The 140,958-nt window shown below is 42.9% G+C and overlaps 9 protein-coding genes and 1 long non-coding RNA gene across 12 annotated transcripts in view; all 10 read left to right on the plus strand.

Moving 5' to 3' along the window:
* Nucleotides 1–248: 248 nt before the first annotated feature.
* Nucleotides 249–9,282, plus strand: scel (sciellin). 2 transcript variants are annotated; one of them, XM_075479280.1, is made up of 27 exons: nt 249–411; nt 1,796–1,833; nt 2,307–2,406; nt 2,612–2,674; nt 2,831–2,902; nt 3,028–3,060; nt 3,188–3,229; nt 3,313–3,345; nt 3,441–3,476; nt 3,560–3,631; nt 3,729–3,797; nt 4,449–4,505; nt 4,596–4,664; nt 4,768–4,824; nt 5,661–5,723; nt 6,018–6,071; nt 6,162–6,203; nt 6,307–6,375; nt 6,464–6,511; nt 6,625–6,672; nt 6,957–7,007; nt 7,094–7,147; nt 7,246–7,308; nt 7,399–7,467; nt 8,278–8,386; nt 8,691–8,793; nt 8,908–9,282. In XM_075479280.1, exons 2-27 carry the CDS (start codon nt 1,809–1,811, stop codon nt 8,922–8,924), a joined length of 1,518 nt encoding a protein of 505 aa, XP_075335395.1. In that variant the 5' UTR covers nt 249–411; nt 1,796–1,808; the 3' UTR covers nt 8,925–9,282. The 2 variants fall into 2 exon arrangements, with proteins under 2 accessions (XP_075335395.1, XP_075335394.1); XM_075479279.1 differs by having other exon boundaries at nt 250–411; nt 2,828–2,902.
* Nucleotides 9,283–12,162: 2,880 nt separating this feature from the next.
* Nucleotides 12,163–24,041, plus strand: slain1a (SLAIN motif family, member 1a). The gene is made up of 9 exons (XM_075479281.1): nt 12,163–12,784; nt 14,321–14,457; nt 17,285–17,401; nt 18,347–18,457; nt 18,624–18,773; nt 20,290–20,619; nt 21,041–21,229; nt 21,388–21,721; nt 23,174–24,041. The coding sequence occupies exons 1-9, from the start codon at nt 12,333–12,335 to the stop codon at nt 23,247–23,249; spliced, it is 1,896 nt and encodes a 631-aa protein (XP_075335396.1). The 5' UTR covers nt 12,163–12,332; the 3' UTR covers nt 23,250–24,041.
* Nucleotides 24,042–25,049: 1,008 nt separating this feature from the next.
* LOC142395954 (uncharacterized) lies at nt 25,050–25,792 on the plus strand. The gene is made up of 3 exons (XM_075478501.1): nt 25,050–25,070; nt 25,151–25,314; nt 25,558–25,792. Exons 1-3 carry the CDS (start codon nt 25,050–25,052, stop codon nt 25,790–25,792), a joined length of 420 nt encoding a protein of 139 aa, XP_075334616.1.
* Nucleotides 25,793–27,228: 1,436 nt separating this feature from the next.
* kbtbd7 (kelch repeat and BTB (POZ) domain containing 7) lies at nt 27,229–32,668 on the plus strand. Its single transcript, XM_075479282.1, has one exon. It carries the CDS (start codon nt 27,593–27,595, stop codon nt 29,462–29,464), a length of 1,872 nt encoding a protein of 623 aa, XP_075335397.1. The 5' UTR covers nt 27,229–27,592; the 3' UTR covers nt 29,465–32,668.
* A 328-nt stretch (nt 32,669–32,996) lies between these two features.
* On the plus strand, nt 32,997–35,009 carry LOC142396483 (ras-related protein Rab-33B). The gene is made up of 2 exons (XM_075479283.1): nt 32,997–33,290; nt 34,365–35,009. The coding sequence occupies exons 1-2, from the start codon at nt 33,033–33,035 to the stop codon at nt 34,809–34,811; spliced, it is 705 nt and encodes a 234-aa protein (XP_075335398.1). The 5' UTR covers nt 32,997–33,032; the 3' UTR covers nt 34,812–35,009.
* Nucleotides 35,010–40,412: 5,403 nt separating this feature from the next.
* Nucleotides 40,413–45,928, plus strand: LOC142396117 (uncharacterized). The gene is made up of 5 exons (XR_012772511.1): nt 40,413–40,505; nt 42,057–42,267; nt 42,370–45,066; nt 45,155–45,266; nt 45,368–45,928. It is a non-coding gene; the product is annotated as an uncharacterized LOC142396117 (long non-coding RNA).
* A 1,474-nt stretch (nt 45,929–47,402) lies between these two features.
* katnal1 (katanin p60 subunit A-like 1) lies at nt 47,403–56,531 on the plus strand. Its single transcript, XM_075479284.1, has 11 exons — nt 47,403–47,813; nt 48,360–48,522; nt 49,754–49,914; nt 51,046–51,208; nt 51,331–51,452; nt 51,561–51,666; nt 53,351–53,509; nt 53,643–53,769; nt 53,938–54,072; nt 54,268–54,394; nt 55,177–56,531. Exons 2-11 carry the CDS (start codon nt 48,361–48,363, stop codon nt 55,373–55,375), a joined length of 1,461 nt encoding a protein of 486 aa, XP_075335399.1. The 5' UTR covers nt 47,403–47,813; nt 48,360; the 3' UTR covers nt 55,376–56,531.
* A 4,028-nt stretch (nt 56,532–60,559) lies between these two features.
* Nucleotides 60,560–74,433, plus strand: tspan7 (tetraspanin 7). The gene is made up of 8 exons (XM_075479285.1): nt 60,560–60,714; nt 67,561–67,749; nt 68,038–68,112; nt 68,205–68,300; nt 70,251–70,406; nt 70,625–70,708; nt 70,821–70,906; nt 71,012–74,433. Exons 1-7 carry the CDS (start codon nt 60,649–60,651, stop codon nt 70,887–70,889), a joined length of 735 nt encoding a protein of 244 aa, XP_075335400.1. The 5' UTR covers nt 60,560–60,648; the 3' UTR covers nt 70,890–70,906; nt 71,012–74,433.
* Nucleotides 74,434–83,740: 9,307 nt separating this feature from the next.
* On the plus strand, nt 83,741–85,493 carry mid1ip1a (MID1 interacting protein 1a). Its single transcript, XM_075478651.1, has one exon. It carries the CDS (start codon nt 84,187–84,189, stop codon nt 84,691–84,693), a length of 507 nt encoding a protein of 168 aa, XP_075334766.1. The 5' UTR covers nt 83,741–84,186; the 3' UTR covers nt 84,694–85,493.
* A 4,053-nt stretch (nt 85,494–89,546) lies between these two features.
* Nucleotides 89,547–140,958, plus strand: part of LOC142396486 (cyclic AMP receptor-like protein A) — a 57,730-nt gene continuing 6,318 nt past the window's right edge. The window contains exons 1-12 of one of the 2 annotated variants that reach the window (XM_075479287.1): nt 89,547–89,720; nt 91,927–91,979; nt 93,643–93,697; nt 94,838–94,894; nt 95,003–95,063; nt 98,353–98,440; nt 101,642–101,731; nt 102,187–102,225; nt 107,870–107,948; nt 111,043–111,090; nt 116,788–116,870; nt 130,006–130,153. In XM_075479287.1, coding sequence (XP_075335402.1) covers nt 89,640–89,720; nt 91,927–91,979; nt 93,643–93,697; nt 94,838–94,894; nt 95,003–95,063; nt 98,353–98,440; nt 101,642–101,731; nt 102,187–102,225; nt 107,870–107,948; nt 111,043–111,090; nt 116,788–116,870; nt 130,006–130,153 — 882 coding nt within the window. In that variant the 5' untranslated portion in view covers nt 89,547–89,639. Of the gene's footprint in view, nt 89,721–90,950; nt 90,979–91,926; nt 91,980–93,642; nt 93,698–94,837; nt 94,895–95,002; nt 95,064–98,352; nt 98,441–101,641; nt 101,732–102,186; nt 102,226–107,869; nt 107,949–111,042; nt 111,091–116,787; nt 116,871–130,005; nt 130,154–140,958 lie in introns of those variants that run through there. The other variant, XM_075479288.1, reaches the window with a different exon arrangement.

The following is a 140,958-nucleotide window of genomic DNA, read 5'->3' on the forward strand; positions in this document are numbered from 1 at the left end:
TCTGTAAAAACATCGACAGGATACTGACACATACATCATGTTACAGAATGACACTTTTGAGGGGGATCACTTATAAAAGTTAGACATGTTTTCACACCCATGTTGCAGGTCTACTTCCTCATCAACCAAGCTGAATTGCAGGTCCACCCAGTTCCATTTATTTCTTTAGGCCGCAAGCAGAAACTATTCATTATTGTTGGATCGGTGGTGATGGAGACAGAACATTCTGAGTGACGAGGACAGAGCTTTATTTCCCTGTGAAGCCACTCCCTTGGGTGGTTTCCCTTGAGGTTAAAAGGCAGGAGTGACACGGGTGTGACTCTACAGCACGGCGTGATAGACAGGTATTCTGACCTGAAGTACAGCAGGACTTAACTTTCTCACAGCAAGCTATAAGAGCCTTCAGCGGAGGTATGTACACCATCTCTTTCTCGATTCTTCTGTCAGTTGTTGTATTGTAAGTCTCATAATAGCTCAGAGTGAGAGAGAAAAAAAATGTGCATATGAAATTAAATAATTACCTTCTATATAATTAGAAAAACATAAACCCTTAAAGATTAACAAAAAAAAAATCAGAGTATTATACATAATCTGATTAAGTGGAACCAAGACTTTCTGTCTGATGCTGATGCTGATCGTTACCGTGCATTACTGCGATTTAACTGACATTTAAAAACTAGATATACTTTCCTCACTGAATTCCAGCTACAGACACAATGGTTGGCACCAAATTGATGGCCAATGCACACAAAAACAAACCGTATCTGAGAGTAATGCAACAATATCACTGCTGTATGTTCATTTTCAGAACGCTCTCACATTACATTCTGGGAAAGTGATTTCATTCTGATGAATGAATGCATGTCTTACAGCTAACAAATTCATGAGTGATAGTGCTTAAACACTTGCAAGGCTTTCTGACCGGGTTTTTATGTAGCTTAAATGGAAGCTTGAGTCCTGGATTGGGCAAAGAGTGTGGCGCTAACAGTAAAAATGAACAAAAAAGTATGTTCTGACCCGTACGGTGAAGCGGCACATTCTGCCTCTGGAGAGTATCAAGCTGCTGTTCAGATCACTGAACAGGCCATGGATCTGATCTGTTAAAAGGTTATCGAATGAAAAATTTTTCCAATATTTGAGTTGTGTGCAAGAACTGAGTTGTTGTTATTGGACCCAATCCTAATTTGTGTCAGCTCAAGGACACCTTTCATTTTAGCAACCTCAGTACCTTACAGTCAGTTTATACTTTGTGACTGATAATAAGAGAAATATTTAATTCACAGTTTCCCTTCACAGATCTGAATTCAGGTTTTTGATAGGAGTTTTTTTGGGGGGGCTGTAACGTTCACGGTGTCGAAAGGGCATAATCTTTAAGATCAATAGCTAATGGCATGTTACTGTATGCCCTTCTGTTTTGCTGACAATGGCGTGTTTGGAAAAGGTGTGCTGTGGATGGTGGGTGTGTCTGCATGTGGGTACAGATCAAGACAAACCAGTTTATGGCTTAATTGTTGAGTCAGGGGCGGACCAGAATTTCAACCGCTGTACTGACGCCGCAGTGACAAATCCGACATGTTCACAAAGAAACCCGCTAATCAAATGCATAAGAATTAAAAAATAAAGACGCCTATCAGGTACTCGGAGGCTTGAAAAGCTTTTTTCAGCTGAGTTTGCTTGTTTACTGGTTTCAGGTTGAATTTCAGCTGAGAGCAGATACTTTGTAAATGGTCTCAGCTTGCAGTGACACCTAGTGTCTAATGTATGTGACACATTCCCTTCTCCTGTTCACTTTCAGGTGACGTTCCAAAATGAGCAGGTATACAGTAAGACCTTGTAAGTATTAACAAATATCAACTAACAAAATGAAAATTGAAAAATTCAGAGTAGTGTTGGAAAAATATACAAAGCCAAACACATAGTTTGTGTGGCTAGATGTAGTATCTGTAGCATCTATCATATTTATATCATTTAGAATCACATAAAGAGCTTAAATAGATAATAAGAGATTGACATTGACATTTTAACTGTTTTTGTAAAATTAACTGTTTTTGTAAAAAATTTTGAACAATTCAATTAATTGATTTACAGTTATGTTATGTTATGACCATCCAAATGAGTCTTTCTCTTTTCCCATAAACATTTTCTTGTTGAAGCGGAGCTATTTTATTGTCAGATTGTATTTAGTGGGCCTAATATACCAAAATAGGCTAATATAAAGCTCTATACGTGCAAAATATATATGAATGGATGGCAATGTGAGAATGACAATGAGTGACAATAAATATCTCCTTGCCTCGGGTTTCTAGATAAGAGCTCCAGCCTGGCAGTTGATGACAACAAGAAAGCATCCCTGCTGAAAGACAACAGCTGGATCAGAAAAGACAGTGATGAGGACGAACCTGTCGAGTATGAAACACAAACACAATGGCTTGAACTTAGTCGCTGAAGGGCATGCACACATAATCACACACTGTGGCTGAGCAACTGGGTGTGACTGCTTGCTTTCCTTTGACAAAAGACTTCTTTACATTCCTTTTTGCAAGTCACAGTGTTGAGTCACTCATACTTGATGGAATGCACAAATTCATAATCAATGTTTTTTCCTTTACAGCCATGACCCAAACTTTGGCAGAACTGTGCTAAGCCGGTACAGGTCCAATGAAACTCTTGCAAGGTAAAACAAGTGCTCGATTTACCATCAACTTGAGGACAGAAAACAAAGAGAATTCAAAGAATTCAAAGAGATCACAAAAGAAATAGGAGTAATTTATACTATTGTGCAATATGCTGTAATATGCTGTAAATGATTATACACTTTCTCGTGCAGCAGCTCAGAGCCTGCGGAGGTGAAAACCACCAAACCTGTAAGCTCGTCATCATCTGTGCAAGCTCTCTCCAAGAGGTAAAATTCTTATGAACACACTATGGTTTTTTTAAGGATGAGAGGAAACAAAAGACCATGAAATGAGATACATAAATAGACACATAAATGATAACTTGCGTTTTTTGTTTTTTTTGTCACTGCAGGTTCAGTGGAAGTCAGGATGAGCTAAGGAGCAGGTTGGTACACTATTCCAGTTTTTTCAACAGACAAGTGCACTGCGCCGTAGTGGCTGCATTTATTATGCAAGTGGAGTGTTTCAAGTTTAGCCGAACATGTGTCTCAATTTGACCTTTCTTCCACTAGCACCCTCCCTTCCAGCAAGACCACATCCTCTTACACCAAACGGTACATTTTTAAAACTAGTTTCATATCATCAGGTGATGTTTCTAGGACAAACAGCTGAACAATCTGTCTATTTGTTTCAACAGATATTCAAGTGGGAAGACTATTGAGCCCATCAAGTAAGCTCTGCTCCCGTCTGTTTCACATAATGCAGAACTCAACAGGAAAACAGTGAATATGATGTGTAATTTTGCATTTTCTCACGTCACTACAGGACTACAACCCCTGTCAAGGAGGAACCGAAAACAAGGTATGCCGCTTGCAACATACCAACATGGAAAACGTTACAGTGAGGTCTTTTTGTAAATTAATGTTGAATGTCTTTTCCTTTAGCACAAAAACCACAACAGTGACCAAAAATGGCAGTACCACCGAGACCACCATCACCACCACCCAGAGCCTGAAGTATAGAATGCCTACTGCATTAACACAGAATGTATCACTGTCTCACACACTGAATATCAGTGGAATGACAATTCTATTTTTAAATTTTTTTTATCAGATCTCCTGTCCTTAAATCACCCACCAAGACTGAGACCTTCACCGAGCGTGTTAAGTCTTCAAGCAAAGGGTAAAACTACTAAATCAACCAGTGATGGAAGTAGTAATAAAGCTATTTATTCAGTAGCAGCACAAAATAACAGTATCAGATAAACTGTACATTAGGATGCTAGGTTGTTGCTTCCGATGTATCAGTCAGCGCCTGCAGTTAAAGGATACTGTTAGGGGTGCTGAACAACTACATATTTATTCCTCAGTGCTTTAACTTTAATACATTTTATTACTATTTGATGCATTATGCAGAATCTTTGGTTTAACTACTCTATGTAAGACTGTTTAAATGACACACACCTCAACCAAGTACAACGTTAAACTTGTGCTTCCACACGCAAGTGCACAAGTGATTCGGCTGAGGCTAAGAGGCTGATCATGAGAAAACAACACGATAATATGAAAGAAACAGAAGGCATTCTGCACAGCATGTACTTAGACTTTTTCTCCACGTTGCTGTAGTTGCTTTAGTGAACAAGGTAACAGTTTGAGTCGACATAAGTTTTTGCTTCTTCTATTGCCACTTTCGCGCTTTTGTTATTGTCTTGTGCTTTTGTATATATCCACCCAAAAAAAATTCCCCATATCTTGCTGGCAAAAGCTGCAAAATGCCCAAGCTTTGAACTTTGTTCAAACAGTAAGATATTTTTGTCCATCTTTTCACACACAGGTCACAGTACTCAACCTACACTCCCACCAGAACAACAAAAGTGACCAGCACTAAAGAGTAAGATGTCATCAGATCATCGAATTACAGTGGAGTCCAAATCTATGCATTATTTCTAATTAATGGCACCTTCGTCATATTTCTTTGCAGTGCAGAAGACAAGCTCTACGACGATCTCATCCCCTCATCTATCAAGGATGACTCCTCAACCAAAAACAGGTGACATTTTCATCCATGACATCAATAATCATATTATACCGAATATACCACCTCACAAAGATTCATCATTTATACTAATTAACATGTTTTTTCCTTTTTACAGCAAAACAACTGTCACCACAACTGAGACTGTGGCAGTGAAAATCAGCCCTGACAAAAAGTAAGTTTTATTAATACAGAGTAAAATGCAGGGGAGGTTCTTTACTAGTGAGATTACGTTACATTAATTTAGTCAGGTGAAGGTAATTTTTTTTATAGATGATTAATAAGAATAAGCTTAACCAACACGTAAATTAACCCCAGAACACCTGCAATTGTTCAGTAATATAGAGCTCTGTTGTTGTCCCAAACTTTGAGCTGCTGCAGTGAGTGACAATAGATCTTGTAAAACCTTAAATACCCAGCAGAGCACCAAATGTGGGAAAAATAGTCCCCAACAAGTACTGTTCGTGAAGCTCAATATCAGACGCATCAAAAAAGGGCCAATGCCTTTAAAACATGACATCAACGAGCAGCAATATCACCATTAATACAGCTTCTCCAGCCCCCTTACATATCAGATTTTCACCTCCTGCTGGGAAAAAATATATAGGCTAATTCAATGCCCAGATGGTCTGTAGGTGTGTGAAAGGATTTGTGAGTGTACAGTGCGCCTTGTTCGGCTTGTTTCTAGGCTGCAGAGACATAGAGCCAAGATACCAACTAATGAACAAAACAGGGACTTTTTAATTGCAGGTGCACAGGTTACTTTTTTTTTTTTCTTTTTCATTAAAATTCGACTTTGTTTCTTTTCAAGTTCTAAAATGATGTTAATAATCAAACGAAAGAAAAGGTAATACATACATATAGTGTGCTGATATTATCGCTTATTTTCTACTCCCAGTGAAAGTGGTATCGTCTCACCTTCTGTTGTGTAGAATGAAAACACGAAAAAAAAGTCTAAATCACTTCTGATTAACATGTCATTTACACTTTGTTGAAATGATTTCCTTGCAGTGCCAAGGACATACTCTACAACTCACTCATTCCCAGCTCTATCAAAGACAATGTCCCCGACAGGTAAGAGCCATTTATAAGACCTACTCTAGGTCCTACAAGCTCTATATTTACATTTTGTGGATGGTTTGAACTAACAACAATGTGCAGCTTTCCTACAAGGTAGTGCATGACACTATAATTAGATATCCTCTTTTTTTTTTTTAAAGGGCATGATTGTTGACTAATTGGTGATGTTAGTTCAGAACCATATCTTAGATATTCGTTGTTTTTTTTGTTTTTTTTTTCAATTTTAGTAAGAGCTGAGTTATCATTTATTACAACAATAATCTGTAAGTAATATTTTCTTTCTAACAGCAAAACAACTGTGACCAGTACTGAGACTGTGACGGTGAAGAGCAGCCCTAATGAGTGAGTCCCTGCAGTGCCAGTATACGCAACAGCTGTGACTTAAGTACCCAAAAGTCAGATAAAACATTATGTCTTAATTTGATGTTTCAGGGATGGTTTTAAAACTACAAAAACAACAAGGACTTCTTCTACGTAAGACAAACATCCATCATTCACCGTTAATATAAAAATACTATCAACACAACAAGGTCGAACCTATAATGAACACACATTCATAATATTGCTCTTTTAATAGGGCTGAGGATGAACTGTACGGCTCCCTTCTGCCTAAATCTATCACATCTGATCTCTCTTCGCCTGTTAGGTGAGAATGCCTTAGTGAATGATTACTACGGAGAAAACAAACAAGTTATTCGAGTCAGTAAGGGACTCTATTGTTTCTCTGCCAACAGGACAAGCATCACAAAGAGAGAGAGTGTCACAGTGGACAGCAGCAGAGGGTGAGGGTTGCAAATTGATGATTGTCCTGTCTGTCTTTTATTTTTCTTGATCTGCGTGTGTATTTGTACCATGCATGTACAATATGTACTCAGACATTTTTCTTTTATGTCAGAGGAGAAAGCCCAACTCTGAACTCACCAACCTCCACACGTACCACCAGGTAAAGACCTAATGCGTAACTAAAATCCTCAGAACAGGTCCGAATTTAAGTGGGGAATATCCCACCTTACTAACATAAAACGGGATCACCGATTGGTATTTTTAGTAGTTTGATTTTACCCAACTTAGAATTTCTGATTCTGTCAGCTTTGTCTGAGTTCGCCTAACACTTTGCATCGAGGCCTTTCATTACATAACAAGTCAAATTTTAGGCATCATAAAATCCAACTAGAATGCACTCACTGTACCATACCAAGCTGACTCATTTGCCTCTTTGATACACAGGTACAGCTCGTACACTGATGATACTCCCTCTACACGCAGCAGCTCCTACAGGTAAGCATTTCTGTGTTATCAACTGAAATAAAATGCAGCTGTTGTCTTTGTATTAACCATAATGTGTTCTTCGTTTGCACACTCAGTGACAGCTACAGCAGTGACCCTAAAACCTACTCTTACTCCAAACCAGACTCCAGGTGGGAAGCAGAGCAAATTAGGACCTCATACACCATAGACAGCGATTAAAAAAAGTCAACTGAAATGTGACTTGTCTCTGACTTTTGTCTTTTTGTAGTTATGAGTACACCAGTGTGACCGGTCCCACTGCCTACACCAAAACATCATACAGGAGTAGCAGGTAGTGAATTATCTTAACTTAATGAGTGTCAACATTGGTGTGCAAATGTTACATGAGAATAAAACCTAACTCCATCACTAACTCTCACAGCAGGTCAAATGATTCCGATCCGATCTACTCTAAATCATCCACGAAGAACGTGTATTCATCTTCTGAAAGGTAGGAAAAGAACAGCAGCACTTATTTACCCCAAAGTGTGTAAAGACAGGGCGGTCGGTGGCGTAGTGGGTTAAGCAGCCACCCCATGTACAGAGGCTACAGTCCTCGTTGCAGCTGGCCCCAGTTCGAGTCCCGCACCGAGCAGCACCTTGCTGCATGTCTCCCCCCTCTCTCTGCCCCCTGCTTCCTGTCTCTCTCCAATTGTCCTAACATGAAAGGCATAAAAAAAAAGTGTGTAAAGACCAAGAGCACAAAGACTTAAAACTCTACCCACAGCTCAGTCCAGCTGGGCACAGCCTTGCTTTGAGCTAAATGTGAGCGTCAGCAAGCTAACCTTGGAGTTAAAAGTGCTTGGTAGAATCAAGAGGTCACGGTTAGATCTACATGTTAGAAAGTGCACAATTAAACAGTTACAAAAGTCTAAATAAATATGGCTTACACCTTTTGATATTCGTGTGTTGTGATTCATCATGACAATTTAATGCTACCCAACTTAGAAAAACAGCTCAGGTATAGGTTACCATCTCACATTTTACAACCATGGATTGTGAAACTGCTTTGTTTTGGAAAAGTGGATGAATTTATTGTATGTATTCCACATTTTCTCGTGAGACTGGGATGCTATCGATTGGTACTGAAGTACTTTTCACTTCAGAAGTGTTAACCTGATGCTGGTCACCAAACAGGTTCATTCTCTCTTGGTTGGACTGTCTTTTATATTCTTGTAAATCCTGTAAGTGCCTGTTAAGACACAACCCACTGTGTGGTGCATGGATTAAGGTGTTAAACACAAATTTTTTTCTGATACAGGCCGGTGCTTGAGAAAGACCTGTGCACCATCTGCCATAAATCCTTTATTGGTGATGCCAAAATGGTCCTGGATGACATGAAGATCAACTGCCATGCAACCTGCTTTAAAGTGAGCACTTTTAGTTTGAAGATGTGATTTTCTCTCTATATAGTTCAGCAACAATCAGAGACTGGAGAAGTGGTCAGGCTTATTACAAACAAAAAGCTAACTACCCTAAAAACAAGACTTACCGTTCTTGGGTTTATAGTTTTACTGAAATACAACTAATCCTCTTAAGAGCTTAAACAAAAGCCAACTGGACAACTTTTTCTTGATTTTGGAGAATGTTTTTACCTCTCATCCAAAAGTTTTCGGTTCTAAGAACTGCTTTTTGCTATCCTTCCTCATTTGGAGCATCTCTTTGTGTCTGCAGTGTGATGTGTGTAACAGCAATCTGGGTAATCTGAGAGCTGGGGACAGCATGTGGATCTACAAACGCATGGTGCACTGTGAAAACTGCTTTGACATCACCAGAGGTAAATCAAACGGTTATTTCATTATTTAAATTCAACAAAATGAATACATCTGAATTTGCTTAGTGTATGTTTGGCAAAAAATTAATTCAACTGGTGCTCTTCTCTCCCCCACAGAAAAATGGCGACGCTGAACCCTCAGAAAGATAATCACGATGCGGGTGACACAGGCTCTTACAGACTTTCCTTATTAACAGGCTGACACATATTCATGTGGGTGTTTTGATAAATGGCAATTACATTATGGATATGACTTTTGAATACAATGTGTGCACTATATAGAACATACAATTCCCACTCTGTCTATTACTCCAAATGTGTTATGATGATGCTGTAGCTGTATCTACCTCTATATAGTAATAGAGGTCTTTTATTCCCTAGTCTGCATCTTTTTGGGAGATGGTGGGAGATATCAAAGTTATTATTTGTGAGGGGCCGGGGTTCTTTTTCTTTGTGCAATAAAGGCAATAAAGATTTCTCACGCGAAAAAAAGTCCCTGTCATTGAAGCACGTTTACTTTGAACTTGTTTTGTATGAAGAATGATAATCAAAGAGAGAGAATTTAGCATTTGTTAGAACATAATAAATCAGAATCTCAAAATGTGATGAATTCAATAGGATTGATTGAACTTGAATATCATGATAAAACATTCTGAACATTTTTTCTGGAAATCTACAAACAAAGCAGTATTGTCTAATCGGATAAAAGAATTTCTCGGTCATCTCTTAAATGCTTAAGGGTCACAGATCAAGTCACGCCCTATTAATCGAGTTTGAAAATGTAGAAAGCTTATCTGTTCTGCATCATTTTAATATGTTTTGTATAATAGCGCTACTCTTCTCGTCTGTCATTTAAATCAAGCTTTACCTATGAAACTCGAACATCTTTTAAACATTTTTGAGGTGCATTGAACCAAATTACCTTCAAAACGGTGTTTTTGACATTTGATTTTCAAATGCAATTCAACGTTAAGAGTTTTAATTGCTAAAGAGAATTATGTCAATGTTATATCCGCCATCTCCTGAAACAGTTTTAGCTCTTTGAACAACACGTTTAATTACTGAAGTTTGATTACTTTGGCAACACTTCTTTCAGTTAATTACGTGTAGGAAACCACTAAATATGTCCCCACTGAGCAATAATTCATCTCTATATAAGAGGTTGTGTATGTTCTATTTTAGTTTTCTCATGCACCATAAATCCTCGAGCCAAAGACTGATATTTGTCAGTCTTATGTCGCCAGGGGTGCTCTTTAGGACAGCAACAGCATTTAAAGGGATAGTTCGCCTCTTTTGACAAGAAGCTGTATGACATCCCATATTAGCAATATCATTTATAAACATTGACTTACCCCCTGCTGCGTCCTGTGAGCTGAGTTCCAGCCTTGAACGTTGACAAAGGTAGTCCGGCTAGTTGGCTAGGGTCCCGAAAATAAAGCGTTTTGCTTCTCAAAACAATATGCGTTCAAAAGAGTAATACGTTTGCATCACAAAATCGTTAGCCAGAAAAAGTCAGACCTCACAATCGCTTGGCGCTATTTCTCTCTCCCGTTGAATCACTACGGGCTGTGTAAACTGTGCAGACCGAAGTGCAGACCGAGCAGTCCCCTGCTTTCGAGCAGTAAACACTGTAACAGGTGCGGCTATCGCTAGGTAGCTGTACGCATTGATATGAAGGGAGGCAAAAATAGCGCCAAGCGATTGTGAGGTCTGACTTTTTCTGGCTAACAATTTTGTGATGCAAATGTATTACTCTTTTTAAAGCATATTGTTTTGAGAAGCAAGATGCTTTATCTTTTAAGCCCCAGCCAACTAGCCGGACTACCTTCGTCAACGCCAAAACGAGGCTGGAACTCGGCTCACAGGACGCAGCAGGGGGTAAGTCAATGTTCATAAATTATATTGCTAATATGGGATGTCATACAGCTTCATGTCAAAAGAGGCGAACCATCCCTTTAAGATTTTACTTCCTAACCTAAACTGTCACAACACAGTTTCATAGTTGGAGACTTTTTTTTTTCAAGCAGGATTTACAACTTTTTATTTACATTTAAGATATTTCCAGACGCAGCTGTTGTCTGAACAACGTGTGAATCCTTGTGCAGCTTACTAACCCCGGCTAGAGAGCAGCACCTCGAATGCTGTGAAATAAAACGTATTAAACCTAACCAAGCAGATTTCATTCCTAAACATAAACAAGTACAATTGGAGCCTAGGCCTTATCAAAGAGTGAGTGTAAATAAAAGTTGAAATCAAGAGGTCAAAGGTTGAACTCGGTCTCCTGACTGACCAGTAATCCTTGCAGCTATCTCGTCGCCACAGCTCTGGCAGGCAGCATTCTCATTAAATGAAAAGCAAATTCATATCGGATCATGTCAACCGGCGAGAGAAGGAGACGAGTGCACAGACAGACAAGAGTGCCATAGCGTAGCAGAAAAATTCAATGATGTCATTATATCTAGGGCAGCTCCAGTTGGGAAGTGTTTTAAAATTCTCTAGCATCCATGAAATACAACATAGGTCATCCTCTTGTAAATATTTGTTGATCTTATTTCATCAACTAGGGTAATTAAACTGCACCACACATATTCATGGCCAGTTAGTTACCCCAGCACATCAACCTAAACATTCTGCTGATAAGTATGCAAATGTTAGCCAAGTAGATTAGTATGAATTTAATAGAGACAACCAAAGTTTTACATATGAATCTTTAGTCAGACAGGGATAAGTCTTTGAGAGAGCCATTTTGAAAGCATAGCCAGCATTTATGTGCCATTCAATGTCAGTTACGCTAATGTTCTTTCACTCTATTAGCTACAAAGAAGTTAGAGAACTGTGTACCAACTGTATAACGAAATGTGTGTGTGACTTATTTCAGTTTAGTAATCTTATTATCCCATTTCTGACAATTTGGTACATTTTTTTTGCCATTGTGCCTGGACAAGGCTAATTAAACTTGTCTAAAGCTAATGTAGCTTCTCCTTCATTTGAATATCACACATTTTACAATACATTCTTCTAACCAAATAGTAGAGATTATGTGAACGAGTAATTAACATGTTTTTAATTTTTGTAAAAGACCCACTTATGGACAAACTGTTAGCCTATTTCTTAAATGACTTTTCGAGCTGCCCTATGATTCAGGTGTGAATGTTCTTTATAGCATATTTTATGGCTGGATGCAAATTAGTCGACATCATCCACTGTCAATCCGAACCAAAAAAAAAAAAAAAAAACATCATTAAACAACAACAACAAAAAAACCGCCCAAGTTAACAAAGACGCACACTGGTGCTGTGTGGATGTATGAAGCGATCGTAATAAACAATTCCTCAGCTGTGGTGTGATGGGAGCTCAACTCCAGGCTGCTGACCAATGAGGTGGCGGCTGTGCAGTCATCCCAGCAGCAGCATCAGTGTGAGCCTGGGAGTGCGTGTGAGTGGTGGCTTTAAACTGGGGAATCTGGACACCCTCTCTGATTTGAATAGGACCCTCTGCAGGCAGGCCGTGCTTTTTGCCACTCTCAATGTGCTTTTTACCAAATGGAAGCAGAGGTGTTGAGCCCCCAGATGATGGCAGACGTCAACGGCAACAATAAAATCACCAACGCGGAGCTGGAGGTGTTAAAGCTTCAGGAATTGGTCCGAAAATTGGAGAGGCAAAACGAACAATTGCGGACGAGAGCGAACGCTGTAAACAATTGCTCCGTCGGCCCTCATCTCCAGACCTCGTTGTCGTGTCTGCATGGTGTTACGACGTGCTCCACTGACAATTTCCCCAGTAAATATGACATATCGAGTCCGACGCGGTCGCGTTCTTGTGTCTCCGCGCGTCGGGGTGCAGCGGAGGAGCCGTTCGCCTATTTTCAGCCGAGCTCGGTGTCTCCTGATGCCGCTGTGGAGGACAGCGGCGCCGCTGGTGCCACAACTGTTTTGGATGAGGTTGATATTTTGGACCTCAACGCCGTGCTCCCCGTTGGAGAGCCGGATAGCTGGTAATCACTCTGCTTGTGTCAGCCACTTTTGTTTACAGCCTTGCATTGTATGCCTTTGTGGATGTAAAATGAAGAATTCCGCGTCCCTTGTGTTTGAGGGACAATAATAGATGCTTTACGGGCCAGAGGACGGGCAACAAGCCACAGTTTTAAGATAGTATGTGAATCTGTCGTGTATCTTTTAATCGATTGCCTTATTGATTCTTCTCCTGGTGGAGTGGAGGTGTATGCAAGTATAATCTGCAGTGGTTTTTATAGGTGGAAAAACAACAAAACTGACCTGACACTAGCTGCACCCTGTAATGCAAGGTGCATGCAGGATAGGTAGCTGTTCAGAGTAAGGTTGCTCTGAGATGAAATTAGAAACAATGACCCCCTTCAGCTTGTGATCAAACAGCTTGGCTTTGTGCGTGGTGTTCAGCCCCAGGCTGAACTACTCTGAAGAACAGTCGCTGCTGACTTTGGTTGCTTGCACACTGACACCCTGACTACTAAACCGTCTCCAGCTTTCTGCATCCGATGTGATGATGTGGAAAATGTAGCTCACAGTTCAGTGCAGCACCGATAGGATTCAGCCTACATTCACTGCACTGGTACATCCTTGCTCCATTTAACATGACAAGCTGACCCTAAAGTCAGCGAAAGTCCATGGCCTAGTTGAATGAAAGTGTGTTCTTGCACTTGGAAACAGAGGTGACACGTCATTTTTTTTTAAATTCTGGGAATCAATCATTTCAGGATCTATCTTAGGAAACTACCACTCCGTGTAGCACAGACAAACAGGAGATCTTGGTTCATTGATTCATTTTATAAGCTTGTCATTAGAGTAAAAAGTGACATTTAGAATCATCTTGTTCTATCGTCTTTACTGAGTGGTAAGATGTGTTTCCCTAATAGCGAGTCTAATAACTTTTTTTCCAGTTGCCAGAGGTTTTGTTTCTCTCCTGCCAGAAGCTTCTGAGGTTAAAACAAATGATTCATTTTTTCATGACTTCTTCTTGATAAACTCTTTCATTGTTTCATTGTTGGTGTTTAAGATGTACAAAATGTCATTTTTCATTGAACTGACATTCTAAATCCACAAAATGTTTCATTCGCTTTTAGATATTACAAATGAAATGAGCAGCACTCAGACATTAGAAGCTGAAACCTTGGAAATCTGTTCAATTTTTGTTTGGAAAAACGACTGACACTGTTGGCAGTTATCCAGAATTTGCTTAATCTTCTTTGATCTTAGTAATCTACAGGTATCACCCTTTGTTTTAAGCCACAATAAACCTTCCTGTGTCTTGCTGTAGCAGTGATATTCTACAGTCTACATCGTTACAATGGATAGGCTTTACAATTTTCACTGGCTCCATAAATCGTGGCGCCACTGTTACAATTGCTTTTTCACTTTGTAAAACACTGTAAAACTCATCCATTAGCTACCTTCCTTGAGGCAGATGAGACAGATAAATCAGCCCTGTGCTCGTTCAACTCACTGGGGCTGTAAAGGTTACAGGACCTTACTGGTGTTTGTGCGTTGTTTGGCAGGTTGTACGTGAGCCCCAAAGCGAAGCTGCACAGTGAGAGTGCCCTCAGCCCTATGCAGTGGTGCAGGCAGGTCCTGGACCACCCTGGGCCTGAGGTGGAGCTGGCTAAGATGACCTTCTGTCACAGACTGGACCAAGGTACAGTGCACTTACCTCCCAGATCACCCCAGGACCATCGGGCTGTCTGGCCTTTGACACGAACAGCACTTCTGCTGCAATGCGTGAACTGTATGCAGCCCTGTCTTTTGAAAGTTTAAGCATTCGAAAGTTAGAGCATTTAACAAAGTCTAAGGGAGTCTGAACATTCTGATTTCGGAGAATTGATCAGCTATTCCATGTGAAAATATAGTGTAAAAAGGATTCTAGTGTTTAAGCTAAATCACTATTTTTTGTGTCAAAAAATTCAAATGAAAATATTTTCCTTTTCATATTGCATCTGTATGTTTTTAAGAATTAGTTTTGACTTTTTGGGAGAGGCATTGTTTGCTCTATTGCACAGAGCTAGATGAGAACGTCGATACACTTTGAAGAACAGAAAACAAGAGAGAAATGCTTGCCTAGCTACATCCTAAGGTATAAAAATTGGTCTACAAAGACCTCTAAATGTCACTGATCTTTATGTTTATCTAAGCCATGTAAAAAAAAATCCAAGTGTAGTTTATTTATTTATTTATTTATTTATTTGTGTCAGATTTTTGTAACCTCCTTTGTGGGCTTTATGCTAAATTAAGCTCACCATGTTTAGGCTGCAGCTTCGTATTGCACAGAGAAAAACGAGGGTAGTATCTATCTTCTTGTCTAATTCTCAGTTGGAACGCAGAGTGAGGCCTATTTCCCAAAATGCTGTCTGTTTTAAGTTAAGACATGGCTTCAAGCATGTTTACATATTTATCTAGTGCAATGTTTGGAAGATGTTGAAGTACTTTACATGCTGACAGTGACTGTTTACCTGCCCGTGTACATGCATGATTATTAGGATCCAGATTAGTCAAGACCTGACGTTTCATTCGCTGTGGCAGAAGCGTTTTGGCCCCCGTCCCGTTCAAACTGATTTCCAGCTAGTGTTTCCCACAACATCCAATCAAAATTGTATTTCTAATATAAGATTAGAAGGTTTTATTTGACAGGAGAGGAACGCCAGCGAGGTCATACATCCCACAGTTTGTTGCTATGATTGGTTTGAGGCTCATCAGCTTGCATTTAGGGTCATTTTTGTTTGCACCGGTTCATAACGCCCATTGGACATTGACAAATCAGACGAGAGATTACGGACTGATTTGCATTTGCATATTTGTCCGGCAATGCCGGCCTAAATGATTAGAACATTATCAACTTTGTCCACTATCCGTTACTCATTGACAGCCAATAAATCTGTGATTTCTGTGCTGACTGAGCCACCTCAGCAGTTTAGAATGAGCCTAATGTTGTGTGTCTGTCTGCCTGGAAACTGCTGCATAACCTTTACTCATAGCAGGCGACAGTATCCATTTTTAGGCATGTTCTCCTTATCTGGGACAAGGGATTAGTGAGATTATTCAAGGATAAAATGAAATTAGTTCATATATACATATATATATATATATATATATATATATATATATATACACACACATATATATATATATATATATGTATATATGAACACCATAATGATATACTTGCTGCTCGACCCACTTTTAGATCTGATGCTTTACAGTCTCCACACTCATGCATGGAATATGGTTTCCACGGAAACCATGCTTACATTAAATGGAGTTTTGAAGTAGGTTTGCACAACACTCGCTGCTCCAACAGCCTTTATAAGAGACTCTTGTGCCGTGATGGCACACACTTTTGCGTGCGTGGGTACACGCTGTGCTGTACATATGCTGTGCATATGTGTGCTTTGATTTTGAAACTCCTAAGAAGCTTCTGTGATCAAATATTCTCATACTGAGGGTCCATACGTAACGCGTGTCCATGCTGCGACCAAGTAATTGCACATTCGTAAGTGCTGGTGTGGATGTTCCTCGGTGTGTGTGGACGGGTCAGATTCCTCTTCTTTTTCTAAAGTTGTATTCAGCGAAGGTTGGCTCTCCTCCTGTGGGTCCTGAATACATCCTTGTGTCTGAGATTCAGTGTCAGTTGTTTGTGTAACCTGCTGTGAATGCTAGTTTTATCCAGTAGTGGTTAAGCCTAATTGTGTCAGGAATGCCAAGCGCTCCACTTTGTCAAGTGGGCGCTCCTCTGACTACCAATCAGTGAGGGCAAACCCACTGTTTACACACTGAACACACATTATGCAACTGAGGCAAATTTGCTTTCTACTAGTCAGCATTCGAGGGCGAAATATAATAGTTTTACCTTCTATAAGCGTTTATAAAGTGTGTCTATTTGATTTAATTGGTGTGGATTTATCACATTTTTTTTATGAGCATTAATAACAAGTATTTGAATCGGAAGAAAGGCCTTGGCAAGGCAGTAACAATGGTTAGTCAAGCTTTTCATATCTGAGACTAGCTTGCAAACTCCAATCAGTGCTGTTTCAACCATTACATAATCCATTAGTTACTATTATAATCATTTGATAAAGCATGAGTTATGACAGTATTGTACAATGAAATTGATACACTGGAAATTTGAAACAGTGTACATGTAACCTCCATATCCCAAATCAGTCCACAGTGGTCTAATTCCAATTTTGGGAAAAGGATGTAGCCTACAAGCACAATCCCTGCTTAACCTAAGATCCATCCAAAACACAAATCTGTGATTTAGCCCAAAAAAAGCTGCAGTGGCAAGCTAAACCCTGTCTTACTGTATCTGCCTCCTGGACCCAATCATTTACAGCATCAATACTGATCTGCATGAGGCAGATTAACATTGGTTGGAGTGTGTTAGAGTATATAAATCAATGCGCTGTATGTGGTGCTACATGGTGAAGCAATCAGACTAACGTGTCCCTGTGCTGGAATCTTGTTTCTAGCGAAGCGATGGCGAGGAGTCTCCTCCGTTCGTCCATACAGCTGCATAGAGGGGTTCTCCACCCTCAGCTGCCCCGTCCTGCCTTACACTAAACCTGCTGCACTAACTGACACCCCAGGTAACACAAAGACTTGCATCTAGTTCTCACTAACCATGAAATAGTCACTCTAATTTGCCTCTGAGGATCATTTGAAGACATCGACATTTCAGTCTTTTTTCAATCTTGTAGAAATATCTCAAAAACTGTTTGTTTACAGACAGAATTCATCCAAATTCATTCAATTTCATTCTGTTCATTATTCATTTGAAAGTTAAATGCAATGATGACTATTTAAAAATACCAACGACATTTGATTCTCTTCTTTTCTACAGATCGTATTTATATATTTTTAACTACGTCAGAACTTTTTTAAATCAGTGTCCTCAAACAATTATTTCTTATTCCTTTTTTCTTTCTTAATCAGCAAAACTGTATTTGATGCCAATTAGCAAATGCTGCAACTTTTCATTATGTTAATCTTGATTTAACAAGGGGAAGATTTAACTAAATCTTCTAAAGTCTGCTTTTCTAACCTTCCTGACACTGTCGCCATCATTTACAAATTGAATGATAAAACAAAACAGTAACTAAACGCTTCACATTGTTTACAAAATGTGCAAATGAAGGATTTCAGCTTACATTTTGGCACTGGCAACACTAACAGCAATTGAAATCAATCGATCAAATGTAAACTCGTTTTCAAGTTTAAGCTCGAACTTGATGTCTCTGGTTCGTGTCCAAATTAATCAGGACATGGAGCCAAAACTATCTGTGGCTTTTGGATGTAACTGCATGTAATATAACCCGGATTTTTCAGTGACCTGGGACTTGCGGTTTAGAATCAGATTACAGCAAATTACAGGGGGAGAGATTATAAAGTCAAACCCTAGAGATGAGACTAGCAATCTCCAACTCTGCCAGAGTAAAAGCTCATTGTGCCTGTTCATCCATATTTCATGTTGACACAGATATCAGTATGGGTTGAATATTCTCTCTACTTTGCTGTGTTTCTCTACTTCGAAGCGCCATTGTCCTCATCTGGACAGTCTTTTCTCCAGCCGACTCTCCCTCTCAGGGCCGGCTGCAGCCTCAGCGACAGAGCGCCCACCTTCCTATCAAACTCTACTCTCCACCGTAAGACTTCACTGACAACACGTCTTCACACTGCTCTGTCATTCATTCCACCAGCCATCTGCGTTGACTGCATATACGCATAAACGTCTCAACTTTCAGGGAAATGTCTTTGGCCCTGAAAAGTGAAATATTGTGAGAAAGACGTGCCTCTCCTTTGTCATTTTAGATATCGGTCGCCGTCATGCAGCCATCACACCCCAGTCTTCCCTGGACAGTGAAGCGGGTGTGTCAGAGCTGGAGGATGACTCCATCACCATGAGCTACAAACTGCAGGACATGACAGATGTGGAGGTCATGGCAAGGCTTCAGGAGGAGAGTGAGTCCGCTACAAAATCACGTTTTATACTAGATGCAATGACATTGCTTCAGTACATTAAGGCTTGCAGCGTTTTCTTATGCACAGTTAAGGTCCTACCATTTAAGCATTTCAGACATCGTGTGTGTAGATTTGCTGCTGTGTTTGGCATCATTGTCCTGATGCATGACCCAGTTTCAGCCAAGATTCTGCTGTCAGAAAGACAGCAAAAGCCGTCCCATTTGACTCAGCAATACTTTGGTATGCAGAGGAGTTCATGGTCGACTCAATGACTGCAAGGGGCCCCCGTCCTGTGGCTTCAAATCAAGCCCAAACCTTCAGCCCTTCACCACTGCCTGTGCCTCACAGATGGTATCTGTTTGTGCTGATATGCTGTGTTTGGTTTTCTCCAAACGTGTAGCTGTGTATTATGACCAAACCTCTCCACCTTGATCTCAGTGTCTAGAGGACATTGTTCCAGAAGTGCAACTTTGCAAACCGAAGCCATGCTGCCGTGTTCTCTTTAGAGAAAAGAGGCTTTTCCGTGACAATCCAATCAAACAAACCCTACTTGTTCTGTTTTTTTATTCTTTATTATACTGCCATAACCTTTAACATTTAACATGCTAACTAAAGTCTGTAGAGTCTGACATGTGGCTCTTGGGTTTTCTGCAGTTTCTCTGAACATTGAACACTGTCCTTGAGGTGAACTCTCTGGGATGTCTTTTCCTCCTTGGCATTGTGACACCGGAATACTCCTAACTGCATTAACTACTGTATTTACAGAGGTGGTTACACTTGCTAATGATCAATTAATCAAATGCTTATGATTAGCAGCAACTGGCTGCTATGTACTCAATCTTTTAATTCCTACGGAAGCAGCGACGGTGTTGTTAGTTTTTCACGCACAACTCGTGCATTTTTGCTTAGTTTTGACAAATAGTGAACACTGTGTAATATGTGATGTGGTTCATCTGAGGTTGTATTGGCCAGTTTTTTTAGATCTGATGATTTTTTATATTATATTTTATAGTCTTAATTCATAAAAAAAACTCAGAAATGACTGTGGTTGCCCTATATATTCCACATTACTGTATGTAGAAAAGCTTGGGAAAATTGAAGGTTATTGAGTCACAGCTGCAAACAGAACCACATTTATGGGTCACAATAGCTGTTCTCAGACGGAGGTGTTTTTTTCCGCTGTATTTTATTGCTGAACTAATCATTGGGTTGCAGTTTTGAAGAAGTGCCGATCTGCAGTATAGCTTTGTGAGACTGAAATGGATCACTCTGTTACATTTCTGATGAATGGCTAAATTTCAGAATCATGTCTGACCTTTAAACGGTTTAACTTGAGTAGAAAGCTGTTAAATTATGCAGGACATTTCAGATAAACTTCCTGTATCAGTCTGGTTTACAGATTCTATAGCTGAATAATGGATGAGAGGCGCCTCCAGAAAAAAATGACGACATACTATATGAGGCCCGGGTTCATGTTTTCCTCCATAGATAAAAGCATTGATCCATCACCCTGTAGGTCTCCGACAGGACTACGCCTCTACCTCAGCCACAGCCACCCACCGCAGCTCCAGCTTCTCCTTGCACTCCCTGAGGCGCAGCGAGATGGATCTGGAGGAGGAGGATGAGGAGGACGAGGGGTACGACCAGCTCCCTCCTCCCCAGCCTCGGCTTTTCCGCACAGGGTCTATGCAGCGGGGCAGCCTGCCCCATTCTCACACCTTCTCCAGTTTCAGAGACTGCAGACGCAGCTCAGCCACCCCTCAGTTTTCCCTCAGTGGACTCTCTCAATTCTCTGGACCTTCCAGCCTGATAACAGAAGCACACACAGCATACAGAGGCAGCACAGGTGAGTGCTTATTGGATTCTTTGACGTAGGAGATCCCTAAATCTCCTCCAAAATAACCCAAGCTGCGGCTTGACCTTTTTTTTTTTTTTTACCCTTTTAGAAAATTTCTGCATGTTCTGCATTTAAAAAAAAATGTTTCCTTGTACAAAAGTGCTACTTTATGTGCAATAAACCTTGCTACATTCTTGGTAAGAGAAATATAAGAAGATCCATGCATTATTATCCATGCATTACAGTCTTATCTGTATAATAGATATAAAGCGCCATCTAGTGGCTGGTTAGTTCACTTTAGATTCAAGACAAGAAACAAAAGTGTCAAGCTCTTCCTTTTACATTGGAACTGTAAGTGAAACACCTCAAGAGCACTAAATGGACTCCACACACATAAGACCTGATCACAATTTTTGATATTCTTGCATAGACAAGCTACGAAGAAGCATGCCCAACCTGATCCGAGCTCCCAGCATGCCTAGTGTTCCCAGTATTCCTTGCCTGGCTTCCCCCGCCAACCCACCCTCCAATGGCCCTTCCTCCCTGCCAGCGATGCCCTCCCTCCGGAGCAGCCAGAGCTTTGATTCATCCAATGGACTCGCACGACTCCAGTCCTCCAGTAAGACACTTGTGTTTGTGTCTGTCTGTAAATCAGCTGTGCTGCACTCATTTTTATGTATGATTACATGCATAGTTCTCTTTTCTGAAGGCATGACATCAACAAATGTAGTAATGTAACCTTCCATATTGTCTAACTGATCTCTTGTTGTTCTTCAGTTCCTTCCCCAGGCCAGCTCGGCCAACGAGTCCAGAGCGTTGGAAACTTCCCCACCACTCTGCGACACCCTCTAAAAGCAACAGCCTATGTAAGCCCTACAGTGCAGCAGGGTCCCACATCCACCTCTCTGTCCACCTCCACCAGTTTAAACTCCATCCCAAGCAGTGTTGCACTGCCTCAGCCCCTCAAACCCAGCAGCAGTTTGCTGCCACAGGCCCTGAAAGCCAGCACCAACCAGTCTGCTGCCCCACGCAGTTCCCTTCCTCGACCGGCCTCCTTCATCGGAGCAAGTGGACTTCCACGTGCAAGTAAAATCACACAACCGACACGCAGGTAAAGACAAATGCATTGACTCCAACAATTGCGCACATCACAGGTCTATTTCTGTTGTAAACGAAAAGCTGTGGAAATCCTTTTAAACATCAACAAACAATCCAGTGGGGTTAGAGAGAATTGATCGAACCACACGTGACTACCGTTTTTTTTCTTTTCTAATTGTCTTTTGTAAGTCCAACAATGCTGCAGTTGATTGCCTAAACAGCGGCATGCTTTTTTTTTCTGTGTCTGTGCCGTAAAAACGTGAAAGAGCGACGTGATTTGAGTTTTCAGCTCTGCTTCTGAAAGCAGTGATGGCCTACAGTGCATATTGTATCAGGGTCAACTACATTAGGTGTTACCTAACCCGCACGCACACTGTTCGTCCCCGTCCCCTCAGGCCGGAGCCTCGTGCGGAGCAGCAGGAGGAGAATCACCAGACTGAGAAACAGCTTCTTCCCTGAAGCTGTAAGAATCTTGAACTCTGGTGGAGCCTCGTCAGTTTTGCTGCTCCTTACAAACGGCAGTCCACCATGTGAAACCAGCCTTTTGCACTATTCTCTGCACACGATTTGCACACGGCACACTGATTCTTTGCAATTATGTCTCCTTTTTGTATATTTTTGCTCTTTATTTTGCCCCTTGTTTTGAACAGATTGTTCCTTTTTTATCATTGAGCCTTTAACTGGGAACTGTGTTCCACATCATGACAAAATATGGGTTAGTCTTTGAATCCTTGAACATCTACTGCAAGAAAAGTGCAAGGACACATCTGCGGTACATTCTGTATTACTCAATAAACTCAAAAGTACTGAGAAATTATTTTGACAATAATTGGTAATCACTGAAAAGAACTTTCAAGCCACAAAGGGCAAGAATTTGATTATTATAATTTTCATTATTTTGTTGGTCAAACAAGTAACAAACTAAATATTGGAAGATTTTTAGCTTTCTTGGCAAATGTCCTGTATGACATGTGGCAATTATGTCACCAAAGCTTTTTGCACACATGCACTGCAGTCCCTAAACTTTCCAGAGATGTTCCAGAGGGATGGCATGTGAAAACAAAAAAGACCACTTAGGCAGATATTGTGTGAATGTAGCACTTACTGTAATTTTCCAGTGCACTTATGCTAGAAAGTTGCCCATTTTAGTTTCATCAATGGAGTGCTCATCTCTTAACCACAAGATTAGTGGTCCACTCCTGCATTCCATGTGTTTCCACATTAAAAAAAAAAACGTGTGCTTTTCACTTTAAGTTTAACGTATTTTAAGCCTTTAGCTGCAGGCCCTCCGGTATACCGAGCATGACTAGTGTGAAATTGGGCACACTGCAGGTGTTCAAACATGTGCTTAGACTGACCTGTGAGAGGTGCTACGGGTCCAGTTGAAATCACACTTGATCGTGCATTTTTAAAAATTGGATTTAAGATTTAGATGCTCAGTGGATTTCTTTCTTTCCGTCTGCAGTTTGCTGACTCCTCCAAAGAGCCTGGCTGCTTTGAGCGCCCTGAGGGACGGCAGCTGGAAAGACGGCTGCTACTGAACCCAAATGAACTGAGGCGTGAAAGGTGCACAGGGTAACGCTGCCTGGGACCCAACTGATATGAACCGATGCTGCCAGGAGGTCCCAGAGAAAGTGACTGTTAACGATGAATTTAAAGCACGACTCCTGACTGAAGGATTAAAGTAGAGATCTTGAACAGTACGGGTCCAGCAGGCTGGACCTTTAATATCTGCTTGAACGCATACACATACACACACACGCACACACAATGTCAACAACATGCAATACACTGATAATCAGTTGCTAAATATCAAATGGATGCTCTTGACTTTTTATCTCTTTTTTTCCCTTGTTGTAGATAGGTATTGCTTTCGTTCAGTCGAGCTGAAACCCTGCAAAAAAAATAACCCAATAATAATTTAATACGATTAATTTAGCAAGTTTTTTTTGTTTGTTTTTTTTGGGAGTCAGAAATAAAGATGAAGTTGGAATTAAGTCACTTCCTGTGCCTGTTTAAAGGAGGCGTTAATTCCTGTGAGTTATATTTATTGGCTGGACCTCACAGCACTTTGGATCAGAATCATGATTAACATGTTCACATAAATGATCTACTTTGTTTCTTATGTCAAGTATGAAATTGATTTATATCGGTATGCAAATCATATTATGGCTTGTTTCTCTTTATTTGCTGTTTCCATTGAAAATTTTGTCTTCGATCAACATAATGGATGCGGTGATATTGCACATAGAGCCCCAATGCTTTTTATGGATGACAAGACGTTAAAGAGGAGGTTAATTTTTTTCAAGTGAATAAAAATGTTTTGAAAATGATTCCGTGCTGTTTCAGGAGCTTCTTTCATTTTTTTCAAAGCGCTGAGAACGTTTGAAAGGTCCACTGCGTACCGGACATCATTGTTACACCCTGACCATAGAGTGTCGCTGGAAATGTGACATCTATTCAGCTTTATTACTGAAGTGAAAAGCAGAGCAGAACAAAATGAGAAAAATACAGCAACAACAATACACAACATCAGCAAAACAAAGATCAACATTTCACGATACAAGTTCGCTGCATTTTAGGAGACGGGCCAACAATAAGGCCAACACACGAAAGGGAAAATGGAAAGGGTGAAAAAAGAAAAATGGGGGAAAAAAGCACCCACTATGTTTTCCTGGGTTGTTTGCAAAGGTGCTGAAACTTGCTGAAGTTGCTCGTTTCATTCTTGTTTTCAAATGTACCATTGGCCATAAACGTTGAGACCCCGAAAGAACTTCATGAAGGAAGACACTTTTCTCTGCAATAGACTGATCAAGGCGTGTGAGACGAATAAAACTAAGGTGGCTTGAGAGTGACGCAAATTTGAAATGGTGAAAAGAAATTAGGCAAAAAGGCAACACATAATGGTTGGTATATCTCAACAGACATACGGCAACCCGTTCTGAAATTTGAATATCACCGACATTAACAGGACCGACGACTCACAAAGATAGGTCTTCGGTTTGAAAATAATACAGAATTCCCTCCACTTGTTTACGTGGTTGTGAAGCAGACTTTGACTCGACAGTTAGCTGCACAAGGAGCTCCGAAGAAGCTAGACTGACTAATCTTTAACAAGCTTGTGTGTTGATAGTGAGTCTCCCCAGTAACCCCTCAAACCTTGTACATTTTTTCTACACACATCTCATGGTGGGCTACTAGAATCCCTACCTGCAACTTGGAAAATTTGGATAACAAATATATGTTTGTTTGGTTTTCTTTTCCACCAAATCCTCACATTGGACTTGAACGCAGGAAGTTTAGTGTGTGACCGCGCTGCTGACCTCTTGGAATTTCTGATAATGCCCAACAAAGCTCAAGAGGTTAGTGCAAGCTGTTTACATTTTCACTGTCACGCTTCGTGTTGGGACATTTTGAGTGCCGTGTTTTTTTTTTTCATCAGGATGCCGTGATCAACCTGAAGACCCTGCAGGAGATTTCCAGGCAGCTCGGCTTTGAGTGGACAGTTTTGGCGTATGAGCTTGGCTTCGACAGAGCTGAGATAGGACGGTTTCACACCAGATCCACGGAGAAGAGCGTGCAGGCCAGGACCATGTTGGAAAACTGGTACAGTGTGTGTGCATGTGTGTGAAACTTCATACTCTGATATTAACACGTCATTTAAATCACGTTTGCTCCAAATTTACCTTTAAATTCAATACAAACTGCTCATCTGAAACCATTGCACTAGAGGTGCTCAATATACTCAACATACTCTATGTTTTGTACACTGATTGTGTTTTATTATCGTCTTATTATTGTATTAACCTGTGGATTCCATCACTCAAATAAACTCCCATCCATTCACAGGTACGAGAGGTCATGGGATAAGCCCAATAAGACCAAGCTGCTGCAGGATGGACTGGAGCGAGCAGGCAGACGCGATCTGGCTGAGAAACTGCGCTGCCTCCACTGGGGTCACCAGAAGCTGAGCAAAAGAGTTGAGCTTCCCTCTGCTTTCCCCTTCATCATCACAGTCCATAAGACCATTCGCAACCAAGACGCACTGCGCAGAATCAACGACCTCAGCCGTAGGTTCACTTAACGATAGATTGAAAGATTGAATCAACGCAGCTTTGGTCATGTCCATTCCTCCTACCTTGCATGTATACGGGTGTAGGCTATCCTGCACTGAAATAAATGGACTCATTATCACAACACAAACAGGAGTAGTGGCACTTTTATCTTGTCAAAAGTGAAAGATTTGGCAATAAAGTTACAAAGCAGATTCATGGGCTTGATCTGAGTATGATTTATCTCAAAATTCTCTGTTTGTTCTAGGTATTTTTTGGCTTATTTTCATACAATGATATGGGGTTGATTGTGTCGGGTTGTTTTGGTATACGGCGTACAGCAACCCAGATGGTTTCATGAAACTACACATAGGAAATGGGAAATTTAACTCAGTATCAGGACCAAAAGTAACAAAATCCATTTTTTTTTTCCAGCAAAAAACGTGTTTAATTTTGAGCTTTGAAATGATAATGATATGTATAATAATAACAAAGAGGCATTAGGGCGCAAGGGCAGGGCATAAATGTGTAAAAGGGACTCCAACTGAGCTATGAAGGTACAAGCTGCGGACAAAGACACTCAGACTGAAAGAGATGAGTGGCTGTTTTGTATTTTGATCCAACAACTGCTCCTTTATAGTAATTTTGCCTCTTATTTTGGTATCATAGTGTCTCATTTGCTCAATTTTGTCTGTTTTCACAGTTGTTTCCCTCCTCTTCATAATAGTCTCTTATATCTTGTAAATGTTTGGGTAATTCTATCTCAATTGAACAATTTGGCTTCTCTTTGTTAACATTTGATACATCTTCTTAGTAATCTAGCATGTCTTTCTCTGTATTATACTTAGGTCTCAATGTCGCAGTTTAGTCTTTCTATGGTAATTTTGGAAGGCTTGATTCACATCTGATTTTGTGTGCCTCAGTACTAATATTGTTAAGAAAAGCCACAACAACAAAAATAATCATATTAATGATAATAACACTTATTACAATCTACATTTAATTACATATGTCATTATTACCGCATATAATAATATAGATTATCAGATGGCTTCAAAATGCTAAATTATCATGTAAAATGTCTGTCTGCTAAAATTCTTTCCAAATTTCATGCATAGTGATTTTCAACTGATCTCGATCATCCTTACCCGGGTTGACCCAGTTTCAAACCAATCAAAAAGGCGAACCCTTTCCTAGCAAGGTTGTAAGTGTTACGGTGAGCAAAAAACGGAAATTAGTTAAGATTGCCTTTAAAATAAGAGTATATTCTTTCTAAGTTGGGATTCTAAATACTTATTTGGATGAAGATAAGTGTTGATAGTTATAAACATAAATCCATATTATTAAAAATGCATTGGGATGAAAATTTGAGGGGGTGAACGTAATTTTCTCAACATTTATAAACAAACCCATACTTTTGTTTTGCATTTCCTCCCGGAAGATGTTTCAGTAACCGTTGATACGGACCTTTACAGCTCTGCTACTCCCAAAACAAGAAAAGAGCAGAGACAGAGAAAATAATGAAAACTGTTGCAGTTTTGGAAGCGACTCTACAGATAAAATGAATTAATTAGCTGTGGTTTAAAGGCAACATTATGATGGTTTCCAGACCTGGAGCTGTAGTCTTTCGGACCCAGAGGCGACCGTCAGTTTTTAAGTCGCTGGTAATGTATTTATCCACGGCATATTTTTGGTTTCCATCGGCAAGCGGATGTGTCAGTATCACTGTAGAGGCACTTTCGCCTTATTGAGAATGTTAGCTGGCTGACAGCGTGTATTTTTGAGCCCATAGCCGACGTGAAACGGTACATTTGCTTACTGAAGTTGCAGAAATGGCTACGGCGTTGAGTTGCTTCACTGGTCCCGAGGTGCTGGAGGACGTGAAGCATGCCCGGGGTTTGATGAATGAGCTGAAGTCATTGTACGACTGCCGGCTGCTCGGAGACGTTACTATCAGAGTGGAGTGTGAGGAGGAGTCGCTGGAGCAAAGCGGAGACTCGAGCGGAGGGGACGTTGGCCAACTTTTCTTGTGTAGCCGCAACGTCCTAGCCGCTGCCAGCCCCTACTTCAAAAGCATGTTCACCGGGGGATTAAACGAGAGCATGCAGGAAAGGGTTGTCATCCGCGGGGTGGACTCTGAATCCATGTCTGTCATCATCGATTACTGTTACACAGGCAGGGTGACCATCACGGAGAGCAACGTCCAGAGGCTGTACGCAGCTGCCAACATGCTCCAGCTCGAGTACATCAGGAAGGCTTGCTCCAGTTTCATGACAAGGAGGCTGGATCTCTCCAACTGCGTGGGCATACTGAAGTTTGCGGACACTTATGACAATCCTGAGTTGAAGGAGAACGCCCAAGCTTTCATAGCCAGGAACTTCAGCCAGGTGTGCAATGGAGGGGAGCTTTGCGAGCTGGACTTGGTTCAGTTGAAGAACCTGTTGTCTCTGGATACCTTGGACGTGGACTGTGAGAAGAAGGTATGCTCGGCTGCTCTACAGTGGATAGAGGTGAACGCGCCGCCAAATGAAGAGGATGCACTGCGAGCGCTGAAGTGTGTGCGCTGGAACTTGTTCAGCGAGAAGGACAAGTGTTTCCTGGAGAGTCTCATGGCGAGGCCTTTAATCGAGAAGTACCTGTCGTCTTTTTTTAACAGGTCTGCAGAGGACAGCTGTGGGAAGTCTGCCGCTCTGGATGTACCGAAACACAGAATAGGAGTGAGCGCAAAAGAGATGATTCTCTTCTTTGGCCTACCCAACGACAACATCATGTGCTGTGACCCTTACTCAGAGGACCTGTACTTCATGGCTCCTCCTTTAGAAGATCTCAGCAGTCAGGATTACAAACGCTCCACCATGGAGTCCTTAATCGCCTGTGCCACACCTGACAACAACTTGTACCTAGCCTCCCATCTTTCCAAGCATTTCTGGCTGTACAATCCAGTCCTGAACAGCTGGCAGGAGTTGGCGGAGAGGCCACTGGGCAGAATACACTCGGGGATGGGCTACCTCAACGGGCACGTGTACCTTCTCGGAGGAAGAAATCCAGTGACTGATGCCAGATTAAAGGAGGTCGAGTGTTACAGCATCCAGAGGAATCAGTGGACCTTTGTGGCTCCTCTGCCTCACTCTTTGGGTAAAATGCAGGTGGTGGCACTAAATGACCACCTCTATGTCGTGAACAAAAGGAGAATGCTGTGCTACGATCCCAAAAGAAACCGCTGGCGCCACTGTGGATCACTCCGAAGAGACAAGCTTCACAAAGCCTGCGTTTTCCAGGACCAGATCATCTGCGTGTGCGACATCCCCGTGGTCAAAGCCTACAGCCCCACGAGAGGGGAATGGAGGAGGTTGGGGGACATTCCTATCGACAGCCGCGCTCTAAATTATCAGGTGATCCAGCACAACAACAAGCTGCTCCTCCTCACTCAGACTTTACTGCAGCACAACAAGAACAGGGTCCTCATTCATGAGTACGACCCTGGCAGGGACACGTGGAAGAACATAATGGCGGTGTACGTGTCCACCCTGGGACCCGTGTGTGTTTCGACACGTGTGTACCCAGTGTGCCTAGGCTCCGCTCACAGCTTCTCCACAGAGGAGGACGACGACAGTGGCTCGAGTGCCGACTGGGACTTGGATGGGCTGACCGACGCGGACTCCGATTCTGGCAGCTCGAGCTCTTTCTCAGATGAGAACTGGTAGTGAAGTGTGCCACTGTGTCAAAGAAAAGCTTAACTTATTTAAAATTCATTGGGTTTTTACAGGGTGCTTTTGTCTGCCTGGAGGTCGCAGTGTTAATTCAGTATTTAAGCAGTTCTTTACCTCGAAAGCACAGATGGACACCCGGTAGAAATCTTTATTTCATTCTACTCCAGTCAGCTACAACATTAAACCCACTGACAAGTAAAACAAATAACTCTGATGATCTCATCGCAATGCGATGTTCTGCTGAGAAACATCGGCGCCTGCCATTTATGTGGATGTTACTGTAAAATGTATCGCCCACCGCAACCCCTTTAGTTCAATTTTGGCACTCCCCGATGTCTGCAGCATTCTCCGGCCTGACGGATGTGCAAAGACACCCATAAAGGGCATCTTTTCATCTAATTTCCCAGTTTGTACATCCTCGGTTACCGTCTTTAGCTGTTAGTCCCTCCCATTTGCAATTTGAGCAGAGGAGGGTGAGCGAGAGGCACGTGGAAAGGGGAGTTGAAGTAGCTTGCATCATCAAAAGGAGACATGCTTGCCTCAGCTCTCTCATTTTAAACCGACGTCAATTGAGTACGATGATGCAGCTGCATCATTTTCTCTGTGTTTTGTCACGGCCCCTTGCTATATTTCATCATTCGTGTCAGGTTGGCTCTAAAGATTTTCTTGACAATGCGTGAATGCATTGGTCTTAATACATCTTATAATGGGCCACGCCCCCTCTTTCCTCCGGATGCATTTTAGGAAGGATGCCTGATACCAACCTGACCGAGGAACCGCAGGATGAGTTAATCCAATGCACCGAGGCCCCCTCCCACATTTGCTGCAAACTTGTCGATGCCAAACACCACAAGACCTGTGCCTGTGTCACACGTCAAAGCGACGTCATAGGCACGAGAGGCAGGTTGTTTGAATGTTGTGGCTGATTGGTGTATGTCTCTCACAGATGTGGATGATAATTATCTACATGTTGAAGAGAAGAAACAAGCTTAAGTTGGTTTCAGTTGTTTTTTTTTTTTCTTGTCGTACAGTGAGGACCGATTCCAAAAGCACGAAGGACCCTTATTTACAAAGAAACAGCAATAGGTTCCCTTCGCAGCGAGGAATCTGTCCTCATTATTCACCTTTTTTCTTTTTAAGGCAGGTGAATCATAAAAAAAAAACAAAACAAAGGATTAATACATCATGGTGAATGGTCAAAATCAGATCATCAGAAGCCAGTGAACTGTATGTAGACATTTTGTATCTTAGTCCATGTTTTAAGAACCTCTGGATCCTCATAATGCAGTGATTTCTTACAAAGGATACTTTGTAGGGTAGATATCCAAGACTTTGCGGCAAAAAAAAAAAAAAAAAAAAGTGAAAAACTCATTTTCGTAGCAGGGAGATGCTGTTAAAACGGATGTTTCTAATAAGACAGGTCATTGCTGCGCTACTTTGCAATAACTGCTGTAACTGAGCTCACTTAACGAGTCAAACCTGCGGGATCTGGTTTAGGGTTTGTTAAAACCCAGGTTTTTAACAAACCCTGGGTTTAACCCCAAACTCTCAACTAACTGTTCATCTCAGACTGAAGTAAAGTAACAGGTAGGTAACCTGGTTACCAAGGTAACAGGCAAATAAAGACGGTGGCTCCATTTTAAGAGGTACAAATATGACTGTGTCACTCTGGACCATGACAGTAGTAGAGAAAGGGTCAATAAGTTCAAACTATTAGGCTACACAGCTGTTAAGCCTATTCACCGGCATGATTTTTTCCCCCAAAAATTTCTATTAAATTAATTCAATTTAACTTAATCAGTGATTGAGTTGGAATCCCATCGTATATCGAATTGGATTCTTTTGTTGTTAACCCGACAGGACAGAATTCATATGCCAGCAACTGAGAATGAGCATGTGGATAAGACAGATAACGCATAAGGGTGGTACAGCAGATAAGGGTTTTTAAAACACAGCCATGATGCTTTTGTCTGATACTTTGCGTTTTAAGAGCAGTACCGATTCATTTTATCGACCTAGTTTGAGAAGCTGGCTCTACTACACCTGTGAGATACACAACATGTAAAGGAAATCTGCACATGCCAAGTATTGCTTTCCATTACTAACAAAAACAAACAACAAATCAGTGGAGGGGTCTTTTTTAATGCTTTGTGGCAGAATTATTGTATTTGGAGGGAATAAATGTGCAAACGCCTGCTCCAGACTGGTGTAAAATCATGACCTCTGTGTTTGGGATGATGGGCCTCTTGTTTTTTTTTGTTTGTTTTTTTTTCTTTTTACTTCAAACAAAACAGGGCAAATGAACGATCCTTTTAATGTCAATGTGATGAAGCACACAGCCGGAGCTGTGAAAAACCACTGGGTGCTCTCTCAGGTTAAGGCTTCAGCAAAAGATTGTTTGCCATGATTGACTTTGTTTGTGGTAAGAATCGGTTGCTTTGCCGACAAACTCTACATTTAATGAGACTGATATGAAACTGTTGGGTTTACATGTATGTTGTTGGGTTTGTTTTTTTAAATCTATATTTTATTTAACGTCTGCTCTAATAAGAAATAAAAATTCAGGGGGGGTTGAGTATCATTTGGATCCTGATAATTGGGAGGATGTTTCATTTAAACATCATGGAACTGCTGAGAAGCCGCTGTCCTCACCCAGCAACTCCTACACTCACTTATCAGATTATCATTCGAGTTTCATCATTGTTTCTAATCTGCCAGCTCTACTACACGTAACTGTTGTAGATGAAACACTGAAAAAAACAAAAAAAAAAAACAATGAGATACAGCACATTTCAATGTAACAACCACATGATCTCGAATGACCATGAAGTCAGATCAGCTTCTCGGAGAAGATGGAACAGTACAGCATTCTTGACTGTAGAAAAATTTTGCGTGAATTTTGCTTGATGTGCATTATCAACTGGTAAATGAGTGCTGGCTTTGCTGGTTGTGGTGTATGTGTGAGAGGGAAAAGGAAGGAGTTACTTGTTATGGATTATGGGTCAAATTTAAACATCCCTGTTTGATAGAGTTCTTTAGTTGTGTGCATTTTGGATGTTTAAGTCTGTTGGATTGCCACCCAATGTTGACAGTGAAGGTCAAAAGAGGACAAATGTTGTAAGCTTAATATGGTGTCAAACAAAATAAATTCGATTGGTTTTATCGTGCTTTGTCGCGTGACTGGCAACAGAAAGGTCCAATATTCCAGAGGATGGAGTTTTTAACTTAAATGGCATCACTTTGAAGAAAAATAACTTGCACTTACGATAGGAGAAATAGATCATTCATTACCCTGTCATTAATTATGTTAACCAAAAGTAGTGTGTGCATAAAACTGCAAAGCATTTTGCATAATTATTTAACTTCGTTGTTTGAGATCTCCATATTACCCTTCACAGGCTGTGAAAATGTGCTATTTGCTACTGACGTGTTCAAAGATCTCCAGCCAATCTGATGTCGACGCATACTGGTGAAAGTCCACGGGCGGCATCCAGTGGTGGCTCTTCATATTCTCGCGATACTTCAGCGCCGTAACACCATCCAGACCGCGAGAAGATGAGCAATGGCAATAGAAAACAAACCTGGAGAGGAATTTGACACAGTTTTTAGTCTAAATGACTCCCTAGAGCTCTCCTCTCATCATGACCACGACGGTACCCAAGCTCGAATCTTCAAAATAATCGTCATAGGCGATTCAAATGTGGGGAAGACGTGTCTGACTTACCGATTCTGCGGGGGCACTTTCCTGAAAAACCCAGAGGCAACTATCGGGGTCGATTTCAGGGAGAGGACGGTGGAGCTGGATGGAGAGCGTGTCAAGGTGGGAGAGCATACGAGAAACTCACACACCTGCCATCCATCCGTTTTCTGTAAATTGTACTCTGCCGTTTTTGTTTTAATTGACGTTTTATGGCTGTCGGCTCCACAGCAAAACGCCGGCCTGAATCTATGAAATGACCAAAGGTAGCCTATTAGCGTCACCTGACCTCCCTTCTTACCCTGGAATAGACAATTAATAGTACATTTTGTTGCTCAAAAAAGAAAGCTACGACCTATTTCCCTAATTGTCTGAAGATGGGATTAAGGATGGGAGTTTTGTGAGGAGAATAGTGAAGCTTTGAGGCATGACTTGGGTGGTGTTCATTTACAGTAGCTATATCATAATCTTTTCAACCCTTCCATCGGTCACTTGTCTATTTATATCCCGAGTGTTTTTGTTTGTCCTGCTGATAGGTTCCCTCTTCGGTAGTATGCAATCAGAGCTGAGGGCTCAGAGAATATTAATTTAAACTTGTCATCACAGAAAACGAACAGGTGCCTGTGCAGATGATAATGCCATCAGTTACTTTTAGGTCAGAGGTTTTGTTCAAGCCAAAACTTCTGGTTTCCACAGAGTATACTTCACGCCAGTGCTGTTTCAATTAAAGAACAAATGTTAGACCAGCCATTTTGACTTGACATCCTATTTGAATGCCAACCCACGACACCCTGACAGAGCCAGCAAGGACAATACCAGACCATTAAAGCTAATGTATTTCAATGGAGTTTAGCCATTTTATTTAGATCTTTTTTTCACTTTAGTCAGAGTGAGTGCTGTGAAAGCACATAGTACGTTTATTTAGTTACCTCTCGCATCCCAAAGCATAGCCTGTTTCAATCTTTCTCCATTATGAAACTGTTACCCATCTTTACACATTAATGTCCTTATTCAGAAGGAAAAAAAGTAGGTATCGGGGGTACGGAATTAGATATTCATACATTTTAAAAAGTTGATTAAAGCACTGTTAGTTTGGTTATTTTCTGCCATGAGATTGGTTGCTAATATCAAAAATCTGGAATAACTCGAGTCTGATCTTTTTGAATAACATTCATTCGGATTCTGCTTCTGTTCCAGTTGCAAATTTGGGACACAGCAGGTCAGGAGCGCTTTAGGAAGAGCATGGTGGAGCATTACTACCGTAGTGTTCACGCTGTCATCTTCGTGTATGACGTGACCAGTCTCTGCTCCTTCGAGAGTATCCCCGAGTGGATTGAGGAGTGCAGCCGACACGCCGTGGGGCCCCAGGTGCCTCGCATCATGGTAGGAAACAAGTGCGACCTGAGGGAGCGCCGGGAGGTGCCCACATCAACTGCCCAGTGTCTTGCCGATGGCTACAACTTCCCCCTGTTTGAGACTTCAGCCAAGGACCCCTCTGAGAAAGAACATGTTGACGCCATCTTTCTGACTTTAGCATATAGGCTGAAGAGCCACAAGCCTTTGAGACTGAAGCAGCTGAATGAGAGCGACGTCAGGCAGCTGGGGAGCCAGAGAGAGCAGGAAGCCCCATCTTGTCAGTGCTGAGGCTGCCTGTATCTTGTAAGAGCGGACTCAGAAGAACGAGTGTGTTCGAAGGTCACTGCAACCGACAGGAATAATAACGGTGCTGGGAATCGTAGTGCTGAACCAACACTGAGACTAACTTCAGTCTATAGTCTCTATACGTTTGCACACTGTTAAACCAACATTTCAGTGAAATGCACAAGTGGACGTGGAGATGTGCCAAGTACTTTAAAAGATGAATGATTAGAAATGATACGCATTGCCCGTCGTGCAGGATTCCGCTCTGTCTATATAACACAAAACAGCAAATGAAGGGAAACGGTTTTCCGTGTGTGTAAAGGGACCAAAAAACAAAAGAAGAAGAAGAAGAAACTGTGAATAAAGCTGCAACCATTTTCTTAAATATGTGTTTTAAAGTGATCTTTTAGTTCTTAAAAAAAAAAGTATAAGTGCAACATGAGTTTTGCTGCTGCTTCTGATTTTCTCTGGTCTGCGCAGAGGGAGCTCAATCAGAACCAAGTATGTGAGTGATAAAAATGTAGCTGTTCATTGGGAAGTAATGCAAGTTCACTTGAAAAGCATGACTGAATACAAACTCGGTGGTCCTTGATATCAAAAGAAAACCATTCGCAGTTGACTGATAAGTAACGCTGCATGTGTACAATGGTGCAATAACCCTACATCAGTTTGGAGATTTGTGACCATGTAAAGCTGAAAATCAATAAAATGGTTTTGTATCATGTGTGTGGCTTTTTTAAAATAAAAATGATTAGGTTTATGGTGATTATTATGACAAAGAGTAATGTTAGATGGGAATATCGCAGGCAGTTACTCTGGTCTGCCAAACATGAGTTAAGCATTCTAATTTGGGCTTGCAGCAGTTCTTACAGAGATCAGCTGTTCTGTTCTTAGACCATGTAACAGCTATTATTGCTAGGATTAGAGGTATTCAAAGTTGTTGCTTTGTGATGTGACCCTTTATGCAACTTATTGATTGTAATTTGATATTATGGTGGCCTTAAATACACAATGTAAGGGTAAATAACATAACTGCATTGTACTGTTACTGTTTTTATAACAAGTTAGAGTGCTGACTTCTTCTGTGCAGCTATATTGAACATGCAAAGTTGAACGTAAAGCTTTATTACCTCTGTTAATTTCCATCTGCTGATGAGATTAGGGTTTTTTTTTTTTTTTAAAAGGCAAAACAAAGGCTATTTCCAATATTTGACATCTTTTGGCGACAACCAGTGGCCAGTTCTTGTATAGTATAGATATAGCTGTGTTGATACGTTTTGGAAACCACATAAACCAGACTTAGGTGAAGTTAGTTTTAAGTTGGATATTCGACAGACATTCGCAAAACAATCCAACATTTCAAGTGCACCCGTATTGCAGACTTTACAGTAAACACACGGAGAGGACGACTGCAGCGTGTTCCAACTTCCTGTTTTCAAAATAAAAATAAAAATGAAAAAAAATGTGATATTTAAAGCAAAGATGAGCTACTGTGTAAGTTGTTGAAAATTATGAACAGAACTGAAGTGTGAAAATAAAAGGTGTATCTCATGCAACCAGTGTAGTTACATGATCACTCACTGATTTGGAGTCAATTGATCACATGACCTGTAAGCTATTGCGCAAAAAGAGTAATATTTACATGTAAAAATTCATAAAAATTATGAACAGATCTAAAATGGAAAAATAAAAGGTGTATCTCATTAAGCAAGTGTAGTTACATGATCCCAAACTGATTTGGAGTCAATTGATCACATGACCTGGAAGCTATTGAGCAAAAAATGCTAATATTTACATATAAATATAATACAAATTATGAACAGATCTAAAATGTAAAAACAAGAGGTGTATCTCATGCAGCCAGTGTAGTTACATGATCCCACAGATCTGTTCATATTTTTTATGAATTTTTATATGTAAATATTAGCATTTTTGCTCAATAGCTTCCAGGTCATGTGATCAATTGACCCCAAATCAGTGTAGGATCATGCAACTACACTGGCTGCATGAAATACACCTTTTATTTTTACATTTTAGATCTGTTCATAATTTTCAATAACTTTATACACAGTAACTCTGCTTTAAATATCACATTTTTTTCATTTTTATTTTATTTTGAAAACAGGAAGTTGGAACACGCTGCAGTCGTCCTCTCCGTGTGTTTACTGTAAAGTCTGCAATACGGCTGCACTTGAAATGTTGGAGTGGCTTGTTGCGAATGTCTGTCGAATATCCAACTTAAAACTAACTTCATACAAGTTACAACAGAGTAGTTTAGCCTCTTAACGGGCTGTAATTACTATCAAACCTGAAAGAAGCTGGTGGAGTAAATTCACATGATCCAGTCAGTAAGACTTTTTATCATTTCTAACCTAATATTTGTGTTACAATTAGGTCATTTGATTATACATTTACTCTATAACCCATTTTACATCATTTTTAATGGAATCCATTTTCCACTATAACTTTGTAATATAATGTGATGTTTCAATGGGATCAAATATAACAGAGTAATAAATTTTGTGTTATGGGGCGGTCGGTGGCGTAGTGGGTTAAGCGGCCGCCCCATGTACTGAGGCCACAGTCCTCGCTGTAGCTGGCCCCAGTTCGACTCCCGCACCGAGCGGCCCTGTGCTGCGTGTCTCCCCCCCCCCCTCCGCCCCTGCCTCCTGTCTCTCTCAAACTGCCTTAACCATAAAGGCATAAAAAGCCCCCAAAAATACTTAAAAAAAATAAATAAATATTGTATTATCTCTGCAGGTTTGAACATTTTCTCATTGCATTCAGCTTTTACAACCTATTAAAGTCATTTTTCTTTTTTATCATTTTTTTGCTCAGGTGATTACTGCCACCTCCGTTTCCGCTGGGCCGCTGACTCCAAGGAGACAGCTTGGCAGTGACTGGGTGAAGAAATCTGTTATTTCTTAAAATATCATAACTTGTTACTGTCACGTTCATGGGGTTTTCCCCATGTTTTTGGTTTTGCGTTTTTATCATGCGTAGTCATGTCTTAGTTTTTAAGTCCATGTTTAGTTTTTGCCATTGCTTTTCACTCACATCACCTGTATTCATTGTCCCCAGCTGCACTCATTCACCCACTTCAGTATTTAGTGACATGACATGACATGGCATGACACAGCTAATTTGCAAAGCTTCTTTCGCTTTTAACACTTTAAACACCTACTGTTACTGTCTAAAGATGTAAAAGTAAACTAACAACTATAAAAAAGCAAATAAATGACTTATTCTCATAAAGTATCAATGCACTGTATAACTATTAAATCAAATGGAACACAAACTTGAAGTGTAGCTTCTCTTTTTAAAGGGATTTTTTTTCAGTTGGTTGTGTGAAGTACTTCTAAGTAGTCAGTGTTCCTACCTACAGTAGAAAGCAGTCGGATCACTCTCAGTTTGGAGAATATCGGAGGAATTCTGATCGGGAGCTAAGCTGCTCAGAACAGGACCCCGAGAGAACAAATTTTAGCCATAAAAACACTCCCCAAAAAACTCAAACTTTAACATTTTTAACAGAAGTTCAAGTAAACACTTTATAAAGTGATTTGTTCACACAGCACCTTTGCATTGATGTACTTTGTCTCCATTTTCTCAACCAAAGAACATGCATGTTGTTCTGTGTCGTTGCGTGTACGGTTGCTCTGCTGTTTCCTAAGTACTCCCGACTGGACAGTTAAGAATAAATCAAGAGCCTGGAAAAGCAATAACACATACTATTGTCAGCCAATAGGTCTGACATAACACCTGACAGACTCAGCTTTTCTGTGATAAGATATACTGTACAGCCACCATGCACACAATGCAACACGAAAGCTTTTCAGTCTGACATAACAGTCTATTTGCATTTAATAACAACAATACGGCAGGAAAAATAACATAAGAGTCGCTTCATTTATTTATTTCTATTGCAGAATTTAATTTGAACTGCTGAATAAATGAATAATGCTTCACATACATTCTTACAGTAAACATTTCAAGCATAGATACAAACACAAAATGTCTAAATAACAACATTTTTGTAAAAATAATGTCCAGTCATTGAGCTTTTTAATTTATAAATCAAATTTTATTTAATTTTTATATCTTTTCCATCTAAATTTTGCCTGAAGTGGAGGAAAGATTAATCATGTTTGAAATGCCAGTTAAAATGAAAGTTGAATTATTTTGAAATATGGCAGCCAGCTAAAAAAACTGTTTTGCTATCAAATATGAAATGCTGGTGACAACGGCATATCCAGCTACATTAAACATGGATTTGGTACTGAACAACTCAGTACCAACTCAGTACCACTTGGTGCCTCCAACGTCTGGTCTGGGGATTACCTGTTGAGGCATCAGTAGAAGTCTGGGGCATCTGGTCTTGGTCTGCTTGTCTTGAATTGTTCAACTCCTGAGGAAGTATTTCCCTGCTCTGTTTGGTTATCAGCTTGTCACCCTGAATTTCTTTTTGGGCTTCCTCCAATTGGTCCTGAAGATTTTTCTTATCACTCATCAAATGTTTATTTTTTTCTTTTGTCTGGGCCAGCTCTTCAGTGAGAATCTGGATTTTCTTTGCCTCTTCTTTTTTCAGCTTCTGTTCAAGAAGACTCAGTCCAGCGCTGTCCTTCAGGTTCTGCTCTGTGAAAGAACGCTCTCTCTCCTGCATATCAAATTTAATTTTGGCCATCTTGTCTATCACTGTTGTCAGCTTCTGTTCAAGAACAACCAGTCCATCTAGGTCCTTCAGGTGCTGCTCTCTGACAGAATTATCTGTCTCCTGCATATCCTTTCTCATTTTGGCTATCTTGTTTGAGAGGTCTTGTCGATAACTTTTCTTCCAAATCTCAGGATTGCTCTCTGTTTCCAACTTCTGTTCAAGATCATTTAGTTCAGCTGTGTCCTTCAGGTTCTGCTCTGTGAAATAATGCGCTCTCTCCTGCATATCCATTTTAATTTTGGCCATCTTGTTTGAGAGGTTTTGTCGATAACTTTTCTTCCAAATCTCAGGATTGCTCTCTGTTTCCAACTTCTGTTCAAGAACATTCAGTTTAGCTGTGTCCTTCAGCTTCTGCTCTGTGTAAGATTGCGCTCTCTCCTGCATATCCATATTAATTTTGACTATTTGGGCTATCACTATTTTCGGCTCCCGTTTAAGATCATTCAGTCCAGCTCCGTCCTTCAGCTTCTGCTCTGTGAAAGAACACGCTCTCACCTGCATATCCATTCTAATTTTGGCCATCTTGTCTAAGAGGTCTTGTTGATAACTTTTCTTCAAAATCTCAGGATTGCTCTCTGTTTCCATTAGCTGCTCCATCTCCTCTTCTCTGGTGTGCTCTGACTGGACAGAAGCCTTCTCAGTAAACTGATTGCTGTATCCTGACATGTCTTCTTCCAAGCTTTCAGGTCCTAAAAGAAATTGTTAAGTCAATGAATAAGCCTGTATTTATAAACTTCAACGACTGTGACGTCACGCCTTTGTTTTCAGGGAATCTTTGTGACGTCACTGTTTTCGCACGTCACAGAATGTTCTGGACTTTTTTTTTTTTTTTTTTTAATGTTCTTTGATCAGGGTCAACGAACGTTAAGTGACGTATTTGCGTTACAGAAAGGAAATGGCTTTACGCAACCAATCCCGATATGAAAAGATCATTCGAAGTTGGACAGCGAAACGTCTCCTTCGGCAGAACGTTAACTTCCTACACTGTAAGTAAACTCTTAAAACTGTTAATATGTGCTTGTTTATGTAGATGGAAAGCGGGTGAATCTGTCTCTATGATCTAACTTTTAACTTTGTAATATATCACAGCGATATAGCATATAGCTCATAGCATAGCGAGCCTGGTTAGCTAGCTCACATAGCATGTTACCGGTAGGTAATGTAGATTTGAGTTAACCCTGGTAGTTTTGGTCACTATATCATGATACAATATTTTTTTTATAATATTTCTTCTCCAGTTTGTGTACTTATATTTTATTCAAGTCTGACTCTGACAAGTTCAGGGTTGCCAACTTTTCCAAAAACCTTGGAGTGAGATTTCAGCGGGTCTCAGAAGTTGTTCCACAGTAGGCTACTGATATATATATATATATCTGTGTAGATATGATGTAGATACATGTATACATTTTATGAATATGCAATAGTGCAGAGTGTGGGGCCTTCCTCTAGAAAATTTTGCATTTCTTAAATGCAATTTCTTCCATTCTAGTCGATTTTAGGGGGACTAGTTAGACATAGGAAATCCTAAATCCACATCTCATTCATAGCCTACATCCTCAGCTGCCCTTCAAAAGACAATGTTGTTTAACAGAGAGAAACTAGTCTAGGCTGGTTCAACAAATTTCAAGGCAAAGGTGAGATGGTATATGTAGATTTTTAAACATCATAAAGTAACCATTCATCAGGGTTGCTGATCCATTTTTTTGTTTGCCTTTTCTTGGTCTCTTTTTTTTGCCTTTAATGTCCATATCCAAAGTGTCTCTCTTCAATTTCCAACTCATACAGTACAGTCCCCTCCAAAAGGCTACCAGGCACACACACACACACACACACACACACACACGGCACAGACGGACGGACGGACAGAAAAAAAACCCAGAAGATATCAGTGTTTGCATATCTAATCATCACATCGTAAAGAACTAGGTCGTTCAGTTTTATGCACATAATGGAAGAGAGGGTACCATCAAGTGAAAGCCTATTTCTTGTGTTATCTTACTGATTTCGCTACTCAGTGAAGTAGCAAATTCTGTCCTTCCCCTCACACTGAACTGGCCGCGCTCACTTGAATCGAATAACACTACGTTGCTGTAGTGAGACAGCGCTGCGTTACCAATCAGATTTCACCTTGGCAGACTGATGTAATGACAAGCCGTTTCCAGCGAATCAACGATCAGAGAGGGATTAGACATTCTGCTGTGGTCCAATCATGAGTTTAAGCATTCGGAAATTATAGAACGAGAGTGAAAAAAATCAACACAGAAAGAAAAAATGATATAGCATGAGATTTCTTTGTTAAGTGTGAGAGCGTGATCTAAGTCTGAAAGAGTGAGTGTCACGTCAGATGCGTGAGAGTTGGCAACCCTGCAAGTTGGATGATTCTGATTCCAATTCTTCATTAAATTTGCCTTTTGTTACAGTTGTTAAAGTATTTTTTAATTTGAACTGTATTTCTATCATTGGAAACAAAAGAGTGTTCTCTTTTCCACACCTCACTGGATACACTTTATTTCTTGTTTCTGACCAATTTCTTTTAGATGAATAGAAAAACTGTGCCAGTCTCCAGCTCCACCATAAGACGGAGAACCCTTGCAGATGTAGAGAAGCCACTTCAACAGATTAGGGATGACTCCACAAAATTGACTGACTTTCAGATAACACATGAGCGAGTCAACAGGCCAGTCAAAAACGCAGAGGAGCCTGGATCTGACTGGGGAACATATGATGTGCGCATACTGAAATCATGTGGTAAGCTATTTATCATTATTTAAGAAGGCATTTACTTAAGTAGCAAACTATATTTTTCATGTTATGACTTCATTGTCTGAAATGTTTTTCCCCTGGTTTTAGATCAGTACCTCGAGGTAGTGATGTGGCGTTTGAAGCGAGGCCTTGGAGCGTGTGTCGAGCATGGTTTGAGGCTTGTATCGTTTCCGTAAAAATCACGTGACTGATGACAAATGAGGCCTCGGATTCAGTGTACGCGTCACTGATTCATTTTGAGCGTCACTACCGCATAAAAAGGGTTTGAATCTCGCGGCACTTCAAGGGTTTTGAGTTGCTGTTTGGTATTGGAGAGAGGTAGAGTGTGCGTTGGTTGTATCAGAGTTAGTGGTTAAAGGGATAGTTCGCCTCTTTTGACATGAAGCTGTATGACATCCCATGTTAGCAATATCATTTATGAACATTGACTTACCCCCCGCTGCGTTCTGTGAGCAGAGTTCCAGCCTCGTTTTGGCGTCCACGAAGGTAGTCCGGCTAGTTGGCTGGGGCTAGAAAAATAAAGCGTTTTGCTTCTCAAAACAATATGCATTCAAAAGAGTAATAAATTTGCATCACAAAATCGTTGTGCATGAAAAAGTCAGACCTCACATCGCTTCATGTACTCTAGAGGCGTGCCTTCGGGGGGAAAGTGAAGAAAAGGGTTGGGACTTTTTACCTGTGTATTTTCAAAATGCAGCTTCGCTGGACTCAAAATCCAGGATCTCCTACCCTACCTTTAAAGCAGAGATGAGCTACTGTGTATAAAGTTATTGAAAATTATGAACAGAACTGAATTGTAAAAATAAAAGGTGTATCTCATATAGCAAATGTAGTTACATGATCCCACACTGATTTGGAGTCAATTAATCAATTCAATTCAAAAATACTTTATTTATCCCAGAGGGAAATTAAATGTTGATGTAGCTCAATTAAATCAAGGAGTTATTATAGATGCTGATGGCTGTGGGCAGGAAAGATTTCCTGAAGCGGTCCATTTTGCATCCAAACTGAAGAAGCCTTTGACTGAAGAGACTCTGTTTTCCGAAAACAGTCTGATGGAGAGGATGTTCAGGGTTGTCCATAATTCTCTTGATTTTATGCAAAATCCTTCTTTGCATTATTGTCTCCAGAGGTTCCACAGCCGTCCCCAGAACAGAACCAGCCTTCTTTATCAGGTTGTTGAGTCTTTTTAGGTCCCTGGTTCTGATGCTGCTGCCCCAACATATGACGCAAGAGGAAATGATGCTCTCCACAACAGACTTGTAGAAGATCTGCAACATCTTGTTGCAAACCTTGAAGGACCTTAGCTTCCTCAAGAAGTACAGTCTGCTCTGTCCTTTCTTGTAGATGGCTTCACTGTTGTGTCTCCAGTCCAGTCTGTTGTCCAGATGAACACCAAGGTATTTATATTCCTCAACCACCTCCACTTCTTCTCCCATGATGGAAACAGGGTTTGATCTGACCCTGTTTCTCCTGAAATCTACAATCATCTCCTTTGTTTTGTTAACATTCAAGATGAGATGATTGTTCCCACACCATGCCACAAAGCGGTCCACCTGTCCATCACATGACATGAAAGCTATTGAGCAAAAATGCTAATATTTACATATAAATATTAATAAAAAAATATGAACAGATCTAAAATGTAAAAATAAAAGGTGTATCTCATGCAGCCAGTGTAGTTGCATGATCCCAAACTGATTTTGAGTCAATTGATCACATGACCTGGGGCCCGTTGCACAAAAGTAGGATTTAGACATCCAGGATGAATTACTTAACCAGGTTCAAGGAATCCAAAACATGTGCGCCCAGGCTTAGTTGGTTGAACAAAGGCCAATCCAGGATGAGCAGACACGGATTCATTAAGCCAGGTGAAACCGATCCTGGTTAAGTGCTGCACACGGCTTGCTTAAATAGACCCCACGATCGATCATAGATTCACTGATTCACCATGGCAACAAGGGCAGCGTATTTCTCCCCAGCGGAGCAAGAACTATTAATGGAAGCATATGAAGAGGTGAAGGAGAAAAAAAAAACAAAAAGGAAATACTGCCACAGTTAAAAAACTAAGAGAGCAAGCGTGGCAAACCATTGCTGACCGCCTGAATGCGTAAGTAGTGCACAAATACACACTCACCACTCCACTGAAATGATCACAATTAGGCAGTGTTCGAACTACGGGGGACTCGGGGGATCCGAGACCCCCTGAAACTGACACGAGACCCCCCCGAAAACATGATTTGGGAAATGTCGAGGGGTCTCTAAAATATTGGCAAAATGTGATTTCCCCTGATGAGTTATGATTGCAGACGCGATGCGCGTGGAGGTGTGGAGCCTGTGTGCGTAATTGGCATAAAGCTGTGCTGTCCGCCGCGTATGATTCTGTATAGCTTCTCATGTGTTTTCGAGATCCGCGCTCTGAGTCAAGCGCAAGCAAGCAACCAAAATGGACATGGCAGCAACTTTTTATCAAGAATGTGCCTGCCCACACATTGCCTGTACTGTTTTAGCAGTGAAAAAAACAACGCAATTAAAGGACTTGCAAGCATCTTCATCTCTTTCCCTGGGCATAGAAGACTCTGTGACATCAAGGAGGAGTTCTATAGGATTTAAGGTAAGAATTTTTTTTTTAAATTACAGTTACAATTACAATGTTAACATTCAGAGTAAGATACTCATTGCATCGTATTACAGGTTTCCCCAATGTCATTGGTGCAGTGGACTGCACACACACATGAGGGGGATTTTGTGAACAGGAAAAACTTCCACAGCATCAATGTACAGGTGAACATGACTTTTGATAAAGTTAATTAATGAACACTGTACATTGCCTGTGATGTGCATTAATTGGTTTAACATCTTATCATTTCAGATGGTCTGCAATGCTGACTGTTTGATCAGTAATGTTGTGGCAAAGTGGCCCGGCTCGATCCACGACTCCCGAGTGTTTCAGAACTCAGAGATCTATCGGCGCCTATCACAAGGTGAGCCACAGAACCTCTATTGATAACCACTTTTAACATCATGGCTGTGTTAAGACAGTCACTACTTATGAGGTTATGATGGTAACATTTTGTATTCACAGGTGAATTCCTGGGTGTATTGCTGGGTGACAGAGGGTATGCCTGCCAGCCTTTTCTGCTCACTCCATTTGCAGACCCTCTGGAGGCACAACTGGCATACAACCATGCCCATGCCAGAACAAGGGCCCGGATCGAAATGACATTTGGCCTACTGAAGGCACGTTTTCAGTGTCTGAACCAACTGAGAGTCAGCCCAGACAGGGCATGTGACATCATTGTGGCCTGTGCTGTCCTCCACAATGTGGCCTGCCTGAGAAAGGAGAGGGCCCCCAGAGTGCCAGCTCTCATTGACTGGGACAATCCTGCCATCCTCCCGGATGACGACTGTGGTCGGCTGGTCAGAGACCAATATGTGTTAAATTATTTTAATTAATATGCATGTTGATTTAAGTTGGGCCTGCAATGGCAGAGGAATTTTTGTTAGGTTTTTGTGCTGTATAGGCAAGGCAATTTTATTTGTATAGCCCATTTTTACAAACAGTTTGTCTCAAACTGCATGCTTTGATTCTATGCTTTTTGTCTTGTAGAGCACTGTGTGACTTCAGTTTTGAAAGGAGCTGATGGTTTGCTTGCTTTAATTCATCCTTGTTCAATAAAGGAACATCATGGTACTCTCTAATGTGTATTTATATTTATATGGTGATGTACTTTATGTGTAGTCTGTGGGAAACTAAATTATCTAGTGGTTCATCTAAAATCATCAGTTATCTAAAATGATTGTAATTAATGATCACAAATGTTTCAATAATGATAGTGGGTAAAGTTAAATGTTTTAACAATATGTCCTAGGCAGTGTAATAAATATTGGCTTCCAATTGTGGCGACCGCTGACTGAGATAAGGAATGAGATTAAATAGATCCTGGAACTTAGCCTGGTCTGGAGCAGGCTAGCTTCACAGAATAAATCTTCATGGTAACTTACGTCTGAACATATCCCACTTCCCTTATCCTACTTTTGTGCAACCGGATCACGGATAAGTTGATCCAGGATAGCCAACATATCCCCGCTTAATCCCTTATCCTACTTTAGTGCAACGGGCCCCAGGAAGCTATTGAGCAAAAATGCTAATATTTACATATAAAAATTAATAAAACATATGATCAGATCTGTGGGATCATGTAACTACACTGGCTGCATGAGATGCACCTCTTGTTTTTACATTTTAGATCTGTTCATATTTTTTATGAATTTTTATATGTAAATATTAGCATTTTTGCTCAATAGCTTCCAGGTCATGTGATCAATTGACTCCAAATCAGTTTGGAATCATGTATCTACACTTGCCACATGAGATACACCTTTTATTTTTACATTTTAGATCTGTTCATAATTTTCAATAATTTTAAACACAGTAGCTCATCTCTGCTTTAAAGGGATAATCCAGAGTAAAATGCACTTTAGATCAATTTACGGGATGTTGGGAGTACATACATTGAGTTGACATCAAATGTTGCTGCTGCAGCTGCCGCAAAAGACCGTGGTGAAATTGGTTTGATATTGGATATTCGACAGATATTCACAATAAGGAAATAAGGTGTCTTTTTTTCAAACCAATATCAAACCAACTTCACCGCGGTCTGTAGCGGCAGCTGCAGCAGACACATTTCCGGAAAGGTACTGGCTTGATTAAATTCATTCTGGAGACTATCCGACCACATGAAGACCTTGGGACACTTCGGTTTGGCTTTAGGGACCCTCTACTCACTACCACGTGAGTGTTATGTTGTTTGGAGCTGTAGAAGAGGTATACAAATAGCGTTTTGTAGCGGTGACATCATATGCCCCCATCACCTCCAGGCTAACGACTTTTGGCTAAAAACGGTGAAATCGAAATTCACAAAACACATCCGAATGACATGATTTTGATGTCAACTCAACGTATGTACTCCCAACATCCCGTAAATTGATTTAAAGTGCATTTTACTCCGGATTATACCTTTAAATATCAATTTTTTTAATTTTTATTTTATTTTGAAAACAGGAAGTTGGAACACGCTGCAGTCGTCCTCTCCGTGTGTTTACTGTAAAGTCTGCAATACGGCTGCACTTGAAATGTTGGAGTGGCTTGCGAATGTCTGTCGACAAACTAACTTCACCTAAATGTAAACCAGTCAATCTTTATACATTGGTGCTACTTTAGCCTAAACGTGAAAAATAGATATTAACGTAGTTTTTTAATTGGATTCAATGTTTATTAGAAACAATCTAATATCAACACTTCTCCAGAAATGTAGCAGTTCTCCAGCACCTCTGTTTATTGATGATGTTTATCAACTAGATATTTTATTCCCATAATTACGAGCTCTCCACGGGTACGTGAAAGCATCTGATGACCGAGCTTGTCTGTATTCTTCACACGGCGTCTCTCTGCGGCCATGGTAACACTTCTCAATATTGGACGTCGGATTTAAAAAAATACACCTCTCTTACAAACGCTTTTAATGCAGGTATGATGGAACTTTTCAATTCGGGTGTGTTATTAGACATGTAATTCAAACTGCCAGTGGGTTTTTTTTGTTTTCGTCTAAATGCGTTTTTAATGCACGCTGGGAGGAATAAGGAGCGTTAACTTACTGACATACGATTCGTATTGTTTTCTGCCTGTGGCCTAGCAGCAAGCTAGCAAACAAAAAGCTAACGTTCGCGAGAACACTGGGTGTGAACACGTAGAAAAGCGGAATTGAATGGTGGCGTGATTTAGCAGTCAGATAAAACGTGTTTTCATTAACAAAATCACGGCCCCTGACACCGGCTAGCTTAAACAACGTGTAGCAGGTGTTGTTGCCGCACTCCAATTTATCTGATAGGCACCTGACTGTGTTGAATATAGCGCCGCCACTCAGTAATAGCAAGCATTTACAATAAGGAAAGATAATGAGGTGTTGAAAACGTTAACAAAAATGGAACGAAAGTAGCCTACACTCGCCAACTCAGTGTTACCCTCTTCGGTTAATGCAGTTTCTTGTTTTTTTTTCTCTGTTGTTGCTGTTCAGCATGAATTTGGCAGAGATTTGTGACAACGCCAAGAAGGGCCGTGAATACGCCTTGCTGGGGAACTATGACTCCTCCGTTGTTTACTACCAGGGTGTCATTCAGCAGATCCACAAGCACTGTCAGTCCCTCAGAGACCCTGCACTCAAAGTCAAATGGCAACAAGTGAGTACCTCAAAAGCTGACGATGTGGTGTTGTTCCACCGGTTATTAAACCGCAGGTCTGCGCCCTTACTATTTGGGAGCCATCCTTGGTAATGAACACACCTGTTTTATTTTTGGGGGACTAAAAAAGAAAATAGATGTGGTATTTATTAAAATGTTTGTACAGAAGTGGTCCTAGTAATTTTCGTTATCTGTTTTTCATGTTTTTTTTTCTGTAAAAGTTAAAGGTTTTACTTACTGGACGCCCAGTCCATTATTCCTTTATTAGCTATGGTTTGTATTAATTTTCTCTTGACTGGCTCATCATTAGCTGCACGTCAAAATCAGGTTTTTCATTATTATTATTTCAAAATGAAAATAAATGTCCAAATTGAGGACAACAAATGGTAAAAAAAAAACAAAATCATAACATTTACACTGAACCTAATAATTGGCACCTGTTATCTGAGTTTAATTTTCAGTGTTCACGTGACCCAAATTAACCATTATGGTTTTACTATATGAAATGAGGCTGATTTATTCTACCTTCTTTTTCCACAAGTGAAGACAAGAGAGTTGTCTTAAGAGCATCAGAAGTATTATCAAAGAACAACAAAACAGCCTCTGAAAGGCTACGAGGCCGATGCCAAACAGCCTTGTTTTCAACAGTTGTCTCGATGTTTCTCAGTTACGAGACTTGTAAAATGCCTTTCGGGATGTGGCCCCACAAAGAAAAAATCGGTGTGAGAAGGCTGTGAAGTTTGGTGTGGACTGAAAAGAATTTGCCACAACACATAAAGAGCAACTTGGAGCAATTGTCTCGGTCCATACTGTTCACTGCACAGTGAGGCAATCAGGCCTCCCCACTGTTGGTGAAGGCCAGGCAGGACACCACTATTAGAAGGAAGTCAGAAAAATGTTAGACCTGTGGTAATGCAGCTCCTGTGTGTTCATAGGTGACTAAATGAGACCCATGAGGAAAAAAGACCTTACTATAGTCAAATACGGTGGAGGTTCTATAGTGCTGTGGGGCTGCCTGTGAAACTGGAGGCGGTGAATGCACCAAAGGAGTGAAGAAATTAGGAGATTAAATTGGTATTTTAGAGTGAAATGTTTTATCCTCGTTTACCCAAGACACTGTTTGGTTTTGGTTGGAACATCTGTGCACATTTAACAGCTGCGTTTTCAGTCGAATGCTTTGTGATTATTCAGTACTGTTAACAGTAATTTCCCCTTTCCTGTTTCTGACTAGGTCAGGCAGCAACTGTCTGAGGAATATGAGCAGGTGAAGGGAATCATGGGAACACTCGAAAGCTTCAAGTCCGAGAAGCCGGCTGACGTCCTTGTTCCTCAGCTGGAGGAGCGACAGGAGGATCCAGTCGTTTGGCCCCCTCCCATCCCTGCAGAACACAGGTGTGTGCTGTGTTTCTAGGAGTTGCATCTACTGCACACACTGTACACACCCCGGCGCTGCCTCTCAGCCGGCACGCCGATTTTTCCCAGTGGCCACTTGTGGTATTGCAACAAAAAAAAATCCCCTGTGGCCCAAAAATCAATAGTAAAAGAGATGCCTGTAAAACTGTTCACAGGACGCCTCCAGCCGTAACACTGTTATTTACTAATATTTGTATTCTATATTTTTAAGTCATGGACTTTTTATCCGTCAAAAAGTTTTCTAATGGCCAGAAAAGTCTCTTTTCCGAGCGTGATGTCACAGCTGTGTACGTGCATTGTGATGTGTACGTATGTGCACATCCTCATCGCCCCGGGGCATGATGGGAGGCCCCAAAGCATCATGGGGGGTGACTTTACTTCGCATGCTCTATGGGCCGCATAACGCGGAAGTAAACCCGGAAGTCTGAAACTTTTTCGGCATATACGCCAGGCAAGCAACTCCATTGAAATCATCGGCGGCCATTTTGCAGGGCCTTATCCAGTTAATATGATACATCCATGCTACAGAATCATAAGAGCATTTTCTTCAGCCATTTTAGATATATCACTAAAGTTTATTGAAGCGTGTGCCATAAAAGACTAAATACGATCCAGGAATTCCACATAATGATGCTGCATGCTGAAAAATACCTGTACATAGCCACCTTGTTGTTATTTCCTATCTCATTTGTTAAAGTCCCGGGAATATGCCTGCGTTGTGTGGATATTCTGTCATCTTCCACTATAGATTTGTTACGCTCTTGTGACCACCCGTGGTTAAGATAATTTTCTTTGTCTAACTTCCTGTTTGGCAGTTTTGCAAGAGCAAACTGTTAATGATGCTGCCCAGAAACTCTGTGGGGCAAAACGGCTCTAGAGGGAAGCACTTTGATATGCAAAGCGATGTCATTTGCATAAACGGTGTCATCACTTACAAGCACAATGTCACAGGCTTTACCTCCACAGAGAACTAGAAGAGCTGGTTTAAAAAAAGTGGGGAATATTTGCCGTTCTGTGATACTACAAATTTCCCTATCAGCAAGCCTTCAGTGCATGTGTGCGACTGTTACTCATTTGTATAGCTGTACTCCTGCGTTTGTGGCTTTGTAGGAATCCTGTTGCAGTGAAGCGGCCCAACAGTGGAGTGAAGCAGCAGAAAAAGGACTCTCCGGGTCTGCAGCATCGAGGACCCGGAGGCCGCGCTCAGGCCAACCCTAAAGCAGACCGGCCCGGGATCAGAGACGGCCGAGGCACAAAGGCCAAAGACGACAAGGTCAGGCTGCAGCAGCTGATTGGCAGTAGACTGGACAGATGAATAAGTGGGTGAGGAAATGAGTTGGTGCACCCCTTTTCTGAAGGAGCTTTTTTTTCTTTTCTTTTTTTTGTCATCACCAGGGAAAGAAAGGAGACACCCAGGGGGATGTAGAACAGAAGAAGTTTGATGGCACGGGTTATGACAGCGACTTGGTGGACTCACTGGAGAGAGACATCGTGTCCCGTAACCCTAACGTACACTGGTACGAAGGCGCAGTCTGATACTTCCACCATTCCTTTTACCTTATGTTTTGTTCTTTTAACTTTTTTCCTTTTGTTGCTTTTGACTGATTCCTCGTGGCGAACTGCAGGGAGGACATTGCTGATTTGGAAGATGCTAAAAAGCTGCTGAGGGAAGCAGTGGTGTTGCCCATGTGGATGCCTGACTTCTTTAAGGGGATCCGTCGGCCTTGGAAGGTACACAGATATTCAGGATTCTCTCCCCGTTTCCCTTCCTTAAGACTGGCTTCCTGACAGCCACCCTTCCATGGAGACCATTTCTTATAAGGCTTCGGCCAACAGCAGGTAGATCATCTCTCAGGTCCAGATGCATCTCTCAGATCCTGTGTCAGGTCTTTTCTGGATTTTTTTCCTGTTATTTAAGGACTTCGCTTTCAGATACTGTGTATCTGCTGTAGAAGTTTTTAGGCCTTCCGCTTGTCCTTTTTTAATCACTTTTTTTTTTTTTTTAAGGACATACTGCTGAGATTTGCCAAGATTTCAAAATAGTATTTTGTGACTTACAAACTGCGTTTGCTTTCATATATATATATATATATATATATATATATATTTTTTTTTTGTAGATTCAACAAAATAAATTGGAATCTTCGCAACAAGCTGCTAGTAACAAAGTGTCAAAATGTACCATTTACAAGTGGTTCTATCTTAAGTCACGTGTACACATGACACTTTTTCATCGCTTAAGTTAGGTCAGTGTAGATCAGGGATTCATAGATCATAGAACAGTGAAAATGAGTGAAAAAAGTGTCCAGTGTCCAAAGGACCCTCATAAGGTCTGGAGAACTGTTGCTCTTTAGTAGAAAAATATAAAGAAATGAGGGATGGATCAAGATTTATGCACCGCTGTTACGTACTCACAACTCTGCTGAATGACTGGAGTTTTCCTCCATATCAGCCCCTGTTGAGCTTCATCATGTGAGGCCTTTATCCCCTCAGGCCTATCATATGAGTGTCAATACTGTAGGTTTTTTTTTTTTTTATAGCAGCACAGTGCTTATCATTTGTCTGATGTGAGTATGCTGAATTGAGATTTACACACCACATTTGTATTGGATGTTCCACCAATTGTTTTCCTAGAAAAGTGGAAGTGGAGTGAAATGAGGGATTAATCTCTTTGTTTAGAAAAAAATAATTTGGCAAGCACCCAGGCTGGAGGTATGCATTTCGGTAGTGTTATTTTTTTTTTTTTTTAGTATTTCTGACTCTTTAAGTTCCCTCTGCTGAAATGCATGAGTCTTATGTATCCTGCAGGAAATATAAGACGCGTTACTAAATGGATTCTGAGGCATCACGGGCTGCAGTTTCTTAGAAATATAATAGATCACCCTAAGTGCCTTTTGCGGTCACTTCAATCTCCATGGCAACAGTCTCAAACCAGAGACATTAGACTCCAGAGTGGCAGCTATAATGCAGAAATCTAATTCAGGCTGTGGCAATTTTTACTCTATATCAAAGACTTTAAATTAAAATGCATATAACTGGGCTCACCTTGCCCTGGACGTTGATCTATCTATATGCCAACAAATATTATTCTCACCATTTCCCACCAGAAGGGACCTTTTCTGGTATTGTAGATGTATTTTTTTATTTTCTTTTATTAGATGATCCAAGTCAAGTTTGGCCCCCCATGTCTTTTTGTCTTCGTACCGAACAGGCTTCACATTTAATGTGGTATTGATCTTTGCATCGAGCTGTAAGAGCAGGTTACTGAAGTAACAGAATCAGTGTTGATTGTCAGTAGAGGTCGTGAGGTGAATTCTGAGAGAGTTTGACACATCACACAGTAATGTTTAGAGATTCTTACCGGATCCTTCTTATTTGCGTTCGTTTGGCGATGTGTTCTAACGTTTTCTCTCAGGGTGTGTTAATGGTCGGCCCTCCAGGAACCGGGAAGACCATGTTGGCGAAAGCCGTTGCCACAGAATGCGGGACTACTTTCTTCAACGTGTCCTCCTCCACCCTGACCTCCAAATACAGGGGCGAGTCTGAAAAACTTGTCCGCCTGCTGTTTGAAATGGTGAGTGTATGTACAAATGGGTACATGGCTCAGCTGCGGTTCTTGGTGCCGGCAAGCAGCTGAACCTTTGTGAAAAACCGAGGCGTTGATTTGAGCGCAACCAAAATTCACAACGCAAGTTATATTTTCACAGGCCAGATTTTACGCTCCGACGACCATCTTCATAGATGAGATCGACTCCATCTGTGGCAGAAGAGGAACATCCGACGAACACGAAGCCAGCCGCCGGGTCAAATCCGAACTCCTGATCCAGATGGACGGTTAGTGGGGCCGAGAAATAAGACGGCGCAGGGGTTGCTGAGAGAGTGGTTTGTGGCGTTCCTCCAAAGCTGTGGACAAACCCTGTTTAACTGGAACGCGACATGTTACATGAACAGTACAGCTGTATGCATTTCTTGTTTAGGATTGTAGTTTTGTGCGGTTTGCAGGTGTGGGAGGAGCCCTCGAGAACGATGACCCTTCTAAGATGGTGATGGTCCTCGCTGCTACAAACTTCCCCTGGGACATCGACGAGGCGTTGCGGCGGCGGCTGGAGAAGCGGATCTACATCGCCCTTCCCACAGGTGACTTCACAGCACACAAACTGACAACTCTGTCGACTGTCTGAGAGGCTGCACACTGGAAAAGACGATTTAGTCTTTATTCATTGTGTTTTATTTGCTCATCTAATGTATTTCTAGAACATCCAACTTGAAATGGTGCTCAGACGTGTCACCCTGATATCTAATCAGTGTTGTCTTGTGTGTTTGTTTGTGTAGCTGAGGGGCGTGTGGAGCTTTTAAAGATCAACCTGAGAGAGGTGGAGTTGGCTCCTGACGTAGACCTGGACCTCATAGCCGAGAAGATTGAGGGCTACTCGGGAGCAGACATCACCAATGTCTGCAGGTGTGTGCACAAGATTGCCAAATGTTGAAACCAACTCTGTCCTTTATCGGTGCAGCTTTCGTTCTCTTAATACAGAATGCAGTAACATAAATGTCAGCATGTATTTATTCCTTCAATATGTTTTCCCTTGAATCACAACCCATCAAACTGTGAAACAGAGAAGAGATTTAAGAGTGTCTTAAATTATGACACTCCAAAGCTTTTTTTTTTTCGTAAAACCATCTCAGGAAAATATTTCTGAATCGGCTTGTAGGCAAGGGGGCTCTTCTTCACAGTCGAGCTTGAAACGAGGCTCAGCTGTCACGATTCCTTTGATAAGTGTGTGTCAACATCTGGAAAACTGGTTTAGATTTCCTCCCCGAGCACGTTCACATGCTGAGCAAAACCAGCAGTTCCGCTTGACTGTTTCATCGGCAGCGGAAATTCTCGCTGTTTGACATTTTTCCCATCCCTGTGCTCCAGTTTGCACATCAAAGTATGGAGAGCACATTTTGCACTGCCCGGTATTTAGTTTTAAAGGTGGACTAATCGGCAGAATATATTTTGGTACTTTTGCTATCATCTTTATGCTTTATGCTATCAGCTTTATCTTTATCATTCTTCTCTTGGTGCTGGGATTCATTTCCCTGCATGCATGCTGGGAATGGCAGGAATTTTATGTTGCCAAACATTCTCTGTGTGTGTCTCGTGCGTCACATCGTGTCATTAATGTAGGGTGCGTTTCATCCACTCACAATGAGTAACAGTCTTCTCTTCCGTGTCCCTCTCTGCCTCCGCATCAGGGATGCCTCCATGATGGCGATGCGACGTCGAATCCAAGGCCTGAGCCCCGAGGAGATACGCGCCCTGTCCAAAGACGAGCTGCAGATGCCGGTGACCATGGAGGACTTCACCCTGACACTCAAGAAGATCTCAAAGTCTGTCTCTGCTGCAGACCTGGAGAAATACGAAGCCTGGATGGCTGAGTTTGGGTCAGTGTAGAGAAAAGGCGGCGCGTGGACAGTGGGACGGCTTTGAAACGCCGAAAGCTTTGAAGAGGAGGAGATAATAGAGCTGTGAAGAGTGAAGCACATCAGGGATCACGGAATTCACATCAGAGGACCGGTGCATTTGAAAGGGCATGAGTGAAACTTTCAGTGGCTTCATGCCTGCACTTTCACATATTCTTCAACACGACCGTATGTGTAGAGATGTCAGTCATCCAGCTTCTGACTGACTTTAATGATCTGAAAGCATCAAGGATGAAGTACTCGGACACAGTAAACTTTTTGTAACGTAAACCGTAGTATAATACTGGTAAAACGTTCACACTAGTTCTTTTACATCGGGCCTCATGCAAGAACATGTATTATATTCAATCATCCCCCTACTTTTTTCATGGAGGCTTCTTTGTATGATGGTGGTGTTGGCAAACATCGGAGGGAGTCATTTCAATGACGTCTGTGAAGTCGCGACGTAACGGCTCACGTTCAGCTCCTTTTTTTTTTTTTTTTTTTTTTTTTTTTTTTTTTTTTTTTTTGGACCGTTTTCATCAAAAACGGTTTGAGGAAAAAGGAGATGTTAACTCCGCAGAGTTTCAGGTTTTCCCGCTGTAACTCGACATCTTAAAGTACAAGAAACGTAGCAGCGTTTTACGCTCGCGTTAGGAGGCCAGAAACCATTTAGAAATATGTACATAAAGCAGCAGCCGGCAATGAGAGGCGTTAGACAGAAGACGCTCTCAGGTGGATCACAACATGTTGGCATGAATTTTTACTTACAAATACCGAATTGTTTAAGGTGTCACTAAAATCTACCAAAAAAAAGTGCCGACAATGAGGAAAATAATGTAAATTTAACATAAAGTCTTTGTCATGCGATTCAGCCACATATTTATTCAGATCTGAAATCACTTGTATGTGCCACTTGTTGACAAATCAGATGCTGCATGAGGCCCATCGTCTTAAAAAAAATAAAACCCCAAAGCTCTACATTGAAGCACTTTAGATGTATTTTCATGAGGACTGTTTGTCTTTACTACTGACTGAACACACTTGAATTTTAGTGCTGCCTGTTTTTTAGTGACTGACCTTGTGTTTTAGATGGTTTTAACATTTGCTGGCAAACTACAATTAATAAAAGGAAAACATTAATTTTACCCTGCTTCATTTGAAGAAATCTATTCATCTCAGGTTTTGTGTCACGTTTTAAGAAGATGGTGGTTTGAAGGTTTCTTCAGTATACACGTCATTCGCCCTCTTGTCTCCCACATTGTATGCTGAACTAATTATATGGAAAATGACGAGATAAGATAGTCCTTTATAAGTCCCACAGGGGGGGACTTCACAATGTTACAGCGGCAAGGACAGTAGGATAGAAAAAATCTGCATATGCGTAATTTTATGTTTGTGAATGGGCAGAGATTGTGTTGTATTGGTTATAGAAAAATAAGATGCGACATACAATATTGAATGAATCACTTAAAGGGATAGTTCGCCTCTTTTGACATGAAGCTGTATGAAATCCCATACTAGCAATGTCATTTATGAACATTGACTTACCCCCCTGCTGCGTACTGTGAGCCGAGTTCCAGCCTCGTTTTGGCGTTGACAAAAGTAGTCCGGCTAGTTGGCTGGGGTTTAAAAAAAATGAAGCGTTTCGCTTCTCAAAACAACATGCGTTCAAAAGAGTAATACATTTGCATCACAAAATCGTTCTCCAGGAAAAAGTCAGACCTCACAGTCGCTTGGCACTATTTTCTCTCCCTTCGTATCACTGCATGCTGGTTTAGACCGTGCAGACCGAATTACAGACCGAGCAGTCCCCTGCTTTCGAGCAGTAAACAACGTAACAGGTGCGGCTGTCGGCAGGCGGCAGCGCGCAGTGATACGAAGGGAGAGAAAATAGTGCCAAGCGATTGTGAGGTCTGACTTTTTCCTGGAGAACGATTTTGTGATGCAAATGTATTACTCTTGAAGGCATATTGTTTTGAGAAGCAAAACGCTTTATTTTTTAAACCCCAGCCAACTAGCCGGACTACTTTTGTCAACGCCAAAACGAGGCTGGAACTCAGCTCACAGTACGCAGCGGGGGGTAAGTCAATGTTCATAAATGATATCGCTAATATGGGATGTCATACAGCTTCATGTCAAAAGAGGCGAACTATCCCTTTAAGCAGCCAGAATATATACGGCCGCAATAAGTAAGGATCGATATTTACAATGTACTTACAGTGTTCCGGTGATTGTACATGGAGATATGCGCCTGATAGGGATGAAATTGCACATTGTCCCGTTTTTTTGTGTGAGCCTCAGTGCAGCCTGTGGTCTACTGAGAACAGTGCAGGTTGTACAGTCTAACAGCAGCAGGTGTTCTTTAGGGGGGGTGGGACAAGTTGTCCCTCAGAGATGATGGCTTGGCCGTCATTCTCCTCCCTCCCACCACCTCAACTGAGTCAAGGAACCCAGCATCCCGGAACCAAGCCAGCTGGCCTTCCTAATCAGTCTTTCCAGCCTCCTCCTGTCCGCTGCCGAGATGCCACTGGCCCAACAGACCACTCCAAAAGAAAATGCCGGATGCCACCAAAATAGTCATAGAAGGTCTTAAGGAGTGCCCCCTGCACCCCCAACAGGCCTCCGTTTTTACACAGAATTTTAGACTACACAGAATATGGTCATGTGCAAATCATTTTCCCAACAAACCCATGTAGATCTTTTTTTTTTTGTTGTTGTTGTTGTTGTTTTTGTATTATTTTGCCAAAACAGGAGCGCTTTTCTGCTCTGAATGTTACCTGCTCATGTATAACGTCACAATAGCATCGGAGTGTTGATTCAGCACGTTTAAGATATTTTTTTTGATGATGAGCATCCACCACCCCTACTTCTGTGGTCAACATCCACAGAACGTCACAGAGTGGAGAGCCTACTCCTTCTGCTACTAAACCTACTACTTCGGCACCGAGGTCTCTTCTTTTTCCCTTGAATGGTCGATGAAGAGTTTAACGGTTTTGGCCTTTGGTACATCTCTGACTTGCTCATTGATTTGAACCCAACGGGGTCTCTCGGGTCAGCAGCTGGCCTCAGCTGTGTTCAAAATAAGATCCCCCGCTGCCTGCAGTGCTCTCTGGAACAGGCCGCCTGCTGACTTGAGATCCACAATTTCTATATTTACTTCTTACTTAATCTTCTAATTCCCCGTTTGTTTTAAATACTGTAGTTTCTCATTTTGACGCCTGCATTTCTGTCATTTGTCCTTTCGGCTTTAGTGTACTTCCTCTAATAAGGAATTCCAGCTGGGGCCTTTATATATTGACTTTGCATGTTCTCCCCATGTGTGCGTGGGTCGTCTCCGGGTACTCCTGCCTTTTTCCTATCTTCCAAAAACATGCACTCTAATTTAATTGGTGATTCTAAAATTGACCCTTGGAGTGTGTGTGCATGGTTGTTTTGTCTCCTTTGTCTGTGTTGCCCTTTTGATGGACTGGCAACCCAAGCAGGGTGTACCCCGCTTGTCAGCCAATGGCAGCTGGGATAGGCTCTAACTCCAATCAAGGTCTCGAATAGAGGCTCTCCAAGAGTGTAGAATCAAGAGCTCTGTGACATTTTATGTGTATATTATGAAAACAATTTAACAACCTTATTTGACTTATCAATGTAGAAACAGTCCCGAAAAGTGTGTGATGAGGTCGTAAGAAGATAAGTTGCTCTTTCCTGTGGGCACACTTAAGTGCATAATGCATTACAGATAACATCTTATCATTAAGTGACATTAACACTGGTGCAATAACATATGTTCTTCGGAGAAGCTCTGACGGACATTTTTTCAGCGTGTCACATAACTAATGCTTTAGCTGTTTCAAAGCACCATCAGAGAATGCCTATTTGCTCAGGATTGAACAAAATTTCACTATGCCTGCATAGTGACAATAAAGATTTGTGATTCTTGATTCTTGATTGCACAGTGACCTCCATTGCCAACATACCTAAAGATGAATGTCATCGACGGCAGATAAATAAGGTCAGAAAATACTGAGATACAGCATTTATTTTCCTGGAGCTTCCCTGAAGCTCGAGTGAACAAGTTGCTTTGGTTATGTCTCACAAAAAAAAAAAGATCATCATAAAATGATCGTGAAAAGTAGAAAATGATCACATGTGAAGCCCAATTTAGCATTTTTGCTTATAAAAACAGTATATTATTTGTTGGTCAGATATCAAATTTGCTGCATAGTTTAAACTGGCTGAGAGGTTAACTTCAGCCATGATGATAAACGTAATCAGTTCTTCTTTTCATATATTCTTACAAACTAACTTTGAAATCCTCAAAGTGACTAACACTATTCAGTACCAAAGGATATCCAGGCATCTCTCAGATGCAGAGAAGAAAAGATCAGAATTCAGGGAAGACTCGATGACGTCACAAATGGAAATATTTCTTGAGTGAATATTCTAATTTTGCTTCCACTATTGAACTCAAACTAGAGAAGCATACTTGACCAGATCTTTCCTGTGCTTTTGTCCTTGTTGGGTCTATTCAGAGGTGGAATGTAACCAAAAAAAAACATTTCTCAAGCAGCATTATGGGTTGTTCTTCTACAACAGCTAACATTTCAGAGCATATTTTGACATATTTAGACACGAGTTGCTTCACCAAATTAAGATTTTGGTGAGCATATACTTGTATAAGTATAAGAAGCTGGTGTGATGATGTGCCCCTCAATGAAAGCTACTTTCCACCACTGTGTTGTCAAAGTGGGATCTGGCTAACTGGGATGGCTTTCTCACCATTTTCTGAGTAAGTGTTACTGACTAAACATTGAAGTGACGGCAATCAGCAGATTCAAGATTCATGATGACAATAACGAGGATTCAGTTATATCTAAAAAAAAAAATGTTTTTTAAAAAAATCTGGTATGTTACATCTTCCGGATCGTGCTTGGCCTTCTTGTACACAACTTAAAAACTAACTTCTGAATATATTTATATTATCTGCAGTGGAGGATTTTTTTCAATAGGTAGGCTACTTGTGCTTAAGTGGGGTCTACATCTTTCCTCCGCCACTGGCGATATTATAAGCGCTCACAACAGTAACATCAGTCATTTGTCCCAAAAGAGGCTGAGGATGCCATTTGATGCTAAATGCGAACCGCAGATATGGAAGTGCAACCTGCTGGCTGAGCGAGTGATGACGCGCGGCCACATCCGCGCAGGGCGCAACGCGACAGCTTCCGAAGACGTTTCGGTTTTTTTCCACAGCGGCTCAAGCGGAGGTCCACAATGGAGACCAAACCGGTTATCACCTGCCTTAAAACGCTACTCATCGTGTACTCCTTCGTGTTTTGGGTAAGGTATCTTCTGGCTTTTTTTTTTTCTTTTTTTTTTCTGTCTGACAAAGCCCTGCATAGGACGACGATCGTGCGTGTGTGTTTTGTTGTGCGTGATGAAGGGTGGACGGTGCCAGCATCATCGACGGATTCATGCTGTTGTTTGGAGAAATGGTCGTTTTAGGTGGGGAAAAAAACAAAACAAAACAAAAATCCGCCACCCTTTTTAGCATTTACATATAAATGTGAACGTCTACTGCCTTGTTATATAACTGGGGTAAAGGTTACACATGTTTTTGGCTGCTGGGCGTCAGTGCGCGTATCCCATCGTAGCATCATGGTTGTCAGTCCGAGGTGGAGGATGTTCACATAGCCGCAGCGATTTAACTCCTGATGGAAAGCATTTTTAAAGGCCTGGTCTGGGCGAGAAGGCCCGTTTTTTAAGCCCATTTTCTGGCCACATCCTGTGCATCTTGGACTGGTTGCCACAGATCCTTAAAGGGACCCTGCACCCTCAGTGGTGGAATGTAACACCGTGCTTTACTTGAGTATTTACTCTCCTCACCACGTCTGGTTAGAAAAAAAATAAATAAAGATTCAGCCACCCATTATTTATTGATACGTTCCCTGGAAAATGGGAAATGGGTGCAGCATTTAACTGGAACATGAACATGCATTATATGAGGCGAGAAAACAGAAGCAAAAACACGTTTGTACAATTTTAATGAGCTCGAAAGTCAATACTTGATGTGGCCACCGTTATTCTTCAACACAGGCCGAGCCTTCACAGACAAGCGTTCCTGTCATTTCTTTAAGCAGTCTTCCTGGATAGTTCTCCATTCCAAAGCTCTTTTTTGCATGTTGGCTGCCTTTTTTTTGTTAAGATGATCCCACTTGTCCAGATGCAGCTGGACTTCTTATTTCTTTTAGCTTCTGTGCATCCACCGTAGATGTTGGGTTGTTTTTTTTTTTTTGGATGTTGGTTTTATTTTTTGACTTATTGAAATAAGTCTGCCTCATTGAAAGCAAAACATGAAAAGATGGGGAGTGGCTCAAGATGTTTCCATGGTAATGTACATGTTATGCTGTGTTTAAAGAACATGCCATGTAAATGTTTTTGATAGGACTCCTTGAAATTATATCGCTTACTTGTAAATGCGATAATTCGATTTATAAGCTACATTATGTTTATATATGAGGACCCATTCTGCCACATAATGAGCTTTTTTTTGTGTGTGTCTTTTACTATTTATTAGGAACTAATAACTACTTTTGGCTTTAGTCCAAGACTAAATGCAGCACTCTTATTTGCAGTGTATTACATTTTTTTGTAACACTGCTGCTTTCACTTAAGTGCGAGTTCTGAATCTTTCTTCCTCCACTGCATACAGGAATGGAGTTCCAGCTTTTTTGGAATATGTTGTCACCTATTTCATTCAAGTAATACAAATTACAAACAGATATGTAACAGCTATGTCAGCATTGGAACGTTGGATCATTATTATTATTGTTATTCCTGCTGGTATGTTCACGTGCATCTTAATGCTGTCAGCTGTTGTGCTGCCTGTAGCTTTCTGGGTGTCTTCATATGATTTACCGTAGCCCTCAATTTAACTTTTTGAATAAGAGTACATAGGGGCAGAAAAACTACTCAAACGAGCTTCGGGTTGAGTTTTTCATAGAAAGGGAAGTACGTAACCTGTGTCGTGTAATTAGATTTACAAAAGTACTGCAGTGAATAGGAATGATAAGGATGTTGATGTTCCGCTTGTTTGGTTTGTTGACTTCAGATGTTTCAGCTGTGCTCTGTCGTGATGGAAAGTGGCGTAGCTTGTTTTGATTGTTTAGATTGTTTTAGAAGTGTTTACGTTAATGATTCATTTGTTAAACCATTTTTAAGTCAACTGATAAGAAAATAGCTTTTAAATCTTCATCGCACTTATCCAAAGCCTGAGATGATGTGTTTCATTTTTGTTTTTAATCTAACCAAAAGTTCCTTGTCCAAAAATACTCAGTTTATCATAAAGTAAGATGATCATACTTCTCCTACAGTGCTATTTAGAAGCTGTGCTGGGGGAAGTTGTTGTGTTGTGAATCACTGCAACAAAAAATCCGGCTCATTCTCATTGTCAGTGATCTGTTAAATATTAGCTTGATGAGGAAATTCAAGATTTTCTCTATCTTATCGTAGAAAATGTTGTCAAACGCACACCTTTGGGTGTTCATATTCACACGACTTGCTTTCTTCATTCGGTAGTTCAAAACACAAATGTGTCCAGTTTTCTGCAACGTACGAGAATCCGAAAAAGGAGAGAAGAATGCTGGAATTTGCAAGCTCGGAGTATTTCTTCTTTCGACGCCGTGCTATGTTTAGACCTGCGAGGCAGCATTGCACAAGATATAGAATAACACTTATTTGTATGAAGATGATAGCATGCATGCCTCAGTGAGTTGACTGCGTCTTCTTGTGCGCTGTCAGAGCTCTGGGGAGCGGACAGGTCAAAACCATGTGGCACACCCCTTGAATTTCCCCCTCGTTGCTTCCCATCCTCAAATGTGATCTTGCAACTGTGCAAGAACCCATCGACGGTGACACGTTAGTCGCGCTTAACACAACGTGGGACTGAGTTTTGTGCAGTCTCGCTCATTTTTGCTAGATTTCTGGCCAGTGACGGTAACGTAAGATGTGCGAAGGTGCTGAAGCTATTGTAAGATGTGTCAACACCTCTATTGACCGCTCTTGAAAAACCTAAGTGAATCCAATCTTTGCCAAGGAAAATTAAAGCTGAGTTCAGTCCTCCAGCTAAGATCTCAAGTCCAGAAGGGTCGAAAAGGAGAGCTGAGCTGTGCGTTTCTCTGCTCTCCAGACATGTAGCGGTGTCACAGACATGAGCTTTTATATTTAGTCTGGATTGGATGGTCTGTACGCACTCCGCAACATCTACGGCATCAGGTTTCAGGCGGCCAAAGTGCAGGGGTGTCTCGCAGCTCAGCGGGTCTCTTCGACCCCTGAGGGCGAATCTTGGGAGAGGGCGCTGCCACTCGTTTGGAAAGTGGGAGAGATGTCTCCGTGTCAGGCCTCGGCTTCACTGTCAGCAGCTTGTCATGGCAAATAATGTCTCAAGTGTGAAGAGCTGTGCCGCCATTCTTTAGGCGCACACTCACTGGCCAGCGGAATGCGGAGCAGGTGGTAGAGGCTGCGTGGTGTCTTCGCCAGCATACTTTGTCATTGCACCGTCTGTTTCTTTATTAGTCCGAGCGAGGCTAAGGGGAAGGTGGGGGTGACCCGTTTTAAACTCTGTAACCACGGTGGCTGGCTGGGCATTGAATTTAAAACAAAACGTGGTGGGTGGCGGTGAGGGGAGAAGGAAGGGCTTCTGAAAGTGTGGAGAGTTCAGCAGCAGGCACAAAGTCTGAATTATTCGCCCGTGCTCCTCGGATTCAATTGGTATTAAAAGTTGGGCGAAGACGTGATGATCCTTTAATTTCTTATGCGGCGACATTTTGTCGTTGATGATGTAAGGTCCCCTAAAACCCTTTTGTGCAGCGAGGCTGTGTGATATGACAATATAATAACATTTGTGTCTATGACTTTAATGTTTTCATGTTGAAGACCTGTAGTTTTGACTTGTTGCTCTGGCTCTCAGCCGCATTTGTCAACAGTTTTTACATGTTTTCTGGCCCAAGTCTTCGTTTAATCGAGCCAAAGTTTCTTAAATTTGCGAGCAAAAAGCAAAGTGAAAAAAATTCTGCAAATATAAATGTAACGTAGTCCGCTGCGTCGGTCTATCCAGGGCAAAGCTGCAAATCAATGACCCCAACTGCCGCATGGAAAATAATGGGTTTTGAAATGATTTCGCCTGACATTTGCTTGTCAGGTGCTTAATTTGAAGCGTTAAACAACAGCATCGTCTATCCATGTCTCCAGTCTCCAGTATCCAGTCTCTCAACAGAAACACAGATGCGTTGACCATGTTTTAACAAAACAATGGTAAAGGATTTGTCTGTTTGCTTTATGCCTGAAGTCTCTCATAGTAAATGCATTCAAGTCTGTAAAAAGAGTGACAGCAGAGCATCCTTCCAAAAAAAACAACAACCCAAAAAACACCTTAAAGTGTTCCAAGGTCTGTTGTTGAAGCAGTTATCTATACCACTGCATAGAGAGCTACAGTACATCTACATCATTTATCTCGCCATGGATAGTTAAGCCGATATTCTAATTTTAAAGTGTTTTATACAGTTAGATCTCTTAACAGCTCGACCAGCTCTAACTTCTCGTTAGCTAAAAACTGCATTAATGTCGTGACGAACCCTGTGAAGAAGCTCTGATAGATAGACTCTTAGCAGCCTGTTCAGCACCACACCGATGCCAAACAAATGTAGCTACGAACTGACACACTTGGCTTTTTTATATATATATTGCACTCAGATTCACCAGGTGGCTTACATTATGAGCCAAGTTAATATAAAACTCCATATAAAGAGGAGCCGCAGCCCGGGTCTCAGCTGAAAACGAGGTCGTTTAAGAGATGAGTTTGGGTACTTTGAGCCTAAAAGGGAAAGGGCTGCAGAGGACATGTGAGACCGATCTATTGCAGGGAAGTCGGATGACTAACACCTCTGCCTTCCCCTCCTCAGACGTCCTTGTGAGCATTTTTTTGGCCAAATCAGCAGTGTCAGTTAGCGAGATATTGCATGTGGGCATTTTGACAGAAGTACGCAGACCTCAAACGACTACGTAATAATGTAGCGAAATGTTGATCGTCACATAAAAGCAAGAGGAATCTGCCTGTCTGTCCTTTGAAAGAGAAGCATATCAGGAAAATGTATGTTTTTTTGGACAATTTCTTTTACTCTATCATGTAACAACAATGTTTTCCACCGTGGACCAGTTCAGCTATTGGATGTCCGGATATGAGATCGGAATGGGACCTGCTATGCTCGTTTCTAGCTCCCCGTTTTCTCTATGGGACTGCATTAGTGTGGGCTTGACTCATTCACAGTTTTATTTATTTATAGATATCTCTCACTGATCGTGGGCTGCACTCTCTGGGCTTGTCATGGCTGTGGCAGGTGACACAACAAACTCATATCAGCCTGTCATTAAACCAGAAACACCTTAAGACGCCGCACATTCGGAGCACCTGAAAGTCTTACATTTTTGTTCGCAGGGATTACTTTTACCTATATTGTCCTGATTATTTGTCATGAATCTCATCAGCTGACTGTTCATGTGTCTCCTTTCATAAGGACAGATGCACCCAAATCTGCTAATTAGTTACAGAAAAAATACGAACAACGACCAACTCAAATCAGTCCTCCAAACAAACGTGATCTCTCAGTCATAGTGCGATACTGCAGCAATGGGATAAAAGAGCATTTGCAGAGAGGGGTAGGATTTAGATAGACAGCTCAGAGACCATTTTAAATAAAAATCTCATCTGCATGTGATGAGTTTGACAATACGCTGTGTGGGCTTTCTCACCTCAGCATCCGCTGCCCGCAGGTTGTCAATAATACCTGTTTGTACAGCCTTTTCCTTTCATAAAGGAGGCCACTTCTTTGTGTGAAAGACGTAAGCACAAACAGACAAATACATGGGCACAATTAAGGGATTTATATTAATTATGTTATGTTGTATTAAGACTAGCTGTTTTTTAACAAAACAACCCAATTTGATTATGGGAGTGTGGGCTTTAGGAAGTTGTTCTCCCCTGTTTTCTGATCATTTATGGATTAAATAAAAATCATTGTTAGTTGCCACCTTTAACCAGTCATTTGTAGACATACCAGTAGTTTTGGCCTTATTCTTGCTTCAAGAACTGCCTTTCATGCAGAGTTTTCTGTGTCAATAGACCACAGCTGAGGCTCTTTGTCCTTGTATGCCATAATGTTGATATGAAAATTTATGAGAATTTTTCAAGTTGAGGCCTTTACACTGTAGCTGTAACAGGCATTCACTTAAAGTACAAGTGAGAAGGACACTTTGCTGCTTTGTTTGTTGCGGTGAAAAACTTTTGTCCAGTCTTTATATGCACAGCATGCCAATGGGACAAAGTGCAAATGTGGTTTACAGCTTCAATAACCCGCTGAGACTGTTTTGAATTACAGGCAAAAAGGGAAGATGGTGGTCTCAGTACAAGCAAGGGATTTTTATATTATGGTTAATCAGTTCTCTTCCCTTTTTTCACTGGCAAATAGTGAAGAGGGAAGTGCTGAGAACCCTCTCCTCGGTTTTAAGGTGTTGATGGTGCGCAGAGACATTCAGCACAGCCTGTTCCTTCTGTTGTCAGAGGGCCTGGCAGGAGGATGGTGAGCAGCCTCCTCTTGGAAGGAAGGCTGTGAGATGAGTTGGCCCACGCTGGAGTCAGATCATCAGCAGCCGTTCCACACCCCACTCTCTTCCCAGTGCCAGCAAGACAAACCCAGCTGAGACACACGCCGCTTCAGCTGCCTCGAACAACACGCTCTTTTATCCGTGGCTTTCATTTGAAATGCTAAGAGAGGCGCAACAGGAGGAAGCGTCTCGCCTCGGATCAAAGAGCTTCTTTGATTTGTCCTCTTTCCTTTTCTATCTTTCTCTGTGGGTGTGTGTGTGGGTGTGTGTGTGTGTGCAGGCATATTCATAAAGCAGGCGATCTGCACTTCGTACACCAGATGATTTTGTGCCTTCTGTCTCCTCCTCCTTATTCTAATTGCTCTCCTTTCTTTGTTCCACCTTGATCTTTTTTCTCCTCCTCCCCCTCGACACACTGCAAAGACACAACTGTTGTAATATCGCACAAGTGCAGCGATAAAGGCCTCTTCCCTGCTTTCATTCTGTTCCCTGTGCTTTCTCTCCATCTCCCAAACTCCCACCTTTTAGATAACAGGAGCCATCCTGCTTGCAGTAGGAGTATGGGGGAAGTTGATGCTGGGCCCGTACATCTCTCTGATAGCCGACAACTCCACCAACGCCCCATACGTCCTCATTGGCACCGGGACCGTCATCATCGTTTTTGGCCTGTTTGGATGCTTTGCCACCTGCAGAGGAAGCCCATGGATGCTAAAGCTGGTGAGAGGCTGCGAGAGGGAGGGAGGAGTATTATGTTGCGGGGAGTGAGTAGTGTTGTAGGCGCTGATTAATTACCCTGAGGTCGCACGATAGAAGGAATAATGTTTGACCTCTATCCTGCAGAGAGGGATGAGAAATCCAATAGATGCTGCAGGGCACTTTGTACGGTTAATGGTGGTTAATTGAGTGTGTTTGAGTGCGTGCAACCATAGGCAAATGATATCCACCTAAGGAAGAGGGTTTTAATGCTAACTATGCAAATCACCCACTTCCCTCTTCTCTCTGTAGTATGCCATGTTTCTGTCACTCGTCTTCCTGGCTGAGCTAGTGGCGGGGATCTCTGGATTTGTGTTTCGCCATGAGGTCAGTATCCCTTTGATGCAGCTATTTACGCAGAAGGTTGTGTAATTCTGCGTTCATTTTCAGGATTAACTGTGTATGTTTCCATGCTGCAGATAAAGGGAACCTTTCGCAGAACGTACACTGATGCAGTCCTGAACTACAACGCTGAAGACGAGGCGAGCCGTGCTGTTGATAACTTGCAGCACAAGGTGAGTGCCAACATTAAATGCTGTCAGAGGCTTGAAGAGGAAAGATCCCATTTTAAATCTTGGCATGATCCTGCAAAGCACTTCACAATGTGGTTCTCATTCACCAGCACATTTACGCAGCCTCTTTTATTCTATAGACGGGGCACTTTTTCTCTTTCTTTTTGATAGCCACATTAAACGAGAAACGAACTTTCCCAGAATTCTTCAAAAGGATTTGCCTGTCAACAAGTCAAGATGAGCTGGTTGCCGCTGTGTTGCTTTCATGTTTTCAAAGACTTTTAAGGACTTTCATGTAAAAAAGCCTACAAATGGTAAGCAGATGGAAGTACTACCAGTGCTGGCCAGTAAGCGTCACCACATACTCAGAGTAGACAATGGATGATGGACTGTGCGCTAACAGCTTTGATTGCCGAGTTCCTCTCCTTTTTCCTCCACTCATCATAAGTTAAGTTATCTATAACATTGTCTTCTTCCCTTGGCTCCAATTTTTCACAAAGTTAAATGAAATGGTACCTGGTAGATTTTACGTCAACAATTATACAAACAAGTTAACAAACTGTTAAGCAAACGTATGTGTCTTGGCTCTTGTCATGATAGAGGAATAAACCTGCATAGAGAATTTTTCATAACCTAGAAATGAATCATAGTACTCCAGTTCCATTCGCTATGGAAAATGTGTACTGTTTTTATACATAGTCTGCTGCATTAAATGCATTTTAAAGCATCTCTGCGCTCGGATGTTGAACTGTTGGCTGTGAATTTCTACCGAGAGAATTCGCCTTTGTCACCTGCTGCAGCTACGTCTGACATCATCTACCAAGTTGTTGCCAGGCTGCAAAAACAACACCCCAGTGCAGTCATGGACGATTTCAACCACACCTCTGTCCCTGCTGCGCAACAGATTTTTATTTAGTTATTGATCTAAAACAATGATTTATACTGCAGCAACATCATTTCCCTTCTGGGATTGATAAAGTATTATTGAATTTAAGGTTCAGTTTGTTGGGCACAGAGACATATACTGATAAAATTGCAGTCTGCAGCCAGCTCAAGAGCCCCTTGACCTCATTCTGACCCTTCTGACTGAAGGATGAACTGCCATGGCTGCTAAAAACACAAAAGGGTCTCCTCGGGAGCCAGGATTAGGTTTGTCCATTTAGGGCTTCTGTAGAAATCTGCAGTAGCAACAAGGAGGACAACAAATAAAAAGGACCCTTGCTGTTTGTATATACACTGCCTGGCCGCAAACAAACAGCTGTACCCACCTGGGTTAAACCTATCAAATGGGTATGACTGATGCAGCGAATAGTTTCTCATTCCTCAAATATCCACATCACATCACATTCTGTGTTCCTGAAAGGATAGTGATGAATCATTATCTTTGAGGGCAAAAATGCGTTTGGAAGAAAACCTTGAATGATTGGCGGTAACTTAAACGTTCAATAAAAACACACTGAGGAAAATTCAACAATAGGAGTCGTGACAACGTTTAATAATGAAAGTCAGAGCATTGCTGCATACTCAATGCAAACAGAACTCAATGTATTGCGACTAAAACAGCTGCGTAGCCTGAAAAAAAAAAATGTATCAGTGATACTTAATAACTCAAAAAGACCGGCAGTGGATGTGGGTTATGTGGTCTGATGAGTCCAGATTTAGTTCTGGGTGCATCGGGGTAAGAAAAGCAGCGTCACCTCAATTGTGAATGACTAGTTTAAGGACCACAAGACATCGTTTTCACACAAGGATTGGCCACCACGGAGTCCAGACCATGAAATGTTTACAGTAAAACTACAGTACCCAGCAGTTGCAGGAGATTACTGTGCTGTTTATAGATGGACAGCTTAACTAGAAACCATTTCATTTGGGTCTCTTCAAAGCAAAACCTACTGAGAGCCGCACTATAGATCGTCTTACTGTCTTTAAACCTTTCTCCTTTTCTGTTTTTAGCTGCGTTGCTGTGGCGTTTACAACTACACCAGTTGGTTTGCCAGTGTGTATTACCCCTCCAATGGCATTCCCGCCAGCTGCTGCTTTGACTCCTCTGATTGCAACCCAGAAGACCTCCGCAATGCCACTCTAGCCCCGAACAAGGTTTACCACCAGGTAGGTTCTATACCGTTTTCCTACTTTTCACCTGCAGACTATGAAATCTCATCCATTAGGTGACGTCTGGCGATCCTCATATACTTTTTCAAACCTCTGCCTTCTCCATGCACTAACAACCGCCTCAGATACTGTCCCACATACCCATACTGCCCGTAATTTGCACATATAACATGTCCTGGTACCCTCTGCAGACTAACCTGCCGCCTGTTTTTCAGGGCTGCTTTGAGTTGGTCACTTCGTTCATGGAAACCAACATGGCCATTATTGCGGGAGTGACATTTGGAATCGCATTCTCACAGGTAGAGGAGTAAAAAAAAAGAAAAAAAAAAAAGAAAAACACTGAATGCATGCTAAACATATGGTAGGATGGTGGAGAGATGCGTTTTTTATGGGGCTTTCTGTCTGTTTCAGCTGATAGGCATGTTGCTGGCCTGCTGTCTGTCCAGGATCATCACAGCCAATCAGTATGAGATGGTCTAGCCGATGTGACGTGTTAGGTGAGAGACATTTAAAACCTCACATTTCAAAGAGCCGAAATCATCTGACCACAAATAGACGGCGAAAAAAGTCTTACACTGTGAACTCTTCTTTTTTTCTTTTAGGCAGATGACGAGAAGAACAGACGAGAGTAAATTCCCAAAACACATCTGAATTTGAATTTACCTCTGTCAGTCTCTCTGCCTGTGATCCTAATGTAATATCTTAATGTATCTCATTGTAAAGCACCATTCCTTGATCAGCTGCGGTTGTGTCAAAGCTTTCTATACCACAACATCACATCGCTGCTTGACGTAAAAGTTGCTCATTAGCAGTTATCACCGATCAGTGCTGCCCACAGCTAACAGGTAGAGCAGAGTTGTCTGGACTGACAGCAGTGTTGGTCTCCTCAGAAGGCCACTGCGCACCTTTGTACACAATGACATTACTTAAGCCTGAAAATAATCGTTTAATAGATAGGTTTAGTTTTGCATTTGACTTTGCTATTGCTCATCATTATTTGTCAAGGGAGAGGGAGAAAAAAAAAAGGAGAATTGTTGTAGAGTATTTTTTACCTTCAGATAAAGAACAAATATTTTTTTGTCCAAAATGTAAAATTTAAAATATTGAGCAAATTATGACTGAAATGGAATATCAGTTAAAGCTTTAGTCCGGAGTGAACAAACGTAATCTTTGTTGTAAAACTCCCTCTGTGGCTAAAATGAATTGTCAGCTTTATAGATGTGTAAGCCTCAACGTACTCTTAAATTGTTACTTTATGCTATTTAATTAGTTCTATGAGGGGAAAGAAATGCATTATTTTGGAGTTTGAAGGCCTTGTCACACCAACTGACCCTGTTAGATTGGAACAGTCAACGGTGACTTTCTCTAAATCCGCCAAACCTTTTATCTTCGTTATAGCTGCTTTTACTGTAACAGAGTGAATGTTCAACACGGCTAAAAAAAAAAAAATTTGTTTGAACTCTAGCATTTTATTCCGTCAGAGTCATCACTTTCAAGACCAATGCCTGAGAAGATTCTAGCAAATCTTCTTTGCCTCCGCAAAGCTTTGATTCCACTGAAATTGACTGATTTTGTTGCAAAGCGTTGCATTTTTAAATGTTGGTGTGACCAGACCTTTCCAGGCTCTGAATGAATCATCGAGCACTCTGTTAGGTTTAAGTTTAACATACTTAGCGTACACTTTTGGATGGTCTCTTTACAAAGGCATTAATAGTGTAAGGTTGAGACGCACTGGGGGCCAGATGCATAAACCTGTGTGGTTTCATGACTGAAACTGTGTACTCACAGAGCCAGAACCGCATGTACACATTCTTTTTTCCATATTTATGAACCTGTGCGTATGTAGGGTTCTCTGTAATCAATCTTAATCATTGTTAAACGATATGCTGTGCATGAAACTGATTTCCACTATTTTTAGCCATAAATGGTTGCGGACAGAACCCAAATTTTTCATTTCCATATGAAAATGTTGTTGCGCCACAGCATAATAGGCTTGACAATGAAAGCAACGGTATAAAAGGAGCTTTTATTGAATGTAAAGCTGAGACACTTTTGACGGAAAGGCGAGAAATAAGTCGTTTCTTGTTCCGCTTGTGATTCCACAAATGAAACACTAAAATAAAACTGCTGAATGGAAAAAAAAGAATAGAAAGCGCATATCACCTCACACAAAGACAGCATATGACAGACATTGTTTACCTGCAACCATGTACGCGGAACCTGTGCACCGGATCAAACACAGCGCTGTTGTGAAAGTGATCAGGAGAGACAGATGTACAGATGCATCATGGTATGTTGGCTTTGCATGTGCCAATATTGTGCCCAAAAATCTCTAAATGTTCATTTTCTTTTGAAATTCTCATTAGCAAAGGTCTTCCACAGCCAATTCCACACAACCGTGACGCACGGCTGCATTTATTAATGGCACCCACAGTTAATGGCAATACTATGTTAGAAATCTAAGACTTATAGAATTAACAATGAGAAACAAAAAAATCAGGAAATAAATTTGTTTTTTTACTCTCATTCGTGTATGTTATGTTTTTTTTTTGTTTCCACCGCATACGAGGCTCAAATTGGTCTAAATCAAATCAAATCAAATCAAATCAAACTTTATTTATAAAGCACTTTTCATACATTAAAATGTAGCACAAAGTGCTATACATGTTTAAAAGCAGCCCCCATCCCCACCCCACCCTGCCCCACCCCAGCACATACACACAAACAGACACATGCATACACACATAATAATAAAAAATAATAATATATATACATACATACATATAAATAAATGAATAAAATAAAATAAACTTTGAAACGTGTGGCTGAATACAGAGGAGCCAGGTCAAAAAAAACAAACACGGGCACTTCTGGTCTTAAGATTCTGTGAGATATGCACTTTTTTTCTTTATAAGTACCTGGTATGTAAAGGGGGGGGCTAATGCATAGTTTTTGTTTTGCACACAGTGTTTTATGCATCTGGCTCCTTGTCTATCTGAGCTTGAGTCGGGGACTCGATGGTTGGTTTTGGGGATTGACGAAATTGTGAGACACAACACCTTGCGGCGGTGATGTTGTTTGGATGAAAAGCCCTCCAAAGGGGAAATAATGTAGGATGCTGCTTGACGAGAAGCACTTCATTAAAAGCATCAGTGACGTTTTAGTATTTGTTTTTCCCGTCTTCGTGTGTAAGCAACTATCAGGATTTAGCCTGAAGAGCCCAGCTGAAAACATAATATGCTGACTAAGCAAGTTTTGAGCTTCACCTGGGTCATGAATTGTTTTCGTCTGGTGGATTATAATGTAACGCCAGCAATCTGTTACGAAGAGAGGAACGCAGGACTCAAAAAATGTTCATTTACTATTTATGGAATTCTGTGTAGTGCATCGACCTACTGCGGCCATCATCATCCTCATCTGTAGATATGTATTGGAAATGTAATTTATATGATGTAATGTTTCTCATTCTAATATGCTAATCAGTATAACTGTTGTGTAACGGTTTTGAATCACATTTTGTGCTGTTTTATCTATATTTGTTTAATAGTTTTTAGGAAACTGAAGAAAATAATTGTGGCTGATGTTTTGTTCAGAGTAACGCACAGTTTAGCTGTATCTTTATTATGGGTTGGTTTGCGTTGAGTTTACAGTTTTATCCAGTGATTTTCATCTTCTCTATCCTGTACGTGCTTGAGTGTGTGTGATTTTGTTTTCTTCATCTAGCTCTACCGTGAGCGTGTGTCAGCCAAAGCGAGCATCTAGACTTTGTGGCTGTGCTGTAATGAGTTTTTTGGTCAGTATTTGCTTGTGGCTTTTTTTTGCTTTTAAAGCTGTACATTTATTTTGTGAATGTATGTTTTCCAGCTCTCTCTTCTCCAAACAATTGTTCTGTAAATATAAAGCTGCAATACCATCCAGCTTACACATGGGGTCACTAGACACTCAAGAGGGATTGCATCATGCCGTCTACTACTGACTAAATCACCATCAGTGGTCTTATTATCAATAAATACACAGAATAACAGTTTTGTCTGAAGTCAATTCATTTCTGATATCACTGGTTCATGTAGCTGTGTGTGCACAGTCTTTTTTTTGTATTCATTGTTGGTCCTTGCAAATGTTTCCATATGACCCCTTCTGACAATGCTTGTTAAAATCTTACTACAAATAGTTAGTTTAGAGCATAAACACTGAATTTTAGTGAGTTTTTTTTTTTCCTTTAATCATTTGAAAGATATTTAAATCAATTGGCGTTAAGCAGTTAAAACGGGATGCTAAGCTTTAGCATTTGAGATAGAGGCGGTTATGTCAGAAGGTAAACCATGTTTACGGTAGACTAAGGTGTTTTTTGGTACCAAAAAAGTTCTCAATGAAGAACTTTTTATTAAACAAAAATACAAAGAACAATGGACACTGAGCTCAAATAGACATATTTGCACTTTTAATTTACAACTCAAAAACTGACAAAGGATTTAAAAGAGGAGGTGGCCTGAAGGAAATCTCATTTCCACTCACATCAACCTCAGGACAGATCTCACCAAATAACTGAAAAAACAAAAACAAAAAAACAACATGAACCACTGGACATTTAAAAAAATTCAAGATAACTGATTAGAAAGTCTTTTGGACACCAAAAGTGACTAGAAACTGATAGACACTTTTACTGTGTATTGCTAAGATTGGTCAAATTAAGCTAATCTGACTTACATGAGGAAACACATAACAAAACCTCAACCTAGTTAAATAAGCAGACTAAAGAGATGAATATTCAAGCAAAGCAAAATTCAATCCTGGATAACAGTTGGAGGGGGGGAAGCTTGCTGTCTTATTTCTACTTGTGAGACTGCAATGCATTGTGGTTAATTTCACAGAAGAGAGAAGAAAAAGTATTCGCAAACTGCTAATGCCTTCAAATGAGATCTATATCAAGTGAAAACACCCGAGCCTTGACATCCTGCTGTGCTTTACAATTTGCTTCCCTGTCACCTACTCTCATTCATTCACCAAATAGTACAAATTTAGCTAAATTGGTTGTATTTAGGGGCTGCACGGTGGTGCGGTGGTTAGCACTGTGGCCACACTGCGAGAGGCTTCCAGGTTCAACTCCCAGCTGGGGCCTTTCTGCGTGGAGTCTGCATGTTCTCCCCGTGTATGCATGGGTTCTCTCTGGGTACTCCAGCTTCCTCCCACTGTACCAAAAACATGCATGTTAGGATAATTCAGTGTTTCTCAATTCCGGTCTTCGGGACCAATTGCCCTGCATGTTTTCGATGTTTCCCTCCTCCAGCACACCCGAATCAAATGATCAACTCATCATCAAGCTCTGCAGTGTCCTGATCAGGAGCCATTCATTTGAATCAGGTGTGCTGGAGGAGGGAAACATCAAAAACATGCAGGGCAGTGGTTCCCGAGGACCAGAATTGTGGAACACTGGGTTAATTGGTGTCTCTAAAATTGTCCCTAGGACTGAGTGTGGCTGTTCGTCTCGTTTGTCTCTATGTGGCCCTGTGATGGACTGGCGACCTGCCCAAGATGTACCCCACCTCTCGCCCGATGACCGCTGGGCTCCAGCCTCCCCACGAAAATGGATGGATGGTTGTGTTTAGAATGTGACCCGCAGTATGTAAATGAATGGGCTCAAACAGTAAATCTGGTCATTAATCATTCCAGCATTGACCAGCTACGAAACACAAACACTGGGGCTCTGATACACCTTAAATATTCTCCGTTATCATGGGGTATGTGAGCTCCAAGGTCTGCCATATAAAAATGAGACTAATGGGCTTTTTACAGATAAAGAATTTCACAAACTAACTGTAAATTAAGGCAAGATCTAGGAAGTTCAGCAAATAAGAACGGTGAACTGCAGCAGATTAAGAATGAGAGCCCTCCTGAACCTTCACAGGTGTGGCCAATAAGGCAATTAGGCCCCAAACTCTCCAGCCATAACAGCAAAGCCAGTGAGGGATTAAAAAGGCAGAGGAAGAGGATACAAAGCAAAAATTATGGACAACTTAAACTCCCCTCCTCTTCATATTTTTCAAATTTCCTCTAACCTACCTTGTCATTAACATAATAAAAAGTAATCTAATGAGGTTAACTGGCCCAACTACATTTCTCTGCATCTCACAGTGAGCTATTTTCTAAAGTTTTTTTGTGTTGTTGTTTTTTTCATTCATCTGTCTACATCAATTTCGGTATTGGCATGCACCATCTGCTCCGTCCATGTGATGGCGCTTGGACATCAGCGGAAAACGGAACATTGAGACAATAAAGCGGGAAGGAAACCGCGTTCGTGGAATCGGGGAACACACACACGCTTGCAATCTCCGTCTCTCTCTCCTTCCCTTATCCGCTACTGCGGGCCGGATCATAAGCGAAGCCGGGAAGTGGTGTGACGTTGGAGAGGAGAGGCAGCTTCTCAGGCAGACCGCGCCAACCAACCGCCGGAGCTCTCTCCGACCTCGTTACGCAAATTATCGGCAGAGCGGCGCGGCAGTGGGTCTGTTAATGGAGCGTGCGTGCCGCTGGCTCCCGCGCTCTGGCTCGCCTCCGCCTCTCAACAGCACATAATGGCTTATGGGCTGGAGGGAGGCATTCACCGGGGAAGCGCTATTACTCACACAGACGCACAAAACGGAGTCCAGGGCGCACAAACACTTACGTGCGCAGCCAGCACTAATTATGAAAAGAGCGAGAGTACAGATGCCGATTTCTTTTTCTCATTAAAACAGCAAACATAGCACTTTGTTGTTGTTGTTGTTGTTTTTTTCCTTCTCGAACTATTCGTATCCCAGACAAAACGTAACAAGACTTCCACTGCTAAAGTTTCAACATCTTAGACGCCAGAACAGTCTCAATAACAGAGACACCTGTCAGTGGCCTGTCATTTGAACAGCACAACAAACTAAAGATAACCTCAAACAGGATAGAACACTTCCAAAAACAAGTCAGTATTTCAGCTTTGATAACAGCTCAATATGCAGTTGAACTTGCATTACACCTTTTTTTTTTTATGAACATTAACTCTACCTTACTGAAAACTGATCTAATTACAAAACAAGTTGCCGTGGTGCTGAATATTTTAATGTTTACAAAATAAAAAACTGATCTAGTTGGTCTTTCAAAAAGATACAGCATGATCTCATGTATGGTTCAATTGGTGATGGCTGAATGCCAAAGAGCTTTTTCCATAATGTTGCATCATATTTGGACAGTGCCCTGGTGGTGATTGCAGGGGAAAGCATTCAGTTATGGTTGATGGGGACTCGTGCACTGCAGTTCATGTCTTTTAACAAAAATTGCACACCTGGCTCAGCCAAAACGTATATTTAAAAAAATTTTAAAAAATCGGAGGCCACTGGCCCACCGGGCATTTGCCCGATCGAACAGATTGCCAGTCCGAGCCTGCCTGGCTGGCTAACCTCCTTGTTTATTTATCATCCTACTTTATTTTTCCTGGTTTTGTACCTCTAATAAGTCATAATTTAAAAAAAAAAAAGGTTAAGTGTGTTAAGTTATACCTCCTGTAATGTTATTTGTTGCAGCAGAGCTGAAGAAGCCTCTGACTGAACAAACGTAAGTTAAAAAACAATGTCTGTTTTTAACAAAGATTTTGTCTCTATGTACCTTATGTACAAACGGGACTGTCACATGAAGAAAAACGTTAGAAATGGCAGAATATCTTGAGGCCTTTCTCGACATTTCTTACATGCTGTTGTGCCGGTGCAGTGAGCTTCTACTACTACCAGCTCTCATACAGATCCTGCCCTCGAAGAGCAACACCAGCAACTCTATTCCCCGTCAAGTAGCTCAGGTTTGTCCTGAAAGCCACTAGATTTGTTTCTAGAAACTTTTTTGGAAAATGCAATAAAATTTTGCCAGGATGGTCTGAAAAGTTGTCAAGACTGGCGACAGTTGGCAGTACTTCTTGTTCTAGCTTCTCGTTTGATTCATACCTCACAGCACATGCAAAAGAGCCGAACAGCCCTGCTTCATAAGTGGCAGGACTGGTTTCTCCAAGCTTCTGTAGATACTTCAGCTATGAAGTATACAGAAAATACTGCACCTTTCTGGGACTGGTGATGGTACTCAGCAAAGGGTTGCTTGGAGAGTTCTTCCTGTAAATCATGGATTCCTGTGCTTTCTCTCACATTTCTTGGTTTGAGTTGACCTTGTTTCTTCACATTCTTAAGTTAAAGACGAACACTTGGTCGTCTGAATCCATGGAATGACTACTGTGTTACAAAAACAACAAACTTCTTGGTTCATCGATTTTTTTTTGGTCCCTGACTATAATCAAACATATTTGGCATTTTTTGCTGGAGAATTCAAGTTAATTGGAACTAAATTCCGAAAAAAACATCGACATGATCTAGGAGTCATCAGCGTTTTCAAAAGTCATCTCAGATAAACTTACTAAGCTTATAGTGTTTGTTTAAAGTGGAACATGCGCCACACCAAGGGATTCTCATCAAAGGAATGATTTAGCGAGGACTACCAGCTTCAAATCACAACATTAAGTGATGCGCGACGCCCAGTGAAGAAGAAATGTGTTTTCAGATGGTCGTTTAATCAGATGAAAAAATCTTATTAAATTCATGTCAGGAATCGCTTTGACCGCTTTGATTTGATCTTATTATGAATTTCATTTGGAAAACTTGCAGTGGGAGCACTTAAGCCTCCTTCCAATGAAACAGAGAGCCCACTCCCCCGTGAGCTCCGAAGCGATGCCTCATTTGCGTCCTGATACAGTAATGTAGCAGGCCTGTCTCGCTCCACCTGCCTGCTTGTGATGCGAGCTGTTGTCGCTGTTGTTTTTACTGTTGTTGTTGTTCTAATTGCTGTTGCTGCTTCGCCTCCAGCTTCCCCGCTGACACCCTCGCCTCACACTTCTGAGCAACATGCAGCTGTGATGACAAGTACTAGAGTTCCCACTCAAGCTGCCTGTTCTTAGAGCACAGTGCCCCACTACTCCTCCTCCTCCTCCTCCTCCCCTTCCCCAATTTCTCCTCTCTCCCGCACTCTTTGAAGCCTCTGGGATGGTGATGATGATGATGATGACACCCGCCGTAATCTGCGGATGCTCAGCTTCTGACATGACACACAATCACGAAAAACCCTCCCGAACTGATCCGGGTTTCGCTGTTGCATTCAGGCGCGGTGCGTCCCCTGACAAGTGGAGAGGCCTTTCACGGGAGAATAGATGAAGTCAGTAAGGTGGGGTACGTGATTGACAGCCCTGTTGAGAAAGCAAAGCCAGCTCCTGTTTCTGTTTAATCTCTGCTCAGCAAGCGGGGGGGCACACTGGCTCTGCTGACCTGTTTTGTTTTTCTGTTTTTCTGCAGGATCTGGGATCAGCTAATCTTCAGAGAGGGGGGCTAAGAATGTGTTTGTGAAGCTTTGTGTCTGAGGCAGATTTGGGATAAAGCAAGCATGGACAGGGACCAAGCAAGCTTCAAGCAGAGGGGGGGAAACACACACCCTAGCATGCCGTGTTTTTTTTTTTTTTTTAATAGCACAACCTGCAGCATTTCCACTTTATGCTGTTTTATACTTTCACTCTACTGTATTTCACAATGAAATGACATGTTATGAATTGTGTTGCAGATTAAGATTTTACCTTTACCTTTTACAAATTAAAAATATATATAAAGTGATGACAGAAGCGGAGCGTGCTCCTAATTTGCATCAGTAGCCCAATGATAATCTTATAATAACTTTGACACCTTCTTTGCTTATCGTACTGATAGTACCCCAGTGCTATTTAAATGACAAACTTTAGGATTAATAGTGGATATATTGATGATATATTCCCATATAGAGTATAATCGGTGTCTCAGCAGGCCATTTTCATAGACTCAAAGCATATGCGTGCAAGTCATTCTCACTCAGCGAGAGACATTACCCTGAGCATAGTTAACCTACCATCTATGCTGGTTTACACTTCAACTAGTTAGACTACCAGATCTCTCCTGATTGGATGTGAATGCGAGTTTGTCGTGTTTTTCTCTGTACAGAAAACTAGGTCAGTATTGCACAGCCAGTTTATAATTATGAGGTTTTTTTTACATCAGAGTATTCCTACTTTTACGTACTCTGTAAAATATCTGACTACTTTTCCATGTGTACTTGAGTGCAGTGAATAGGAATGTGAAGTATTCTACTTGTTGTGGTAGTCCAATTCTAAGATGTTCAGAGGTGACTTGTATAATCCACGACACATTTTAAATGCAGTGCTTTAGCTAAACGAAGCACCTGCACCTCGTTCGTGAACAATACAACACTGACAGCCTCCTTTTTTTCTGCGGAGAGCGTTCATCTTCCCAAGTACACTTTGCTGATAATACTGGCATAAATTCACTCTCAGTGTCTACCTGATGCTCGTCTCAGAACTCAAATACCGATACTTCTTCGAACACTTGCTTGATGGGTTGGCAGGCGTGGTATCGGCGGCGTTTGGAAAAAAAATTAACGAGACAAAAGCCACACCGAATGTGGAGACGGAAGTAGGACCACAGAAAAAAAGAAACCAGCTCGGCAGGTTTTACCATCCATGTTCACATTCTGCCCATTCTTGCTGAGCAACAATGTCAACAATGAACGCTGATTCATTTGCTCTCATCGAGAACAAACTGTGCCTAGATACCTTGGTTTCTAGGCATGCAGCATGAGTCAGGCCACCTGTCTTCCCGCCCTCCTGCATATCTCAGGAGCTTTTCTCTTACTGTAACGTGAACCTGTTTTGAGCTTCAACACAAATGTGTTAAAACTATGTGTTTATTTAACACCCGACACAAGGCAGAGGGACATTTCTACTGTTTCCCCTTGACCAGAAGTGTTTACAAAAGATCAGATTTTGCCCCCCACCCACCACCACCACCACCACCAGTGCTCATACTGTAACGAGTACTGCAGCTGGGCTATTTTTGTTGCAGAGGATGTGTGGGAGTCCCCGTGTTTACCAGCAGCTGAAGGGTAAAGGAAACTCAGCTGTCCACCATCACTGCTGGAAACTGGCTGGTGCAACAGTGTAGTTTTAAGTGTAATCTAAAAGTCCTGACTATGCTGCACCTGGTTTATTGACTAAAGTTACCCCTAAAGGAGAGGACCAAGTAGGTGATATGTCTAGCCGCGTTTCCACTTTGCAGTCCGGTACGGGTCGGGTCGGAACGGTTCGCTAATTTCAGTGTTTCCATTACCACGAAAGCGTACCGGTCCCATGGTACCCGTTACCATTTTTGTAACCCTTCTGCTTGGGGTACCTAGCACACAGGACCGGTTCCAGGCTCTACTCTCCTTTGTTGGTGAGGAGGCTGTGCAGCGGGAGCTCGATGGCGCTGTGCGAAACGAAAAAGTTTTCCAGCTGATTGCCGCAAAAATGGCAGAGAGTGGTTTCAACCGGACCGCGAGCTGGTGTCGCATTAAGCTAAAGAAGCTTGGAGGTGGTTCCAAATTATGGATATTATTTGTTATTTGCTGTTATTTGATATTTACGCTTCGGCACGCACTCCGCCCACCCCTTTGTACAGTGGGAACGCAAGCTGACCCCAAAGCGACCCGTACCGTACCGTTCTGAACCGACCCGTACCGGACTGCATAGTGGGAACGAGGCTTTACTGCTAGTGTGGTAGAACTCAATAGCAATCAAACTTTCAGTACATATTCCATCACGGCATTTGTGCTTAGGATGTTAATTAGGAGACTTCACACTGCTAGTAATTAAGGATTTCAATGTTTGACTTTGCTGCTCTATTGATATGAGCTGAAGATTATGGTATGATTTCATAGAGTGACCCTAAAAAATTAACTAAAGGAAGGCCATTAAGCCAAAATTATTGATCCAAACACGTATTTGTAGGGGAGAAGTAACATATACTAAGATATATAACTTTATCAACCACTCCACTGTATTTGGGAGACAAAATAATGTAATAATCTACAGTCATTTCAAAGTTTTATGATTACAACAATATAAATGAATATGCAATTATCCATAGTTAAAGGTTAAAGAAGGAGTCACATGTACTGACAAAAGTCACGAGAATGTTAGATTTAAAGTACATGAAATAACTACATATGCATTGCTTAGCTAAATGTAGTATTTTTCCATGGTCCATGGTCAGACCTTAATCGCACACACAAAAGATGTTAACATTTTTAATTTACAAATAAAAACAAAAAAATCTAATTTATGTTCTTGATAATATTAAGGCCACTTACCATCTCTAACGTTTCCTGTGAGTGGCATATATATTTCCTTTTACAGTGATCTAGATAAGTATGTCTATTGTCTGATAGTATCCTTTTAGGATGTTGGAAATTAACGGCATAGCAATACTTTTACTTTCATATTTTTTCACTGCAACTGTATATTTAGAAGCTCTACTGTAATCACGGAAGTCTTCAATCAGTGCTTTCATCCCTTATATCTATTTTTTCCCCCCACTTTTAAATTCAGAACACAATCCTTTAATGGTAGGTGGGCTGGGGCGAGTGTCTTATTTTTGTTGTTTTTTGCTTTCGCACTCTGTACAGCACTTTCAGTCTGTATGAAAAAAAAAGGCCATTATAGTAAAGTCTGATTGTTTGATTCATGAAGTAGGAGTGTATTGAATAAACTCCAGTTCTGTGGGTAGCTTTCTGAAGGACCACCTTTCTCCCACCACTTAGCTCAGCCCCTGCTGCTTTGGGCTCCTCTACACACCATTCAGGGTTTGCCAGCAATTTGATCAAAACGGGATGCCTCGAGTGGTTTCATGTCAACAACTTTTTCAATAAATCGGGTAAATTGTCTACAAAGGTCTGTGCAAAGGTCACAAATTTGCCCCATGAGGGTTTGCAGTCCACCAAACCTCAGACCCCAAATAACCCCGTGACACACATATGAGTGTCTGCACAGAATCCCACAAAACAAACAAATGGAAAATCACTTTAAGAACAACGGTGACGACATTGCTAATAAATGTGAACGTGCTTGAATGACAGATTTGGAAGGATGTCAGGATGCCAGTAAAACCACAGGGTGATACCGGCGCAGTACAGTAGGGCCTTCATGCACCAGAGTTCGAGCTCGTCCCGCTTTGGTTTTTCTGTTTTCGAGAGGAGACGACACAATGACCTTTTTCATTGGCGCAGTGTCCTCTTAACCCGCCTCCGAAACGAACATCGCCGCCTGATTGGCTTCACTGAGAGCCGGAGCGATGGGCCGATGGCTCGGTTACTGAATATTCATAACGTGCTCCGTCCTGCCCACGTGCGCCCGAGGTGTTTTCTCCTCGCAACAGAATGTGGGATGTGGTGACGCAACGTCAGTCCCTTCTTTCGCTGCAAGAGAAAATCACATTGTAGAATAACAAGTCGGAGCGCTGGACGGCGACTGAATGCGAGACGATTCGTTTATTCAGCTTTAAAAAATATATATATTTCCGAGCTTGAGTTTGCCAGGGATTTTTCTTACATGCGCAGTTGGGTCCATCCTACCTGTCCACCTGCAAGCCACCCCACCTTGTAGAAACCTCCGCTCGTCTGTGTGCTATTTCAGGTCATTTGGGTCGGATTACCTTCCGAAGAACGCGTCGAACAGGTTGTAGGACCGCCCCAACCACCTGTAAGGCCTTTATAAAAGACGCGCCAGCTTCCACAGCTCAGACAGAACAAGAAGGGCACAAACGCTAAAAGGGGAAACTCAAGAACCCAGCCCAACTCGCCGATCGGCAGAAACAAAGACAAGAAACTTCAAAACTTCTGCTCCCGAAAGCTGAAACCACTCGCCAAGATGATGATGCAGCAGCTGTCAGAAACCCCCAACCAGAAAAACTCCCTCTTCAACGCCATGAACCGGTTCATGTCCGCCGTGAACAACATGGATCAGACCGTCATGGTGCCCAGTCTGCTGCGGGACGTCCCGCTGGACGAGGACCGGGAGATGAGCTCCCTGAAGTCGGACATGGACGAGGGGGACATGTACAGCTACTACCAGCTGCTCAAATCCATCCGCATGGACATCGAGTGGGGGGTCAGGTGCGCCGCCGCCGACGAAATGCGCAAGGAGAGCATGAAGATCACCCGCTCGCACTCGTCCGCATCCACGTCGTCCTCCTCCTCCTCCTGCTCCGCGTCCTCTTCATCCGAGGAGGAAGACGAAGAGGACGAGGATTTGGAGAAGCAGTTCCAGTTCCACCTCACCGGACTGCACGGGGTGCTGTCCAAGCTGACACAGCAGGCCAACTGCCTCACCAAGCGCTACAAAAAGGAGCTTGGCATCGGAGGATGGGGCCAGTAAACGCACTTATTCTCTAAACTGCTGGCTGAACTGACTTTTACTGAAAAAAAAATCTTCTCCTGCTGCTGCTACTACTGATGAATTCTACGAACAAACGTTTGAATGGAGGGGGGAAGAAAGCGGCGCTTTTTCTTGTCTACAAGCCTTCACGGTGTTGGTCCAAAAACTGCTGAATGTAGATGTGTTGATCCTGAAGAGAAAGCATTTTATTGAACTTTATTTTTTATTTTTTGTACATATCTCTAAACTCCCACGTTTTGCACTCCGGTGTGTTGTGCACGGTTATGCGTTCAGGTCACGTGATACACAGATGAAACATATTTAAGTCTCTATTTAATGTATTTATTACTTCACACTATGTTTGAGAGCCAAATGTTATTTCAAAGGTGGAGAGGAAGTGGACTGTTTGCTCCAGAGCAACGCTGACAAAAGATTTAGACTCCTTTGTGACGATAATGATGTCAGTGTGTTCAGATGGTTTTTGTTTCATTGCATTTATTTTTTTCAGTCTGATGTGGCGTTCTTTTGTTTTCTTTGCTTGGAAGGAGGCACATGCCAACTGGCTGCCCATGATCTCCTCATGTCCTACATGGTCAATGAACTGGAACCGTATGATAATTCTTCTGCGTGGAGAATAATGAGGGTTTCCATGAGATTCTGTCATTTTTGTTGTCATTTAGCCCATTTTGGTATTATATTTTTTTTAGGTCCATCTGTCAAAACAAGCAAATACTTTTGTATAAGTCATATGCACTGTTGTTTTTTTACTGACTATATTAATAAACTTTTGTACGAATGTACTTCTTGTTGAGTGTCATTTGATATCATTGCAGTTATACTACTAGCTTTAGTTGGAAGAGCACAAGTCAGACATTACATTTGTATTTTTTTCTATTTATTCATATTCTCATATTTAGCATATGCTAAAAGTGAAGCCCGCTAGTTAATGCAATGGTAGCCGAAGGCCCAAACAACAAATTGTTTTGGGGTATGTTTGAGCAACTTCTACACAAACTTGAGAATTCTCAAGTTCCCCACAGTGATTTGTCAGTCTGTGTAACACTTAAAGCTGTAAAGAAACCAAGATGTGGCTAGAAATTCAGAGCAGGGAAGAAGGGGCAAAAGAAGGTTTTATTTCTTCGGTCTTCAGTTGTAAACCTGCAACATTTATGCGAAACTGGTGCGCTGTGTAGTCTCAATTGAATGCAGCTCTTCTTGACCAGTTTTAACGATGTTCTGAGGAAATATGGATCTGTAGTATTATATTTTTAAGATGTTTGGTAAAAGAACATAAAACTACATTATGCAGTTTGGAGGGATCTGTTTCTATGTTACAGAGAGATGCAGCTTCAACAGGCGACTCTTATCCACACAAAAATCTGCATGACTGAGTGATGAGCAAATAATCAATTATGCCATCTGTGGCAACACACAGTGTGTTCCTGTAACTTCCGGGTGTTTCATCTCATTCATAAGGTGGACATAATATTGCAAACACTTCAAAAAATAATCCCCACCTCCACCAGCCTGATCTCAGTAAACAACAGAACCTTCAGTTTCTTTGTGTGTGTTTTTTTTCTTTGCCAGGACCAACAAAAACAACATTCAGAGAGGCTGTGAAAGCAGAGTTTATTGCAGATCTGCCCAAAATGTTCCTCATAAAAAGAGCTGAGAGGTGAGTGTTTGTCATCTATATGCAAACTGCCTCTTCCTTTAGCTTCATGTGCGGGAAACTACCAAATAAGGAGAGTCCTTACACAGTTCTGAAAGCTGTATGTAAATGTGAGTAAATCTCAGAGGGATGGCTTGGTAAAATTCCAACTTTGCAAGGTCTAAAGCAACATTTCCCTAACCCTAACTTGTTATATGAAAATGCATCAAAGCAAACAACTAAAGTCACTATTGTTATCTTCATTTTTTTTGGCTGTGTTAAACAGTTTATGTGGGCGAAAGTCAATTTACAGTTGCATGTTTTGATATTAAGAGGGTTCCAGGTTCGATTCCCGGCTGGGGCCTTTCTGTGTGGAGTTTGCATGTTCTCCCCGTGTATGCGTGGGTTCTCTCTCCGGGTACTTCGGCTTCCTCCCACCGTCCAAAAACATGCATGTCAGGTTAGTCGGTGAGTCTAAATTGTTTCCAGGAGTGAGTGTGAGCATTCATGGTTGTGTGTCTTATTGTCTCTGTGTGGCCCTAAAACGGATTAAGCGGGTATGGATGGATGCTTTGATATCATCAGATGATCATTGTCTAATAATTTATTGACCCCTAAAACATGCTGCTGCAGCCCTGCTATGTTTTCATAAAAGTCTGAGCTTGTTGAAAAGATGTTTAATTTATTTTTTTTTACATCAGGAAAATCTGTGTTTGGGTCTCAGAAGGTTATAAATATGAACTGACAACATGAAAGCAACGGGGCACAAAGAGATCTTTCTGGAACTCTGGCTGGAAATTTAAAGCCGCTTCTCTTGGCATCAAAAACACATGCCATCTCATGATTAGAAATATTCTAGATCTCTTGTCGACTGGATGCCAAGTTTTAGTTTACTAAGTGCTCTACCAGTATCTGGATGTTAAGTTTCATAACTTCCATGTTGTTTTCACCACTTGTGTTTGTACTCTACGTGAATGACACAGACGGGCTAGGACCCCATTTTGTCGGCAGGAAAAGGTGGCACTTGTGTGAGTAAATGAAACGACAAGGGAATTACATCATTAGTTGATATTTTTGTTAATTATATTCGCAACCAATAGACTAAAGGAAGTGATAAGCCTATAAGGCAGTTCTTTTATTATTTGGCTGTGCTACATAAGTCTGAGACTTAATGAAAACATCAGCAGCTGCAAAAAATGTGTACAAGCTTGTCTCAGCCACCAACAATGTTAAACATCTTTAAAGGGAGAGGTGAATTCAAAACTACCTTCTGGTTATGGAATGCTGCCTGTCAGTTCAGCTTCAAGAGAGAACACTTTGAACCACTGGGACTGTGAAAACAAAGTGCTTGGTTTGTGGAAACTTTAGTCTGTTTAATGACATTGCGAGACTTTTTGCTTTAATTCATCTTAGTTTTGTCAGCGAGCCTTTCCGCATACAGCAGCTGTACATTAGAACGCGAATGCAAAAATGGGATTGAATGCTTCGATCACAGTCAGCTTCACACAAAGGATTATGCCTCAGCTAGGACATGAGTACAGTGAGCATTGTAATCACGGTGTGTTGCGCGTGCGTGTGTGTGCGTGTGGGAGTTTTATGTAATACCTTTGCAGTGAAGAAAAAGAAAAAGAAACAACACATTTTATTCATTGTTTCCTGACTAACTCACAGAGACTGTCTCAAAAACCAGTGGGTGCAGCTGGGCCTTCGGAGTCACAATAGTCAACAGAGTGCAACACACCCACTTTCACCTCTGATTCTTTGGCTTTTTTCTCTCACACATACATACATAATATAGCACACAATGTGCCAAAATCATGCAAAGATTTCTTGATGAATAAGTTTAGCCCCCCTTTTACTGGAATTACATTGGCTGGGAGAGCAAAAAGCCACTTTAATATGTTAATCTTATTGTATGTGCCACAAAGGATACCTAAAACTGTTAAGAAATGTAAAAAAATCTATACAGGTTTACTCTAAGATTTCAGTTTTAAGGGAACCATTTCTATTCCATGTTATATTTTGCGTATGTTTAATTGCCAAAGGACTCAATCCATTGCATAATCTATACGCTATCTTGAACGATCCTTGATTTATCAAACATCTTTCTTTTGTTTGCCTTTTTAGGGCAACACGAAACTCTTGGAGTTTGGTCACGGAAGTCAAAGGCAACCGAGCTCTTCAAAGATCTTTAAACAGACACACCTTGAAAATTCTTTAATTTCTCTTATCTGGACAGTTTACAAGAAATGAAGCTTGCACCGCTGTTGTTGTTGCATTTAGAACAAGGTAACATGCTCGGCAAGATTTGTCTGTGAATCAGATTGCTGGTTTCTGAAACCAGCCACTCAGATTACCTTATCATTATGACAAAGGTGAATGCCAGAGACGATCGCTAAATTATAGTGCTTTTAAGATTCCATACTGTATATGTAATGTCGACGACCAACCACAGATGTTGTGTTGTAAACACGGGGCAGTTTGATATTTCTAAGTAACCTATGGATATATGTACAAATATAACAACGCTACACAATAAAAATCTGGGTTTGGTCAGATTACTGTGAAATATAGTCACTTACATCATAGAAATGCCATGTCAGTGTTACTTCAACTACAAACATTGTTCCCTAATTGTAAGTTTTCAGTATAGTTTCTGCAGTTGGGAGTATTTAATCATATGTCACAAGCGAAATTACTATAGTTTATGGGATTACTTTTTGAATAAATGTAAGTAAAGTTCGCCTGTAGACAATAACGTAAACATATCTTGTTAGAGTGGTTTGACAACCTTTCAGGCTGCCAGGTGGTTTGGTCTGTTCATGGTGACATAACATATATGTTTCTAATAGAAAATTATGGATTGTGATGTCTTCATTGCTTTTAGAAAGAAAATGGAAGACTAAAATTTTGGGTAAATTTGACTTTTTTTTTGTTTAAAAACTCCCCCATGTGGTCTTTTTTCTTTTTCTTTTTAAAGCAAGCAACACAAACTAAAACATAAAAAACATACCGTATGTTGTCGAACAGTAATGTTTTTGGAATAGTGGTTTTATTTGACCAAAAGCTGAATATTTTTAGATATATTCTGTATACTCTTAATATTTTTAGATGTTTTAAAGTTTCAGTAAACAAAAAACAGTAAAGTTACACCATACGTTCATGAGGTTAGCGAAACTCTAACCTCTTATGTCCCTTTGCGCACACGGTAGAATCAGGAAGTACATGGAGGGCTACAACAAAATAAAAATAAACTGAAACGAAATAATTGTCCGAAAATCGTTGTGCCTTAAAAATGGACAGTCAGAGTTTAACGTCACAAAGCAACGAATCACGCTGCGTATTTTTTAATGCACTCTCAGAGGATTATCGATGCGTAAGTAGCCGTCCTCAGAGTCATTTTAGATTTAGCTTTGTTGCTAATTAGCTAGCTAGCTTTTATAACGTGTAATTGCTAGCTCACTTGAGGACTGTATTAACCCAAACTGATTGTGTTAATTGATTGGTTTACTGGTTAGGTGATGAAGGGAGCTTTTACACCTGCACGGTTCCAGGTGGTAACGATAGAAATGAGCTGTCAGTCACCTCAACATGTCGGCTGTATTACATTGCAACTGGTTGCTGTTACAGTAACGCACAGAGCAGGTCATTCTGGCTCACGTATTCGCATCCTATACATATAAATCTCACAGAATCGCCAGAAAAGCAGAAGCTCCGGGTTTATCATCAGCTCTCACGGTAGCTCTTAGTTAGAGGAAGACTCCTCTTCACTGACTTAAGCTCAATTTAAATAACCCAAATGAACTCGGACAGGTATTTTAGTTTGAGTTTGATGACGAATATTTCATAAATAGATCTATTTTCTAATATTTTCTCACGCTATATACAATGTGTGAGCCATTGACATCCTGATTGCCAACATCCGTTGATCTGTTGACCAGTACTGGTCACCTGATCAAGTATGAATTCATAATTACCTGCTCATCAATCTTAGAGTTTATAAGAACAGAAGTCTAGAAAGTATATTTTTGTGAGTTTGAAGTGAACACCACCCTGTGTTGAGATATTTTTGTGGGGGAGTTCTTTCATTTTGCCATAGAATCTGTAATGTATCCTGAGAAGTGGTTGGTCATAAATACTTTTAAGTGCTTTTTCGTTTTGGATCATTAATCGACAACAAATTTTTAGGGCTGTCGAATTACTGATTGATCAGTTTCTTATCGTGAGCTTGCTGTTTTCAGTGTTTGCTTTTGAGAAAACAAGCAACATTCAGGATAATTGTCAGATTTTAAATGCAACCGTTAACTACTTTACTCATTTCAGTCAGCTGCGTTAGACTAAAGGTGACTAGACCAAAGTGTGTTGCTCTGTATTTTGTTAATCAATTTGTAATACTCATATATTGCTGCACGTTGACCATATGTTAGCGATCAGGATGTTTGCGTAGCCTGCATAGCGTGAGTAGAAAAATAAGCTCTTTAAATAGCATAAAAATTGCTTTATAATTAGCACTATTTATGAAGCAACTTGTACGGAGTGTGTAGTCTAAGCCTTTTTAACATTATTGCACTGTTGCCTTGGGAGCCCCCGTTCCCTTTTAATTAAGGCAGCACTGAACAGGAAACAAGACCACGGTGAGAAAATGTGTGTTAAATGTATCTAAGTGAATTTGATGTTTTCTGTGATTCTTAAATAAAAGCTAAAACAGCCCCATCCATCCACACATGTCAGGATAACTAACAAATAGCTGCATTTTGGGGGGGGGGGGGTAGATGTGAAATGTCTTTCTACAGAGCGGCATGTGGCGCAGTGTGTTTGTTGCGGTGATTATTTTAGGTTTTTAGGTTTATCAAACCGATCAGACGTCGTTGCCGTGACTGTCTCCTGCATACACATGCTGAATGTTTGTGAAAGGCCACAGCAATCATGTTACGGATCTGAATGTGTGGGCATGCCCTCCTCTACTTTGCATGCAAGACAGCTGCTGGCCTTTTCATTTCCCCCTCAAGCTGACAGCGCTGAGTCACACGTTTCTCATTCTCACCATTCCTTCTTTTCCTTCCCTTCCTTGCCTCTCTCTGTGATCTCTTGGTTGATGTTAAACAAGCATGTGGAGAGTCAGGTTGGAGCCTCGTTGTCACATCTGCCCGCATCTGCGATTGATATCTCTCAGCTGTCATTTAGCAGCTCCTCTTTGCTTACAGCGTTTTTTAAAGAATTGGGGCGGAAACGTGTGGACGTGACATTCACAAACAACTTAGAATACGAGTGTCAGGTGTCGGTATGTTGCAGATGTTTGTGTTTCTGATGCTTGGGTTCCCTGAGTACAACTTTCATGTTGTCATCCCTCGTCTTTCTGCACGTATGCAAACAGACAGAAAAACAAATGGAAGGTTTTGTCAGCCCGGTTGTGGATAAGCTTATGATTATAATGATCAATATTTGCATTGTACTTCTACACGTTTCTAGGGTGCTTCACCTAAAAAACAGCTGCAAAACAGCCAGCAAACCACTTTACAATGTTGTTTTTTACAATTTAGCAGATATTAGCCATGGAATAATCAATTGTTTCTTATTTCCAGGTGGTGATTTTATCAGTAAAACGAGCCACTGGAACCTTCTCCTTAGTAGGATGGTGAATATGTTTTTAAATTATATTTCTCTCTGGTGATTCTTTGTCGTAATGCACTGATTGTATTTATTTATGTATGACAAAGTGTAGTAACGAGACAAACAAAGTATTTTATATAATCACTCCTCGCATTTACAATAGGAGCAGTTCCCTTTGGTACACTTAAACGGGTTCGCACGTTATTAAAAGCTCCTAAGTCATCAAAAAACTTTTCATAATGGACCGGCTGCCGCCGGTAACGAACCTTCTCGAGATGATATTTTTGAAGAATCTAACGAACAAAAAAAAAAAAAGCAGAAGGTGTGACACATGTTTTTATTTTATGTTTGTAGTCTCTTCGGAAGATGAGACGGTTTTAGTGGGCAGTTTGGAGTTTTTACAGGGGGGGGGGTTCGAGGTTACTTTAGCAACATATGCAACATGGTGGACTCTTGAGAACCTGCATGAAATGTCCTTTTTTTGCAAGGCCGTCAGGGCATGTTCCCCTCACTCTTTCTCTGATCAGCCCCCCCGACAATATCATCCTGACCCTAATCAGTGTCGATACTCTCTACACTAACCGATCGCACTCCTCATGGCTGATTTGCTGTCCAATTAGGTAGAACTTTCCTCTATTTGTATCGGCAAGCTTTCAACAGGAGCACGTACGAGAGGAAAATTTGCAGCATCTGTAGAGAAACAAAACAAAAAAGGTAACACAAACAGTGCGATTCTTGTTATTATGTCACTCCACACTGACGAAAGCATGTCTATTATGAATAATGCATTTCGTTTCCGCAATTAGAAACTTTGAAAGGCCAAATGCTTCCCTTATTTTATAACAAAAAAATCGAAACATATGCAGGAAACATTAGCACCTAATGTGTCCTGGCTCAGCATAACTGATAAACGTCCTATTTCTAAGAGAGCCTGGATGATTTAATCAACAATCAGTATGTTAGCAGGTATTAGGTGTGTCAGGGCGGGTGGAATAGTAAGGCCGTCCGTTAAACTTTACACTTTAATGTCATCCTTTGTATTAACCCTTTAATAAATGCTGCCTCCGTAAAGCTTTCAGTTGGGCTCGGGGCCGTGTCGTAGATATGTTGATTGGTTTCTGTAATCGTCTCAGAGGCTGTGGTTTGCGTTTTTTTTGTGTGTATGCGCCACACCCCGCATTTTCCATTGTTGTAACAGTGTGTACGTAACAACACACAGTGTAAAGCTTACAAAAGGGAGGCAGATGGATGAAACGAAGGGCTCTGAAAATAAAAGTAGCTCTTGCGATTTGTATTGAAAACGTTTGCCCCCCAAAAAATGTATTTATCTCAGTAATAGTCAAAGAGCAATCCAGCAGTAGAAGAAGGAGCCATTAGAAAGAACTGCATTGATTTTTTTTTTTTTTTTTTTTTTTCAACGTTTAGGCACCACGGTGGTGCCTTTTTGGCTTAAAATGCCAGTGAGCAGGAGTGCGGCGGTTTTCTTTTCTCCTTTTTTTCCTGCATATTCTTAAATTCAGACATAGTCGGCAGTTACTTCGAAGCACAGTCGGAGCACATTTAGGACCTGCAGGCATTTGTGTTGAAGTTGTGATGATGTACGTAATTTTCCAGTATTGATCAAACTGTCCTCCATTCAGTCAGCAAGTCTCAGTATGTTTTTTTTTTTCTTCTTCTCTCCTCCTCAGCATCCTCATGCTCTTTGTAATCTGGGCACTCCGAAGATATCAGTCCTTGGCTCAGGTAAATTTGAACGACGCTGCGCACCGTGTTTTCCGACTCTCCGTTTACATTTCTCTTTGCTTCATTTCCACCGGAAATGGTGATGATGATGTTCAATTAGCCATAGCAAATCTTGGCATAATTGAAGCCAATTAAAATGCACGGATTAATGAATTGGGGAGTTAATTGACTCACGGCCATTCTGTGATAGGGGCTGCCGTCTTGTGCTCTCTCCCCCCCCCATTCCTTCAAATGAAGTGGGTTTAAAATAAATAAATGATACGGGATTAATATTTGTTCTTCTTTTTTTCTCATTTTATCCGAGAGGATTCACATTTCCATTCGGGTGTTTCTCGTGCGTTTGCTCAAGTGTGCAGCTCATGGAGGATTTTAATTTTTTTTTCCTTTTGAAGCCAGTCCAGCAGGTCTGTCAGGTTTAGCCGCGCTGCATGTTATCCTCCTAATCTGAAATAAATGACAGCTTAACGTGGGGCTCTGATGGATCCCATTACCTCTGGACCACATTGCAGAGAGCGACCTCCCGTCCTCCTGATCCTCCTCCCCCTCCTCCTCCTCTTCTCATGCCTCTTCTTCCTCTTACACCACATAAACCCTCTCCCACTTGCATCCACTCACAAAGGTTATCTGTCAGTCAATAGTCTTTAGTGCTCTCAAGGCCCTCCTGCGCTCTTATTCTGTCTTCCCATCCCCCCATCTGCTTCTTCCTCATCCCCCTCCTCCTCCTCCTTCGTAGCCTTGCCAGGGTCACTGCTGGACACAAATTGATAAAGGGCTCTGTGTATGCGTGCAAGCGTTTGTCTCTTTTAGTGCCTGCCACGGCTGCAGATTGTAACCGCCGCTAAAGCAAAATTTTGACTGGTATGCATCACAGCTGGCCTCTCAAAAATTCTGTAACGATAATGTAAAGATGTAAAGAGCTCAATCTACACATGGTGTACATATTAGAATTCTCTCCAATGTGATATTCCTACTGAGTTGTCCCCACAGATGTCGCATGCCAAGCTGTTAGCCACATCAGTGATCATTTGAGCTGTAATTTGCCCTTCTCTATTCGTGGATAAATGCACTGGTATTTGCACTTGGGACATTTTGTGAGAGGAATCTTCCTCATGTCTTTTTCTCTAAATTTTCACGCCACAGAAGATGATACTCAGCTTGACTGTAGCTGCCTTCTTCGACAGTGTAGCATATGTCATGGTGAGTTACTCTTTTGCTGTTGCACTAAAAGCGCGCCGTGGCTTCTCTTTTGGTGGAGCGGTTGTCGCAAATTGTTTTTCCCATGCTGCTCCTCTTTTAATTCCCCAGGGTGAGAGCCATCCGGAGGGATCTCTTTGTGACTTCCAAGCCTGGTGGCTGACATACTTTGGTAAGTCAGACTTTAATTAATTACTCACTGGCACAGTTTTTTTTTTTTTTTTTTGCAGTAGGGACAAGCCGCACAGAAAGAGCAGAGTTCCAACACTGACATCTGATGAGGAGCTCATATATCACCACGGCAAATGATATTGCTTTGTCATTTCCGTTTTTTGGAAACAGGTTGGGAGCTATTTTCAGAAGACATGCATGGCATCATATGAACTTAGGAAGTTATCAGCAGATGTTTTTATTTAAAGAGTCCATGTTGAGCTAATTTAATGGTGCGTACGTTTATTTTAGGGTAAACCGGAATAGGTTTACACACTTTAATATGTGAAAAAGCTATAAATCACACTTATAGACAGGAACCCCCCCCCCCCCAAAAAAAAATAAAAAAAATAACAATATGTCATCTTTAACCCATATTTTATATCAGTTCTGAATTTGGTAAGTGACTGCTAAGTATCTCAGAATGCTATGGTTGTAGCTTGACTAAACCACACAACTCTTATATAAGTATGGGAGGGGAATCAATGTACTGATGGAAGATGTTTAACTCCGCTACAGTAGGTGGCGTTATGCCCCCCTTTTAGCTGGCCTTTTCAGGTTGACCCATTAGATCACGGACCAAAACAATGGACAAACGATTCAGAACCATGTCGAGCGTTGTGGTGAGTTTGTGGCTCCATTGTCTGTCGTTACCGATTTCCTCTGTTACTGACCGGTCCAGACCCTGAGACGGGAACTGTAGAGCATGCGAAGAATGCCCAGTTCTGCATGCACGTGCAGTGATTCAACTTCCAACCACGTTATCTGGGCTTGTCAGTCCAACTTTGAACAATTCGATTTAGTACAATTTCAGTCGCACTGACATCGCATTTCATAAATCGGATTTTAGTCAGACTATCCCAATATTTAGATTTGTTTTCTTACGTCTTATAAATGTACTCGGTGTGTCCCACAGAATGAGATCATACTCGTGGCGGGGGGGGGGTGAGCGGTGCATTACAACTGTATGTAATGTATTTTCATTCATTGTTATTTATATGGCAACAGAATGGCTGTCAGCTGTTGTCTGGTCCATTCTGCCCCTTGGTCACCAAGCAGGGTATGGGCAAGCAGTCAGCCGTCACATTTAAGTGGCTATTTTTCGCCAGTAATGCGGGCGATACAAGGTCTTCTCTGTCCTCGAGGCAGGGAGAAGCAGCACGATTGACAAAAAGTCTCGTTAAAGGATTGTTCGAAATGTTTCTACGTCTTTTCTTTCGTGTTTTTGCTTTTTTTTTTTTTTTTTAAAGGTGCTGAAGGGTTCTGAGAAGAAGACTGAAAGTTGCTAAACATAGTCTGTGACGATAGCAGCCATTATCTTGATCTGGTTTGTGTGCATGAAGCAGGGATGGGCTGATGTGTGTGTGTGTGTGTGTGTGTGTGTGTGTGTGTGTGTGTGTGTGTGTGTGTGTTAGACAGAGAAAGGAGGGCAGGGGGCTGAATCAAAGCGCTGCATGTAGATTTACATTAGCAGATTTCATTAGTCTGGATTGTAAAGAATAAGAATATGCGAGTGGGTTGTTGCACATGTTTGTGGGGCTGGTATTTTACCCACCACAGTATTAACACAGTGTGGGAAGCCATGGTACTGACTGCTGTTGGTCACAGAGTTCAGAAATTCTGAAGAAAAGGTTAATATGTCGTTATAAGTCTAGCTTTTTAAAAATGTACTCCTTTTTTTCCCCTTAACGTAGCTCACTATGTTATATGTGGGGCTTTGCATTCTGTTGCATTTTATCCTTAGTTTGTAGTTCTGTCCCCTTAATGTTTGGCTATAACTCGGCAACTTACTTTCTTTTAAAAAAAAAAGTCGGAGGATATTAATTGGTAGCAGAGGGGTTAAGGCCGATCAAACTTTAGGAGTGTTCACATACCTACTCTTAAGAATTCCACAACCGCAGTGATGGTGAGTCAGATACTGTGCTGTTTAGCAATTGGCCTATTGCAGCATTCTCAGTGAAACGTCCTCAGACCAGACACCTCAGTATTTCATCACAGGTCTGTGTATGAGGAGATGACTTTTATCCAATGACAGCCCCAGAACTTCATCATGTAACCAAGTGCAAATCTGGAACATCTGCATGTGAAAACGGAAAGATTATGCACAATTTCTTCCACACCTAGAGTTTTTGGTCACATTTGCATAGCTGGCTTTGCAGTCTACTGCGGTTTTAGCATTGATTACCATAAGGATTCTTAATCAGGACTGGCTGCTAATATGACACTTCACAAGGCCTATTTTATTGGTCTCGCTGGCAGGCACACATGTACGGTGTGACGCATACGAGGTAATTGGGCAGTGAGTTATTGCTGCAAGGTCGGTGCATGTCATCTTGTATTTTTTCAAGAGGATCCTCACGCTGTGGACAAACGCATAAACATCAGCTGAGCTGCCATTGTGTTCGGTCGCAACGTGGCATGCCTGGTGGGCGCTCAGCTTTTGCTTTTAATGCCGTTGATAAGATTTCATGAAATGTGTTTTGGAGTGGTGGTTTGCACCCAGACAGGTGGCGACAGTGTGTCGTGTCAAGCTAAAGAAAGCCTTTGGCTGTTTTTCGAGTTATATAAGACGCATTCGCCCGTGACAGCCATTGACTTATTGTGATAACCCGACACAAAGAGAGCATTGTTCATCTTAGCTTTTCCACACGGTTCCTATAAGGTTCTTTTAAATGTAAGAAGGGTTGTGTACAGTATTTATGTGTATGCATGTGTGGGGGGGATTATTGTGATGACCAGCACTGCCTTCCAGGACTGAAATACACACACACAACATAAAATGGTTCATATGAAGGCAGAAAAGGGATGGTAGGTGCTCTAGATTTTCTCTAACACACATTCATTTTTCTCTCTACCGACCGCATTTTCCTTCTTTTCGTCCTTCCTGTCTTCCCCTTCATTTTCTTTACTCTCTGTCAAGCACCCACCGTCACCCCCTGCACCTCGCGTTCCTCCTGTTTTCTCCCTCTCCAGCCCGCACTCCCGCGTTATATCCCCTCTGCTTTTCCACAGTTCATCATTATCTCTCCGCGAGCTCCCACCTCTCATCCATCACCCTAAGCTACAGGTTTCCCTCATATTACTGCAGAATGGGCCTTCATTCATCAAAAAACTGGAACACACACACACACACGCAACGCGCACACACCGTCATCCGTACACATGCGTATGACTGGACCCACGTTTGCAGGCGCATGCTGTGTGGCAGCGAGCGGCGTTGTTATTTGACCTTGGTGCTTTTTCCTCGGCAGACTGGAGTGCCTTGGCCTGGGTTTGCCTCATCACACTGAACCTGTACCTCAACCTGGTCAGAGAAATAAGCACCAACCGATTTGAAATGTGAGTAAGTAACTTGATTTCTTTACTGTGTATTCGATTAGTAGTTTTGTGTCTTTAAGTGTGGATTTTTGTCCAACCCGTGAATTTATTAGAGGGAAACAACACATCAGTTCTAAGGAGTGTCACAGTTTGGAGGTGGAGGCATAGGTGGACCCAGGAGGAAACGGTTTATAATAACGGTTTATTTTTAATAGAAATGAAAATTTCGCAGCCAAAGCTGGAAATGCTAAAGAAACTACACTTGAAAAACCAAAACGCCTAAGAAAATAACAAAAACCAGACTGTACATTACGTGGAACAGGAACCAGATAGACGGGGAACACCACGGGGTAGAATGACGGAGGATCTGACAATGACTGAATGACAACCGGGAGTTTAAATGCAGAGGAGGGTGATTAGTGAGTGAAGGCACAGGTGAAGTGAGTGGAGCTGACTACTGGCAGGAGGGGAACGGAGGAAAGGTGAAGAAATGGCAGGACTAAACAGAGAAAATACACAGAAAAAACACGGATCGTGACAAGGAGAAGCTGGAAACAGCGAGTCGGTGGCATTTTAGTTTTAAAGTGACTGAAATGGTTTATCAATTATTAATGCACTTGATTCTCGTTTTTCTATTGATTAATTAATCAGCGATTTCCACTCCAGCTGTACTGTTTATCTCTCATCTGTGCGATCGTGTTTTGGTTTCCTTGTCTGCCACTTTACATGCATTTGTCTCCTGTTTTGTTTAGAGTGCTTCCTCCTTCGTGTGTGTTTGTGTGTGCGTGTGTTCGGTCTGGAGCGGCATGTGTGCACCGACAGACCCCTCCTCCTCCTTTTCTTTTCCAGCCAGCCGACACTCTAATTGAAATGGGAGTGAGTGTCAGCCGTTAAGTGTGCCTTTGTGTGTGTGTGTGTGTGTGTGTGTGTGTGTGTGTGTGGGGCTTGTGTGCACAGCCATCTTCACGCTTTTTGGCTCTCCGTTTCTGTCGCTCAAACTCCCATGAGCACTTTTCACAGCGGTGTTTGAACTGCGCTCCATCTGTGTGTGTGTGTGTATGTGTGTGCCTGTAATATTTTTTACATTCACAATATCTGGCGAACATTTTTCTTTGACAGAAACACCTTTTTTTTTTTTTTTTTTTAAAAACCGGAAAAGTAAAAAGGAGGCAACTTTGTTCAAGGTTCAATCCTTATGACGTTTAGTTGGGCACAAACGATCCCATATTTTTCTGTGTGTGAGAAGTTTTAGCATGAAGGGAGTTATAACCCCCCCACACACACACACACACACACACACACACACACACATCCCCCTCCCCTCCACCAACACCACCCATGAGAGTTTTCCTATATTGATTAGCAATAAGCCAGACAATATAATGGTGGTATAACTCATAAGGAGACGGCTTTATGTGTGCAGTGAAGGGGAAGGCTAGGAAAGGCCAACGTCAGTTCGATTCAAAGCCACACACCTCGTATAAGTCCAGAGGGAGTAAAGTGGGAAGAGGATATGTCTGTATTTCTTGTGGCTGGACACCACACACAATGTGAAGGGGGGAGGAAACACAGAGCTTTAATAGGTTAAAGTCAAGCGAAAGCTAGGTGTCGTTGCAGCTGTCCTGTATTGGCTGTGCATAGATAAGCTTTATGTGTTTAGGCAGGCAGGTATGCGGTTTTGCATGCATGCACAATTACCTCTTGGCCCCCTAACCCAGCCTTCCCGCTCTTGCGTTCACACACACACACGCACACACACACACACACACACACACACACACACACACACACACACACACACCTACAGTGACAGCACATCGTGATGGTTTATGAATGAACAAATCGCTAGAGGAGACGGAGGCTGGATGATCTAAGAATGATTGAAGTGGGTGCAAGAGAGGGTAGGAAGTGTGCCTGCGTGCATGTGCACATGTGTTTATGAGGATCTGAGGGAAGAATTCAGGCAAAGTCACCGAGGAAAGCCAGACGGTGCCACAGCCCGAAGACGGAGGACTAGGAATAAAGAAGTGGCGTGAGACTGTGAGAAATGAGATTGTGCCTCCCGAGAGATCAGTGTGTGTGCGTCTGCACGTGTGTGCGTGCAGGTGTGTGAAATGCAGAGCACAGAGCAGCCCTGCTGCGCCTCATTAAGCCCATGTTGCGCGCAGCTCCGGACCTCGACGTTTCCCTCTCCAAGGCCCTGCGAGTGTGAGGTGTATGTGCTCGACATTGATTTCCTGACAACCCCCCCCTCCTCTCCCCACAGTGCATCAGTCGTCATGCCGTACACTGGCAGCCCTGATTTTCCCGTTTATATCTCACCATTCTCTTTGTGCCTTTCATACGCTCTACTCCCCCCCCCCACCCCCTTGTTTTCCTTTTCACACACTTCCTCTCATGTTCGGTCCAAACACAACCTCCCTCTGGATCTCTCCCACTTACTGGTCCGCTCTATTAAAACCGGCTGCCATCCCTTTCATCCCCCTGCCTCCCTCACACTCTCTGCGCTGTCCATCAGAGGGATGTTGGGGGCAGAGGGGAGCGAACTGCGCCCCACTGACACAGAGTGACAAAGTGTGCGTGTGGAACACAACTCGAGGGGGATTGAGCGTGTGTCAGCCGTGTCACCACTGCTCGATTGACCGTACTTGGAACAAGTCAGGGGAGGACTTCCACTCTATTGACCAGGCGACGCTGTACGCTCTATAAAGTATTGACTCCCGCACAGATGCCCAAGTCACTGGAGCACACACTGAATCTGTCTGACACACACACACACACACACACATTTTTAAAAGGCTCTCACCGATGCGGCCGTTTTACAGTTACAGGAAGAATGAGGCTTTCCCTTTCAAATAAGACGGCTCAAACCATATGTATATATTTTTTTGCGCAGGCAGCTTTGTCCTCACATTTTACATAAACCAGGACCCGCGAGTGAGAAACCCAAACCCTGTTTGTGGTTTAATGCAGACATTTCCTCTGAAAATCATCTGTTCCCCCGACCGTTAGGGTAATTATGGTTTATATTACCATGAGTAATTGGCTGTCTGGCTGTATAGGCATTTGTCTGCACCTGAAAAATGACCCTGATGCCTCTGCCAACAAAAGGATGAACTGGAGAAGAAGAGCTCTAAAAGATTTATTTTTACGGTGTTTTCTCAAGAGCCGAGCTGCCTGCTCTCTGTGCTTATAATGAAATAAATGTCTGGTTTCAATCAGGTTATACCATCTGATGGCGTGGGGGGTGCCTCTGGTCATGGCCTCTTTGCCGCTGCTCAAGGGTTACTACGGCCCTGCAGGAGCCTGGTGGTGAGTACATCCAAACACCCCATTTTAATCTTTTGGAAGCTAATTCCAACACTTTTTTTGTTACATATATGTTCTTTCAGGGATGGCCACAACACTGTCCTCATTCTAGCTCTTAGCACTACCTTCCATATGAGTTAAAAGAAAACCTGGCAATTATCTGCATATCTGATCAGATTAAATACCTCCTTACACTCTGGTGAATAGGAAGGGCATTATTTGTTTAGAGGGGTGAGTAAAAGGGGAAGAGGCCGAGGATTGGAGGCGTTAGAGTGGGAATTGGGACAGAGCCCTAATCTCCGGGCTTGGCTCTCTCTTTCCACTCCCGGCTTATTAATAGCTGCAGCTGCACAGCTTTTCCCCTCTGCAGTCACACAAGTCTTTCTTCCGCTCACGCTCTCCCTTTTTCATTTGTAACCCGCTCATCGCTCTCCCTCTCTCTTTCTCTCTTCCCCCAGCTGGATCACAGAAAATCACGTAGCCTGGAGATTTGGGATGTAAGTAGACCCTTTCAGCGCCGCCATCAAAGCTTCCCCCAGTGGGGGAGATGGGGGGGGGGGGTGGCGGGGGGGTTAGAGAGGGGTTGGAGGGCTGTCTCTGCAGGGAAATGTGAAGGGTTACATGTCAGGGGAGCCTGCAGGGTTTTTTTTTTTTTTTCCTCTTAGTGCGTGGCCAAGAAATGTGCGAGTGTGTGCGTGCGCATGTGTGGATGTGCTTGTCGGTCTCTGCCTTGTCAGATTTAGGGGAGTTGCTACATTGTGTGTTTAAGTGTTTAGGACGGCTATGAAGGATTATGCCTGTCTACCGCTTTCTGCAACTGGTCCTAAGTCTGCAAGTGCCCCGCCAATCCCTTGGTGCACACACTTAAACACACGCACACACGCTGCACTTCTCTATGAGCCAAGGTAATCGCATTGCTGCTCGCAGCATCAGCAGGGAATCAATCTTTTAAAACAAATAAGCACACACACACACACACACACACACACACACACACACAGAGAGAGACAGAGTCACACAGACAAACAGAGAACAACACATAGCTATCAGCTGTGCTAAACGAGCCTGTGTCTCTTTTATCAGTGCTCGTCAGCTCCCCGGCTCTGTCTAGTTTTCCACGCTGTTGTGGCCCAGGGGGACGAGCCGCTCAGAGGATCAGGGAATCTTCATTAGCTCTAATTACATCAAACCAGACGAGAGATTAGAGGCCGAGGCAGCACCCGTCAAGAAGAGAAAAAAAAGCACACGCGCTGAAATGCACACGGCCTGCCGACAGCTCGTGGGAGGGCAGAGTTTTTAGGGTTTACGGTGAAAAGGTGGAAGGACTGACATACAGGATGCAGTTAAAAAGACAGGGAATTGCTTCGCAGAAGAAGGAAAGAGGGGTCGCATAGCTGGACATGAAGGAAAGGAGAGCCGGAGAAATAGATTGTCCTCGTTTCTGCCCACGCTCCGTAGTGTGTCTTCATCAGAGCTCACCGAAGCGCGCAGACAGAACAGAGGAGGCAGGGGAGGGAAGCGGAAGGGGGGGGGGGGTGAAAGAGGAGGGAGAATAAAAAGCAAAGGACATCGCTCTGTGCGTGTGTGATGGAGGTGCAGGGTTTCAGGGGTTGAGTCAGCAAAGGAAAGCGCTGGAGCTTAGCTGAGTCACCGCTCTTAAGAAGTCCCCGTTGGTGTGTCATTGGCGCCGCTGACTTACAGCTGAGAAAATGACATTCAGGATTACGCTGGACTTTTTGTGCCACGTTGCTTTCGGGGGGCGGCGGGGTGTTAATTTCATCTGTCAGTCGGTCAGTCTGGAGCTTTTGCACAGAGTGACATGCCAACATTCGCTGGGTAGAATTTCACAATTTTGGATAAATTCAGGATGAATCCATGCAGATCCCTATAAGTTCGTTGATCTTTAGACTTTTCCTCAAACTAAAATTGTCTATATTACCATGGGATTCACACATAGTTTTTGTTCCCAGCATGAGTTGCAAGAGGGAGCCTTTAACGATTTTCTTTTACGTTTTTACCGAACATTTGAAAAATGTAAGGCTTTCGCCTCAGCCCCAGCTGTACTTTGTGTTGGTTTCTAATTAGCAACACATACCTGCCAGCATAACCCGGAATTGTCAACTGGGAGCTTTTGGAACTGTCTTGCAGTCAGGAAAACAAACAAAAAAAGCCTCCTTAACACGTACATCTTTTACTTGCTATGACTGTACACCATTGGGATGCAATAGATTGGATTGGACGTTACCACATCAAACAGTAGCCCCCTCCATATTCGCAACGTATGGATTAAAAGCTTTTTGAAAAAGGTGAAGGGGAGGGTATAAAAATGGAGGGCTGAAAAGCGAGAGGTGTTGCAGGCCAAATGTTTGAAAGTAAGACTCGTCTGCTTAAAGTAAGAGCCACGATGAGTCGGGTAATTGCTGCAGGATGTGGTGTTGTCAGCCTATAATCAAGGAAAAATGTCAAATCATCAGTCACAGAATGGCGCGTTAAATGTCAATTCAAAAGACACGCATTTAAAAAGTTCCTTTAAAACCTGTCAGAGCTAACCAAAGTGACGGACGTGAGGCACAACCGTGGCAAAACAAAGCCCAGAAAACAACGATGACGATCAAAAGAAACGCAAAGCAGGGTCGAAAAGTTAAAAGCAGAGTTTCAAATATAAACAGGATGGTTATATAAAAAAAAAAAGAGTATCTTGGACATTGAGTGCAGTTAGAGAATCGCAGAGAACATATATGTCTTTGTATATGTATGTCTTGAATGTTTCAATCAATGGAGCACATTTAATTGACTGCAATCTCACAGAATTGTTAGCTGGGCTGTGGATTCTTAGTCTTGTTAGTCTCTTTGACTTTTACATAAGTGCATCCACTGAGACGCAGCCTTCACCTGGCACGCCCTGCTGTTGTTCCCTGCTTGTGCCTCCACCTCTCGTTTCGCCTCTCAGGTTGTCTTTCCCTGTGCAAGTGGTTGAGCAGGTAGATCCCGATCTTTCGGTCTGAATTAGGATCTTGTAGGTCAAAGTTAGCGGCTACCCTTGAGCGTAAACCCGCTGCTCTCGACTGCGCTCTCGTCCTCTACCCGGTGCTTCAATTAAGGTCTCTTTCATCCCAGCCTCATTTTTCACAGAGCAGCACTGGAGGGAAGGCCAGGCCAAGGCTGAGTGATTGAGTTTGTTCTCGCTTGTGATGATCTTTCTGCCGCTTTCAGGCGATCCTAACCCCCCTCTCTGTATTTCATCCATCCTTCCGTTGTCGATCTGTTGGGAGCAGCATCTTTCTGCTGCTCCTTTGATTCCCAGCTTCTCCCTGCTTTTAATCACCACGAACCTCTCTCTTATTTCCACTTTTTCTGTTCCTGAGCCACAGTCCACCGTCATCCATCTGCCTTTGCATCCTCACCTCTATTCATCTCCTCACTTTTATTATCCGCTGCCCACTCTGAATCCATCTCTCCGCTTCTATTTCATTCTCTTTCTCTCTGTCTCCCTCTTGCTCTCTCCGGGTAGTGCTCAGCTGTAGAGCACAGCAGACTCTAATGGCAGATCATTATCATGCTAATTAGAGCACTTTGTAGCTGCCGCCCGTCATTCTCTCCTCCTCACAGCCCCCTACACTATCGTTATAAAGGCCACCCCCTCCCTTCCCCTCAGCACCAACCCCCCCCCCCCAGCTCGTCTTTCCATCATTAACAGGACGTGCGCTGGCGTAATTGGACGCTGTTTATTCCGGAGAGCAGGTTATTAAATCACACCGAGGTGACGCTCGCGCAGGTCTCCCCTGAAACGCTTTCATCATTGTCCCATGCCATTATCGAACCTGCGTGGACACACACAGGCTCACGCAATCAGGCAGACATGTTCGGAGAGGGAGAGTATCCTTTTCTCTGCTTATGCTACCTATAAGATGTGAGGGCACAGTCTTGTATAACGCAGCCTCTGCTGAAAGAAAGGAACGCCATCTCAGATTCCCCTGCCAATAAAAAGTTTAATTTGATCATGCTCAGTGAATTTCTTTCAGTCCTCAGGCATGGGAAACAAGCATGGGCAAGCTTAAATTAGGCCAAAGACCTAGTATTTGCCTTATGAGATGCTTCTAAGAGATGTCATTTTTAGCACACGCGCCAAGGACTCGTCAGGCACGGCGTTATTCCCAGTGCATTTTCTTGAGAAAGTGAGTCCATGCATTTATAGGTCAGACACACATTTAAAGTCTTTATTTTAAATGTCAGTTTAACAATTTTCTCTTTTATGATTACTTTTGGTGGCTTTCATCCACACTATCCACCATCTCTGTCAGATGCGTTTACCGGGATTATGTTCCCGAGAGGCGAACAGCGCGGTCACGAGGTGCTCCGTCACTCAGTGTGGTTCCACACGCACATGAGTCGAGCTGCAGTTACAGCTCGACTGGGTCCCTTTAATTGGACCCTCGTATGCACGTTTGGGAGCGCAATCGGGTCCATAACGGAGCTCCACAGACGCCGCGTTTGCTGTTGACTGTGTGAGAAAATGTCGGAATGGGGATTTTATCAGATGACGCTGCGGTGATGAGATCACCAGCTTTGGCAGAGCAGAGAAAGAGTCTGAAAATGCTTTCAGCAACTGCGAGTCGACATGTCATCTTAACGGGCTGATGTTTAGTCACAATTTCTGATGCGTTTAGCTGTCTGACAAAAGAGAGGGAGAAACGTTTGAACAAGAGCAGTTTTGTTGGGAATTATTTACAAAAAGAAGCAAAAAAACGGAACTGCGGAGCATGTACAAAGTGTTTCGGCCCTTTTGAGTGTTACCTGGGCACGTTGCTCCCTTTGGAAAGCACAATTGGTCGATTTAGCTCAGCCCAACGTGTTTAAATTGCATTTTTAACAGTCCAGTTTTGCACCCACCGACACACTAATAAATGTTTTTTTTCCCAATGTCATGGAAACGTGCTTCCGAGGCCGAGCAGAGAAGTGGCGGCCAGGAACCTGTCTGTCAAAGCGAGACAAAGTCCTGTTTCGTGATTACAGGGAGAGGTTGAAACTCTTCATGGCTTATAGCACCTCCCAAGAGATTGCCCAACACAAGGCTGCCACTCCAACACAGCCATCATCCCATTTCCTCCCCCCGCTCGTCTCGCTCTCTTTCATCGGCTGAGACATACCTGACACTTTATTCACCCACGCCTCCCGTGATTGGCAAACCTTTATCCCAAAGGAATGCTATATATTTCCGGTATTGTTGCTTTGCCGGCGTTATCTTGACTCACCGAAACTTTGTGCTTTCAGGTCCAGAGCTGCTTTGTCAGGTCTTTTCCTCTCCGTGCTGTCAATTTTTATAATGCGTGCCCTTGATGCATCAGCTACTTTGAATTACATCACCCAGTGTCAACCAGAAAAAAAGTCATCTCAATAAGTTATGCACACATTACTCATATCTCATCACCTTTTAAGCCAACCTTTCAGCAAGCCAACAGCTACCTAATGAACAGAAGCCAAATGCTCAAGTTCTCTTCGCCCTGTTTTGTCTTTCCAAGCTTTTAAGAGAAATATCTGGCCCTCCAACTTCTGACTGCTCCACTATGTTGCGAACTGCGTGTCTCTACCTTTTGGTGCTCAGCAAGTAGTGCGCTGTAGGCTTCAAGATCTAAAACGGCTAAACAAGCAGCTGAAAGATCTGTAAAGCCGAGGATAGCGGGAGGCAGGTCGATCACTTCCTGTAAGACCATGGCCACACTTCCACTTTGTCCTATTATTCTCAGAATGTTATGCAATTTACAGTCAAGTCTAATATATTATCTGATTAACCTGAATCTCGATTTGAACAAAAATCTCTTTCTTTGGTATTAGTCTATTCTGTTTGAACAACTCTAATATAAACACACTGGACCCACAGTTTGCCGTTATGTCATGTTAAAGTACGAATTGCTTTCGGATTTAGACACAACCGTAATGCATCATGAATTGAATGAAATCCTGTGTTTTTATTTTTCCTATGGTTTTTCATGCGAGTGCCCCCAACGTTTTTGTACTTTGTCCTTAAAACGAGGAGGTCATAGAAACAACCCCCACAAACTTAACAGCAGAAACACTGTTCTAATAACACGCCTCATGTCGAGCTCTCTTACTCATGGGTCGTGTCCCTCTTGTGCTTTGCAGATGGTACGTGCCTCTTTTCAGCCTCATCTTCCTGATGATCTGCTGCTACGCCAGGATCATCTGTGTGGCCAACAAGAGAGTGAGTGCCCAGCACCCATCTATCACAGGATGCAGACAGCCTGGCAGAATCTAAATCCACTGTGAGCCTTTGAAAACTGACTCTGGGAAAAGCCCAGACAGGGCTTATATATAGGGCCGTTCTTAAGTTTCGAGACTAAGGTAGGAACGCTTAGTCTCGGTGAAGTAGAAATATATGACGAAATCAATCTAAATAATATACAAAAATAAAGCAAACGATTGTTGTTTAAAGGATGTATCTTTATTGGAACTTTGGTCTTATCGTCATACTGTGAAGCATCATTTCTATGAATACTAATGACATAACGCTTAACCCCGACGTCCTGCAGCCGCTGAGTTGTGTCATCGTGCACCTTCAACCTCTGATGGAGCCAAAAATGGCTCCGGTTGTAAACAAGCCAACGCTTTAGCCAGATTGTCTACTGGTGCTGTTTTATTTGGAGGCGAAGCTGAACGTGCAGAATTAAGTCGGAGCTGTGCCGAGTTGTCGGACTGGAAACTAGAATGCTTTCTCACGGCATGCAATTGGAATGATAATTTTCTGCTTCGTCGTTGCTTTCTATTTAGGCACAGTCTGGTCAAGGAGGTCACAACTAAACTTAGAGGCGGGATGCAGTCAACCCAGATGCTTACTGCTTCTTTGCTAGAAAAGCACAAGGCTTTCGTACATTTTTTTCTTTTCCGTTTACGTGAATATAGATAAAAATGCGTTTGGCTTTTGGATGCTGTTTGGAATAGAACCAACTGAGGGAGGGAAACGGGGAAAAAAAAGCATCTTCTCTGTTGAAATGCCCGAGAAATCAAGATCCCCATGTTGAGAATATAAGATCAAATGTTTACTAGATACAGCTTCGTGAATACAAGAATTTCCTGCTTTTCTCTTAAAGTACTGATGAATTGACCACTTGGGGGTTTTGGACTGTTGGTTGGCCTCTCAAGCTGTTTGAACACATTGTCCTGGGTGCTGTCTACTTGTCTCTGTTTTTTTTAAGCATTTTTATACTCACGTTCATTAACTGATTTGCCACTTGGCCGATGTGCTCTTTGTGCTTGCTTGGCTTTCTTTGTGACTTTCCATACTGGTAATGGTAGGTGCCAAGAGGAAGCATTCTAAAATTCACATAGCTGCCATTCCCCTGATCTGACGACACCATGCCCTGTAGCTGTAGTGCCACTTGTTGACTTATCTTGCAACAATGTGTGTGTTCATTTTTTTTTTTTTTTTTTTTTTATGTGATCCATCAAATGCAAATGTAGAGTAAAGAAGGAGAAGCTAAAACCTCATAAGACTCACAATGAAATGTTATCAGGAATGTTAGAATTCTTTGTATGGGCTGCGACGGAGTGAGAAAGATTTCGATGATAGGCAGGTAGCAGAAAGACGACATCAGAGACCGACAGTAGCGACCCGAGGGGAAGGAAAAGGAGGCAACACAGCTCTTTATCACGGCTGTGATAACGAGAGGGAATGAATGTAGCTGCGTCTCATAACTCATTCAGCTCACAGTGTTCAGCTATCTCTCCCTCTTCTTCCCGTCTCTGCATCTGTCTTCCACCTTCCTCATTTTCTTTTTGAATTCATCCGTCGCTCTTTCCCTGTCTGTACTCCCACTCACTTTCTCCATGTATCGGTCCCCCCTTCGCTCTGCCGGTTTGCTTTCTCTATCATATTTATGAAGAGCTCAAGCCTTATCTCTTCTGGGCTGCAGGCTGTCTTACTTGAAAGAATTTCGAAGGCTTTGAAAGCAGGTTAGGTGGCGACGCACCGGAGGAAAGGGATGAAGAGGAGGAGGCCGAGGGAAGAGAGCTGGGATGTTCGCCGGACAGGGAAGTCGAACTTTTCCTGAGAAAATCTAGGGGAGAGAGAGATGACTTTGCAATTCTTAGATCCACCAAAGTCGATAACTATAAAAAAAAAAAAACCTGGGTGTATTTTGCTCGTCCGTGTCAGCTGTGTCAGTAATCAGGGATTTCAGGCCGCACAGAAAGGTCTGGGAACATGTCTGTGTGCTTGTTTTACTGATTGTTTAGTACGTGCCCACTCTTTTCCTTTCTAAGTCTTACCCTTCAACACTTAACTAGCCGAACTGCTCTGCTTTCAGTGGCGTGGCTTAAGAGAGATTGCAACAAAAGCTTCCACGCGCACAGGAGACCTGGCCGAGGCCTAATGATATTGCCACTTATTATCAGTGTTTGTTGATTTTGATGGATAGTGGTACTCAGCTGGGCGGCAGAGGGCTGCTGCGGAACAGGTTCGCTCTAATGACCAAATGGCTGCCCATTTTTTTTCTTTTCCCCGTACTGCACACAAACACACCATGGTCACACATAGATTTACAATGACAATCACGTCAGCACAGAGAAACCATGGCAACATTGAGTTAATAAATAGCAGAACAGAGGAGCTGTTAGTGCATGTTGTTCCTGCTGCCTTTTTGTGCATGCTATGAAGCTCACACAGGACCTCCAGAGATTTCTCTCTGATGTCTTGGGTAACATAAACCCTCTGGCTTCCTGTACCCCCCCCCCGTTCCATTCCACCCCCATTTTACCATTACAAATCCTAGTCTTGTGCATGGCCGTGCGTGTGTGCATGTGTGTCTGTTGACATTTTCCCTTCTTTCCCCCCGAGAGAAGACACAGAGGAAGAGCAAGAAGTATTCCCACGTTCTCTGCCGATACTCACATCTGCAGTGTTTGCTTTGTTTTTCCCCCCCTCCTTTTCTCTAACACTTTTTCCAAAAAATTCTCCCATTTTTTTTCTTTTTTTTCCGTGCCCCGTGCCTTGTTTTCTTCTTCCTCTGTCATACTGTGTGCACTGGAGCTGATCTGTTTTAGCGAGATGCTGGGAGCTGTTTAAGTGCTCCCCTATGCCTCTAAGCTCTGCACTCTGGTGTGAATTGGGCAATTTTGCAGCAGTGTGTCAGAGGGTGGAGGGATTTTGCATTGGCGTGATAGCCAGTGGGATAGTTGTTCCAGCTTGTCACTGCAGGCTCTGACCTCTCCAGGAAAAACCGTTGAAATGACGAAATCACTAAAGCTTTTTTCCCCCTCAACAATCGCCCTCATTCTTTCTTTCCGTTTTGTGTCTACAGATGCAGTCTTGGTTGGGAACCTTCAACCCAGAGAGGGAGAGGCGAAAGGTAATGGTCTGACCGTCACATTTCTCAGCACACATACGCACACACACACGCATTGCACAAGGATCATGAAGATTAGAGCGGCTGCAGGATTAGCTCTTACCGTCATGCTGGGTAGGTGTCAAACACAGCAGGGAGCAATTTGACCCTCTGACTCTATGCCCCGGTTATGTTTGTGCGTGTATATATGCAGACGTATGTGCCTTTAAACCTTCATGAATTAGTAGGGAGCAGAAGTGCAAAAAGCAGCAGGTACATATTAATCATGCCAAGATGAATCTGATAAAGGGAGCAAGGAAACAGAGGACTGGAAATCCAGAAATTCAATCGGGGAGCGAGTTAACAAAGGGGATCTTCAGCCAGTATCCTTAAATGCAGTTAAGTCGAGCTACGATGATTGGAGCTCAACACATAATTTGACTAATCTCCTTTGTCACAGTGTACATCAACGGGAGGGGAAGTTTATCCAACCTTGTAGACTGTGCGAGAAAATGTTGAAGATGTTCTGTCTCTGCTAACTTTCTCTGTTTTTTTTTTTTTGTCAATAGTGACACATCCCAAACTGTAGGGGGAGACAAAGAGCAGACAAGTGACCAAACTCTCCAGTGTGTTACTTTAAGTTACTTGAATTGTGGTTTCGTCGGGTAACGCCGCAGTGATAAGACGTGGCTTTCATCCGAGCAGGGTGACAAACTGGAAATGCTGAAAGTGACCGCGAGTTGACACTCAGTCCTAATGGGCTGATTTTCAGTCCCAGTTTCTGAGGTGTTTAGCCATCTGACAAAAGGAACAAATATGTAATATGAGCAGCTTTGTTGGGAAATTGGCTGTATTAATGAACATTTACACTTTGCTGTTTTTACCAAAAGACGCTAGCTAAAGGGGGGGGGGGAAGGGCTGAACAAAAAAAACGTTGCATCGTGAGAATTGTAGGATCCAATTTGGAGCTTGACCTGCATTTGCAGCTGAAAAAGTCTGGTTATCTCATCTCCGCTGCTTTGATTTTAAGCATTCTTTTTTTCTTTTTCTCTCTCTTGTTTGTGAAAGTGCGGTGGGAAATAACTGGCGTGCCCCTATGAATAGCGCACAATGAATCGTGTCTGCTTCACTGACTGCACGTGCTGGATCTTCTTATTGAAGTGTTCACCAGAAGAACCCTTACCTCCCTGCTCTCTCTAAATCCAGAGCATTCAAACGTTTTATCCCAAACTCACTTAAACCAAAGCCTCAGTGGTGGTCTGTGAAGCGGTGACTAATGTAAAGTCGGCCACTTAAAGCAGCAATTTCTTGCAGTCCTGTATCTTTGCCCGCCCCCCCTCCTCCTCCTCTGCGCTGTCGATGCATCCCCGCCTAGCAGGGTGAGGTGTGGAGGGCAGGTTAGGGTTAAGGTTATGTAGATGCTGCCCCTAAGTGGCAGGCATAATTACTGCACACTGAACTGGTGTAACCCTCACTTAACGGCGTGAGAGAACATGCATGAATGTGTGACAGCCACACACACACACACACACACACACACACACACACACACACACACGCACTCCTCATGTGGGCTAATTGCTATGTGTAGCACAGAGTGTAAATAAGTCAGCAGCGGTTTTTATCACACTCTTTCCTCATATTTCTCTTTCCCAGTTGCTCTCCTCATTTCCATCTTTTTTTTTTCACTCTGCGCTCTCTCTCTCTCTCTCTCTCTCTCTCCCTCGTCTCTTCCCCGTCCTTTTCTTCCTCTCTCTTCCTCATCACCCCCCATCCAGCCGTCTCCCTCGCTCTTGTACTCACACACAGCATGAATAAAGCGGCAAGCCAGGTTCATGGGCATGAATATTTATGAGAGTTTATGCATGCGCCGCGATGCTTTAAAACAACAACAGCCTCCCAGATTGCGCTTGCCATGCCAGTGAGCTCCGGTTCATGTGTGTATAAGTGTACCACTGTGTAGCAGCAGGTGTGAACTAGAGAAGACGGAGACCGCTGCCTCCGGTTATTTCTATTCACTTCGCCACGTCGTCCTGCTTGTGCTCACATGCTCTTTCCCCAAGTTTGCCATGCTTGATCTCCTGCCTCTCCCTGACACCTCCTGGCACCATCGTCCTTTCTCTCCGAGTCTCTGCTGGAGCGATGACGTACGTTACTAATGTTGGCAGTTATCAGCGCTGTAAGTCACATGGATGTGACCCATCTGTGTGTGAGTTTCAAGCCATTTGTCCGAAGCCATGCTTGGGCGCCACGAGGTCTTGCGGCCGACGCAGGTCATCGAGAGGATATTTGGAGGAGGGTTTTGAAGCCATGCACACCTTTAAACACATCTCCGCGACTGCACACACTGCGGCTCAGTCCCGTCGTGTAGCAACAAAACTGACTGTGTAAACAGCAAGCCGCTCGCTCGCCGTCTTCTCAGGGCATTTGTTTACCGAACCGCACAAGCTTTGCCTTGAGTATTAATGTGGTTTATCTCCATACATGTGTGTGCTTGCATTCCTGACCTTTTATCCTTCTGAGGCATTGTCTGTGCATGTGTGCACCCTCATTATCTTTATTTTGACTTTGTGATGCCAGCAGCAGAACTCGGTATCTAAAAAGTGTAAAGACCTTTGGGTTTGTTCCAGGACCCGTGGCTTAGACGACGCACATGTTCCTTCTCACGGGCATCGACTCTCCAGCCACGATAACAAATCAACGGCACTACTCAACAGCGCTTCTGGTATCTTCAACTTTAGTTTGAGGGTTTAAGAAAAAAGCAACGACAATGAAAATCTAACGTTTGAATTGTCAACAACACTCCTACCAAACGGGTTCACTTACACATTATTATTATTTTTTTTTTTCCATCTAATCTTCCTAAACTGTTTTCTTAGTTATGATTAAAAAATAAATAAATTTAGATCATCGTTTCAAGTAGGGCTGAGCAATTAGTCAAATTTCAGTGTCAGTTCCGATTTCGGTTTCCTGCCATTATGTGAACCGAGTGTAGTCGACCGAAAACGCTGTACGACCAAGTTGCTGTCACTTGTCTTGCATCCGGTAAATGCAGCGCACCCTTCCCTTGCAACTCGACCCTTCAAGTTAAGCGCAGTGCGTTAGATGCTCCTGTTAAGAGGAAGGAACGGTCTCCCCCGGTCTCACATAAGAAAGCACCGAATTCCCCTTTGGGATTGTAACGGGAGACACCAACTTGATACTGCTGGTGCTAACCTTGTTAACAGGACCCACCTTTGCACATAAATGTATGGTTACTCTCCCAGTTTGCTGAGGAATGGAGGCATCGGGACTGTGCTAGGAAGTTCACTGCCACACAGAACCAGCGACTAACGTCCCTGATTTTTGACGAGACTCAGTCAGGCCTCTCGTTGGTGGAACAACTTTGAGACTAAAGTGGCTGTAGGGAGCTGCTTTGCCTGCCAAAAAACAATCTATATGCAAGTAAGGTGAGGGGAGATAACGCATGACAGCAAAAGCCTTTGGATTGACATTCAAAGAGGTTTGGTTAGGCAAGTATTAGCACTTTTACCCCATGTAGATGTAGTCGGCTGCCACTGGGGAACTTGTGCTGTTCTGCTCGTGTTTCTGTGTGGATGGAAAGTTTTTGTAATTGTTGATTTGTGGCCGGGACTTTTTGATTTGGAATGGAGGAGGGGGAAGAAAAAAAAACACCCTTTTTTTTTTTTTTTTTTTTTTTGCTTGTTTGTATTTTGCTCCATTTGTCTGGAACTTTGGTTTAGAAGATTTGTAGTAGCAGCACGGCGAGGCAACACAACCACTTAATTCAACCATTTAAAGTGGCTTGAAAATTTGGCCGTGACCAGGCAAAAAAGAAAGTAAAAGATCCTCAACAACTAATGCAGCTGCCCATCCACCCATTAGATTTAAAAGTCCTAATATTTTTCAAAGAAGTTCAATAAAGAGGGGGTTTTCTCAAATAAAAGAATATCTGTGTTTGATAGTCATGGTTTCAACGTCAGTCGAAATAATCATGACTTTGATTTTTCGCCATAGTTTACGCTGCCCTGCTTCCAAGACTTCTCATCCACCTCAGTTGAAGACTTGAGAGTTGGAGACAGAAGTTGTTGAAACGTTGGCGATATTTCAATTTACCAGCGCGCTCCTCAACCCGTGTCGTGAGAATAAACTCCGCCATGGATATTTGTGGCTATACTGCAGCCGATGCTGTCGTTTCTGGGAAAACGTGAAGTGCGGCGGCTTATCGGAAAGAAATATTGCCCTTCTAAAAGATTCAACTTGTATCCCCTGCATTTCGCTCCAGTTTCACTCCTAAATAGTCCTTGAATTGGATGTTGAAGTGCCTTTCGTGAACTTGACGCTGGTATTTTTAGAGCGAGCTTTTTCGGAGACCAGCGCCGGCGAGGGTGAGTGCTGTGGGTGGTGGAGGGGAGGGGTTGCTCCCGATAACTGTCTGTAATCTAGTGTGTGTCATTAACGTTGGGACCGCTGCGCCCGCTCCACATAATTACGGTCTTATTCCCCTCTGCTTCCCGAGCGGCGCAGGGGCCTCTGACACGGGAGGACTGTGATTAAAAACACGAGGCGCTCGCGCTCTTCCTTCCCCTTCTCCAGTCTACGTCCTGCCTTTCACGCACCGAAATACCTCAAATGCTCATCTCTCCAATTTAACTTTTGAAGTCTTTTTTTTCCTGGTTTTGTTGTTTGGGGTTACTTCAGGTTCCCTGGACTACTCTTTGCACACATACACGATGACACAAACTTGCGATGACAATAGACAGATCTCGACATGACCAGAGATGCCAGAGCTTCCCATAATAACAGACACTAATGGGGCTAAGCTTAATGTTTGCCTTTGGGTTGTGCCGTTAGACGCTGATGTGGAAATACGACCGGTCTCTCTTTAGCTGATCACATACAGACAGCATTTGTTACACGCTGGAACGTTGGCTCCAGTATTAAGTACCCCCCCACACACACGCATACACGCACAAGACAAAATACCACCGGGTTTTCATTCGAATTGTTTGAAATGCCTGCGTTAGAGCTTGCACGCCTCAGGGTCTTTCTGGTGAGTAATTAATTTCCAGCATGTGGGGGTAGAGACCAGAGCTTGTGGGCCTGCCTCCTGGCTCTGTATGTTTGTGTGTGTGTGTGTGAAAGAAAGGGAGGGAGGCTTTACACTGGTTGGGATACTGCGTCCTACCCTAGAGGAGATGGAGTGTGTGTGTGTGGGGTGTGGGGGGGTGGAGGGGACGACAGCACAGCGCAGAAAATCGATCCAGGAGCCGCGCTTCTCAGCCTCTTCCGGACGCAAGAGTCCTCCCCTCTCGGGAATTAGATAACAGCTTGTAAAAGCTCTCCAGCACCAGACTCTCCCCCTCCTCGACTTTTAGCTGCTGCTGCTGCTGCTGCATCTCTCTGTCTTCCTGACTGCCTGCCTTCTTGTCCACAAGATATAACGTTTGTCCCACTTCACATAACTGCAACGTATTAGCCTCGAGACTAATTGGAATCCCTGTTTTCTTCCCATAACGACCTGGATATTGAGTATTATCTGCAGGTTAATATTTTATTAAGTTCTAATTGGCCTTTGTTGTTAGCCTCAGTGCTCTGATCTTGCAGTTAAGACCCTGGCGTGGCGAGTGTTGGTGTGTTCTATAAAGCAAAAGGCAGCGGTGTTAAAGTGAGCATTCAGCTTCTCTTCATGGGTCATGTCGTCGCTTTTCTCTGCCCCAGGTTTCCTTGGCTGAGGAGATCAAGCCGCTGAAGTGGTATCCCTCCGTTTACCTGCTGGTGTCCATTTTTCCTCTCATCAACAGGTAACACACAGTCGCACCTGTCCGGCGCAGAAACTTTGTGGTCCGATTTGCATGTTGGCTCCACTCTGCTATCTTATCTGCTCTCAGCCTCCTCTGCTCTACCTTACAACCATCCTCCTCTCTTGTTCTCTCTTATCTCAACTCTCACAAAGCTTTGCTGTCGCAGTACGAACACCATAAAGGTGGTTGTGTGTGTGTGTGTGTGTGTGTGTGTGTGTGTGTGTGATGGAGGAATAAAGCATTTTATTGGCTTTTATAAAACCCGGGCTTCATCAGCTGAGGGTTGGTGGGAGAGGAAGGGTGGTCCGATAAATGATAACCCCGGCGCTGTTATTACTCTTTCTCTCCCCTCCTCCCCCTCACCGCCTCTCCTTCTTTCTTTCATTTGCTTCTGCTCCCTCATCGCCTGTCTCCCTCCCTCCCCCCCGCTCCACACGGAACCGGTGTGATTGACAGGTCAGGGTTACTAAGTGATTAGCTGCAGCGGCTCTGCTTGTCGCCACGGCGATGTAGGCGGAGACACAGGTCAATTACAGGGTCAACGTCTTTCAAAGGCTCCGGCTCAAACACTGCCCTTCCCCCCTCGCCTCCCCCTTGCACCCCCTTTACCCTTCCCATTTCCCCATTCACCTCTCCATCCATTCCAGTCGTTCCCTCCTCTCCTCTCCTCCTCCCGCTTGTGCCCGGGCTGTCGGCTGATGAAGATGACAAACTGCATCCTGTGCTAACCCCGAACCACCCTCCTCTCCTTCTCTCCCCCTCTTCACTCCTCCCTTCCTTCCTTCCTTCCTTCCTTCTTTCCCTTATTGCCACTTTCTCTTCCTGTCTCCTCCTTTACGCTCAAAAAGTCTTTGTTATAGCCCCCATATTTTTACTCCTCCTCACTCAGGCTTTCCATCTTTCTGCCTCTGTGTTTTTATGTCACCCCTCCCTCCTTCTCCTCCTCCTCCACTTTTCCTCTCCTCAGCCACACAAAGCCCTTGCTCTCTCCCTCTCTTGAGCAAATACGCTCTCGCTCAGCTCTGCTCTGCCTTTCTCCAGAGAATGAACGAGGAGAAAACGGGAATGAATTGCTCTCTCGTCGTCGTCCTCCACCTCCTCCTCCCCCGTTCAACAGCGCTGGCTGTATATATCTCCGGCTCCTATTAATTTGTTAGCCTCCCCCTTCCCCTGCTCGCTCACCTCCCTCCCCCCTGGCTCATATCCTCCTCCACCCCCTCCCCTTTTTTCTCCATCTCTCCCCTCCTTCCTTCCCTCCCCTCTGCTGAGTGCTGGAGTGTGTAAAGTGTTTGTCACGGTGCCGTGCCGATGTCGCTGTGCTCTGCTTCCGCACGGCAGACAGGCCCGGTGTGTGTGTTTTGCTGTGTGTGCGAGTGTGTGCGTGTAGGTGGGTGGTTGGTTTCGTGTCAAGGAGAATGTGCTGTCTCTGCTTGTTGCTGCATGTGTGTGAGTGTGCCAGAGTGCACATGTGTGCACTTGTTTGTCCGCCTCAACTGGAGTATGCGCTTCCATGTCTGCCTGTGTGTTTGTGTGTGTGTTTTTTGTATTTTGTGCGTGCATGCCTAGCGCGCGTATGTGTGTGTGTGTCTGAGTGGGGGATTATTTCTATCTGAGCTCCAAAGCCTCCTAAACAGGGCTTAGAGAGACGGCCCAGGGCAGCAGCTAAAGCCGTCGGGTAGAGCTCTCTTTCTCGCTCAGCGCCCCTCTCTCGATGCCATTTCTCCCTGCCCTGATCCATTGCGTTACTAGACAGGCACTCCCACACACAAACATGCTCTTGTTTTGGCCCTCATCTGCTGCCACACACACACACACACACAAAGGCACACACAAACACACACAGTCACACGCCACACGCAATTTTAATCTGTTCCAAATGCTCACTGGTAAATGTGTTAATTCGACACCAGCTGTTGCGAATTGAAATGGGAAAGCGCTCCTACTTTTCCTCGCCCGCACTTGCACACACACGCACGGACAAGTCATTATACATCATTTTGCCGTTCACATCGTTCCCTCTTGCACTCACTCATTCACTTGCCCTCATTTGGCATCACAAAAGTAGCACCAGACACCCACACCTTCGCACTTCTCCCTCCTTCCTCTCCTCCCCTTTCTCCTTCGGCGTCCTCCTCTCGCTTTCTCCCTCCTCAGCCTCTCTCAGCTCTTTGTGTGTGTGTTTGTAAGCACTGCCCGGGCACGACTAGAGTTTTCACAGTCTGCTTCTCACATCGCCTCCCCTGTGTGCTTTATGGTGTGGGTGTGTGTTTGTTTACAAGGCTCGTCTAGATTCCTACTGTGCGCGCTTGTATGCTTGTTTGCATAAATAAGCCCCCTCTTCGGAACCTGGCTGCCGATTTTCCTTGCCGAGTCGCGGCTTGATGTGCAAGTGCTCCTCCTGGACAGCCTCCTTGTCTTTTGCGAGGATTTTTCTTTCCCTCTGCCAATACAAACCCTCTCTCCTTTTGACCAGCAGGAAGAAATGTGCCTTCCCTTTTACCGCCGGCTTTTTTTTTTTTTTTTAAAGGCTTTGTCTAGAAGCCCCAACTCCAGTTTCCAGAGCTTGCTGCCTTTGAGCAATCAGGGTTGTGTGCCTGAAGGGGGGTGCTTCAGTGGGGATAAATTGGCCCTGGCGGCAGGGCTTGAACCGGCGATGTGTCTGCAACCTTGAGTTCACCCTGTCACTCCAGGAGGTAGCTCGCATCCTCCCAGTTATTCCTGGTTTCCCTCGACGCTGCCTGTGGGTTTCGTGGTGTCTTTAGGCCTTTACATGCTTGCAGGGGATTTTTGTATGGGCTGCCTACAGCGTCTAAGCCCCCCTCCGCCTTTCTCTGGAGGAGATCTGATTTCCCTGCTCCAGGCGAGCAGCGAGAACAAGACAGTGTGTGCATGCATCTGTGTGTGCTTCAATGCGCGCCTTTTGCTTTTGTGTGCGTGCGCACACGTGCAGCCCGGGCCAGGCAGACCTTCCCCATCTCTGTTCTGCGCTTTGAAAAACGAGGGAGGAAATCTCAGAGCAGCAGTTATTATTCATCCCTCAAAGAGAACAGGGAGGAGGCGGAGGAGGAGGAGGAGGATGGAGGGAGGGAGGGATGGATGGAGGGAGGAAGAAAGAGAAAGCCAAACGGGAGGAATGAGGAGGGGTGGGGGATACATTAACTCTTATCTCACTGTATTCGGCATTCTGCATCCCAGGATGCGCTCCCGCTCTCTCTCACTCCTTTCTACACTCCCTTCCTTCCGTTCTTTGCCGCTTCGCCTCTCGGAATATCTTCCATTCAGCGCGGCTGGATGTGTGCTTGCACCTCCGTATCTGTGTAGGCTGGTGTGTGGTCTGTGCTGCGCGGCCTTATATCTTTAATGGTGCGCTTTGTTTTACTTGAATAAGTGAGCTGATGCTGAAAAGCAAAATGCGAGGTTCAAACGCTCTTCTTTCTTCATACGTCTCTTCGTGTTTTATTCACAGTACGAGAGTGGCAGTGTTGTACTTTTTTATTTCAATAAAATAAGTTTTGGACTCGATCTAACTTGCAGGTAGAAGGTGCCTTTCCCAGATTTGAAAGTAAAAGCCTACCAATCTCCATGACGTTACCACCAAAATCAGGATTTAGATTTCATACCCTGGAAGTCAGCACACTGAAAAAGCCCTGATCATCAGATTCGATGTTTCTGTTATTTTGACATTTTATTAAGACTTATTTGCACGCAGCTGTGGCTGTGGGCCCAGGTAATATTTGGTGGATATGTGACAGCGTGCCTACTGTGTGCACGCCTGTGCATGCACACTTGTGTTTTGTATCTCCGGCAGCGATCGGTGTGTAACTGAGGACAGAGAGCCACGTAGCGATTAGTCTCCGATTGAGCAGCGGTGACGCTCCACTATTCATCCCCATTTAGAGAGCTGACAGAGAGCTGGCCTGCAGGGCTGTGTGAAGTGCACGCACACACACACACACATAAACACACACACACACACATACACGCCCACACACACACACACACAGGCAGACACGGTGCAGGCACTCACGCCAAGACTGGAACACACACAAACCACCCAACACACCAAGGCTCTCAATTCTGTATCACAGCGGAAGAGCAGTTATATATGAAAGCATCTATGTATTTGCATACATGTAAATGAATGATTTATGCACACGCATGCAAATATTACAAATGTATGTATATTCCTATTTGCCCAAGCCAGGTAAAATATATTCTGACCTATACGTCTCCATACATACAAACTCATATGTCCATAAAGAGAAATAAAAACTACGTACAGTTCAGTTTCATATAGGTACATACATACATGTAAGTGCTAAAGGAGATCCTTGATAACCTCCCTCACACGCACACACTTAGGCACACATGCGCCAGCACATGCAAACACAAACACACACACACACACACACACACACACACACACACACACACACTCCCTGCTCCCCCTCCCTCTGCTCTTTCAGGCACGTCTTTAAATATTCATCACTCTGGCTGCTCTGAGAGTGCCGTAAACGCTGCCTCACACTCCAGGGAATCGCTAAAGCCTACTCTATCATCTGCTCTCCCTCCCTCCCTCCCTCCCGTCTCTCACACACATGCACGCACACACATAAGTGTGCACGCACGCTCTTTTAGCCACAGCCACTCAGAGGGATAAACCCGTGCGCACGAACGCTCGAAGGCACCACCAGTGGCGTCAGCGGACACACAGATGCATGCAGCTACGTGAACGAGGCGGAGGGAAGTGCATTTGCTGGGATGTGCGATGAACAGATTTTGCGTGTGCTTGCGTTGAAATGTGTGTGTGGAGGTGTGTGCGTTTACTGGCTCCCAGTACAGCACGTTGAGCGGTGTTGTGTTCCAGGAAACAGGATGTCTCTTTGTTTGGGTTTTGTTCTGTTGGTGAACGTTTGCAGCCTTCGTCCCCAGGGTTTCTGTGTGGTTCTCTCCCCGTTACTGTGTGTGTGTGTGTTTGCATCATGTGCAGGTGTGCATGTGCACATTTGTGTTTTTCCGCCCAATTCCAGTATTATTGAATAAGATTTTCGATCACGAAGTTGATGAAAAAAATGGAACTGCAGACTGTGCGTGCGTGGATAATGGGAGTCATGCCCTAAGCAGTTATCCCCATGTTGACCTCATGATCAAAGTAGATTGTGTTCCAGTTTTCCACACGCACAGAGACTCGCACAATGCAGATGATGGTTTATTTAGATGTCGCCGCATTCAGGGGAAAGAGGGTTCTCACGTCCATGAAGTGGAGCGCACCACATTCGAGCAGATAGTTTACAAACGTCGGAGCTTTGTGCACATTCGAGTGGCCGATCACATGCTGACAATGAAAAGACTGTCTTTGCTGCCCCGAAGGCCGCCGCACATGGACACCAGACAGCGACTGAACAACTTACAGAGAACCCTCAACTGGGGCGGTGCAATTGATCAAATGATTTTCAGTCACAATCGTGGCTCCCAGCAGTTGTTAGAACAGGATAATGGAAAGAAAATGGTCATTGTGATGCGTTCTCTTTATCGACAATTTGCTTTTCTATTTCTTGTATGAAAATCCAGCGCACCCCTCTTCTTTAAAGCAGTGTGCTTTCTTCCCTGCCTTAAAACCCAAACTCACTCTCTGCCTGGCTGCGGCATGTTTAGTTTAAGCTCCAATCAAGATGATGGAACGTCAGGTACTGGTCAACACTTTGGGTCAACACTCTGGGGTGGTCGTGGCTTAGCATGGGAGCGGTTGCCCTTCTTACCGGAAGGTCAGCGGTTCGCTAGCCACCATGTGTCAAGTGTTGACGTTTCTTTTGGGGCGAGACGCTGAGCCCCGCAGTGCCCTGCAGTGCCCCTGATATGTTCATTTGCTTTCAAAGAGTCAGATGAGAAGTCGCTTTTTCTTTAAGATTACTAAATGAATGTTTTCAAAGTCAAAAGAGTTGTCTAGGGATGTCAATATCAAGCAATATGATGATAGTGATTGTGAAAATCCCTGCATTTAGGAAATCTTTAAAACTCAGTGATGATCAGTTTTTACGAGAATGATTATATATATATATATATATTATTATATATGTGGATTATTTATTACGTTGTTTTAACTATTGAGAGTTAAAACCACAAAGATTTTGATTGTGTCTGATGGATTTGGATTAAATACGTGGATTCTGTTTAATTCAAATTTAGTAAAAGACTATTATGCCCTAAAGCATTAGGAAACTTCATTAGACTGAAGGAGTTTTTCATAAATTTTTCCTACTGCCTGTTTGTCGAGTTATTTTGGTCAGATATTGGGATTTTTCTAATATGACCTGACTAATGTTTTAGCTGTATTCATAGTCATCGTAATACGCTGCAAAAAGCTCTCTGAAGACTACCCATATGCCGTATGAATATTACCATAGCTGCTTCCAGTATTTTCGAATTAAAAATCCCTCCCTGCGGTCCACCATAATTGGAATCATTTTCTGCTTTTTTCTTTAGAAATCAAGGTCCCTTTTGTCAGAGTAAAGTTCAGATTCGCAGTCAGCACTGGCACGACAGACAGCACGAGAGCCTCTGTGTCGGGCGGAAAAAAAAACAAGGCAGTCAGCGATAGAGAGGAGGAAGTGCAATCGGGTTCAGGATGACTTCTCCGTCTGGCCGCCCTCCACTCTCGGGACGGAGTTTTCATCTAAGCTGCTAAAGGGCATTCCAGCCACAGCTCTGAGGATGTTCAGCACAACAATTAAAGGCAGACAAAAAGGTGAACTCTCTTAGTGTGAGGAGGGAAATTGATGGCTGGAAAGTGGTATAGACTGATTGGCAGGGTGGGATATTGGAAGAGATGGGGAGAGTCAGCGAATGAGGGATTTTGCACAGGCTCTGGAAGGCGGGAGAGACGGGTTCAAAGAGTGACTGACAGCGTGATAGATGGAGGGTCTGAATAAGTGAGCAAGGCTTGGAGACACCGCACGAGTGCTAATGATTGACTGCACGCGTACAGGTGGTAGCAGGCCGACTTAAAGCTACCGTCTGCGTGCGTCTTTGTGATTATGCGCAACTATGTGTGTTTATTATTGTTGACCATTTGCACCTGATATTGTATACACAATCCCATCCCTGCTGTGAGACTCAGCCGACTGCGCCGCGCACACAAACCCCGACAAACACAGGCGCAGCAGCTCAGCCAGGCATCGCCCGCAGCCACACTCTCCTTCCCACCACTGCCTCCCTCATTCATCTTTCATTAGCCCGGCTCACACAGGAGAAACAGCTCACCTCCCCCCGCTTCTCCGCACGCCTCCACCCGCTTCTCCCTTCCCTCTATATCAAACCTCCTCGCCTTTTTTTCCCTCCTGTCTTATCTTGGTTTTTCTCGCACGTAATCTTTTTTGTTTGTCTCACTCATGTCTCGCAGCCTGTCTTTTTTTTTTTAATCGCCCCCCCTCCTCTTCCTCCTCTTCTGTCTCTTCTGCTTTTTAGTCTTTTTCACTCAGCCTCACTCCTTCACCCCTGTGCCCTCCTCCTCCTCCATCGCTCTCGGCCCTCGTTCCCCTTCACAGCCTCGCTCCTCCTCATTTTCACCTCTTTATCGTGCTCTCTTCTTCTCTTTTTCTCCTTTCCTGTGCCGTGCTGTTTCTCTGACACTCGTCTCTGCCTGCGCGCGCCCCCCCCCCCTCCCACCTTCCTGCCTCCCTTTCACTCCCTCTCGCCTGCTCTCTTTCTTCCTTTCATTTTGCTCTCCGTCTCTCCCTCGATGGAGGGGAAAGGCTCTTCGCCTCTAATTGCGGCTGTTCCGTTGCCATGGCGCGTGTTGCTCAGCGCTGCGAGGTGCTGTCTGAGTGTGTGCGTATGTGTGTGTGCGTGGCAGGCAGATGATTGCTTGCTGCCAGCTCTCGTTTCCCGGACGCCGATCGTGTTTCTTTGCGGCAGCAGGGAAGAAAAAAAAAAATGAGACGCCAGAAATAGCCCCCCTTCACACAGACCCAGTCACTCTCACCACTGCGCTGTCAGAAACTCACACATGCAGGCAGACGCACACACATCCACCACATTTTCCCTGTTACTGACATTCTCAGTGCATGTGACCTAGGTTGTATCATACGTAGACACCTTTTGGCACACACACAAGCAGCCATGTGTGTTTATGTCTGCACGTGTCCGACTTCCTCTATGTCATTGTATGTGTGTGTGCTTCCTGCGTTTCGTAGGAGGTTGTGTGGGGACTCCTGATTTATTTCACCTTTAATGGGAAGTGAAATGAATGTGAGCAGCAGCTGGTCTGGTCCTAGGAGATACCGCGCTACGCTAACCCAGAAAACAGGCAGCGTTTTCTCTGAAACGGTCCTTACTCTGACAAGCGCCAGGACACGCTGCTCTATGCTCCATTGGCTGCACTGTTGGTTTTATTTTAAGCTGTGTGCAGACATTTAGTTGACATCCCTACCCAGAATGACAGACGGTACATGGTCTTAACAGGTGTATCTGCAACCTCTGGCCAACCCAACTTGTGGTTTTTCTCCCTGTCACAACTTTTGAAAGGGTTGTTGGAAGGTAAATGGAGACAGATTAATGGCAAATAAACCTTGAAACCTCACGCTGCAAAAGAGGATAAGAGAGGATTATAACCAGATTTGTGGACGAATCTCTATAATCATCTTCTGTGCCGTTCTCCTGCAGTTGTCGCTGGGTTTTTAAGGGAAGATAAAAACAGCTTATTTCTGCAAAGCTTAGTTTTACTAAGTTAAAGTGCTTCTTGTCTGTAATTTAAAATACGGCATATACCTTTTGGGCTCTCCTCTCTTCATCAGAATTCCTCTAATGGGGATGTTTGCTGCATGTTATCGTATGCAAAGTTACAGAGCCTAAAATCCCCACCAAAGGATGTTGCTCTCTTGTAAAGAAGTCCCTTTTTCTTGAACTGGCTAAAAGGCCTTCATTTGCTTCTCTTCCTTTACTCAAGCCGGGTTCACACTGCAAGATTTTCACCGTCATGGGATCGTTGTATTCCCCGTGTTGGGGAGTTTTGAAGTCCTGGCGTGTTCCCACTACATGGCTGATCTGTGTCACGGGGTCACACACCACAAGACTTTTCGGGCAGACTTAACACCCGACGCGTCTTACTGATCTTTATCAAGAAGTTCTAGCTGTCATGCAGACAAGGCTCTCTCTTGTCATCAATGCTGCACTATTCGCGATACAATCAGCTCCCAGTGATTCAATCTTTTCTTTTGCTCTCCAGATCGTTGCAGAGAAAGTGTAGCTTTTCCTCAGGAGTAGACATCAAAGCGCTGCGTTCTAGCCAACGTTTCTAGCCACTACGCTCTCTTTCATGTTTGTTGTATGCTTGTTTGTTCTTCTCCATTTCTTAGTTTTGTCCTCTGAGCCCTCTCTCATTGGCCGTAACTCTTCAATGATGGCTGTCTCAATGCCCCCTTCAGAATCCCAGAAAATTCAATTCAATTCAATTCAAATTCAAATTCAAAAATACTTTATTTATCCCAGAGGGAAATTAAATGTTGATGTAGCTCAATTAAATCAAAGAGTTATTATAGATGCTGATGGCTGTGGGCAGGAAAGATTTCCTGTAGCGGTCCGTTTTGCATCCAAACTGAAGAAGCCTTTGACTGAAGAGACTCTGTTTTCTGATAACAGTCTCATGGAGAGGATGTTCAGGGTTGTCCATAATTCTCTTGATTTTATGCAAAATCCTTCTTTGCATTATTGTCTCCAGAGGTTCCACAGTCGTCCCCAGAACAGAACCAGCCTTCTTTATCAGGTTGTTGAGTCTTTTTAGGTCCCTGGTTCTGATGCTGCTGCCCCAACAGATGACGCAAGAGGAAATGACGCTCTCAACAACAGACTTGTAGAAGATCTGCAACATCTTGTTGCAAACCTTGAAGGACCTTAGCTTCCTCAAGAAGTACAGTCTGCTCTGTCCTTTCTTGTAGATTGCTTCACTGTTGTGTCTCCAGTCCAGTCTGTTGTCCACATGAACACCAAGGTATTTATATTCCTCAACCACCTCCACTTCTTCTCCCATGATGGAAACAGGGTTTGATCTGACCTTGTTTCTCCTGAAATCTACAATCATCTCCTTTGTTTTGTTAACATTCAAGATGAGATGATTGTTCCCACACCATGCCACAAAGCGGTCCACCAGCTCTCTGTACTCAGCTTCTTGTCCATCTCTGATACACCCGACCACTGCAGAGTCATCTGAATATTTCTGTAGATGACAGGAGTCTGACTTGTACTGGAAGTCTGAAGTGTACAGAGTGAAAAGGAATGGTGAGAGTACAGTCCCCTGTGGTGCTCCTGTGCTGCTGATCACCTGGTTAGACACACAATTCTTCAGTCTGACAAACTGTGGTCTGTTTGTCAGGTAGTCATTAATCCAGGTGATTGTTGAGGCCTCCACCTAAAATATCAGGACTGGAATAGATCCACGATCTTCACAAGTAGCGTCTTTGTTGTGATCGCGTACAGCGAACAGCGAACATTCATCTCAGTGGGAAAATTGGGCTTAAAATCTTGTGGTATGAGTTTGGTCATAACTCCACCACAATGAGACTCATTGGCGTAATGTCTACTCGGTGGTTGGTTTTGAACGCTGCAAACAAAAAGTCAGCTGTGCTTCACCATCTCTGACCAAATCAGCTGATAAATCACAGGAGACCGGCTCCGATCAGCTGTTCCTGTCGTCTCTCCTCTCTTGTTCGAAAAAGGATCGCAGAAGATTCAGCGTGCAGCCTCTCATTTTTATCAGCAATGGCAGGTGCTTTAGCCTATCAAAATGGTAAGTTGCTCACAGCAAATCACATTAGCTGTCACTAACGGTGATTCTGTAAGCAACTTAATTGCAAAAAAAGACAGAGATTTATCTGTTGTCTTGTAACATCGCTGTACAACAATGGGACTGAACCTTTGTGTGTGTGTTTGTGTGTGTGTGTGTGTGTGTGTGTGTGTAGCCCCAACTTAATCAACACTAAGTAAGTAAGAACATGGCCATAGCCACGTCACTCACAGGCTTGAAGAGTTCCACTTTAAAACCTTGGATTTCAAAGTTGACTGCCTCCATTTTGGGTTTTTGGGTCCTATAAGGGAACAAGACAAGTGGGAGGAAAGCTCACTGGTAGATTTAGCAACTTTTAGACTTTGTTCCTTTACAAGTCTTCGAAAGAGAGACTTCACGGGGATCCATTGCCGTCATGATCAAAATATGGGCGCGCTCCAAATTTAGTGGAGACTGTGGCAAATGTTGAGGCCGACTAATCCGCAGAGTCAGTTCAGTGAGTAGCAGAATATGAATTTCAGTGAGAGACGGGAAAGTTGGTGCATTCTGTCACTTGGTGTGATTATAGGTGAAAAGGATATGGCAAAGGACTTTTTTTTTTAAAGGCCACTCTAATTTGTCCTCTGTGTTTGTAAGTGGTGAGTGAGTTTGGGGGCATATATTGTTTGTTGCATTCTCAGTGCATCCTACTCACTGGACCTTTAAAATATATTTATCCGCTGGCTTTTCAGTACTTAAACCATCTGCTATTGAAAAGGATAACCCTGACAATACATTTGATGTTTCTCTTAATGCCAACAAATCCTATTACAGGATCTAAACCTACTATGGACTTCTGAGGGTATTTTGTACTTATAAACCACCCTATTTGAATTCTATTTGTTGATGTGGCATACTGTTTTTGGAAATGACGATTTCTAAGCCTCGCAAGCTAAGTTTTGCAACACGGACCAACATCACGCTTACACATTATGGCGTTAGACTGCATTTTTTTTAATCAATCGCATAGAAATCTTGATATACGTGTCTTAGTTTCAGTAGCTTGGCTGATGTAACTACAGTTGTGAGGACCTGATTATTCATTTTCCTGTGCAACGTGCCGAGACCGGTAATGTCACAACATTAGCAGCACTGTTAAGGAAATGAAGAAGGTTGAAAACACACCAGAGGTGCTATTGCCAAAGATTTCACTAAGATCATTGTCAGAAAAAAAATTAAACTGAGCTCATCTGCTGACTCTCCCTCAGCAGACATAAGCGACTATAGAGTCTTGTGTAACATTTTGTAACCACAATAACAACAGCGGGTATAAGTGTGAAATGTTTGGTTTTGTATCTTCCTCCCTCGTGGGACAAAGGCGGCTCGGGGATAGCTTTAACTGATCCAGAGGTCAACCACTGAGGCCACTTAGATCATGCTGCACACCCAACTCATGAACACAACACATGCAGAAAATGCCATGAGCCGTGTGCGGTTTGATTCTCTTGCTAATAGATCAATAAAAGACATTAGTGGCGGGCTAACCCAGTGAGCAGCGCTAATACAGGGTTAATCTGGGGTTAATGGCTGAGCAGCATCGTTCTGAGAAGCAGCCATTAGTTCCTTGCCACGCCGTACGATATCAGGTTCTTCCCCCTAGTCGTGCCCCCGGTTTCCAGGCTCAGGGGGCAAAATTGTAGCAAGGAATAAGGGGATTAGCCTCTTGAGTAAAGGTAAAAAAAAAAAAAAGCTAGATATCCAGAAAGAGGAAACTGAACGCAAGTGAGTGATATCTGAGGGAGGCCAAACCGTGTGCGAGAAAACACGCACAGAGCGACAACAGAAGGAGAAGATGGGATGTTAGAATTGCGGTCGGGAGAAGCTGGAAGCTTGAAACTGAGCTGAGAGAAAGTGGTGAGAAGGAGAGGAAGCAAGTTGAGCGCTACACGTCTCCCTGTCCTTGTAAAGTGCTGCGTGCTGTCGAAGCGGCAGCCAAGAATGTGTCAGCCCAGCCGTCTCACGCTGCCTAATGGGCTCTTAAACACTGATATAAAGCTGGCTCGCTCTTTCGCCCTCCCCTTTTCCTCTGTCGCTCCTTCTTTTTCTGCCTCTGCCACTTGCTCTCATTACCTCTCGTTCTCACCCTGTCCCTCATGCTGTCACTCACTTGTCCTCTGCTTCTCTTTCACTCTCTGTTGTTCTATCAACCTCTTGCTCTCTGTCTTTCCCCTTTTCCCCGCTGCTGTCTTTCATCTCCCTCTGACTTATTCAGCCCCTCCGTCTTCACCTCTGAAACTCTTGTGCAGGCTGCCTGTTTATTTAGAGCTTCTCTGCGGAGGAACCTAACCCTTCTCTGTGTCTTTCCTTCTCCTCCACCAGACTCCACAATGCCTTCTACCCTCAGGATCCTTCATTTGCCCTCACCCTTTTGCACGTGTTGTCAGCACCCCTCCATGGCTTGGCCAACGCCTTTGTTTTTGGCCTGGATAGAGATTGGTGGAGTCTGCTGAGCCCCACTGGCATGCAGGTACAGAAACTACACACAGCACCTTTTTTTTGTGTGTGTATGTATGATGGATGCTAATGCAAAAAGAAGGGAAATTGCCTCCAGTAGTTATAAGGACTATAAAAAGGTTCCTGAAGTCCGGCGATGCTTGAGAGAAAACTTTCAAAATGCCAAAATCGACCAGATCTGTGCTCGCCATCTGCCTAACTTGCCAGATTTGGATCCTGTAACTGTTTCCTGTTCCCCACAATGACATTCAAGTTTAAGCGTGAGACGTGGACCTGTGATCTAAACAGGGCTTTATATTAGCATTTCAAGAACACATTTTCTTTAGGTGCAGTTTCTGATCTTTTACATTAATAATATTAGTTTCCAAGGATGTTACACTTGTGATTATTATAAGATGGTAGTAGTTAATCTTAACATATGTCTCAACTCGTAACCTTAAATGAATGTGACTATGACTTCTGACTATGGCTTTTTTCACTGTTTGTTTGGGAAACTGACATACAGTAAACGGCCTGCTACACATTTCTCCCTTGTGACTGACTGAAAAACAATTCAGTAAACTCCTTCATCACCGAGAGACAAATAGCGGTTTTCCTTGTTGCTGCCATTGTTGATATCATTCTGTTTGGTCACTTGGCTGAAGCTGTGGCAGTTGGCAGCATCTGAACCTGCATAATGCGCGCACATGCAACAGTATGCTGGTTTCTGCAAACAGCCCCATTTGCATAATTGAGGTTTCTCAAAACCAGGGTAAGTGCTGCCTTGCTCTGGAGCCAATTTCATGGCTTAGCGAGGTGACTTAAGGTTTAACCCTGGGTTCTCTGTGTCACAAAAATGTTTCACTTCCTACTGAAATTCATTGGCAGGTAATCTATGCCGAGAACCTAACCTGCTCCGAGGCAAGTTGCGCTCCAGATAAACAATCGGTGGAAGTCAATTCACCGCCTACTGAGCAATTGAAAAACAAAAAGGAGAAAAAAAAAGTTGGCGTTCGGATAAGAGCAACTCTTTTTCTCCCGAGTCTCTTTGAAGAGGTGGGCTGTTTAAACCCCTCTGTTTACCTGATGAGCTTCTAAGAGATACATAAATCTCAGTTGAGGGAATCACTTACCGACAACAAAGACCGATTGAAGCACTAAAGCTTCTACATTATTTTTTGCCAGTTTTGCTGCGGCACCGATGTTATATTCCTCGTATTTGTAAAGGATAATAGCTTGTTCTGGTGAGAAAACAACATTTTTTTTTTTTACACATTCATGCTCATAGCCAGGGTCAGAAAATGCAGCTTGATTTGTTGAGTTAACGGTCCTCGCGATGGCCGCCAGGGCGATGGTGACTGACGATGGGTGAAGCCTTCCGAAAAGATACCCAGTATGTTGGACTCGCTTGTAGTTTGCGCATCAGGTGGCGGTGCTGCACGAAAACTCTGAGATCACCAAAGTTATTACAGTTCATTCTGAGGTTGCAGGGCTCTAGAGTGCGACCAATTTTCTCAATGGTGCGACTAAAAAAAATCTCAGGTCGCACAGGTGCAACCACCCGTTCGAGGAAAAAAAAAAAAAGTCTACGCGACTCTGAAAGTCTCCCTGTGGTTCAACAACAGACACACCCATATCGTGGTCTAAACCAATCAGAGATAGTGATTGGCCCGTGTACGTTTGAACACGTGCTTGCTGTTGTCAGACAGAGAGGTGATGAACCTCGGCTCGTCAGATGAACAGTGGATGTAGCCGCGGGTGATAAGATGAAAAGAACGATTGACAACTTTTTCGTTAAGTTAAGGCCTGATACGTCCGAAAATAACCACAACCAATGCTCTGACATGGAGACGTCAACCTCCCACCTTATGTCAAGCCCTGGTCCGGAGCTAGCATCAGATAATGAGCCACATACGATCGACTCCGAGCCAGAACCAACTGAAATTAAAAGGGGTAAAGTGTATACATTTCCAAGAGAGTGGCTTGACCAGTTTCCCTGGCTAAGATGCAGTAAAGCCGATAATATAATGCACTGCATTTACTGTAAAGTGTGGCAATAGTGCATTTGTGACTGGTTCTAATACATTTCGAATTGAAAAGCTGAAAAAGCAAAACGCATCTATGAAACACATTACCTGCTCAGTGTCCCCTCTCCCCGCTGCCTTTCAGCGGCAGGCAGCAGCAAACACATCATCGGACGAGGCCCAGATGATAATCAAGTTTAACGTTGCCTACCATATTGCAAAAGTTCCCTTCACTAAGTTCAAGTCGGAAATAATTCTTCAGAAGAAAAATGGCTTGAACATAAACCCGACGTACAGCAATGATGTCGCGGTGCGCGCAATTTATAGGAGTCATCGCAGATACGTTGAAAAAAAAGTCTGTGCTAATTGCGAACAGTGAGTACATGGCATTCCTGATCGTTCAGGAACGTCATTGTGTACGGCCGTATCTTGAGGAGAGGAAGACCGGTGAATACACTGATATATATATTTAACCCAACTACAGGAGTTGGCCATCCGAGGGGACTGTGACTGCAATGGAGGATAGCCCATAAGACATTGAGCACCTAAGAAAAAAAGTTGGGCGCACCAGTGCAACCAGTGCAAAAAGTTAGCCTAGAGCCCTGGGTTGGCATGGAAATTTGCGCCAAAAACATTGACGGCAATTCAATCAGCAGATGTTGAGACATTCCAATCAGAACCAGAACCTCAGGATGGCATCGGGTAAAAAGAACAGAGTCAATGAAGTCGCTCACTGTGTGAGCTTATAACGTCTGTGACTAAGTTTGTTTTGTAGATATTTTAAAGGTTTAAAGGCCATTACTTCGATAGATATATCAGTGATTTCAGGCGTTTCATATCTGCAAAGATTGTTAATAAAACACTGAATTCCATCTCTCATTTGCAGTGCACCTTAGCTTGTTCCTTTCAGGGTCACATGTGGCTGGAGCCTATCCCAGCATGCTTTGGATGAAAGACCATATGACTGTATGACTGAAGAGTTTCTGTCTGTGCTTCCTACATGGTTCAGTTGCTGTAGCATATTTTCAGTTTTCAACCGTGCATGTGTGTGAGTATTTTAACCTTGGCGAGGCTCTCCAAAGCGCTTCACAGTGTGTTCCTCATTCACCCATTCACACAGCGTTTTCTTAATTTATTCATTAAGCGCTTTCACTTTACTGGAACACACACCCTCACGCACCAGTGAGCGAATCGTGGTAGGGGTCAGCGTATTGCCCAAGGTCTCTTCGACCCATAAGACGCGCTGGTGATTGAACCAGAAACCCTCCTACCACGGACCACAGCTCCACATGTTTTGCCCTAACGTCAAACCTGTATTTTGAGATACTTTTCATATACTACCAGTACTTGTTTGGACTATTTTTAGATTTAAGCTCTCGTATTTAGAAATACGAAAAACAACAGGGCAGGGATTAGATTAGACTCATCCAGTTCAGTCAATCCAGATCTGTATAATCAGGTGGTCTGTTAAGAACTTAAAATAATTGCATATATTTGGGGGATGTTGGCTCTTTAGGAGGCTTAAACACTGTTTACTGCCAGACAAATAAAGAAATCAGCGTGGGGGGGGCTTAATGTTGACCATTTTGTGTACAACTCTTATGATGTGATTGAAGCATTTGAATTTGACATGAAAAGAATCTTGGAAAACACGTAGCATGTATCGATTCCCAGCAGAGATCAGAAAGCTGACCAATGGGAGCAAACAGTAGTGGTGCAACGGATCATCATTGATCCGTGATCCCTTCGAATCAATACCTTCGGTTTGGCACATGCGTGACCCGCGGATTGATTTATGAAAAAAAAAAAAAAAGTTGCGCGCATGTTCAGTCCACACACAAGCGTGGTCATGGCGGGCGGAGGAACGGAGGAGCTTGAACGCCCCGCGTCATTTAAATCCCCTCTATGGGAGCATTTTGGCTGTCAATATAATGATGAAGGAAAGGTTTTTTGATTCGTTGCACCCCAAGCAAACAGACAACCCAGTCGATCAAAGGAAGTCGATCAAAGTCACCGATCTCAATGGCCGACAAAGCAGTTGTTGAGGAATTCATAGCGATTAACCAGCTGGTGGAACTGTCCGCGATACAAAGTTTTCAACACACAGGAGGCTTTTGATTGACGATTGGTGTGATGGATGCTTATGTGAACATGTCATTTCAAAGATCGGAGCCATGTGGATAGTAAGGCATTGGATTATAAAGTGCCAAAAGTAAGGTTGTCGCAAATTTGAAACAGAACAGCTCGCCAGGTTGGGTAGGTTTGAATGTTTTTGGTTTTTTTTTTTTTTTAGAACTAAGTAAAGAAAAGGGCAGTGATTAGATTAATTTCATCCAGTTCTGTCAAATATCTTTTCTTATCGCAGTCCTTGAAGAAAGTCGAAGGGGCTCTTTTGTACAGCCTGGACCACTTAAATGAACTTACTAGAATCATTAGACATGTCTACTTGGACTCCAAGAGGAACTGACTGAACTTTGGTGGTCATGGTCACTTATGAAGTCCACTTATGTGCAACTGTGGCTTAGATGTTTAAGAATACCATCACTTGTTCTGGCGTGTTTTTATAGATCGGGTTGCTTGTTTTTTGTTACACGATCTGGCAACTATGGCAACGTGCATTGCCGAACACATTTTTTGGGCCAAGGGAAGGCAAATGCTCTGTATTTTTCAGAATATGGGCACGATTAAGACATAGGATGGGCACAAATATTGGAATTGCAATGGGGGGGCGTAATGGAGGCGTAAGTATTTGTTAGCGCTATGCTCTGTAACATGTAAACGTGAATATGAAGGGAATATTCTATCGGCAACTCGCGTAAACACCAAAATCGGACCGTTGTATTATTTCGAGTGAGCTCAAAAGTTGGTGTACATTTGTGCATGTACACGCAGCCACTGATCGGTGCCTACTGTCAAGTGTTCAATCCATCATCTGTTCTAGAAAAAACTAGAAGTGCCCGGATGTCCTTTTGCAGTGAAAAGACAAAACCCAGACTTAATTTCCTTTCTCATTTTCAAATTGAGCCTTTTGGAAAATGCAATAAAGGCGTGATTATCAGAAAGATGATATTTCTCCATTCGGCTCACAGACCTCATCGGTCGCATTTCAATAAACACCACAATCAATATAGTTCTCCACAGATTTGTCTCAATCTGCACACATTGACTGTATCTGTAGATACGAGCTCGGGCTGATTTCGAACCAGGAGTGAGGAATTCTCCGCGGTCTTAGATCAGGTGTACACGAGCATGCGCACGCTCACACAAATCGACACCTACTCGGCTTCACCGACCACGCTGATGGCGGGTCACGAGCGCAGTGTGGAAGAGTGGAATGTGCGGTATGACCTTCAACCCAAATGTCAGTGTTTCGCTGTGGTGAGAGGGAGACAGAGGAGTGAAATTGAATCTCAATGTGTTCGTAAATCACTGAGAAAATGCTGTTTGTGTGTCAGGGAAAGAGAGCAAGAGAGAAGGAAGGTGAGAAAAAAGACGACAGAGGGAGAGAGAGCGAGACGGGCGGCGTGTGTGTTCGTGCACTATCGTGACTAACAGCCGGTTGTTATTCATCTTGGCATGCGGCTCCCAGCAGCCCCCACACATCAGGTGTGAGATTGGCGGCAGGGAGGAGGGGTAAGTGAGAGGAGGGGTGGTGATGGGGTGACAGCGTCAAAACATTCCTCTCTCAGAGCGGCGAGTCGGTGCTTTCGCATCAGCCCCCCCCTCCTTCGAGCCTCCCTAACCTCGACTCATCGTCTCCTCATGCTCTCTCGCATTCTCTTGCCGTTTGCCTGCATTTGTACATGTAGATTTTTTTTTCTTTTTTGTTGAAGCTGTCCTCTTACATTATTCACCCAGCTTGTGTGCATTTTGAAAAAACTGGCTGGTGGCTGGTGGCTTTGTTCGTTTCCAATATGAACCTGTAGTTTTTCCGGTTCAAGGTTTTCAAGGTTCAGGAGTTCCCTTCGATATCACTTTGATTGATTCACACAACAAAGAATTTAAACTGTTGCGTTTTTAGCAGTTCTGTGTTGGACAAACTTGGACAGGGTATACCGATTGTGAAATTTTGGGCGGATTCAATGATAAAAATCATCATTTGGCGATAACTTTTCCTCTCAGAGGGCTGCACGGTGGTGCGGTGGTTAGCACCGTCGCCTCACAGCAAGAGGGTTCCAGGCTCCGAATCTAAAGTCATTCCAACACAACCAAGACACCTATTATTATGCTATTTGCCGACAGGTTGACTGCTGTCAGCAAGCTGAACATCTGCCGATACCGATATAAGGCCAATATATCAGTGCACCGCTGGACTCGTGACATCATTGTGTTTTTAGTCTCCTTAACGTATTTGTTGCTGCTCACATCTTTGCTGTTTCTTCAGTGACTCAAAGTGGTACGCTTGGTATGTTATGTGGACTTGGAGATTTTGAATGACTCTCCCTGCATTTTAGGCTCCTCATTGGCGTTTACATTGTCTGGCTTTTGGACAAATAGTCATTTGTGTTGCCCTCTTTGGCTCCACTGGCTCCATTATGCTTCAGTTGTTTCAAGTTGTTGTTTTCAATATGGCATTCAGAGGTCAGGCTCCAGAGGTCCCGAAAACAAAATAAAGGAGGTGTTTGCGGTTCAGAAGTGCATATTGTTGAGTGATGGCCTCCCCTCCCCTGACTGTTTAAACCCACAGAGCCCGAGTTGACACTTGAGGTTTTCGCTGCTGCTTCAAAGGGTGGCACCTGAAAGCAAAAGTTACTGGATGCAACTCCAGTTCTTGGAGTATGTGAAGAGCGAAGAAACATTGGAACAGCAGCTTCTTTTACTCAAACTACTGCAACACATAGGTATGACGTATGGATGGCATTTCAGATTATTTAGCCAAGATTGACATTTTAGTTGACGAGATTTCCCAGTTAAAGAGTCACAGGAGAGAGGCTGCTCTCAGTTCCCACGCGTGGGCATGTCATTGGTCTACAGTCCACGTCGTGGACAACAGTGATTTATTTTAATTTTTTTTCCCTGCTGAGTCTTCTCTCAACACAAGCATCCATGTTGCTCTTCTGCTTGTTGTCTGCGCGGTCTGGTGTGTTAGATCCCGGTGCACCCGGCCGCAGAGAGACCCTACGGACCCTCGGGGACAATGAAATTTACGTCACAAAGGCTTTGCGTACAAGTGGACATGGAAAGCTTGATTTGGCTTTTTAAAAACACAGTAACAGATTCTGACTCAAGCACATCTAACGACCACCTTCGTGTTACGGAAAAACGCGCAAAGCAAAATAAGTAAAAACTATTCAAACTTTCTTAAATTGAAATGGACTTGTAGACAGGAAACAGTTGCATGTCTCAAAATTGTCGCTGTTAACCTTTTCGAATAGAAAGTGCTGCATACTCCCACGCACTTTGCTCTCCATTTTTTTGTTCAAAGGGCTTTAAAACTAGCGAGACAAACTGCCAGTTTAGTTTCTTTTTTTTTTTTTTTTTGACTGCAGTTCATTCGACCACAAACACGAGCGGCGTGCACTGTACAAAGATTCTGAAAAATGGAGTCCCGTTTTCTGACGGTTTAACTGAGAATCCTACCGAGTCCTGAGATCTTCAGACATCAGTTGAAAATAAAAACTAGGCTTCGGCATAGAGTTAGTCCAACTAAAACAAAACTTACACGAAGTAACCCTCTGCAGTTAGACCAGATGTCTGTATTTAAGTAACCAGGTCATTACCACGTACATAAGCACATTGTTTGGTTCCAAACCCAATTTCTTTGGGTTTTGGTGTGAACAATCCACTCTTTCTCTTGCATTTCTCTTGCTTTTCTCGTCCCCTGTTGTTTCCTCTCCCCAGCAGTGGTCTTTGACTCTCTGCCTCTTCCTTCCTTCTGCCTATGTCTGTTTGTCCTCTGGCTTTTCCACTGTCGTCGCTTCTCTTCTCGTAATACCCCGTTACGGCATCCAAGGCTTTTATCTCTCTTGCAGTATCTTTTCTCTGCTCTCCTTTGTGCTGCGCCTTCCTCCCACCTGTGCACTCTCTGTCTCGTTCTCTCTTCCCCTCTTCCTCTTGATACTTCCCTGATATTGATCTGCGTTCTAGCCATACAGCTGAACCACCTTCAGCTCTGCAATGAGCTCACATCTCACTTCTACCTCTGCGTGCAATGCGAGCGCGCATGCAGGAAAAAAGCTGCTCCGAATTCCTGTTTGGCTCCGTGTCACTGAATGCATTGCACAAAGCAAGCTAATTAAAAAAAAAAATGCTGTTTATTTGTGGAAACATTGGTCCGCACAGGCGTCCTCCCCCATGCTTTCTGTCATCACTCAAACTGTGCTTAGTTCTGTATTCCCTTCTGGCACAATAGAATTTATGTGAAGGATCAGAGTGTTGCGGCACATTTGTGGTTCAATAAGCCAAAGACAGCTTGTCACTCCGCTTGTCCTTACCCTCCTATAGCTTCATGTTCTGGTCACAAATATTCGCCCGGAGAGTAGCCACCCACCTTTCTGAAAGCTCTAATTCAGTCACAGGAGCTGCCTTCTTCATAGCATCTTCACGTGAATGACAGGAAGCCCTATTATCACTGTTTGCCTTGACATTTGAATTCTATTTCTCTCTCGTGGGATTTCCCAGCAGTGGATTGAGTTATTAAACGTGTTTTGATAAATCATTGAAAGACATATCTCCTCCAAGAGCAGTGACAAACGTTTCGCTGCTTTCACTGCCGTTCTCTAGTCTTTACTCCGAAAACAAAAAAAAAGTTGCGCCCGCAGATCTAATTTTCTTGAGGATTTCTTCTGGATACGTTGTGAATTCAACGAATCGAAGTTTGGTTCAGCCAAATTCATGATCGTTTGATTACGCAGGCATTTTAACCTTAAAAAAGTCACCATTTTGACCAGCTGAGCCAGTTACGAGCAGGCTTTTAGATTTAATGAAGGTCAAACATGGCGCCCCCGAATTGTTAAAGCTGCTCGTGCATCAGCTTTATCAGAACTGAAGAATGCCAGACCAACAAACATCTCTGAAGATTGGGAAGGAGTCCTAGTTTATACAGGAGGCTGAGTGAAGCCCCCCTCCGCCCCCCGGCTGTGACGCAGTGTGGAAGGTTTGGCTCCTCATAGCCTTCCATCTTGGCGTTCATAGGTTGGTGTTCTCCCCGTTGTGAGAAAGGATGAATTCCCTGCAAAGGAGCTGTCACTGTTCAGCACCTAATCACTTCAATGAATATGCAGCTCTCTTAGTGTCTGACTGAGGTGCTGAGAGACACCTGCGCACAATGTTTATTTGCAGGGGATTTTAGCACTCTCGTGGTGACTATGATAAAAACCTGTGGTGGTTTGAGTGGCTGAAAGCAGAAATGGTCTATCCAATCTGAACAAAATGAGGAATGGTGTGTTTTTACATCTTGGTCATAGAAGACTCAATCACCCTTTTGTCCTCACTAGAATACTGGAGGTTGCTTTGGAGTTGGTCCAAACAGTCTTTGTGTGTTTTGTGGACTTGGAGAAGGCTTACAGCAAAATGTCCCTTATGGTGTCTTGCGGGAGGTCTTTTAGAAATATTAACTTCCAGTCACTTTGCAACAGGCCACTCGGTCCCATGTACAACTGGAGTGAGAGCTTAGTTTGCTCACTGTTGACAACAGCGAGTCTGACTCGTTTCCAGTGGGTGTTTGACTTGGCCAGAGCTGCTCTTTGTCACAGTTTCTGTTCATAACCTTTACGGACAGAATATCTGGGCAGAGCCAAGGGGAAGGAGGTTTCCAGTTTGGCCAGTTTAGGATTGCATCTGTATTGTATCTGGAGATCTCCAGTATGCACGGGGGCTGTGAGCAGCGAAGTGTGAAGCAGCCTGGATGAAAATAAGCAACACCAAGTCTGAGGCCACGGTCCTCAGTTGGAAAAAGGGGTGGATTACCCCCTCCCAACTGGGAATGAGATGCCTGCTTAAATGGTGTAGTTTAAGTACCTTTGGGTCTGAGCCTGACAGGCATACTGGGGCACTATCCGTAATTAAACAGACGCTGTATGGTCCTGTTGTGTTAAAGGAGTGCGGAGCCAAAAGGTAACATTTGCCAGTTTACCATTTGATCTATGCTCCAACCTTGACTTTGGGTCATGTGCTGTAGGCAGTTACCAAAATAATGAGATCCGGGTTGAAATGAGATCCTTCTGAAGGGGGGTTTGGAGGGATTTTATCTCTCAGCAATCTTGGGAATACCTTGGTATGCTCTGGAAGAACTGGAAAGGATGGATGGATGCATGCATGCACGCATGACATTTTTTTCAACAAAAGAGGAGACAGACGGAGACGAAGGAATCGCAGTGTTTGTTAACAACAGATGGTGTAATCCTGGACATGTCTCTGAAGGAGAGGATCTGAGTCCACTGACTTTAATGCACTCTGTGAGCAGCACTGAGATTACATTAATGTCATGACTAAGAGTGCGACAGACTATATGAACCTCTGTGTGGAGATTATCATCGTGACATTGACAGTGAGTTCCTTCCCCAATTATGAACTCTGGATTAACAGTGACCTGAAGTGGCTGAACGTGAAGAGGAAAGCTTTCAGGGAGGGAGACAGGGAGCTTATTGAGGAGTACAACTCAAAGCGTCCTTTAATCTCCAGAAATACTCGGATTACTTTATATGGCCTATCAGTGATTGGCAAGAGGCCGAGTTCAGAGAACTGGTTGGTCACTTTGTGGCATGGTGTGGGTACAGTCGTCTCATCTCGTTATTTAGAAAAACAAGAGAGATGATTGTGGATTTGAGGAGGATAAGGAATAAGCCAAGCACTATTTCCATCCTAAGAGGTGGAG

Source organism: Odontesthes bonariensis, chromosome 12, assembly GCF_027942865.1.
Source record: "Odontesthes bonariensis isolate fOdoBon6 chromosome 12, fOdoBon6.hap1, whole genome shotgun sequence".
NCBI lineage: Eukaryota > Metazoa > Chordata > Actinopteri > Atheriniformes > Atherinopsidae > Odontesthes > Odontesthes bonariensis.

What these genes read in the sequence shown, in the direction of transcription:
- scel (XM_075479279.1), top strand. Translation starts at nt 1,809, where the DNA reads ATGAGCAGGTATACAGTAAGACCTT. An exon ending in GTGCAAGCTCTCTCCAAGAG is followed by an intron (nt 2,903 to 3,027) that starts GTAAAATTCTTA and finishes TTGTCACTGCAG; the next exon opens with GTTCAGTGGAAGTCAGGATG. An exon ending in ACATCCTCTTACACCAAACG is followed by an intron (nt 3,230 to 3,312) that starts GTACATTTTTAA and finishes TTGTTTCAACAG; the next exon opens with ATATTCAAGTGGGAAGACTA.
- tspan7 (XM_075479285.1), top strand. Translation starts at nt 60,649, where the DNA reads ATGGAGACCAAACCGGTTATCACCTGCCTTAAAACGCTACTCATCGTG. An exon ending in TTGATAACTTGCAGCACAAG is followed by an intron (nt 68,301 to 70,250) that starts GTGAGTGCCAAC and finishes TTCTGTTTTTAG; the next exon opens with CTGCGTTGCTGTGGCGTTTA. An exon ending in TTGGAATCGCATTCTCACAG is followed by an intron (nt 70,709 to 70,820) that starts GTAGAGGAGTAA and finishes TGTCTGTTTCAG; the next exon opens with CTGATAGGCATGTTGCTGGC.
- LOC142395954 (XM_075478501.1), top strand. Translation starts at nt 25,050, where the DNA reads ATGCCCAACAAAGCTCAAGAG. An exon ending in TGCCCAACAAAGCTCAAGAG is followed by an intron (nt 25,071 to 25,150) that starts GTTAGTGCAAGC and finishes TTTTTTCATCAG; the next exon opens with GATGCCGTGATCAACCTGAA. An exon ending in AGGACCATGTTGGAAAACTG is followed by an intron (nt 25,315 to 25,557) that starts GTACAGTGTGTG and finishes ATCCATTCACAG; the next exon opens with GTACGAGAGGTCATGGGATA.
- slain1a (XM_075479281.1), top strand. Translation starts at nt 12,333, where the DNA reads ATGGAAGCAGAGGTGTTGAGCCCCCAGATGATGGCAGACGTCAACGGC. An exon ending in CTGTCACAGACTGGACCAAG is followed by an intron (nt 14,458 to 17,284) that starts GTACAGTGCACT and finishes TCTTGTTTCTAG; the next exon opens with CGAAGCGATGGCGAGGAGTC. An exon ending in ATCACACAACCGACACGCAG is followed by an intron (nt 21,722 to 23,173) that starts GTAAAGACAAAT and finishes TTCCGTCTGCAG; the next exon opens with TTTGCTGACTCCTCCAAAGA.
- kbtbd7 (XM_075479282.1), top strand. Translation starts at nt 27,593, where the DNA reads ATGGCTACGGCGTTGAGTTGCTTCACTGGTCCCGAGGTGCTGGAGGAC.
- katnal1 (XM_075479284.1), top strand. Translation starts at nt 48,361, where the DNA reads ATGAATTTGGCAGAGATTTGTGACAACGCCAAGAAGGGCCGTGAATAC. An exon ending in TCCGCCTGCTGTTTGAAATG is followed by an intron (nt 53,510 to 53,642) that starts GTGAGTGTATGT and finishes ATATTTTCACAG; the next exon opens with GCCAGATTTTACGCTCCGAC. An exon ending in ACTCCTGATCCAGATGGACG is followed by an intron (nt 53,770 to 53,937) that starts GTTAGTGGGGCC and finishes TGCGGTTTGCAG; the next exon opens with GTGTGGGAGGAGCCCTCGAG.
- mid1ip1a (XM_075478651.1), top strand. Translation starts at nt 84,187, where the DNA reads ATGATGATGCAGCAGCTGTCAGAAACCCCCAACCAGAAAAACTCCCTC.
- LOC142396483 (XM_075479283.1), top strand. Translation starts at nt 33,033, where the DNA reads ATGGCAATAGAAAACAAACCTGGAGAGGAATTTGACACAGTTTTTAGT. An exon ending in TGGATGGAGAGCGTGTCAAG is followed by an intron (nt 33,291 to 34,364) that starts GTGGGAGAGCAT and finishes CTTCTGTTCCAG; the next exon opens with TTGCAAATTTGGGACACAGC.